This window comes from Anopheles marshallii, chromosome 3 (assembly GCF_943734725.1).
Source record: "Anopheles marshallii chromosome 3, idAnoMarsDA_429_01, whole genome shotgun sequence".
Lineage (NCBI taxonomy): Eukaryota > Metazoa > Arthropoda > Insecta > Diptera > Culicidae > Anopheles > Anopheles marshallii.
Window position 1 is genome coordinate 22,426,079 of NC_071327.1, and position 144,179 is coordinate 22,570,257.

General features: G+C 43.6%; 11 protein-coding genes across 11 annotated transcripts; all 11 read left to right on the forward strand.

The window, feature by feature from the left end:
- Window positions 1-34,506: 34,506 nt before the first annotated feature.
- Window positions 34,507-36,368, forward strand: LOC128715883 (uncharacterized). Its single transcript, XM_053810801.1, has 6 exons — window positions 34,507-34,629; window positions 34,755-34,963; window positions 35,439-35,574; window positions 35,679-35,941; window positions 36,029-36,161; window positions 36,262-36,368. The coding sequence occupies exons 1-6, from the start codon at window positions 34,578-34,580 to the stop codon at window positions 36,366-36,368; spliced, it is 900 nt and encodes a 299-aa protein (XP_053666776.1). The 5' UTR covers window positions 34,507-34,577.
- A 7,679-nt stretch (window positions 36,369-44,047) lies between these two features.
- Window positions 44,048-45,534, forward strand: LOC128712363 (uncharacterized). Its single transcript, XM_053807257.1, has 2 exons — window positions 44,048-44,164; window positions 44,224-45,534. Exons 1-2 carry the CDS (start codon window positions 44,048-44,050, stop codon window positions 45,532-45,534), a joined length of 1,428 nt encoding a protein of 475 aa, XP_053663232.1.
- Window positions 45,535-48,686: 3,152 nt separating this feature from the next.
- Window positions 48,687-50,185, forward strand: LOC128712364 (uncharacterized). Its single transcript, XM_053807258.1, has 2 exons — window positions 48,687-48,803; window positions 48,875-50,185. The coding sequence occupies exons 1-2, from the start codon at window positions 48,687-48,689 to the stop codon at window positions 50,183-50,185; spliced, it is 1,428 nt and encodes a 475-aa protein (XP_053663233.1).
- Window positions 50,186-51,552: 1,367 nt separating this feature from the next.
- Window positions 51,553-53,364, forward strand: LOC128712365 (uncharacterized). The gene is made up of 4 exons (XM_053807259.1): window positions 51,553-51,580; window positions 51,623-51,706; window positions 51,816-51,982; window positions 52,054-53,364. The coding sequence occupies exons 1-4, from the start codon at window positions 51,553-51,555 to the stop codon at window positions 53,362-53,364; spliced, it is 1,590 nt and encodes a 529-aa protein (XP_053663234.1).
- Window positions 53,365-55,044: 1,680 nt separating this feature from the next.
- LOC128712366 (uncharacterized) lies at window positions 55,045-56,543 on the forward strand. Its single transcript, XM_053807261.1, has 2 exons — window positions 55,045-55,161; window positions 55,233-56,543. Exons 1-2 carry the CDS (start codon window positions 55,045-55,047, stop codon window positions 56,541-56,543), a joined length of 1,428 nt encoding a protein of 475 aa, XP_053663236.1.
- Window positions 56,544-57,691: 1,148 nt separating this feature from the next.
- Window positions 57,692-59,410, forward strand: LOC128712367 (uncharacterized). The gene is made up of 2 exons (XM_053807262.1): window positions 57,692-58,039; window positions 58,100-59,410. Exons 1-2 carry the CDS (start codon window positions 57,692-57,694, stop codon window positions 59,408-59,410), a joined length of 1,659 nt encoding a protein of 552 aa, XP_053663237.1.
- A 4,752-nt stretch (window positions 59,411-64,162) lies between these two features.
- LOC128712368 (uncharacterized) lies at window positions 64,163-65,727 on the forward strand. The gene is made up of 2 exons (XM_053807263.1): window positions 64,163-64,279; window positions 64,351-65,727. Exons 1-2 carry the CDS (start codon window positions 64,163-64,165, stop codon window positions 65,725-65,727), a joined length of 1,494 nt encoding a protein of 497 aa, XP_053663238.1.
- Window positions 65,728-67,341: 1,614 nt separating this feature from the next.
- On the forward strand, window positions 67,342-68,840 carry LOC128712369 (uncharacterized). Its single transcript, XM_053807264.1, has 2 exons — window positions 67,342-67,458; window positions 67,530-68,840. Exons 1-2 carry the CDS (start codon window positions 67,342-67,344, stop codon window positions 68,838-68,840), a joined length of 1,428 nt encoding a protein of 475 aa, XP_053663239.1.
- A 1,452-nt stretch (window positions 68,841-70,292) lies between these two features.
- On the forward strand, window positions 70,293-71,707 carry LOC128712371 (uncharacterized). Its single transcript, XM_053807265.1, has 2 exons — window positions 70,293-70,298; window positions 70,397-71,707. The coding sequence occupies exons 1-2, from the start codon at window positions 70,293-70,295 to the stop codon at window positions 71,705-71,707; spliced, it is 1,317 nt and encodes a 438-aa protein (XP_053663240.1).
- Window positions 71,708-72,910: 1,203 nt separating this feature from the next.
- On the forward strand, window positions 72,911-74,285 carry LOC128712372 (uncharacterized). Its single transcript, XM_053807266.1, has 2 exons — window positions 72,911-72,922; window positions 72,984-74,285. The coding sequence occupies exons 1-2, from the start codon at window positions 72,911-72,913 to the stop codon at window positions 74,283-74,285; spliced, it is 1,314 nt and encodes a 437-aa protein (XP_053663241.1).
- Window positions 74,286-74,873: 588 nt separating this feature from the next.
- On the forward strand, window positions 74,874-76,367 carry LOC128712373 (uncharacterized). The gene is made up of 2 exons (XM_053807267.1): window positions 74,874-74,990; window positions 75,048-76,367. Exons 1-2 carry the CDS (start codon window positions 74,874-74,876, stop codon window positions 76,365-76,367), a joined length of 1,437 nt encoding a protein of 478 aa, XP_053663242.1.
- The last annotated feature ends 67,812 nt before the right edge of the window (window positions 76,368-144,179 follow it).

The window sequence follows — 144,179 nt, forward strand, 5'->3', positions numbered from 1 at the left end:
TTAAGAAATGGTTGGTGTATCTCAGATGAGTAGAAAAAAAAATCGTATAGAGAGCTACATGAAAACATAGCAATATACTCAAGAATCGTAAGAGAGTTGATGCGTGTTGATGCAACATTTAAAAAACCAAGTCTTGATAGGTACCTTGAAGTACTCCCCTTATGATCGCTACGTAATAGATGATTATTACAAGCAACATGTCTTATTACTCGCATAAAGGTAAATAAATTAGATTTCGTTTCCAATGGTGCAATGTTTTCTAGACTTATGAGCCTAGAACTTGGAATACGTTGGAACTGCTTCAAGCAGTCCTGGTTTCAGCAGTGGAGTGGGTTCCTTCGAGGCTCCAAGCAGAATGGCATTTGGGGCCTCTCAAGGATTTTTAGGAGGGGAAGTTTCTTTCGGCATTATTGATGTTTGGACCTCTTTCAGCTCGGGCCCCCGCGCACGGCTTGATGTGAAAAGGGGCTGATCCACTCCTGCGTAATCTAGGTAGTCGATATTATCTTTTTTGTATTTTTTACCAACCTCGAGAGGTATAGGTTAATCTGAATAGTTACGTAGCTAGATAGTTTGTCCTGCGTGCGGGAGATTAGCACGGATGAGTCTTTGGACCAAACATGTCGTGTGAAGACAGGCACGGCTCCGCTGACCAGCTCCCCGGATATTACTCTGAATATAGTAAAATATATCACACAATAAAAGTAAGTCAATGTTTTGTCTAATATGAGACGTGTAACCCTTTTTCATTTTTTTTTTCAACCCTTCTATTTAAGACACGCATAATTATAAGTAGATAGCAATGCTTTTAGTGACCTTAGTCAAAATCTCATCCGGATCGTTTAGATGTATTGCTCGGTAGGAGGGATGAAAATAAAAACAGTCTCAATCAACTGTCGGTATGTTCAGAAAAACAGAAGATCTTAAGTAGGTTTAGTACTGAAATTCAATTAGAGCTTTCGCTAAGGTAAAAAAGGTTTGTTCCCGCCACATCACATCAGTTTCACAGACTTGGAACCGATTTTCACGAAGAAGAAAAAAAACTCCAATCCATACTCGCCGACTGGCATGCTAACAAAGTCGTTTGATTCCATCGATTGTTCCCGACCGTAAGGGGGGAACCAAAGCTCGATTGAATAGAAAGAAAGAAGGCGAAAATATATTTATTTACGAAACTTCCCCTCAATTAAGGTGAAAAACAAATTTTTCGATTCGGTGAAAGCTGATTAAAATAAATTGCTACTTTACACGATGATACGACCGCATCGCCTTCCCGAAGGGGTGGATGGATGGCGGGGCTGTGATGGGACAAAACGAAACCATGTAAAAACCCCAAAGCAGAACGTGGCGTCCCGTTGAAAGTGTAGAATAGGAAAACTCCTTCCTTCTACTACACTCTACCAATTTCCGTTCCTCCGCAACCCCGTTTACAACTGGCTGACTCCCTCAAGTGTTGTGGGTGTATGTGGGGCAACTCGATTTGCGTGACGACGGGCAACGACAACGACGATGACGATGACTGGGTCCATGAGCAAAGGCAGGATAAACGGTACGCGAGATGGCTCAATGCGAAAGCACTAAGCAGTGTGCACTGTGTGTGCCAGCATCACTTGGGTATTGTGTTCAACCGAAAACCGGGCGGTGGGAAAACGAATGAAACAAATTGAAGCACAAGAAGGGAAGAGTATCAACACACACACACACACAAAAAATACACCCCCAAGTACAAGCGAAGGGTGTTTTTGCGTTCACCCGTTCTTGTCGAATTCTGCCGGAATATCAATTTCCTTTCACAGGCAACACAGAAGCAATCTACGGGTGGGGAACCGACCGGGGTACCCACTTCACGTTCGAATCGAAGAGACATTTCTTCCTTCCCCAAAAAGCTTGTTACAGCACTGAGTGTGTGTGTGAGTGGTTGGAACAAAAAAAGGGAGATAACAGTTATTTGTCCTTTTCTCGTTTGCCTTCTAAAATTCCAACTTATCCGTTCGCAATACGTCAACGATTCGTCGTCGGCAAGTCTCTTGGTTTCTTGTGGCAAGTGTCTAGAACAATGTGCCGTTTCTTCCTGCGCCTTTGATGTTTGCTGTTCATTGTAACGTTTTATGAGTAAATTTGAGAACCATTTACAAACATACTGCTGTTGGTATTTTGTTGTTTACTCAGTCCGTTCCGGTCGGAGTAGCAAACGCGCTGCTATCATTGCCACTGACTTCGGGGAGGGTTTTTCTGCTGCCCTATGACCGAGAATCCATCATCAGCAACCAATACTGTTGAAGTGTATTCGTGGCGAATTTATTATTATTATTTTTGTCGGAATTTATAGTTTCTTTTATAAAGATACCGCCCCATGACGTAAGCAGATGGTTTCGGGGACAAAAACGTGAATTGTGCGCTCGAATGAGGATGAACCTGAGCTGAGGTAATGTCGGTGTCCTCCCCAGAAGGTCAGGTTGAAACGGTAGATCCATCAATAAATCGTTATGGTATATTCTTTTGAGTTGCAAAACATAACTTTCACTGCGTTTTGTTGACTTAACATTTGCACATTTCTGGACAGAGTACGCTAAACGTCAGATCAGAGTAGGAGGACTTTGAAATGAGAAACGTTTTTCAAGAAGACGCTAGATGGGAGCTTCAATTTTTTGGCAAACATCTTGCTTACTAACCCGAAGGATGTATTATGCTGGGAAGCTGGGTGCTAGTTCTGTTATTAATAAGAATCATTAACCAGTTTCTGAAACGAGTTTGCTGTCTAGTATCATTGCTTTCTACCCCATTCCGCCGGAGCGTCAACGCAAACCAACGCAAATGCGTTGGACACTAAGTCGGCTCACAAAGCAACGACAAAGTGCTTTAGAATAAATACGACGAGTTCATGGTCTGTGAAAATCTACACCACGACCCGTAATCAACGAAGGGAACGAGCCTTTGGCAGCCTCCGGGGAAGCGAAACGTATGCGCAACGTATTAGCCGTAACGAGGAGACCGACCAACCAGCCGGAACCGGGTACGACCTGGTCGGGGCGCAAGCGGGGGAATATGAGGGGTTGTGGGAGGCGTTTTTCTTTAGTGAAAATAAATGATGGGTTTCACTAAGCGCGCTCAGATCCTAACAGGACGCGGCTGTGGCTGTGTCTTCGTCCTAGCTGTTAGTCGTAAGACGTGTCAAGTTCAATTGAGCCTCTAAATCACTACCCAAAAACCACCAAAGCCACTTGCCAAAGCCCACCAGCGCGCACGCTGGCAAACGGTTTTTTGGGGCCCTGCAAGACGAAGGGAACGACACAACTGAAAACGCAGAAGAAGAAGTATTTTCACTTTTCGGGTCTTTCGGGGAACAAATTTAAATCGAGGATGAAATTGAATTTTCGCTTATCCTTCTTAAGCGCAGTCAACGGTATTTTTTTGTGTGTTGTTGTTTTGTGCGGCCGTGTTTCGAAAATAGCAAATCGCAGAAACGTGGCGCACCCACGGCACAAGCGGTGCTCAAACACGTATCACCGCCTTTATGGCCCTTCGCGCCAAACCGAATGCGAGTTTTAATTGTACCTTTCGCACCCCGGAATACATCGGAAGATATATTATTACGGCAACGATCGTCACATGTGAATGTTTGCCCAACACAAAAAAAAACCCGGAGCGAGCTGACAAAATTGTTTTCCATCAACGTGAGCAAAACCACAAACGTACGGGGCCCAAAACTCTAACTCGTTACGGAAATGGAGTTGCCAAAGGGCAGGAAGGGCTAACAAGCCCCGGAGCGTACCGGGAACACTATCCATAAACATGACAGAATCACACAGGCTTCATCACCTACCTGGAGGTGCCACAGATATCCCTGGCTGTAAGATGATTCAGTGCATCAAATAATTATATTCATCTCATCGATTTGACTGCTCGTAGCATTCCCGGCGCTTGGATTGTGTTAGGCTTTATGTGCCTCTTGGAATTCGGTACTCCACTCCTCGGGAGTGCTCAAGAGATTGGGATACAGCAAAGTAAATCATATTTCACCGGGCCATAATCTTAATTGAAATAGCTCGGCTTGGTGGGAGAGATTTAAAGCACGGCCTGGGCGACATTTTGCCACGATTTGGATAGTGTCCGTTGAGCAGGGGCTTTGGCAGAGCCTGTGACATGATATGCTGTTTGACTGTGAGCTAAATGAAGTGCCTACGGGGAAAAAGGGCCACAGTGCTTAACGGAAAAGAATAGCACATTCTCGGTATTTCATCCAATAAAATTTAATATTCAGCAAACATTGAGGGTAAAGCTATTGATGTAACTTTTGTTTGGGGTATAACCTTCCGCTTATTGAAAGAATTACGGATGGCAGCATTTGCTTATATTTTGCGAAATACTGTGTCCCGTACCGGGTCACGTCCAAAGTCACGTTCCACGCTAAAACCCGCACCAATTTCTCGCCAATCGATACCGACTAGCATGCCACGGGCGGCTCATCATGATCTGCCCGTTTGCGCATCGCGCTGCACAAAGATTGCACTGCCGATGAGTCGAGCCGATGCTGCGTAGCGCGTGTTGTCAACCGTTGTTTATCGAAAGGATCAAACTAAAACGCTGCTTCCCGGGCCGGCCGTGCAAATCTGGCGTGCCGGTAGTGTGTTCGCTTGTTCGAAAATTGTTACTATCCGCCGAGCTGTAAACTGGGTGACGCGCTCTTGCATACCAAATTGGCATTAAATTATCACGACCACTCGCTCGCTACTTGGGGTTATAAAAGCCATTGGCTCCAGCAATCAAAGTTCATTCGTTATTGGTTAAAGTGAGTAGGGTGGGAGGGGGAGGGGGAGTTTGCTGGTCAAATGTGTAGGATGTGTCCCTTTTTGGCTCACTTGTCATGTCTACCGAAAACCAAACTGGTCACACATGACATACTTCGTTCGTTACTGCAGCACGATCGAGGGTGCTGTCAGCGATGGGGGCGCATGGTACCTGTCTTGCAAGTGAAATTTCTGGGAAATGAATAAGATTGGGCCAAACTTGGCATAGCTTAGAGCTGATCCGAGCCGTAGCGGAATGGTAGGCCGATTTAGTTGATGAGATGAGTTGAAATGTATACAGCCGCTTGGGCGGAACCGGTGAAAAATGTGTGCAAGTTCAATTGCTGGAAACAAGCCGAAAAGTAGTAGCGGAACTGCAAAATGCTTCTCAGGAACGGTAAACCACCGACCGTGTTGCTGGAGGTGGGGGAGGTTGGGGAGAAACGGAGCTGGTCCGAAATCACGTATCAAAATAAGACCTACACTGATTAATGCTCTCTCAGGTGGATATGCAGTGGGATACCTTTTCAAGGTCCCACATCTTGACGAGCGGTTCGATACGAAACAAACCCTTTCTGCCGTCCTATGCAAATATTTGGTTTGCGAGAGGCGTATTTACCTTTCGTTTTAACTAAAACACATCCCGCATAGACTGGCCGCTGCGACTGGAGAATTTCGGGGGGGGAGGGGGGGGGGAGCAAAATATCCGACCACACCGAAGGACCGTTGGGCCATCAAGACGATCCGAAACACGAGAACCCAGTACTTCAGCAGCACGTGTGTGGATGGTTGGCTATGTGTGTGTGTGTGTGTGTGTGGTGTCAAGCAAGCAGCAGTTGTTTCGGTGTATTGCGGACTGGTGTGACCAAATGTGCTCTCTCATTTGCCAACCCCCACTTACCCAGTCCGGGCCGGTACATGACGCACGCCAGAAATTTATTCATTACCGGCAGAAATTGAAAACGTTTACCTGCTCATTTGTGTCCCGTGTGATAATAGGAGCAAAATGTTTATACCATACAGACGACTTTTGGGCGGTACTGCAGATTGGCAACGGGCTCGACCAAATTGTGACTGTTTATGTTTAACGGATTAATTAATGTGCTCTCATGTTGCTTTCTTTTTTTTACTGGTTGAATGCCTGAATGCTTAGTAAAAATAGCTGCAGTAGTTGCTTAACAGCGACTTAGTAATGGAGTATGTGCACCCTCTGTGCTACAAACTGGGTCGAATAGATTCCAGCGTCCTCACCGAATAGGACAAGGTTTAGGTGGTAAATATACGGTGCCCATTCATTACCAGCAACCAGATGCTATTGTCCTCTCTTGGTATTGTTCATTTGACACGGACTGTCACAATTTGATCCAATTACAAATACAAAGAAGTGCATTTGATAGTGCGTGCCGAAAATCATCACGGGAAGAAGGTACGACCAAGCGCATAGAGATAGATTGTAAGTATTTGAAGAGTGTTGTTTTTTTTTGCCATTGTGGGCTTTTGTGTTGTTTTTTTTTCTTCTATTTGGAACAAGAGTAATCAAAACGGAATGTTCCCATTTCGATCAATCTCATCTGGTAGGCGTACACCGCACAACGTAACGTTACAACCAAAATATTCGTCGCCGTACGGACAAAAGGCGAGTTTGCAAAGTTTCCATTCCCGTCCGGGTGTATTTGTATGCGTGCTGTACGTGTGTCATCAGGGCAGTGTGCAGAAGCTGCACGGGCAGCACCTGAACAGCGGGTTGGGGGTTGAGGTTTATAGAGTGGCGCGACGAAGGCGCAAAAAGAAATATTGCAAAACGTCAAACATCAGGTCCTCCGGCTGGGAAATAATTGTAAAATATGCGCACTGTCGGTAACAACGAGTTCGCTTCCATCACGGAGTTCGGAAGAGAAAAAAATGGTACAAAGGAAAATGCTCACCGAACCTGTCCCGAATGCTGGGAAAACACGATCTGGCAAAACTTGGCCAAACCAATGGTCTGCCTGCAGTAGCAGGAGTAAAAAAAAAAAAGGAAGGAAAACCAGAACACGAGAAAGGAGGGTAATGGAATTAAATTTGCTCTGGGTGATAGTGAAAAAGAATGGGAAAGCTACGCCCTCAGACAATTGGAAAAATAGCGCACAGTTGGTTTTAACTCCCTGCTATTCGTTTCTTACACCTTTGTCCCTCGTCTCCTTTTTTTTTGTTTTATCTCCCACCGTTTTTCTTAGCCCAGACACACTTGGGCTACGTATCTCTTTCGGTGGCTCACAAAACCCCATTCCCTGGCACTCCACGGTACGAGTGGTTGATACTCTACCAACGGCACTCGGATCCAGACCCAGCGCGGCTGACCGTGTGTGGATCCCCGAATTAGTCACATCGTAATATTGTGACATGTATACACACACACACTCATGGCCAGAGGAAAATGGCAAGCCACTCGTAGCGAGTCGTTCGTGGTTACACCATTCGAAATGTGTATGTGAGCCCAGGTCGTTGTAATTTCTCGTTTTTTGTGCAGACGAAGTGACTCGCAAAATATTCAAGAGATGATGATATATGGGTTCACCTGTCATTTGGCAAGGAAGCAAAATAGATTAAAGGGGTTTTTGGGGGGGCCAGAATGGGAAAGGAAATCTGTTACAGCCGTACGGAGCGAGAACAGTGTCCAAAACCGTTGGATTCACCGAAGCAGCTAATGCTGTGGATCTCTGTTTGGTTTGTTTTGGGTTGCAGTAGCAAAAAAAAAGGGGATGGGAGGGGGCCATTCAATCGACCGGCATGCGCCAAAAAGTGCATTGCCAGTGCACACACAACGACTGGCGTATCTTGGCAAACAGTAAGAAAAACACGAATTCGCACCGAGGACATTCATATAACGTTTGCATATTTTATGTTCATCGACTTAAATTTGTGTGCTTAACTTTCTTGGTCGCTTCGGTAGATTGTTGTGCCGGTCCGCAGTCGAGCACAAAGCGAAGATCTTCGCATCTGGACCGGTAGAATGCACAGTCAATGGAAATTCGACTGCACTGGGCGTGGGGAACGGATTGTCCAGTCGCCCACCTACTGTCACGTGACGGGGTGGGTACGATAAACGATCTCCATTTATCCAATTAGCTGAAAATGGCAATAATCCAATAATTGGTCCTAGCATCTATCAATGTATCAGCCAATTACGACTCGGGCATGTATTTGCTCTAGCGCCCCCTCCTTATTGCAAAACCCGTCCCGAATCGCATGATAAGATTAATTTTCTGTTCTAGCGCTTCTTTGGGGCGCTTCGGTTCATTCAATTATGCACTTGCCAGCTTCAAGATCTTTGGTACTTTTATTCAATTAACAAAATCGTCGGACCGAATGAAGTCGAAGATACCTTCCCGTACGCAAACCCCGAACGCTAAGCCCGAGATCTTGGTGCGCTGGCTATCTCGCACGCATACATACGAGTGGGCACACACGTACATCAAACCGCACGTACATTACGAGCTTTCTTCGGGGTGAAAAGAAGGAATAAAAGAAGGCAAAAGCCCTTACCCATTGGGTGGAGAACAGCATAACCACTCATTAAAGCTTTATCTCTTATGCTCACACTTACACACCAGCACGACCATCGTTAAACTGAGCAAACCGACAACCAGAGGTACGATCGTAGTTGGGCTGGAAGCTGCATGAGCTAGCTTCGAAATGTTAACGCACGCGTCCTGGAATAGAAGCAGTTGAGAAAACCCACTTTAGATTCTTCAACAAAAATGCTTCGCATAAACAAAATTTATATAACTTTCATTTAACTTTCCAATGCGGATATTGGCGACATCTACAGCAGGGAGAGATTAAGAGCACTTTTATTCTCAACTCAGACGGGTCTACACTATCCATCACACTGCTGTTAATGCTATATAAATGTCCAATTAAAAAGGAAAATTATTCGTATACTGTCTAAAGTATTAAATATTGCAAACTAGAACTCACTAGCTACATCCTCTCAACTCCACGAGTCGACTTCAGATTACTCCGGGTTACTCCGGAGACCACTACGGATTTGACTCCAAAATACTCCGGAATCTTCATCGGAGTCGACAGTGGACTTCGATTGTATTCCGGTGGTTACTCCTGTGTTGATTTCGCTTTATTGCGGAGTCAAATTCGAAGTCAAAATCGCAATCAACGCAGAAGTCAGAGCGGAATTAAATTTCATTTCGAGCGAATTTTTTCCAGCAGTGTTTCACGGGATTTCAAACAGTTTTCCCAGTTTTCTTTTGATTTTTTAGTAGTTTATCAAAGATTGGGTAGCATTTTTTCATAGAGTTTTCCATAAGTTTTTCAATACCGTTCTTCAGAATTTTCCGAATACAATGTTGGGGTTTTTCACAGTATTCGAGCACAACGTTGGGCACTCTCTGGTGATATTTAACTGGTTTTCCATTGTTATTTTAACGCTTTTATATGGTGTTATGCTCACTTTTCTAGGATATTTTTAAAGTCTACCAGCACTGGTACAAATTTCAATAGAGTCAACTCCGAATAAATTGAATTCCACCCCACATTTACACAGAATCCACACAAGTGATCTATTTGACTCAACACTAATCATAAGTTTTGTTTGTTTGTAGCTTTGCACACACAACAGATTCGTTCCGTTTCCAACCAACCAACGTTTTTTTTTTCTTCTCCCAGTTGCGTTCGTCAACGAATGTTCGGTGGGATGTTCGTTCCTTGGTTTCACAAACAATATTACACCAGCACGCATGATGCGTATACGGCTTTTGAGTAAATTAGAACGTGAATCTTTTATGGACATTGATCATCGGATGTGGGTGCGTTTGAAACAAAACCCGGGCGAAAAAACAAAAAAACGCTCACCAGGACCGGTTCAACCGAGGCACAAACAAAACACACAGATTGTGTGTTTTCTTTTTCAAATTTGTGTTTCGCTACCCCCCCACACCCGGGTGAGAATTACCTCACAGCGCCTAAGTCACCTATTTGCTAACGTTTTGCCAGCGCTCCCTACAAGGTCATCTATTTTTCAACAGATGCGGTGCCTCGTTTGCATGAATATGGCCAAATTATAATTCCAATCTTATTCAGGCCCTCGGAAAACTAAGCGTATTGGATACAATTCCTGTTTGCCTGTTGATTACTGAAAGCCTTTTGTTTTGGTTCTGGTGACATACGCCAACAAAAGGGGGTAGTGCATCTTCGTGAGCTTTGCCTGGGGTGTTTTTTGTTTTAAATTGTTGTACAATTTTGTCTGCTGCTTAAGAAGAACTAATACAACGAGAAGTTCTTTTTATACGTGCTTCTAAAAAACGTTTCCCCCCGACTATTGCCGGACTAGCAGCGAGGATGGATTTAAAAATGTATGACCGTATTGACTTGTGAGCGACACGAGACAAATAACAAAGATTGCCGAAAGGGAGTGCATCCGTGGCTGCGTCGAAAGCATCGTAAAAAGATCCATTTCATTATTGATGCCACGCGGCACCACAGTGCTGTCACGTTTGTGTAGTGAATTCTTCGCTTATATCGCCCCGGTGATGTTGGGAATTGGTGAGGTTTTGCAAAAAAAAAAAAAACACTTCGACAGCACTGTGGGGACGTCGGTGCCGTGGTGCGTCCATGCATATATTACATGTATACAGTATTAAAGCGAGTGGTATAAAACGCGGACCCCGTGCGGGCCGCAGCTGCTTCCCAGGCAAACCAACGTGATGGCCGAAGCAGCATAAAAGAACATTTAAATGGGGCAGAAAATGAATGCGAGGTAGAATAATTCAATTTCCGGATTATAGTTCAATATCCGATATTAACACGATTTCCTTTTGACACTCGAATTCGTTGACCCTGCCCCGGTGCTCGGCTCACTATTTGTGGGTGAAATAGGCAGCGTTGGAACAGGAGCGAGCTGATCTTGAAGACTCTGCTACAGGGAACCTCCATTCCGAGGGATTTACCTAATGGCTGCCGTATTGATCATTTTCTCCCCGTGCTTTCTTATCGCCCCATCGGAACCAATGATGCTCCAACCGAAGCACGTCAAACAATGGCTCTCGGTCAGTGTCGTGTTTTCTCTGGCAATCCTGCGAACACTCCGTCCAAAAGTTGCCACTGTTAGCTTACCGTAATGTAACAGTGCAAACGCTTATCAAAAGCATGGGAAAACAGATCTCTCTGCCGTCTCGCGTCGCTTTTCCCGTTGGTTTGCGTAGCGTGTTGCGTTTTTGTGTACGGTTCGTAAACATCCCCTTTGGCTGTGTGCCGAAAGTATCCAGAAGTAAACAGAAACTGCGTGATGAAACCGTCGCTTGCGTTGTGGGCATGGCCCGGGTGCTCTCGTGGTACGATGGCATCGTTGAAGTTTGAGTTTGTTTGACGAACTAGTCCCGATTCCCGACACCGCCGATTCCAGCACAAAGCTGTGTAAAAGTCTTGACACACACACACACACACACACACACACTTACACATAGTCGTTTATATGCAATGGCCCAGGGGTTTTGGGGGTTCCCGTGTCGAGCAGCAGGTGAAAGGTGAAGAAAGTTTGCACTTGTTGATTCCGGAGCGCTAAGTGATGCCATTTGTAGATGCCAGAACTGACGCAGCAGCGCTGCATGACGGTACAATCGAACCATATTTATTTATTTGACTTAAAAGCGGAAGCGGATTGAAAGCATTCGTACGACAGGAGGCGTCCTTTAGGTGAAAAGGAAAGTTTTTTTTCCCGAACCGAGAAAACCCAGAAGATTGTAGCAAATTTTGCGATTTTCCACTCCATCTTCCAAGAGTTGAAACTTTCCAGTTTTGTGGACTGAATCGGGCGAATTTTCAAACAATTTACTGTGGTTTTATAGTGTACATTACTCAATTCTTTCAGATTACAAGTGGATGCTGTTGCTTATTTTAATTTTATATTACCTCTTTGTGGCACAAAACGATCCGTACCTGTTACCAGTGAGGCCAAACACTTGAACACTTCCAAAACTTCTTCCGAAATAAGCTCTACGACCGCTAAGTGCAGCGTCGTTCGTTGGCCGCATTCGTGAAACGTGGTACCGGGGCGGTAGTACTTACCCGAGGACGAGATTCACGCAAGTTTGAAAAAGTTGGTAATGTGTAGATATATTTCACAATACGCTGAGCCGGGCCGGGGAAAGATGTACGTAATGTTGGTACATCCCATACTTTCCACCTTTCTGCCGAGTACGAAGAAAAAACAACTTTTGCTCATATTTTATGATAAATTTGATAAACCGTCGAACAAGTTTATGATTTATCGCCCTCATTTATCTTGGTACTCTTCATTTGCTTTATCCATAGGTTTGGCTGTTTTGGATACCGTTATCAAATTCTGTTAGCACGCGTTAGTATCCTTGCGCCCGATCATCTTACGCCCCGAACGCCTGCGGGATGTGAACGCCTGCAAGCGTGTTTGCAGGCGTGCGATTTCGTGAGACGTCGTCCGAAATAAATCAAAGGGCGCTAAAGCTCCCGGGACTGTGTCCACATTGACATAAGCATTCATGGTGCTGCTGCCCGATTACTACTCTATCTCTGCGTCCTATTAAGAGGTTTTGTGCGTGTGTTTGAAACGTCCCCTGGTCTTCAAAGTAAAAAGACTTGCAAATTGATTACACAATATGGTATCGTACGTTCTCCTTTTTTACGGATCAATTACTGTACGGTCCATCAGTTTTTCCCTCTTGCAGTGCCGTTTTTGCTTCGCTTTCGCTTTTAGCCGAACCTTTTTACTAAACTAAATGCGTTTTTAAAACAGAACAAACAACGGTCCTTCTTGGCGAGTGTAGCCAAATGGTTGAAGTACATAGCTAGACACAAGCGATCGTTCACTAATTCAAACACTCACAAAAGAGCGGAGGAGTGTAGAGGCATGGCACAAAGTCGGTGTGTCGGTTGGGTTTCAGGTCTCGGCAGTGTGACATGCTGCACAGGAGTTCACTCCTTTCATGATGGTATCCATAAGAACAAAACCTCAACGCCATCGGAATGGCGGTGGGTAAAGGGCGGTGATAGTATCAAAAAGGACACGATGCTCAAGTTCAAAAAGCATCTTCACCACAACAACGCGCAAACCTTTTACTCTCCCGCTTCTCGTACGGTGCAGTGCGGTGCACGGGAACCAACAAAAGGCACTAGCAAAAATTGGTTTAGTCAGATGGTTAACGAAGGAATTTTTCCTTTGAGTTGTACGGTCCATACCCGCCAGATGCAGTTCAAAGCGGACCTTCCAACCTTCGTGCCGTGGAGCAGTGTGGGCTGCAGTGATTCATTAATTATCTTCAGCTCTCCGCGGTTAGGCTGCAATTAGCTGTGTGCCCAGGAACGCAAAAGAGAGAAAAAAAAGCACGTTTGACAGCACAAAATGACATTTCGCCAGGCTACCTTTGACAACTTGGTGACGTATTGGTAACAGCGGTCGCGTTTAGTACCTGTATGAGACGCCGTACTTTCGGCGGATTGTAAGAATGCAAAATATGTGCCTAATCTCAGTAAAACACCCCTGCCGGACGTTAAAGAATTAAAGTGGGCAGTCACTTTATCTAAATGGCCCTACCGAAAAACACGATTTGTAGATAAACTCGTAACAAAACTCTTTCCTCACGAACTCCAAACGGCGATGATTTACGCCGCAGCACCGTTTTCGTGCCACATTGCGCTATGGGATAGTTGATTCGATCTAGACCGTCAAGAGTCGACAACGTTGATAACGAGCAGAAACGACACACTGTAGCTGTATAACAAACTGTAACACTAAACTATAAGTAGAGCACCACCCGCATTCACACACACACACACACACGTTGGCGTAGGTTTGTGAGGTGAGGTTTATGAATATTAACGAGTGCCTCAGAACCATCCAAAGCCACACGGTGTGGAAATGCTATACCACGAAATTGAAAGTTATGACCGTACACGGATGGGAAATTAGGGAAAATGTGTACGCACATTTCGTTTAGAGAGTTGTGTGTGTGTGTGTTATTTTTTTCTCTCTCTCTCCACCACTTCCTTTGCCGCCTCTCGCTTAAACCCGTCGTTCCGTTTGCTTCATTATATTTCATGAATGTGCTGAGGTTTTGTCTCAAGTAACAGCATGGCGAATGATTAAAATATCCCGAGGCAGAATTTCGTAGCCAAAGCCAAAACTCTCAACCATCTGGAAAAAGGTTTATCGTCGATGGTAGTCGATGGGGATGGGAGGGGGGGGGGGGGGGGGGGAGGAAAAAAAAACCCCGGAGGAGTTGGGCTGGGAAAACGGGCGAGCCTTGAGCAGATAGAAGCGGGGAAAAGTCAATCGGTAAGAGTATAGGAAAAGTTTCATAATTTATGAATATTTTGTGGCCAGCTCATTCTTCCTCCGCCCTGTTTCCGTTTCTTTTTTAAAGGTTTTTGTTTTCGTTGGTGCCGCTCGTTCCATCAAGAGCCAAACTCCGCTTTGCAAACTACCGATTCATACCGAATAATCCGTAAGCGCCGGTCCGATCGCCGGGAACATCGGGGCACGATGTTCGAGCACGGGGCCAAAGCCGACTGGCTGCCTCGATTGACTTCTCCCGTTGCGTCAATCAGTTAATCGAATAAAAAGGGCCAACCAGCTGGTGCTACGGGTTGTTTCGTCGTCTTTCAATGGGAAAGATTAGTAAAAACGATACACTATTCATCATAAATCACAAATTATGAACCTCCTCGGTGTACGTTGGGACACAGGGAGTAGGCTGGGCATTCAGGGCACAGCATGAAAAGTCCTGAAATGTCATGATTTTCAATGAATCGGTACGATTTCGATCACCCAACCTACGAGCCCGACAAGGACATCATCAGCGATGTACGATGTGTATAAGTTTAACCATGAATAAGACCAACGGCGTTGATAGTGGTGGGTATAACACTGAACAGTAAACCTCATTAGAGGAGTGGAATTATTTTGAGAAGTGATGAGCGCTAAATTATACATGGCATGAAATGAATGTTGGTAGAGAAACGGCTTGGTTATGTTGAGCCCAGATGGATTAAAAGGGAGATGTCCACAATCGATACAATTTTGCCGAGATCTTTGTGATCAGTGGCAAACCCGTTTTAGCGTTTGGTGTGTTCGTTAGTTGAGTGATATTAATATTTACTAAACAACACGGATTTTGGGTCGCCCCGGTGGTGCTGTAACATATACAGCGGTGTCGATTCCACACGACAGGACCGACACAAAATCCCATCTTCGACCAGTTGCGCATATAACAGTAGGCGGAGTAGGTGGCCGCCTAGGGCCCCGCCGTGTGGAGGGCCCCGAAAAAGCTGTTTAATAGGAAAAACTGTATGAATTGTGATAGAAATGGACCGGAAAAGCGCCGCTTTAACCCTCTCCGAATGCTAGAGGGGCCTCTGGAGAAAGCAGCATTCTACCCCTCCATCCCCAGCCGGCCAGTTCAGGGGCCCTGTCTAACCAGGTTTTTTTGCGTCATCTCATTCGGAGGGCTTCGAAGCTACTCTCATCCTCGGTCAGTAATTTCTTAAAATTCATCTCCAACTATCTTTCCGCCCAGGACCTCCAAGGGGATTGATCCGTCACTGATCTGGACAGTTCTAGTAAGCCAGAATTGGCGTAGGTAACGACCTATAATAATAACGACCATAACGACCTATGTCAAGAAGAAACAACGACAATATTGACGATATAATCACTGGTATCAATACCTTCGCTTGCATTGTGCAATGATCACGTTTATGATCTTCGGATATCACACATCGATGAAGGATGTCAATCAATTCGAAACTTTTCCATCACAGTCTTGTGCTTATTGGAGTATATTCACCATTTGAAGCTGTAACAAGCATCATGCACATATTCAACATCAAACCAAAGGACTAAATGAAGTGGGCAACTTCCAGAAGAAACTTTGTTCCCTTAACCTTAATAATCAGTTTTCGTGGAAACATGGTAACATCCATCCTCCAAGTCAAGCACGCCTCGTTGTTTATGAAGATCAAAATTTTCCTGAAGAGAAATGTTTTATCATCCATTTCTATTGGTCTATTTAATATATCTTCTAGATATTAGAACTAGACTAGAGTAGTCTACTTTATCTAGTTGTTTATAGTGGTTGTAGCGCCTGATAAGTAAGTAAGTGAGTCTATTGGTTTATTGTAGGCCACTCAGAAGCAGCCTCAACTGGCCTTTGCGCATTACAAAGTATATCTTATCCATGCATTTCTCTACCGATTGCCGATTATTACTACCTGCTGGAACAAAGTGTAAAATCATTTCACATTCTTCATACTTTGTTTTTGCAGCACTTTGGGGTTATGTCTACTTGCGAGAGGTTGGAATTAGAAGCTTCTGTTCCACATTCTGGCATTCTCCAAAATTATGACAATATTATGCATGAAAGATCTATTATATCCGGTCGATTTGAAGTGCCTTCGGCAGTCAATCTTGTTCACTTTAACGTGGCTCTGCCAGTATACAATGCAATTGCCTTATTTTTACAAATAATCTTTAATAATTATCAAATTATGTCAGCACATTATAGGAACGATAGGGGAATTTAACACTGGATGACATGAAACTTGAGTTTTTATAAAGAAATTTCTAGTGAACTATTGGATAATTACAAACGCAACGCAGAATCCTTTCTCTTCTATCTCCAATGTAACAAATAGAAGCACAAGAAGTAACCCAATCCTTCCCCAAAACCAGGGTTACGTAGTAAATGGCTGGCACCCAAGTATGTCTTACAGGTCAAACAAAGGGTAGCGCAAAAGTAAAAGATATGTTGCGATGTTGTTGAGACAAAACATTAGCAAAACACCTGACCGCAGCTCATTCCCCGTTTTTAAGGTCTGGTGTTTGCCTGCACGGGCCCCTACGGCTACGTCAACACTGTCAGAAGTTAATGCGGTAATTTTAATAACCATCGAAACTCGGCAAGAAACGCAAAACCCTTCTAAATGTATTTCGGCACATTATACCTGAAGGTATTATTTTTATGATAACGCACTCTTTCCGTGCCGTGTTACGCGTTTTACTTTTTAATATTTTTTTTTGTTTATTTCGTGCCACTCACGGGTTTTCATACATTTTGACGAAATGGCGTACGGTGCGCGCGCTGTTACCGACTGATGTAAGGATGGCGGTGCTGCCGATGAAAAAGTTCTTTCCACCAAAGTGATGAAAGCGCACCGTGGTACCGTGGGTGAGAGGGCACTTGGCGCGCACAATGCGTGTGCTTGGCCGAGGCTTTTACTGCTCGTAACGGCGCAGAAATTCCAGATCTTGTTTGTCGTGTAATTAACTCCTTTTCGACAACGGCACTTTGGCATTTTTCAAAAGTATTTCGCTTGTTTTGCACCGTAATTAACAGCCGGGGAGCAGTTACGAGGCCTCGCTCGGGTAACGCGTCTTTTGCTGCAGCCGACCACGGTTTCGTTTGGGAAAACCCGTGTTACCAGGGAATGGTTGCTGATGCGTTCACATCCCCACCGCCATCATCGTCCACCGGCCGAACGCGGGCATTATGATAGGTAAGAAGCGACAAGAACACCCCGACACATTGTTGGTTGGTCGTTCTCGACGTCGAACGTCATTCGACGGATCAGCCATGGGAATGGTTGAGGCGGCGAGTAACTACATGAAACTAACGTACAGCGTTAACACTACACCGCGTAAAGATATACTGAAGAGGCTACATTCGCTAATTAACATCCGAGAGTTCTCTGTAAAGCTCTGGTACACGAATCGGAAAAGAACATCTTGTCCGTTTCTGTGTATGTACGGGGAAACTTTTGAAGCTCATTTTCCGAGCAATAAATGTGCTGGTGCAGTGGCTAACGCGCTACGGAAAATGCGCTACCATTCGTTTAACTGCACTCGCAATGTTTCGATGTTTGCCAACCTGCGAATGGACCACCGCTTCTTACCCTTGGTTTCTGGTTCAAATGTTCCGAAAAGGGTTAAAATTCCGGCAAAAAAATGCCATTCTTGTAGCTTTATTATTCCCGAGCTCGTTTCAATCACTCTTATCTGCTGCACAAAAGTTGGAAATGGAGCTTCTATTACGCCCTGTCAAGGTAGGTACGTTAGGTTACAAGAACACAATCGATAGCACAATTCAAGGCCCGATGCAGACATTCTTCGTTGGCCGCTCGCCCCTGGAAGACACCCGACAAGTTGCGGTGCTGCAACTTTCATGATTATTATGAGTATGAGCATGCTCATGACCAAACGGATGGCGATATGCAAATTGAATTTGGATTAGAACGCTCACGAAACTTCCTGTACAATGTGCGGAGTCAATGTTGATGGCTCTGTACCGTTGCTCTGCAGTACGAAGAAGCACTCCGGAAAACGCCATACAATGTCAGCAAGTCCTGGCATCAACACGATTAAGCAGCTTGGCCACCAAGCTAGTAGTTAACTAAATCTCAAAAACTTGTTGAGTGTCATCTCAAAAGCAATGCAACCCTAAATGATGCCATCGTTCGGCTTCAATCATCTTTGCAAAGCCACGAATTTGGTTGTTTTTTTTTTGTCGGGTGAAAAATAGAGAAGTTCCAACTTCATTCAAATGGAGTGAAAACAATATATTCGTTCAGTGTGTCGGGCATGTCCAGGCCCACTCGCAGACGGCGGCGAGTGTGTCTAGCTTGAGTAAACACACGTGAATGGAGTGATTATATCATCATCCAGCGTCATCCAAACAAAGAATATCCCCGCCGCGCCATGGGCCCTGCGGTCAATCGCCACCGGGGCTCCGAACCGCATCAGCGACCGACCGGAAAGGACCCGGCATCGAACGTACCAGGACCCCAGGAACAAACGGGATGGATGATAAATCAATGTCATGGATCTCGCTCTCCGCAAGAGCAGACAATTCCAATTTAGATTAGGCTAGGTGAGTGCGTATTTTCAATTAGTTTCCCTTTCTTATCTTTTCAATTTAGCAAAATAGCATTTAATTCATATCCATGAATGCTTTAAGCCGTGTTTCGGGACGGCGCTTCCACAGGAGCTGCTTGAGATGCATATAATTTATGATGCTACTTGCTTAGAATGGACGAACCGTAGCAAAGATCGATTGTAATATGACGTACCGTCACGTCATGGTTAATTCATGAGCAAAGAACGAGTTAACATAATGCAAACATTTAAGACACCTTTTATTGTAGACTAGTTCGGTTCGGTTGGGCTCGATAAACAATTAATTTATAACAATCCTTTTCCATATCATGCATAACATAATTTTCCACTAGCCAGCGGAGCATTAGGTGGCCATATGGGGTAGAATATTTAGCCTTCAAAAATGGCCATGTGCTAAAACTAATAAAATAATTAACATAAAAGGGCTTATTTAAATTATTTCTTATTTATCTTATTTAAATTATTATCAGTAAATTTGTTCAATAACTATTTTTTCTGTTTCTTTAAACACTCGACTAAAGATTATATCGCAAATAAATGTTTTAATTATGTTGAGAATTAAATATGTCTATTTCTTATATGCATCTTAATATAGCCATTTCTTCTTAAATTACAACAATCTAGACCTGGTCTAGTCCCCAAAATTTTCAGCCAGCGGGCAGCATTGGTTGAAATAACGATAGCGTGGGGGTCACTAACGCATTTTCTTACGGGTACACATATGTTGCGCTCGAGATGTTTTTTTTTTTCACAATTTTATGTAACTGTCTATTACAGTAAATAATATTTGAACAGTTAAAAATATTACACTTTCTTTTAATTAGACATTCTTTAAATGATAAGAACTGCGATAGCGTCACGGACCGTACTAGAAACTCTCGAGGACCCCATGCGGCCCGCGGACCGTAATTTGGAGACCCCTGGCATAGACCATCTACATTTTGCTCGAATGATCACTAAGATTTGAGAAAGCTCTACACAGAGTCCAATTAAACAAGCAATTTACGAAGAATGAATGGATGGATTATGCCATTTCGTCCGAAAAAATATCTGAAAATTGATGAAATTATTAGTGAGGTGTAGAGTTCTCGTGGTGTGATTTGATAAAAATTTCAATAACTTGGAAGACTCTTATTGGTAATTGGTCTTTCTGTGTTTATAGTCCTATAGTACTATCTTGATCAACTCTTACCACTACCAGGTGAATCAGAAGAACTCTCCTTCGAAAATTGAAACTGTGTCGCCGTGTGTTTTCTTTTCTAGTGAATGTCAAGAAACTGTCCAGTCCAACATGTTTGTGTCCCGTGTTCGTACCAACATCGGCAAGATTACCATCGACCATTAATAACTCACTGGTAAACAAAACCAAAACCAAACAAAAAAAACCCAGGCCAGGCTCCATTTAACACATAAACAATGCGCTGCTACACTTACTGCGTCCCGTGCGGGATGATACGGATGCCCCTCGTGGCCCATTACCATCTCAGGCAGCGGTGCAGGACGGCGAAAGGACAAAACACGGTATTGAACGGTTTGCGCTGCAAGACCGTATCGGGGCTGTTTTACAGCGGTAAAGCACATCAAAACCCAAGCGGGCTGGTGAACCGATGACAACGGGCCACATCCACATTCCGAAAACACAGCTCGCCGGTGCGGGACATTCGCAAAACTTCGGGATCATATTTTGCATCATACGGCTGACAGTGTCTCGAACATTTCATCCTATTTGCATAAATATGATAAATGTGTGTTTCTGTGTGTTATTTTTTGTTGTTGTTGTTGCTGCTGATGTTGCTGTTGTCGTGTGTCTGTTGCGAAGCGGTGGCTATATTTCCGAAAGCCACTGCCTTTTGTCACCGGTTTGGAACGGGGGATTGCTATTGCTGTCTGCGATCGAGGTAAAAAATATTAATCTCACCATTCGAAAGAAAGAAGGGGCGGAAAAAAAAACCACACGGCCCCACAAACCCTGCACAAGCCAACCGGCCACCCGGGTGTATTCGGGCGTATGCAAGAGAAATGTGAAGTCATATTGAAATAAATGCGAAAAATTAGTCACACACATTTACCGGTCATTTCTAGCGCAAATGGAATGGAATGGAAGAACATGGACGATTGTTGTGATGGACCCACTGCTCTAGCAACGTACCGGTAACGGTGCGGGCCATCCCATGCCACCGTCTTGTCGTGCCCGTACACGCGCCGGCCGTAGTCTTTTGCGCCGTTAATGATATTATAAATTCAACAAAATGCGACACGCTAATGTTAATAATTTATTCATGTTTGTCTGCAAAACTGTACGCCTCAACATACCTATTCGCTGTACCTTCCGGAGTCCCCAGCAGAAAGGGCTGGGGAACGGTGGAGTCGATTTATGTGACGAAAACAAAACCAAAAGGAGGGGGGAGGTAAAGAAAAAAAACAACAAACCGCCCGTAACCTAATGCAGACTGGGGACGGAACTTGGGGACACATCGGTAATTATGTGGTGCACTGAAAGGGATAAAAGTAACTGGAAATTGCTGGAAGGTTTGAACGAGTGAGAGAGAGAGAGAACGGGAAAGAAAAACACGGAATAAAAATGATAAATGGCTAAAGTTCAGCTAATAATGATGGCCAGCGGCCATCGTTGGTGTTAACGATGAGGCATACGCTCAACCGTTCAGCATTCGTGTGTCCGTCACGCGCCCGATCGGCTACCCTTGCGCGTACATATGCAATCGGGGAAGCTTTCGAGTGGGGGCTTTGGTGCCGGATATATAGACACACCGACCCGGAGCATCGAACCGATCACGCACCAGCCCCATCTTGGTGTTACATTATGCAATAAAACATGGCGCTCGTTTGTTATCAATCGCTATCAGACACTATCTAGCTTAGCGAGTGTGCATGAGTACGGGAGCGGTCTTCGAAAAAAAAAACCACCCGCCCCCCTGCCAGTAGCCCACGGGTGGCTGCAGCACGAACATTACGTAAGGAGTAAGCTTTAGATGTAAAAGGAAAAGCACATGAAGAAACAAAAAAAAAAAACGGCACCCGGGAAAAACCGTTTCGTACATCATTATCACAGTTGTTAGTTTCCCATGCCTTGCACCGTCGAGCAACACGGACCGGGAACACATCGAGTGTAAGGGAAAAACAGAAAACCTTCCCTGTGAAGAGCTTTCCCTGATGGAGCTTCGCACCACCCCTCGCTCCACCCGAAAAAGGAGGCGACCCTTTGCCCGGGGAGTGCAGTCTTATTTGCACTGCCCGGTTTCTTGTGCAAAGTATTAAAACACAGGAGCAACCGTACCCTAGCGCGGTGGTAGCATCGCCTAACATCGCTCGGTCATGTGCACCTTTGGCCGCCCGGTTGCTCCATTATCGAAGGACTCATTGTATACATCAGCATTAAAATAACAAATTTGCATGGTATTTTGCATAATGAAGGGAAAACACAGTACCACGGAATGTTGTTTCTTTTTTTTTTTTTTGGTGTGTGGATGTGAACTCGTCGTGCACCAATTCCGCCTTGTCTCTTTACGGGGGTTGTCTCCCCCCCCCCGAAACCATCTCGGTAACCGTGCACACGTGTGTGTGAGTGTGTTTGTGGAGCGGTGGGGGCTGGATGTGTGTGTTTTTGTGTAATTGCGGGCAAACGTCCTTGCATGCTTCATTTTACATGGTTTTGTAGTGCTCCTTGCTAACTATGCTTCTGTGCTAATGTCAGTGCCATGTTTCGTGCACAATCTCTGCAAAAAAAACCCTGGACCATTAAAAACAAGGGGGGGTGGACGATAGCTTGCAGCAGAAAGGAATTACGAACCAAATGTCGATGTCAACACCTATTGCTATCGTCGGGAGTCATTATGCAGTTCCGATTGGGAAGTCATCGGCCGTTGATGTTTTACAACGACGTTCTTACGGTCGAGCCGTTTTTCGATTAGGGAACAGCACGGTAGTGGGTATTTGTTGATTAAAAGCTTATCTACGGTGTCCTTGTGTCCCCGATGTCTGGCTGCTGGCTGTTTCAACGATTCCCTTGTGGAGGCCAACCAATATTCCGGCGAACTCACCACGCAAACGTCAAAGACGAAAATGTCGGATCGCCTACGTTCGTTCGTGTGCCGGTGATGGGGTAAAATGGGCAAACCCCCAAATGTCCATTTTCTTCTGTTCTTTCTGTACTGGCAACCCGTTCCGCACCCACCCACCCGGCCGGCCGGACGGGAATCGATTTTTCCGGGGGTAAGGTTAGGGTAGAAAACCGATTTTTCACTTTGTTTGGTTGGCGAAGTTTTTTTGTGTTGATTTATGCGCTTTGACCCTCTTTGCCGAAAAAGTCTCGTGGAACTTTTACCTTTTCCTTGCGGACACAAACTTTCCCAAAACCGAAGCGCAACCCGAAACTGACATCGAAGGAACGTGGCATTCGTACTCGAACGCGGGTCGGGAGTGAGTGACGGGTAAGCGTTTTGCGGGACGCCGGGGTGTCCCGGCCCCGGTGAGATTGAGTGAACAAAAATGTTAATTAAATTTATTGCTAGCAGTAATCAGATTTAATTGGCTGCGGCAGTTGACGAAATCGCCGCGCACCGGCCCCCGGGTGCTGTCAATTGAAAGATATGGCCAGTTAATTGAAGGGCGAACTGGGCGAACCACTCCACACCGTGGGTTCGCCACCGTTCGGCAACTGCTTTATGGTACTTGTTGCGGAACCTGCACTAAAATCAATCATAATTGCCTGACTTTACGTCATTGTAACGGCGGCAGTAATACGTCATTAAGTATGTTCTACCCGGTAGTACCTGGATGGAAATAGAGCCGATAAGATGCGAGCTTTGGAACCGTTTCAGCAATAGATGAAATGAATATTCAACAGTTAATAAACTGCTGTACTGAGATTGAAGGTAGAGCTTCCTCGCAACCTTCCCCAACGTTGATGACGAGTTCGACAAGGTCGCGGAAACCCTCTTCATCTTGCTAAAGGGATTGTGTAAAGAAATTTTGAAGCGGCGAACTTCAAAAAACTTCTTTCATTCGTGGGGTTTTGCGTATTTCTTTTCCTAAAAATTTCCCCAACATACTAGCTGACGAAGGATGCATTGTTTTATTTTAGAGCTGCTGGCACCGTCCCCGTGGTGCACAAGGTTAGCATCCCAGCACCGAACGAACCCCGTCGGCCAACCGTCAAAATCCGATGTGTGAGTCCGTCCGTACCGTCAAGGAACGGGAACGGCCACACCAACCTACCTTTTCCTAGCATTCAACATGTGTACGGCCACCGAGACATCAAGGCTTATGGCTCCGCTAGGCAAGGTTCAATTTCAGACCACAATACAAACACACACAACTCCTGCTGTGCAAATAACAAGCAAGTGAAGTGAAAACATGAACATACAGCTAGCAGGACTGTGCTCCCCGGTGGATTAAACGAAAGTCATGTTCCAACTGGGTACAGTGCCGGCCACCGAGCGAGCGAGCGAACGCAAGTGAAACGGAAACCTGTGTTGTTTTCATTACATTTTCCTCATCACAGGGCTCACACCGTCATCGTCACCATCGTTGTCGTCGTCGTCGTCGTCGTCGTACTCGCTGTTGTTTGTCGCCTGTGGACTCGATAAGCTGGCAGGAATGCAAGTGTACCCGGTAACACGGAAGAAGGATGTTATGATGTACCGGAATACTGGGTTGGAACAAGAAGGGAGGGCAAAAATGAAGGTAGAAAGGCTAAGGATCAGATGGGACACGGCACGGAAGAGTTGCTTTCTGTTCCCTGGGTTGCATAAGAACGCTCACCATCGTCGGAGCGTCCTATCGTCAGGTGGTTTCGTTTCCACTACACAGAATTTGCATGAAAAATGTCACTCCAGGGACTTCGGAGAATGCCGCCTGTGCCGCTGGATCGACGAACCGTTTTCGCAACCCGTTTGGCACTGCGGCTTGAACTTCGGTAGCGCGGATATCAACTTACGACGGCACACGTCGCTGTATATCTGGCATCGTATCGGTGATCGGGCTTCGGAAATGAAAAGTAAGCACACGGTTTTTTTGCAAGTGCATTGCGTTCGGTATAATAAAAAGAATTACTTTCAATCGATGCATCCATGTGACGGGAACAATTACCATCAAGTATCAGCGCCCTTTTGAGCACGGAAGAGGATGGGAAAACAGCATCCAGGTTATCGTAACGTAAAGCACGTAACAAAGTACTCCCCGTCTGGCTGGATGGGTTCGATGGGCTGATGCAAACCCATATAGCTTTAGTGCAGTGCTTTCAAAATAGTTTCCCCTCCGAGCAGGGGGCAAAATGAAATGAAAATCTGCCCATGGGATGTAATAAGTAATTTGGATAAGTAATTTTATAATTAGATTTCTGATGAGAATTATGAACACCAAGACAATAGCGCGGGTTATACATTAATAATATTATGCAAACACACTTCCGTTCTGATATCCAAAATGCAAATCATACAATCACGTCTAATACCGACGGTAAGAAGCTCACATAGGCGACCTGGGTGAACACATATCTTTAGCTAGCTTAGGAGCCTTAGTTTACTGACATTAGAATATGTGGCCTATTCGCGACTTCTAGTGCTTTGTTTCTATTTGACGAGAGGAGTATCTCGTTGTGCTAATGGAAGGAATATTACTATCCAACAACAATATCCGATCGATAGTGTAGGTACTCGAGTGGTCGTATTACGCTGAAGAATCCCACATGTTGAAGTTCCTGCGAGACTTCAGAATTCTTCAGTAATAGGCAATTTCATTAAAACTCCTATCATCAAAAGAGCAACCAGAATTCCTTACAAGATATTCTTGGGCTTTATAGAGCTTTGACGCTTGTTACTAAAGATATAAGGAGATCATCGACTAGTGATTCTCACTGTCTATCTCACTGTCATCAAGTACATGAGAATGTTGCCCTGAAGATGTGAAATGTATCCTTCATTTTTTCCATGTACATACATTATATTATCCCTGGAAGATGAAGTTCGTGGTCAGATGTCTCCTGACATCATCACCTGGTAAATATTAATTTTTTTTTACACTTTTTAATATTGTGGAGCGTCCCGTTTCTATGCGATTGCGTCTCAACTGATGTAAACTTCAACGAATGGAAAGCTAAGAAGGATTATTTGTTGTCATGGTGACACACTCCATTGATCAATCTTGTGAGTATGATAGTACATCTTTTGTTTCAGTTGACACATTGCTACTCTGATCTAAATCATATTCTGAACAAGGCTATTCACGAATCATAACTCCCGTTCACTTACACACTCCGATTAGCTGAACGCTGAAGTTCAGACGCTCACGACACAACGCTAATCACAACCGAGCGCCACTTCCCAACACACGTTCTAACCGTTCCCAGAGTTTCTTTGCCGTGCTTCACCATTTCTACGGTACACTGAGCATTACGCATCGATTACGACTTTCCATGGAACTTCACCAGATAATGTCCGATGTGTCTGATACTTCTCTGAACGCTTAAATTGACAGCAACAAAACAAGACTCCGTGGAGCATGGGCAGAGATACATCTCCGCACGACAGCCGGGAAATCTAAGCCTACGCGCGGCTCCACGCTGCAACTTCGGCAAACGGACAATCGTTAATAATGATAATGATTTATTCATGACGCACCCGGGACGCATATTCCGACCATTAATCACGGCGCCATGCTCCAGAACTGTTAAAAGCGTAAGTAAGTGTTTCATTCTTAGTGTGGTGGACGAACGAAAAATTAATCATACCAGTCCCGGACTCATGGAGCGTCTAATATTTGGCCGCATTTTTCGGAGAGTGTAGATCGATAAATTATTGCTTTCAATCAAGCGCCCCGCTCGTTACAGACGGAATGGATCGGCTGATAAGATGTCACGTGGTCTCGTTCGGTAAAGTTGTACTAATTATTCCCGTTTTTCATGGGGTAGTAACCTCATATTGGATACTCTCGTTTCAACGAACGTGGAGATAGAAAATTCGCCTGTTCGGGAAGTACATGGACGACCCTCCCGGATTCACAGGTTCTGATTACATAACGGGGAAAAATCATTCATTCTTCCGCAATTTGGGACAGATAAACTCCCCCGGGTGGCCGGGTGACACCTCGGGAAGACAACTTCACCGTGCGGCGTGTGGTGCAATCAGCTAAATGTCTCAACGCTTCGCCAAATTTTCTCAATTGCGCTTCACATTTGTCAAATTCGGGTGCGCTTCATCCCACAGCACGCGTACATTTGTTGCGGCAGCTTCCCGAAAAAGACGAAATTCCGCGCAACCAGCACTTCTGATCCTGATTAACGAATGATTCCAAACGTTTTGACGTAATCTTACCCTGCTTATATAACGGTTTGGACCAACCACTGGGCCAGGATACGGGCAGAGCGCGAGAGGGCGTGCGGCGAAGGGAGCGAAAGACATTCAAAAGCGGTCCTTCAACCGTGGCAAACCTTAAAAGCGTAACCAAATTTCCTTCGAACCGTAGAGCGCGTTCCAGCGCCGGCTGCACTTTAGGATTTTGTTTTACTGCGACATAAGTCACACGGCTTACATTAACAGGCCACCGTAGCCAGTTTGAGGTTAGGCAAATGCTAAGGAACTGCCAACCCTCCGCTGCCGCACCGGCCCGATGCGTATGCCTGCCGAGTGTTTCCAATTTTCCTTTGTTCGGTCGCGCACCCTCAGAGCTAAATGTGACTCATTTCAGTCGAATGCCTCCGCATTCGTTCGCAAAAGTTCTTATTGGAGCGTGCCAACAAGGACCGGCTTCCCGTGCTGCCAGCAAGTCGACAAGCCAATTTAAAATGCTTTCACGGTACTTTGGTATCCGACGACTACTGCCACAACTGCCGCCTCGGTGCAATGTTGCTCTCTTCGCTTCGGGAACGAATCGTACAGAAGGTTCGAAAATCAATTAATCATATGTAGTACTACTCTCACTCATATCCACGTATGGATAGCCAGCCTCTTGTCCATCCAGTGCCGTCTATCTGTCTGGGTGCAATAAAAAGATCACTTTATTGGATTACGGTGCACACAATTTGACAGATGCTTCTCCAGTGACGGACTCACAATTTTACCCCATTTGCATTGGCACGGATACGGTCACAAATGAAGCTGGTGCGATAGTATGATCAGAAGCACTTGCACCATTCCGGCGGCCCGGCATGTTTCGTCCTCATGTGTGGCTATATTTGAAATAATATGTTTCCTCGATGAGACCCTGCCGAGGCGGCCGGGTGCCAAATCGAGAAATCGACGAGAAGCCCTAACCGACGGGCACCAGTGCCGTGGTCCTTGGATCGGAAACCGGACCGGCCGGACGGTTTGATTCCTACGTTTGCGATTGCGTTGCTAGTTGCACATCACAGCATCCATCCTTTCGCATACGGACGTGCCGGTGCCGGAGACTGCGTGGATGTGCGATAATCGAGTCGCTTGCAATAACTTTGAGAAAAACGCCTCCGGAGCAAGACCTCCCCCCCGAATCGAGCCCGAAGGGCATGTTATGATTGGCTTTCTTTTTTCTTCTCCTACCTCCCGAGTTCAATGGAGCGGATGGTTAATTAAAATTGTATGCAAAGAAAGCTTCAACTTTGTGATCGTAGCGTATTCATTAGACAAAACAACTGTCCCGGCTCGTCATAATAATTGGTCTGAAAATTGCCAGCAGCCCAGCAGCAGCTTTTGCTCCTAATCAACGGTGCGGTGCGAGATTGTCCGTGCGCCGTGATACCACGACAGCGGACGCATACTGTTCGACGCATTGTGCATTTTTCTTTCGCACCGTGTGATTGGCTTTGTCATCGCGCGACCTTATAGCTATGTAGTGGTAACCATCCGCGCTTGTTTTTTTTTCCTGTCGGCCAACCACCAGAAACCTCTTCGCGTTGCGTAACCGTCGATGGAATAAAGACACAAATTCCCTGAAGCTGATCCAAAACTCCGACCATCCGTATACCTAACTAAATGTCAATTTCGACAGTTTTTGGGCCAGTTTGTAGTCTGCGTTTCGTCTGCGGCAGTAGACACCAACACCGAGAACTAGATTTGGCCAACGGAAAAAAAGGGGGGGGCCTTTATTACTTCATTGTTTCCCCTGCCAGTCAATTTATATGCAAATTAAAAGATAATTAAAATTCGTTTTTCCGAATAGGTCCAGTGTTTTTGGTTGCGAAACCACACCATAAATTTTAACGCATAACGGTTATGGGATGTTGGGCGACGTCTTTTGCCCATCGAAAGCGTCCATCCAACGTGAAGATTGGTCCGGCCGGGAAGAAAATGGACCGTTGTGGCATTGGTGTAGTGTTGATAACCCGTTTTAGGGGATGTTTTTTGTTTTGTAATGAAAAGTTCCTATAATGTCACCCATTAGCATAACGCGCGTACCCATATTTCTTTCACTGCAATGCCTTGTTTGGTGGATAGGTTTCACACTGTACGACCATCCCACCATTATATCACGTCCGACATTCAAAATGATTTCTTTTGCGCTCATTGATAAGATATTGCTCTAAAACGAGCATGAAAAAAAAATCCTTCTCTGGAGAATGGTTTGAGAATGCTTTAAATTGAGACATTAGTACAGCATAGCTTCGCTAGTATGTAGCTTCTGGAATAGAGCTACAATTGAAGACCCTCAAATTCCTTGACAAAAATACTTTTTCCCCATTTCTGCTGGCAAAACGATAGCTATCTGCACAGAAATAGCTCCCGAACAGGTTGCTATTTCCATTACGCTTTCTGGCGCTTCTTTGACCGCATCCAAATCTGTAGCTCATCATAAAGCTATGTTATTTTGTATTCGCCCTGCCCCGTACATTTCTTTCATTTTATTGATTGATTTCCGATTCCGAGTCCATTAGATACATTTCAAAGATACAGCGGCAAATAAGGGGATGGAAGAAAGAAAAAAAGAACACCAAGGAAAACCACCCGTCGTACATCGCACACAATGAACTGCCGTGGCTACGGATCGAAACCATCCCACAGACCAATCGCATTCAAATCGATCACATCAGTATCGTTTTTCTGGTGTGCAACCGTACGTGGATGCAACGTTGCATACCGAGGCCGGCTGGCCCGGGAAGCGGTGGTGGCACCATGAGTGCACGTACTGGTGCGCTTCTCTGGACGCCCACTACACATCAGTGTGCAGCATGGATAGTAGTGGCCTTTCAAAGCAATTCAATTGATCAATCAATAGACAGACCTTAAGCATCAGCAGACCTCCGACTGGCAGCTAATCGACCAGTGCTTGCAAGAGACATTATTCCGGTTCTGCATCTTCGCCTTACGTCAGCCAAGAATGGGATGGATGCCCAGTGCTAGTGGTGCGGTGTGCCATGAATCGAAAGCAATCAGTGCAAAGTGCCACTATCTGCCACTATCGCATCGCAAAACAACCCCATTCCCATATCGTCTGCACATGATTGCGGTTAAAAGTTAAAAGACCACCAGTTTCACAGCTGATTGAAAGCACGACATGCCGGACATGCTAATAAAAAAACACACACACACGCACACACACTCACAACGCGTACTTCCTGCTGCCTGCCCACAGCCCTCGGCCTATTTGTACAGGGATTTGCATAAATCTACAAAAACACGCTTAAACAGTTAACAGGAGCACACGTTTAATGGTAATGTTATCACATTTCCCGGGACAAGTTTCTGGCCGTTTAACTTTGATAGTATGCGTCAAATTTCAAAAACCCAGCTTGAAATGTCAATTTATGAGCCGCCCATAATTACTGCTCGTCACGCAATACTTAATTTACAAGGTTTTACTATGCACACCATTCCACGCTTTGGATAGGAAATGAATCAGAACATACACACAAAAAAAATAAACGTCCACCCTGTAGTTTTGTGTCTAGCGTAGGTATGTGTTAATGTTGGTTCGGTTGTTTTTTTGTTTCTTCTCACCATACCCCAACTAGTAACATTTTTGATAGTTGAGTCAGCATGTTTTTTGATGGAGAGCTGGCCGTTTATTTCTTCCATTGCCACCGTGGCACTGTTAAACATTTCCGGCCAAGTTCTTTGCATCACTTAAATGATGGATAATTGTTTATTATTTATATCTTCCTTCCCCTGGCGGTGCAACTATTTATAAACAATGGTGACGTACGAATGTTGTGCCCAAAAGATGGCGAGTGGTGCTTTCGACGCAACTGTGACGTACTAAAGTACGAATGCTTACTGCTGCACATAGCGCAGCGCAGTGCACGATTTTCCGGTGGACTAATGTGGGAAATGTGAAATTTACTGGAAAGCGATTCATCTTTAGTCAACTTGAAATGGTGATATTCCCGGGCTGGTGCATGTTTTAGCGAACCCTCCACTCCCAGTGAGACGGACATGGGCAAAGGAACAGCACAATATATTGTGAAGATACATTAATGTCCTTTGCTAGTTTGGAGAGAAGCGTTGTTCGTATCATTGCATAAAAGTTAGTTTAAACAAGCTTCATTCGAGGGACCATTTCGTACCCGTTCGTTTCATCTTTTAAAGTAATGTATTAACGACCATTCTTTGCTCTGCACTAGTTATGCTACCTTTTTCCATCAAGGCTTGTCAACTTCATTCTCTTCCTTACGCCCATCTCTTGCGCATATAAACTCGCTTTAGTGGCTATTATTGAAACCATCGCACTTTAGCCCGAATGCATTTGCGTTTGCCATCGAAAAACTGTTTCTGTTCCCAAAAGGGGAATGCTTTTTGTTTTTGCTTTGTTTTAATGCATCACAAGAGAAAACGAGTGAATAAGAGATTGAAGTGCCATCATCGTTGGAGGCTGCAGAAAAAGCATGGGCAAAAGCTGCCACCGAGGCAATATATTTAATCCTCCGTTGAACTGGAAAAAGCGGTTTCGATGTACTTGCATTTTTCATAGAACATTTGGCGTACACAAAAAACGACAACAAGGGCGAATGAAACAAAACCAAAAAACAAAAAAAAAACAACGCCACGCAGAATGCCCCACCATGTCGCTCTGGCGGTTTTATGCGCTTTCGATATATTTATGACTCGCCGCGGCGTACACACAACCGAGGGCTTTATGACCCGTTCACGTACCGATATCCGGTCCATCAGGAGAGTGATGTAATCCTTCTGTTTGTGGTACCCAAAAAAGCACCCAATAACGAGCACGGCTTGTACTTTGTCGACCCAAAAAAAAAAAAACGAGGTAGAAGAGAGGCGGTTGTTGCAGCCGAGTGCAACCACTCGGGGTGGTTTTTTGGTTGAAGCGTTTTTATATCTTGTTGCATGCAGGGTGGCTTAAGATATAGGATTCACGCGGTGTGATAACATTCTCTCGGTGGGAACATCCGTATTTTTTGGGGGCTTTTAGACGTGCCTGTGTTTTGATGGGCTAAGCAGTTTCGCTTCCTAGCATTTAATGTAAGTATTTAGTATTTAGTAATAGGTCTTGCCTGCAGTGGTTTACTAATTTTGTGGTAAGTACGCAGCATGCTTTGCCCAGTATCAAGATATCATCTCCTTTGGATCAAGACCACCCTTCTTGGACTTGGGCTTTTACTTTGTTTAACGTCCAATATTCAGCTGCTTAAAGTACTCATAGCTAAATACTCAAATCGACCTAATTTAGATCATGTCATTTGGATGTACTACCCTTGTTGGACTTGGGCTTTTGCTTCGTCAAATGTTTAATATTCAGCTGCTTATAGTACTCACAGCTATATACTCAATTCGATCCAATCCAGATCATGTCCCTTGTTGGACTTGGGCTCCTTGGGCTCGCCCAACGACCAATATTCGGCTGCTTGTACTACTCACAGCTAAATACTCAAATCGACCCAATCCAAATTATGGCCTTCGGATATATTACCTTCGTTAGATTTTGGCTTCTGCCTCGTCTAACGACCAATATTCAGCTGCTAGTAGTACTCACAGCTGAATACTCAAATCGACCTCTATCCAGATCATCTCCGTTGGATGTACTACCCTTGTAGGACTTGGGCTTCTGCCTCGTCTAACGTCCAATATTCAGCAGTTTGTAGTATTTATAGTTATAATATTATTTATAAATTATACATATATGTAAGTATTAAATTTAATGTTAATATTATATTTAAATACTCATATTATATATATATATATAAATACTCAAATCGTCCCATTCCAAAACATCTTCCTTGGATATATAGGCAGTTCTCGACATACGCGGTTCCTTTCATACGCGGATTCGGAAATACGCGGTTTTTGGAAATTTGACAGCTGAGTTATATTATAGCACTAAATCTAATCAAACAGCTGTAACATTGGTCTAAAATAGCTTCCTTTATTATATAAAACATTTGCTCTTAGTTTATTTTAACATATTCTATCAAAAAGTAGCCTGTTTTGATGAATAAATTATATGCAAGGAAAGAAGTCAGATGGTTGACTTCTTTGAACTGACTTTGACTTGACTTGAGAACTTTGAAGTATGAACGATTTTACTCCCAGATTCAACTTGCGCGGAAATTCGAGTATCATGGATTTTTCCCGGGTTATAGCGGTCCGCTATTATAGCGTATCTAGAGGACTGCTTGTACATATATCAGCTTTTCAATTTTGGATTTTCAGCTGCTTGTAGTACCCAAAGCTAAATACTTTAATCGACCCAATACAGAATTTATCCAAAAGTCCAAATCGTCCAGAGTTGAATCGTCCAAATGGTGAACTAAATACTATAGTATACGCTCCGGATATTGAGGTACTTACTTACTTCCACGAATACCTGTCCTTCAAAATGGCAGTTTCCAATAGAGCTGTTGATACCAGCAAATGTTTGATTCGCATAATGACAGCTCAGCGTGCATTAAATGTTGATTGATGTACGTTTTCGGTCGCTCGCTAGTGTTCCCATTAACTGTGATGACGTTCGGAATGTTGTGCTGATGCGGTTACTATAATGCAAATACCAACGCAACTACAGACCCGTAGTACCGGTACCAACCGCGCGAGGGTGCTGCAACGTGTTGACGACAAACGGTTCGGCCTCAGACGATGTGTTCGGTCCGCGCATGTGCGTCCGAAATCTGGCGATATCTCTCGTGGCAAATGGCTCTCCCGAGCGTTGCGATGCTGTCGTCACCGATGACCGCGGGCGGCAATGAATAGGGGGCTCTTTTAACATTTGCCTTCAGTTGGCAAAGATCGTGCTAAGCGGGCAAATATGCTCCACCGGACGCACGGCAGGCTCGCAGCCCGAACTGTGTAGGATGTGTGCTGTTTGGTGTGTGCTATAGAGATAGTGTCGGTATCGGTGGAATTATTCTACTGCAATTACCAATATCGGGCTCGTTCGCGTTGGATTACGTGTGTGAATATGGTATATTAGCCAACATAGCCGAATGCCGAACGCAAGATTAATCACCGCTCGCGAAACGTCGCGGTACACCGGCACAGGAAGCGCCAACACAGACGCGTTCCCGTGTTCATAAAAATAGATCCTTGAGTCGCGCGTTTGTGCGCGGCAGTGCGTTTGTGTTCCTATCCGGTGGCCTAGAGGCCGGATAATTACGTGAATGTACGATGAATGCGAATTACTGAGTGAGTGACGAGCGTGAGTGAAGTACCGAAAACCGAAGCGCGGCTAGCGAGCGAAAAGGAAAGCAAACAGTGGGGACAGTGTTGGAAGGTAAAACAAAAAAAAAACGAAAATGTGTCATCTAATGGCAAATGCTAATAACTTTGCCACATTCAAACGCTTCGTACCGCGTCGCCGTGAAACGGTCACCCCGAACTCCGTGAAACATACAGCATTGGCCGTGCAAAAGCATGCATAAGAAAGCGGCTTGCTCGTGACGGCATGAGCATTGGCATCAAACACGTTTCTTCCAACTGGATACTTCGAAAAGGATGCATAAAATGTGGTGTTGGTTAACAGTGTTTCATCTATTCGTCCTTTATGGTACGTAGCATGGCAGGGAGTTGCGAAAGATGGGGTGGAAGTTTGGTCAACAAGCGTGGGGTTGGTGGAATGGGCGGGAATGGCAGTTGCCGGGCAAATGATAAGAAAATTTTGTTTACGTGCAGATTTCGTTCACTGTATCACGTTGACCGAGGTGCGAGTTCCCAAACATACGATCCGAGGCCACGCCGTCAAGCTCGAGTGCCACTATGATATGGAAGGTGAGGCGCTGTATTCAGTGAAGTGGTACAAGGATGGACGTGAGTTTTATCGCTTCGTGCCAAGAGACGATCCTCCGGGAAGTGTTTTCCCCCAACCAGGCATAGCCGTAGATGTAAGTATTGTCTAACCTTCATACACTGCGCGCCATAAGCTGTCTGAAGTTGCTGAGGAAACAGCTGGTACATCCAAAGTGTCGCATCAGTTCTGGCGACAGCAGTTCAGAGTTATGAAGAGGCTAATGTCAGCCTACAAAGCCTGTAGAAAATGAACAAACGAAAAGATTTCAGTCCTGAAGAAGTTCCGAACGATAGTTTCTAGACATTAGATAGACAAAGAATTATCAAAAACTTCAAGTGAATTACATCCAGAATCAATCAAGGAATTAGATATTAGAAATACTTTTCATGTCATTAAGATGATTCGTTTACAAACAACGAATGTAAAGCGTAAAAGTCCTGCGTACAAATCAATTGGCACCTTTCGTCCGAGACTGTTTGCAACATCTCTCTGATCTCGTTTCTTATCTTTCTGATCTCGTCCTCTGGCATCATGGATGCACGCTATCACTGTGCTTACAAACCTGCCAGTTAGCAAACTCAACAAGCGAACAAGTGATTCTAGATCCACTAGATTTATCCTCCAGCGGGAAGTATAGATGCGAGGTGTCTGCCGAGGCACCCTCGTTCCAAACCGTCTCCGACCATGGAGAAATGATGGTTGTGGGTAAGTAACGGAGCGTCCGTAGCATAAAGCGACCCCGAATTGTTGGATTTTTTTTGTTTCTTTCCCACCTTTCTGTGACACACCCGCCACATAATGCGGATCAGTTTTGCCTGACCAGGATCCGTACATCACGGGCGGTAGGCCACGGTACCAGATCGGTGATCCGGTGCGGGTAAACTGTACCTCGGGCCGCTCCAAACCGGCCGTCCATCTCACGTGGTACATCAACGGTGATCCCGCCGAACCGGGGCTGGTGAAACGGTACGACCCACACATTACCGGAGTCGACAAGCTGGAAACATCCGTACTGGGACTGGAGTTTCGCGTCAAACCGAAACATTTCAAGCACGGCGATATGAAGTTGAAGGTACAGCGACGGGCGAACTGTTGTTTTGCTGCAAGGCGCTCTAGTGGTTGATCGTTGTCTGGTTTTTTTTTTTCGTCGTCCTTCCAGTGCCTCGCAACCATCTCGACCGTGTACTGGAAGAGCAACGAGGAAAGTGTTGAGGGTGAAAAATTGCAGAAAGCACCTACGCTGGAATCCAGACGGGCCGTATCGGCTGATTCGCGGGCAGACCGTGTGCAAGGTAAGGCCACTCAGGGCAACATGGTTTCAATGTCCAACTAACAGTTTACGCTTTGTCTCTCGTTTTTACCCTCCCTCGCTCCAACCCTGCCCCATTCCAGCGGCGGCTTCAAGCAACTGGGCAACGGAAAGCGCTGACCGGCTGTCGGCAGCCAAATTAGTCACATATATTTTTGTTCTGTTGGCAAGTTATCGTTACACTAGTTAAAGGTCAACGTTAGGTAGGAAGCGGGATATTGGGAAGTGGCAGATGGCAAGACATGCATCACTGAAACTGTTCACTTTCTTTCCTATCCGTTTGTTTTTGGTTCTTTTTTGGTCAATTAGCGTATTTGGGGGTCGTGCATGCGAATTATGTGTGGTTGGTCTATGCGAATACGATCAATCCCCCGTGTGAGGGGGGAAGGAATAGGCCACTCTTAAGAACATATCAACAGTATCAATGTCAAGTATATTCATCATATCAACAGCACGGCTGCGCAACCCGGTTTTTTCCTTGAACGGGCAACACTGTTCGGGCAAAAGCTAAAGCAAAAACTTTCTCTCAACTCCCTCCCCCCACAAAAAAAAAAACAAACGAAAGCGCAAAAATCCAAAAAACAAACGAACGATACCAAAAGAATAAAAAATCCCCCGATTTGTAAAGATATCAGAATGACACCGGACTGTACATATTTGTCATAGTTTTAACTCAAACTAACAAATCTAACTAAATCATCTCCTGCGAAGGCAGCGATCATGTCAACAGTGCCAGAAGGGATGCGACGCTTACGGGCGCAAGCGTCCGGTACGAGTGGTACGGTGGGACGCACACTTGGTGGGATGAACTATTGCAAAACAAAACAAAAAAACAAACAAACAAAAACTCGTTTTATCAATTACACAAGCGGTATGAAATGGAAAAGGAATGAATAAAGTATCAAATTGTTTCAAAAATAATTTCACATTCTTCCACACGTTGTGCTTTACTGATCTTGTTCGAAGTTTATCCGAAATCGAACGTAAGTAATAATACGAGCGTTGGTCGTTTCGTCTAGCGTTTCTGTTAGTTAGTTCGCTTTATCGTGTTCGACCCATTTTGAAGGACTTTTGCCGAACATTTCAAAACTCATTCCGCTGGAAAAACTCACAATCACAAAACACACATACAAATCCAATCACTGAAGCCGGAGCGCTTTCTTTTTCCTCCCGATCGGCTAACCGGCATGTACCACCGCCCGTTCGACAGCGAGTCGACAATGCAGTGTGGGTCGGGAGGAAACAAAAGCACTTCACAAAAACACGAACGCCGTTTGTTCAGGTTTTTCAGGCGCGGCAAGATGAAATATACACCGACGATACCTTGGCCCGGTTGTACGCCGTTTCGCCGAAAAAGCAGACGCCGACCATGGGAAACACTTAAGCTGGGCCGTTTCCAAGCGCTACTCGCCCGAAGGTATAACTATTAATAAAATTACAGAAAAGAATTTTTCTCAGTCTCGATATTTGAGACGGCAGGATTTCATGTTACGTGTTTTTTTTTCTCTCTTCTCCTCTCGATCCTCTTCGCAATTTTGCTGGAAACTGTCGTTGCAAAATAATGGTATAAAGCCGGATCCTGTCGCCCGTGGGTCCTGTTATGGATGGTCTTTGTGCGCGAGAGCGAGACAGGGGGAAAATATAATAATGAAAAGGCAATCTAAGATTATTTCCTGTGCTTTCTCCGCTGGGCGGCACAAAGTAGTACCCACGGCCCTAGTGAAGAGCTATTTATCGAAGCCCGAAGAAATCGAACACCGTTGCTGAAATAATTGAAGCCATTGGGACGGACGATTTTTTCAAAGTTGCTTCATTCTCCTGCACGTTCGTTCGAGTGGTGGCACTATACACATCACACACACACACACAAAAGCATGTCTATGTTGCTCTTGTTCTCCAATTTCGCGCTATAACAGTATGATATCCATTCATTTCATTATCGTTCTATTTAGTGCTGCTGCTGCTACTACTACTTGAGAGCCGGCGAGGCACCCATGCCGTAAGGAGAAAGTTTGCGTCCCATCCATTTTCATCCGGGCGTCCCACTGCTGTGGTATTTCATTTCGGTTTTTTCTTTCTGTTTCGCTGGTTTTCCTCCGCTGTGTGCATAGGGCACGGTATGATATTACACAACACTTGAAATGAAAATGGATACTCATTCGGAGTTAAATGGACAAGCAGTTAGCTAGTTCGTTCGGTTCGTGCCCAGGGGCGAGCTGTGTGTGAAGGATGCTAGCGAGTTCCAGCGACCAATCCTCAAATCCCCGAGGCTCTCCAAAAACTAAGACGAGCGAAAAAAGAGACAAAAAAAAAACACGATCCGGGAGGCTGTCGAAGACCACACACAGCACACCCGCCCCGAGCCACGATTAATAGGCGGTGAAAATGCTCTTTCGCTGAGAACCGCAGGTGCTGACGTTAAGTAAAGAGATTTTCGCATTCTGTTCATCTTTTCCAGTGCTCTTTTGTTTTGATGGATTGGCGCTTAATGGGAAAATAGAAATGTGATGGAAAGGCGAAAGTTTTCTTTTTTTTTTCGTTCCACGAAATTATTACTTTTGAAACACTTAAATTCGTTGCTCACTTCAGCCACGGTTCTGTTTGGGATGCTGCTAAGCAAGGGTCAAGCTTAAGCCCCCCCCCCATCCGCGTGATGCGTACTCTGACCGATGGTATCAATTAATTCACCAACCAACAGTCAACCACAGTGCTGAAGTTTAATTTGCTTCTGGTTAGGACCAGACATTCCCAAATGATTGTCCATTCTCCAGAAAGTCTAAAACCATCGTGCCTAAACGGGCAGAATGAAAACCAGACGGTACACAATTAATGAGGAATCATTATGTGCTTTGCAAAATTGTTTTGCCTGGTTTGTTGCTTGATCTTGGCATTATGCAACGCCCAGAAGCCACGACGAACTCTAGAGAGCGTTTTAGCAGACTGATAGAAAACAAGAAAGTGTTCTTTGTGAACTAAATGTGACGAGTTGTCGCAGCATCAAAGTGTTCCCAGCGCTAGGCTTAAGTAAGTAAGGCTAGAACTTCCGAAAAACAGCTCTTTTACAAGCCGAAACATTCGGTTTTCGTTACCCTAATCATGATCAAATAATGTAATTATGTTTGTATTTTCCTCATCCATCGTGCTTAAGGTTTCGCGTTTGATGTTACCGTGGATGAAACGATTCCACAAAAATGTTCAGGGCTCGGGGTTTTTTTTTTGTTTTTGGAAAAATGTCATACATGTGTTGCTGTGCCTATTACTTTCCACGTCAATCACCCATCCGCTCTACTTTCCGCATAAGCACGATGTATGTGCTGAACGGGCGCTTTTTCCTTCGGCTTTCCTTAGCCAAAGAGTACGTCCCACGCAAAACGCACAGCAAATGTTATCCAAGTGATTATAATTTAAATAATTACTCTGATATTTTCCTTTTTTTGTTGTTGCTCTTCGGCAAAACCGATAAGCCCGGTTAAACCGGGCGCATGGGTGCGGTTGATTTGGATAAGCAGAACAAGGAAGAACATTTACCATTTTCTCATCTTCCGTTAATCGGTTTACGTTTCAAGTCGGCATAACTTTGGCCGTTAATCACGGTTCTCCGAAACCTGTGGCGAGCGCAGAGCGACGAAAAAGAAAATCTTATTTGATAGCTTTAATGCTTGGTAGTCACGCAACTTTGTAACGCTTTTCCCTTTCTTCTTCGGCCAAAAAGGGGCGAGGGGAGGAAACTTTGGCAAGACTTATTCATATGCTCGATGCCCCTAACCATGCCTGGTTGGTGCTGGTTGGTTTCCATCTCGCTGCAGCACAGCAAGCGTGACCGTACAGCACATCAGCGCAAAAATTAAAATGCTCAAACTGCTGAACTTGCGGCGGATGCGTATTTACAGCGCACGACTCTCTAAGATCTGGTCTCCCTTCGATCGGAGAACGTTGCGTAGCGCAAGCAACCTGCATCAATATTTGCACCAAGCTGAAGCGATATTTGCCTTCGTCAACACTACTCATCTTAACGCTTCATTGCGGATTCGGTTTCGCTAATGTTGTAACCTTCTAAGAAAGCGAACAAACCATTAGACGAGGTGAAATTGTTTTTTTTTTTCGTATGCAAGATGGAAACGTTCCATTCCGCACATGCTGACGCAAGCGTTTTCCATCTGCTCGAACTTTTGGCCTTTTTTTTGTCTCTTGTTCTGCCGCACACGGATTTGATAATGCTGACAAACATTATGAAGGGTATAAAGCAACACGATCCCCGGTGAATCACGGTACCTGCTGCGTTGTTTGAAGTCGTTTGCACATTGCTGGATACGGATGATTATTTGCTTATGAGAGAATGTTTTTTTTTTCTGTGTAATTAAGGACCTTTTTGGCCGAAAACGATTGGACGAGCGTACATGAATGGGGAAAGCAGTAGCCTTTCGGTTTCTCGTGTTGGTCCTTCACGGTAAACATAGAATATATGCGTAGCTATCGCATTTACCTGTATGGAATGGTGAGCTCACTCGAGTGAAACATACACATTGATAACCCCCTCATAGTGTCGGTCCACATTGGGACAGCATCCTTGAATCAGCTTGACGAGCGGCTTGCGGGAAGTCGTAGATTATCGTACGAAAATCGATATAATAATCATTAAATATGCACTCGCACGAATGCACGTGTAGGAAGGAACCACACGTGCGGATCGATAAGTGCAGTGAACAAACGGTGAAGTGCAACATTTTTCCCATTGCCCATTCTGGCACACTGACGCAACGGACTAGCTTGGGAGCAAGCAGTAAAAACGTAGAATTTATTGTTACGTCTAGCACGAAATGGCAACGTCAGTACGGCCGGGTAGCATCTGATCTTGCAAAGGATAATATTAGTCACACCGCCGATAGCGAAGCACCGTCTCAAATGCGGTGGGGTTTACCATGAGTTTACCGCACAGAAAAAGAAAATCCAAGCGGCGTAGTGGCCAACTGCCAAAATAGTGTGCAATATCATCGTCAGTGTCAGGGCAGTGTTCCAGTGAAAATCATCTATCCGCTCGACGACCACATTTGCTTTGAGTTTTGCGTCAATTCGTGTTCGTCAGTAAGGTAGTTTAATGTCTGCTTAATGTTGGATTGGAAGCAATACGGCTGTTCTTGTTGAATGAAAAAATGTTGGATTGGAATGCATTATTTACTCTTCAGCAAACATGCCACAGTGGCAAAAAAGGACGGTAGCACTAACTGTTGATATTTATCCAAAGTATTGCCACATCTGCAGATAAGCGTTACAATGTGTGGTTTGACTGTTGCAGCTCGCAGTGACATCACCAGCATTACAGCAAGCGGTGCATAAAACATGAATACAAACAGTTCCCGTTGCAAACCAATGGAAACTATCAACAAATTTGTACTATTAAAGCAAATTCTAAAATTGCTTGAAGAAAACTATCATTTTAGAAAGGAGATTGAGCAGGAAGCAATGCATGAAAAAAAGATAATTTAAGGATAATTAAAAAAGGATAATAGACGTGATCAATACATCATAGAGTCGAATGTAGATGGCAGAACCGTCAACTTAAACACTGCTTATCACTCGTTGTTTCCTGGTTCTTAAATCTTAAAATAACTAAAACGATCGTTTCGATATCTGCAAACTTCACGTACACCGTGTCACGCCTTGTCAGGTGGTAAGAAGTACCGAAACTTTCGCCAACTTTTGTGACATTTTTCATCGAGGTAGCAACATTTTAAACCCCGCAAATGAATAGTACGCGCCAGCATCATTCCACCTGCTTCCCAGGTAAAATTGTACGATCGTTTATCTTGATGATGATTTATGATACGCAGGCAAAGTAGGTGGCTAAAACTATGCAAAGTGTGATTCCAGCGGCAAGCATCTCGCATCCATCCCCCGTTGGGCCAGCACAACCGGTGTTGTGTGTTTCATTTCGCTCATAAATCATTCACCATATCATATGTTGGTGACAAATAAGAATCATTTTTCAACTAGTGTTCTCGGCCCCCCCTGCAAACGAAATGGGTTTCTGGTCAGCTTCCGGACACTGTTGGGTACGCTCCGATCGGCGTAAGTGAATTCGACCAAAAACCCGAACACACACCGGCAAAGCATGAAGCGTCCAGTGCGAGCATCTCGAAACCGAATTCTGATGTGCGGCTGCCGATGGTTCGGATTCGATGAGCTGTTAGGCCATTTTACGGTCGTCGTATCCTTTTGCTGTCTAACGCAAGGTTTTGGTCATTTGGTATGGTTCGCAAACTGCGCCAACCACACAACTGTTAAATAAACGAACGAACAAAAAAAACGGAAAAAAGACGTGAACGAATTGGTAAATGGCATTCCCCACGGTGATCTGCATGTTTTGTGTGTGTGTGTGTGTGTGTGTGTGTGTGTGTGTGTGTGTGTGCTCTTTCTTTATCTCCACGTACGGCAAGTTCTTTTCCCTTCATACGACCGAACGTGCACAAGGTTCTTCCAGCGCATAACCCATTCAATTTATCGTTATTGTTATTGCCATCCCCCAAATTATGGAGCATAATCGATGCCGAACGAATCGACAGTGGTACGTCATCGAGGTAAATGGCTGTGGAATCATCCGGGATGTTAGAATGCGAACCAAGCCGACTATAATGCAGGGACTGCTGCAAAACGAAACCTCATGCCCATTCTACAGTCGACGAAACGTTCAAAGAACGAGAGCTACATTGTGCCTTCTGGTTTTACTCTCGTGCAGGAAACTTCGAACCAAAATTGTTGCATCGTCATTCGAGTTTATCAGACTGTTCTAGGTTCATTTTAACCTCCCAATAGGTTCATTTCAATACTTTTCGGTATTGTTAACAATATGGGGTTTTGCAAAACAAAAAATATATAAACTACAAAATAGATATTAAAACATCGGAGGAAACGTAAGTTGAAACAATTGGGTAAAACACAGGACACAGATACGTCCGTGTATTAAGCCGGAATGGAGCAGAGAGAGAGAGAGAGAGAGAGGTAGAGAGAAAGAAAAAGAGTAAGAGAAAGAGATAAAAAAGGGAGAAAGAGATAGAGATGGAGATAAATAGAGAGAGATAAGGAACTTTACCTTTGTCGGCTAATGTCAAAGTGGAGTGCTTGATGTCCGCGCTAGCCTAGAGTGTTCCCTGCAATGGTAAAGAACAGTCCACACAGGAAGCTTTGACGGTTCATATCAGAATGCGTCCGTCAATCGGTCCGGTATAAATACTTGATAGAGGCTGACGACTTTTGACGATGTGTCACACTAATGTCACGTACCAGAAAGGAGTACATTTCAGTCTGTTCTTATGAATAACGAATATTAACAAAGTAACAGCATTTGTCCGATGTAAACGTTGGTCCATTGTTAATAATTAGCTTTTCATGCGAATCAAACATCATTTGAAAATACTTAAGGATTGCTAGTACATTTTGCTATGCGCAATTCGAGAAAATGTTTGAAATAAAGATGCATTCTAAAGACAATCATCATATGAACCAAACTCATGAATAGACAATAACTAAAATGCCAAACACTATCAGCGATAAGATCAGACATGAAGAAATCATCACTACAACAGCGAGGTTTTCCATAAACATTGCTTTGTCCTTCTTCAGTGCGTCTAGTAAGGTACGACAATGTGCAAAGATCGTACAACTCTGTTCAGTGTCGCAATTCTTCTGCTTCAATCAGTGTTGGTACAAGTGTCAGTATGTTCTTTAGATCCTCTTCCTCAGTACAATACAAGCTTCTACGTGGAGACATTACTCGAGCTTCATCGACAATTGTGTCCAGTTGAACATTTCCCAAATCTCGCAGTATTGCGACTTAGCAATGAAAGTCTTTTCGAGGCAATATTCCCGGTCTTCATGAACGATCCGATCTATACCAAACTTATAACAGACCATGAAAGTCTATACTATAGAATTGCTGATAGCAGCTACTTCTGCAATTTCATACCCGTTAGTAATATAGTGGATTTCGTGGTAAGAACATTTGCACACAGCATCAATCGACACACAAAGTATCTACTCGTTTTTTTCAGGATGCACATTATGTTGAAAACAACATTCGAACGATATTCTTCTATCCGAAGTGGAAGTATGAAGAATTTCACAAACATCCGAATTCAACCATTGCAGAAGCTTTTCGGAATGGTTACGAGGTGGTTTACGATCTAGATAATACCTTGGAAATCTATCACTGGAATCGTTTCTCTAATCAAACGATTACGATCGATCCTCGCAACCTCCTAGTACCGGACGAGATTCGTGATTTGCACGGCTATGAGTTGGGGTTGTTTGCAATGGATTACTTGCGCAATTCAATGACATTCGACGAGTACTTCCTGGAGTTAGTCTCCAGAAAGATAAACGCCACTGCTGTCGTGATGAGTACCTTTACATTCAAAATAGGATTTTCAGCATTAGTTTACAGGTATTATCCGAAAATTTCTCTGACTGTACTTGGTGTTGGAAACACATTCTTGGCAGTCAACGTTCCTCGAGCCAAGCCCAAGTCAATCGTGTCGATACTGATCGATCCTTTCGACTTGTACACATGGATCACATACTTAATACTAGTTCTTACAATGGCTATTACCCTCGCCTTATTTGGCGATCTTCTCGGAAGACTACATGTTGTGGAGATAGTTCTTGAGCTGTTCATGATTTCCCTCGCTGGTCCGTCAAGAGCATATGGAGGATCATTCGAGAATCGCATCATCACTGTATTCTGTCTAATGGGAATAGTGCTCATATCGTCCTACCAATCGCTTGTGATCTCCTTTATGTCATTCGCGCGTTATCATCCCGAGATCAACACCCTGGCGGAGACACAGGAACGATGCCTGTTTAGCTATGGCGACGAGGCACGAGATCTTAATTTTACGACGTATCCTAATGATACGACTATTGGTGCAGGTAAGACATGTATTTTCGAAGTTGGGCGAGATAACGAACAAAGAACCATGGTGATAGCTTCAAAAGTTGAGAACATAAGGCATACATTTTATGTCGACGACTCGATGCGCTATAGACAAGAACACTACCGTTACGCTGATACAAAATTTTTTGAATGGCAGATGTTGTACTATGTTTCGCCACGTTTACGAGAAGTGTTTAGGTTTCATTTTCATGCAATTCGTGAATCAGGTATCTATGATTATCACTATAAAAACAAGTCACAACCGATTTGGCACTATAAACATGACACTTTTGTCGAGCGAGTTGTGAAAGTGGGAGATCTTACATTGCTGTGGTATGCTTATGCGTGCGGAAACTTACTGAGTGTTGTATCTTTCGTAATGGAAACAATTATTCATAACGAAGTAGACGGATTATCGAACCCAAAATAAATCGGTGACTCTCCGTGGCATCTCCAGCTTGTTAGGGTTCATTCAATTATTACGTAACGCTGTTAGGGGGGGGAGGGGGTTCCTTCAAACGTTAAGGTTTGTTACATATTGGGAAGGGGGGTTCAACTTTATGATACGTTACAAAGAATAAGTTGTTCAGATGGCTAAATTATTGATGATTATATTTTTCGTCATCCATCATTGCCACTGCTGCATAGTTTCGACCTCACTGGTTGGGTCTATTTTAGTTGTGTGATTTGTATTCGCACCATTATACATTATACATTAAGTATAAATTCCTCTTTAAATTTAGTCTCAGATTCTTCATTTTATATCATTATTGTTTGTATTTGTATTTGGAAAGAAGAATGGCGCCATTGTCTCGAGAATTGTCAGGCCTTGTTCTACCTCATGATCATTACGAAACCCATCATGATGAAAGACTTCGAACTATTGATTTGGAATTAGAGAAAAAGAATTTTAATTCTTTTCGAAAGAATTTTATGCAGGTGAAACGGCTGCAGAAATATGGAACAATATAACATTCGTTGGATTCCCCGTAGTTTCGGATCATATTGACCCAAGTTCCTCCGAGTTATCGTTTGATTCCATATTTAGCTGTGATGCAGAATGGTGTTCAGCACATGTACGCACTTCACAGTACTTTCAGCAGATAGTGAAATGTTCAAATCGCAAATGTTGCAGCACACAGAAGCAGCTATTTCGATATAATGCCAACGCAATTTATGTCTGCTCCGATTCGCATCAATCAAACTGCAGATGGGATTAAAGCCGTGTACCCAAGTTTGTTCAAAACGAGTGGATCGTTTGTTTCACTCTTCCTTAATAGCTCGATTAACACTGCAAAGATCCTACCTAAATCTCTTCCATCATACAAAGAGCTGCCATATGACCTATATTGCCCTTCATTACAAAAGGCGTTACAAAGCAGAGTTTGTAAAATTTGCGAAATATATTTTGCTTCACAAGTTTTGCTGAACCGTAACCAAATTTATTCCACAAAAGATCGGTTGTTAGAATCGTCGTCAGTGTCCAAACACGACGTAAATAAAAGTAAAAAGAAGGTGATTACGATCAAGGATCAGGAGGATATATGGTTGGGTTCAGATGATGAAGATTTGGGACACGTTGTAAACGATGATGCTGTCCCAATCGTCAGCATTGACCATCATATGCAGCCACTTGGCAAAACTTGTAATCTAAAAGTAAAACGTTTAAAAATATGCAGCTTGGTGTTTTTTTTTTTCAGTATTATGTTCAAAATAAAAATGGAAATTAAAATGTCGTAGTTTTTTTTTGTACAATAAAAAAAATTAACTGGTTATTAAAAGGGGGGTGGGGGGGGGTTATCATAATATTAAGTAATTAATTGAGGGGGGTTTATTCCAGCGTTACGTTTTGTTACAATGGGGGGATGAGGTCCAAAATTCTAAATTTTTGCGTTACGTAATAATTGAATGGCCCTTTATGTATTTCATTCGATTTTCAAATACTAGCTAGTTGGCCCGGTTACAGAGCAACATAAGAATAATCCAGGACATACACAAATTCTACGGTATATACACCAAAGAGGTTATCTTACAAATAGTTAGACGTTGTTCGTCCATGGAAAAATCTACCAACATGGAAAATTATGGCTTTGTGGATCGCATTTTTCTTCTGCTTTTTAACGGCACAACAACCTCAAGATTTCTGGGACACTCCTTTCTGTCCTTCTTTATTTTTTTATTTACCTGTAGATAAAAAGTCAGTCCTGCGTCCGCCGGGAATTTTACAACGAATTCTATTTCAAATAGATATTCCATGTCAGACATAGTCATTCGTCAGACATTTCTCGTTGTGTTATAACTAATAAGTCTTGGTGGTTGATTGGTCCCGAACCCTGCCCAATCAAGAAGTTAATGTTTTGGCAAATATACTACAAGTCCATTTTGCATTCAACTGACGCTTGACTATGATCTCCATGTGTAATGTAAACCATTTTACCATGGATATTCCAATTCACATTTAGTCAATTTTCAAACATCGTGTGTTGTGTGGAGATGGATCCATTCTTTACTTTGTGAATGGCAAATAAATATGTTCGGTCGTCTTAAGCCCTCCAACACCCAGGGCGCTGACTGTATTCTGGTAACGATCCTCTAAAAGTGCGCTACATTGATAGCTTCAGTATTGGCAAAGATATTCAAAGAATTGTTATGGTCTGGCATACTTAAAGCCTCTTGGAAGAATGGAAGCTACCTACTACTGTGCTTTATCGACTCTATGCGTTCGTGTCTTATTGTTTGAGCCTCTTGTCGATGAGCCAGTTGTTGCCTCTGCATGCAATTTAATAAACTGGAATCAGCATGGTTTTGTCCACAGATGATCAACAACGAACAATCTAGTTCAATCTGTAGGTATTTGTCTTAAAACCATAGACGCTGGCCTCCAGGTATATGCCATTCACATGGATATCTTAAGCCACCTTCGATAGTATGCCAAACACTATTTTACTCGTCAAGCTCTACAGGCTAGGATTCTCAAGACCTATGGTGTCATGGTTAAGATCACATCACAACATATTAGGATAACAAAACTCGTCTGACATTGCTAAGAAAAGATCGTATTTACTAAATATTAAACATTTTCAATCCTCATATCACATTATGATCTTATCTTATGACACGAATACCGATCAATCAAAGGATTTCTAGCGCAATTCGAGGGTATGCTCGAAAGATAAAGGGTATGCATTCTAAAGACAATCATCATATGAACCAAACTCATGAATAGACAATAACTAAAATGCCAAACACTATCAGCGATAAGATCAGACATGAAGAAATCATCACTACAACAGCGAGGTATTCCATAAACATTGCTCTGTCCTTCTTCAGTGCGTCTAGTATGGTACGACAATGTACAAAGATCGTACAACTCTGTTCAGTGTCGCAATTCTTCTGATTCAATCAGTGTTGGTACAAGTGTCAGTATGTACTTTAGGTCCTCTTCCTCAGTACAATACAAGCTTCTACGTGGAGACATTACTCGAGCTTCATCGACAATTGTGTCCAGTTGAACATTTCCCAAATCTCGCAGTATTACGACTTAGCAATGAAAGTCTTTTCGAGGCAATATTCCCGGCCTTCATGAACGATCCGACCTACACCACAACTATATCAGACCAAGCAAGTTTATATTATAGAATTGCTGACGATAGCTACTTCTGCAATTTCATACCCGTTAGTAATATAGTGGATTTCGTGGTAAGAACATTTGCATCTGTTCGGAAAAACAGCATTAATCGACACACAAAGTATCTACTCGTTTTTTTCAGGATGCACATAATGTTGAAAACAACATTCGAACGATATTCTTCTATCCGAAGTGGAAGTATGAAGAATTTCACAAACATCCGAATTCAACCATTGCCGAAGCTTTTCGGAAAGGTTACGAGGTGGTTTATGATCTAGATAATACCTTGGAAATCTATCACTGGAATCGTTTCTCTAACCAAACGATTACGATCGATCCTCGCAACCTTCTAGTACCGGACGAGATTCGTGATTTGCACGGCTATGAGTTGGGGTTGTTTGCAATGGATTACTTGCGCAATTCAATGACATTCGACGAGTACTTTCTGGAGTTAGTCTCCAGAAAGATAAACGCCACTGCTGTCGTGATGAGTACCTTTACATTCAAAATAGGATTTTCAGCATTAGTTTACAGGTATTATCCGAAAATTTCTCTGACTGTACTTGGTGTTGGAAACACATTCTTGGCAGTCGTCGTTCCTCGAGCCAAGCCCAAGTCAATCGTATCGATACTGATCGATCCTTTCGACTTGTACACATGGATCACATACTTAATACTAGTTCTTACAATGGCTATTAGCCTAGCGTTATTTGGCGATCTGCTCGGAAGACGACATGTTGTGGAGATAGTTCTTGAGCTGTTCATGATTTCCCTCGCTGGTCCGTCAAGAGCATATGGAGGATCATTCGAGAATCGCATCATCACTGTATTCTGTCTAATGGGAATAGTGCTCATATCGTCCTACCAATCGCTTGTGATCTCCTTTATGTCATTCGCGCGCTATCATCCTGAGATCAACACCCTGGCGGAGATACAGGAACGATGCCTGTTTAGCTATGGCGACGAGGCACGAGATCTTAATTTTACGACGTATCCTAATGACACGACTATTGGTGCAGGTAGGACATGTATTTTTGAAATGGGCCGAGATAACGAACAACGATCAATGGTGATAGCTTCAAAAATTGAGAGCATAAGGCATACATTTTATGTCGAAGACTCGATGCGCTTTAGACATGAAAACTACCGTTACGCTGATACAAAGTTCTTCGAATGGCAGATGTTGTACTATGTTTCGCCACGTTTACGAGAAGTGTTTAGGTTTCATTTTCATGCAATTCGTGAATCAGGTATCTATGATTATCACTATAACAACAAGTCACAACCAATTTTTCACTATAATCACGACACTTTTGTCGAGCGAGTTGTGAAAATGGGAGATCTTACATTGCTGTGGTATGCCTATGCGTGCGGAAACTTACTGAGTGTTGTATCTTTCGTAATGGAAACAATTATTCATAAAGAGGTAGATGGATTATCGAACCCAAAATAAATCGGTGACTCTCTATTGCATCTCCAGCTTGTTATGTATTTCATTCGATTTTCTAATACTAGCTAGTTGGCCCGGTTACAGGGCAACACAAGAATAATCCAGGACATACACAAATTCTACGGTATATACACCAAAGAGGTTATCTTACAAATAGTTAGACGTTGTTCGTCCATGGAAAAATCTACCAACATGAAAAATGATTACTTTGAGGATCGGATTTTTTATAACGGCACAACAACCTCAAGATTTCTGGGACACTCCTTTCTGCCCTTCTTTATTTTTTTATTTACCTGCAGATAAAAAGTCAGTCCTGCGTCCGCCGGGAATTTTACAACGAATTCTATTTCAAATAGATATTCCATGTCAGACATAGTCATTCGTCAGACATTTCTCGTTGTGTTATAACTTATATGTCTTGGTGGTTGATTGGTCCCGAACCCTGCCCAATCAAGAAGTTAATGTTTTGGCAAATATACTACAAGTCCATTTTGCATTCAACTGACGCTTGACTATGATCTCCATGTGTAATGTAAACCATTTTACCATGGATATTCCAATTCACATTTAGTCAATTTTCTTACATCGTGTGTTGTGTGGAGATGGATCCATTCTTTACTTTGTGAATGGCAAATAAATATGTTCGGTCGTCTTAAGCCCTCCAACACCCAGGGCGCTGACTGTATTCTGGTAACGATCCTCTAAAAGTGCCCTACATTGATAGCTTCAGTATTGGCAAAGATATTCAAAGAATTGTTATGGTCTGGCATACTTAAAGCCTCTTGGAAGAATGGAGGCCACCTACTACCGTGCTTTATCGACTCTATGCGTTCGTGTCTTTTTGTTTGAGCCTCTTGTCGATGAGCCAGTTGTTGCCTCTGCATGCAATTTAATAAACTGGAATCAGCATGGTTTTGTCCACAGATGATCAACAACGAACAATCTAGCTCAATCTGTAGGTATTTGTCTTAAAACCATAGACGCTGGCCTCCAGGTATATGCCATTCACATGGATATCTTATGACACCTTCGATAGTATGCCAAACACTATTTTACTCGTCAAGCTCTACAGGCTAGGATTCTCAAGACCTATGGTGTCATGGTTAAGATCACATCACAACATATTAGGATAACAAAACTCGTCTGACATTGCTAAGAAAAGATCGTATTTACTAAATATTAAACATTTTCAATCCTCATATCACATAAGATCATAACACGAATACCGATCAATCAAAGGATTTCTAGCGCAATTCGAGGGTATGCTCGAAAGATAAAGGGTATGCATTCTAAAGACAACCATTATAGGAACCAAACTCATGAATAGACAATAACTAAAATGCCAAACACTATCAGCGATAAGATCAGACATGAAGAAATCATCACTACAACAGCGAGGTATTCCATAAACATTGCTTTGTTCTTCTTCAGTGCATCTAGTATGGTACGACAATGTGCAAAGATCGAACAACTCTGTTCAGTGTCGCAATTCTTCTGCTTCAATCAGTGTTGGTACAAGTGTCAGTATGTACTTTAGGTCCTCTTCCTCAGTACAATACAAGCTTCTACGTGGAGACATTACTCGAGCTTCATCGACAATTGTGTCCAGTTGAACATTTCCCAAATCTCGCAGTATTGCGACTTAGCAATGAAAGTCTTTTCGAGGCAATATTCCCGGTCTTCATGAACGATCCGACCTACACCACAACTATATCAGACCAAGCAAGTTTATATTATAGAATTGCTGACGATAGCTTCTACTGCAATTTCATACCCGTTAGTAATATAGTGGATTTCGTGGTAAGAACATTTGCATCTGTTCGGAAAAACAGCATCAATCGACACACAAAGTATCTACTCGTTTTTTTCAGGATGCACATAATGTTGAAAACAACATTCGAACGATATTCTTCTATCCGAAGTGGAAGTATGAAGAATTTCACAAACATCCGAATTCAACCATTGCACAAGCTTTTCGGAAAGGTTACGAGGTGGTTTACGATCTAGATAATACCTTGGAAATCTATCACTGGAATCGTTTCTCTAACCAAACGATTACGATCGATCCTCGCAACCTTTTAGTACCGGACGAGATTCGTGATTTGCACGGCTATGAGTTGGGGCTGCTTGCAATGGATTTCTTGCGCAATTCAATGACATTCGACGAGTACTTCCTGGAGTTAGTCGCCAGGAAGATAAACGCCACTGCTGTCGTGATGAGTACCTTTACATTCAAAATAGGATTTGCAGCAATATTGTACAGGAGTTTTCCACACATTTCTCTGACAGTACTTGGTGTTGGTAGCACATTCTTGGCAGTCAGCGTTCCTCGAGCCAAGCCCAAGTCAATCGTGTCGATACTGATCGATCCTTTCGACTTGTACACATGGATCACATACTTAATACTGATTCTTACAATGGCTATTACCCTAGCGTTACTTGGCGATCTTCTCGGAAGACGACATGTTGTGGAGATAGTTCTTGAGCTGTTCATGATTTCCCTCGCTGGTCCGTCAAGAGCATATGGAGGATCATTCGAGAATCGCATCATCACTGTATTCTGTCTAATGGGAATAGTGCTCGTATCGTCCTACCAATCGCTTGTGATCTCCTTTATGTCATTCGCGCGCTATCATCCCGAGATCAACACCCTGGCGGAAATACAGGAACGATGCCTGTTTAGCTATGACGACGAGGCACGAGATTTTAATTTTACGACGTATCCTAATGACACGACTATTGGTGCAGGTAAGATGTGTAATTTCGAAGTTGGGCGAGATAACGAACAAAGAACCATGGTGATAGCTTCAAAAGTTGAGAACATAAGGCATACATTTTATATGGAAGACTCGATGCGCTTTAGACAAGAACACTACCGTTACGCTGATACAAAATTTTTTGAATGGCAGCTGTTATACTATGTTTCGCCATGTTTACGAGAAGTGTTTAGGTTTCATTTTCATGCAATTCGTGAATCAGGTATCTATGATTATCACTATAACAACAAATCACAACCAATTTTTCACTATAATCACGACACTTTTGTCGATCGAGTTGTGAAAGTAGGAGATCTTACATTGGTGTGGTATGCTTATGCGTGCGGAAACTTACTGAGTGTTGTATCTTTCGTAATGGAAACAATTATTCATAAAGAGGTAGATGGATTATCGAACCCAAAATAAATCGGTGACTCTCTATTGCATCTCCAGCTTGTTATGTATTTCATTCGATTTTCTAATACTAGCTAGTTGGCCCGGTTACAGGGCAACACAAGAATAATCCAGGACATACACAAATTCTACGGTATATACACCAAAGAGGTTATCTTACAAATAGTTAGACGTTGTTCGTCCATGGAAAAATCTACCAACATGAAAAATGATTACTTTGAGGATCGCATTTTTTAAAACGGCACAACAACCTCAAGATTTCTGGGACACTCCTTTCTGCCCTTCTTTATTTTTTTATTTACCTGCAGATAAAAAGTCAGTCCTGCGTCCGCCGGGAATTTTACAACGAATTCTATTTCAAATAGATATTCCATGTCAGACATAATCATTCGTCAGACATTTCTCGTTGTGTTATAACTAATAAGTCTTGGTGGTTGATTGGTCCCGAACCCTGCCCAATCAAGAAGTTAATGTTTTGGCAAATATACTACAAGTCCATTTTGCGTTCAACTGACGCTTGACTATGATCTCCTTGTGTAATGTAAACCATTTTACCATGGATATTCCAATTCACATTTAGTCAATTTTCAAACATCGTGTGTTGTGTGGAGATGGATCCATTCTTTACTTTGTGAATAGCAAATAAATATGTTCGGTCGTCTTAAGCCCTCCAACACCCAGGGCGCTGACTGTATTCTGGTAACGATCCTCTAAAAGTGCGCTACATTGATAGCTTCAGTATTGGCAAAGATATTCAAAGAATTGTTATGGTCTGGCATACTTAAAGCCTCTTGGAAGAATGGAGGCCACCTACTACCGTGCTTTATCGACTCTATGCGTTCGTGTCTTTTTGTTTGAGCCTCTTGTCGATGAGCCAGTTGTTGCCTCTGCATGCAATTTAATAAACTGGAATCAGCATGGTTTTGTCCACAGATGATCAACAACGAACAATCTAGCTCAATCTGTAGGTATTTGTCTTAAAACCATAGACGCTGGCCTCCAGGTATATGCCATTCACATGGATATCTTAAGCCACCTTCGATAGTATGCCAAACACTATTTTACTCGTCAAGCTCTACAGGCTAGGATTCTCAAGACCTATGGTGTCATGGTTAAGATCACATCACAACATATTAGGATAACAAAACTCGTCTGACATTGCTAAGAAAAGGTCGTATTTACTAAATATTAAACATTTTCAATCCTCATATCACATAAGATCATAACACGAATACCGATCAATCAAAGGATTTCTAGCGCAATTCGAGGGTATGCTCGAAAGATAAAGGGTATGCATTCTAAAGACAATCATCATATGAACCAAACTCATGAATAGACAATAACTAAAATGCCAAACACTATCAGCGATAAGATCAGATATGAAGAAATCATCACTGTAACAGCGAGGTTTTCCATAAACATTGCTTTGTTCTTCTTCAGTGCGTCTAGTATGGTACGACAATGTGCAAAGATCGTACAACTCTGTTCAGTGTCGCAATTCTTCTGCTTCAATCAGTGTTGGTACAAGTGTCAGTATGTACTTTAGGTCCTCTTCCTCAGTACAATACAAGCTTCTACGTGGAGACATTACTCGAGCTTCATCGACAATTGTGTCCAGTTGAACAATTTAAATATCTCGCAGTATTACGACTTAGCAATGAAAGTCTTTTCGAGGCAATATTCCCGGTCTTCATGAACGATCCGACCTACACCAAACTTATAACAGACCATGAAAGTCTATACTTTTTAATTGCTGATAGCAGCTACTTCTGCAATTTCATACCCGTTAGTAATATAGTGGATTTCGAGGTAAGAACATTCTTATTTCTTCGGAAAAACAGCATCAATCGACACAAAAAGTATCTACTCGTTTTTTTCAGGATGCACATAATGTTGAACACAACATTCGAACGATATTCTTCTATCCGAAGTGGAAGTATGAAGAATTTCACAAACATCCGAATTCAACCATTGCACAAGCTTTTCGGAATGGTTACGAGGTGGTTTACGATCTAGACAACACGATAGAGATCTATCACTGGAATCGTTTCTCTAACCAAACGATTACGATCGATCCTCGTAACCTCCTAGTACCGGACGAGATGTGTGATTTTTATGGGTATGAGTTGGAACTGCACATAGTGGATTACTGGCGCAATTCAATGACATTCGATGAGTACTTCCTGGAGTTAGTCGCCAGGAACGTAAACGCCACTGCTGTCGTAAAGTATTCCTTTAAATTTAGATTAGGTTTTACCCCATTTTTTGGTAGCTATCCTACGGCCTCTTCTCTAATAGTACTTGGTGTTGGAAACACATTCTTGGCAGTCAGCGTTCCTCGAGCCAAGCCCAAGTCAATCGTGTCGATACTGATCGATCCTTTCGACTTGTACACATGGATCACATACTTAATACTAGTTCTTACAATGGCTATTAGCCTAGCGTTATTTGGCGATCTGCTCGGAAGACGACATGTTGTGGAGATAGTTCTTGAGCTGTTCATGATTTCCCTCGCTGGTCCGTCAAGAGCATATGGAGGATCATTCGAGAATCGCATCATCACTGTGTTCTGTCTAATGGGAATAGTGCTCGTATCGTCCTACCAGTCGCTTGTGATCTCCTTTATGTCATTCGCGCGCTATCATCCCGAGATCAACACCCTGGCGGAGATATATGAACAATGTCGGTTTAGCGAAAACAAACAGGCACGAGACTTGAATTTGACAACGTATCCTAATGGATCCAATCCTGGGTTTGGTAAGACTTGTATGTTAGAAGTGGGCATAGATAACGAACAAAGAACCATGCTGATAGGTTCAAAAACTGAGAACAAAATGCATACATTTTATATGGAAGACGCGATGCGCTTTAGACATGAAAACTACCGTTACGCTGATACAAAGTTCTTCGAATGGCAGATGTTGTACTATGTTTCGCCACGTTTACGAAAAATATTAAGGTTCCACTTTCATGCAATTCGTGAATCAGGTATCTATAATCATTACTATAACAACAAATCACAACCCGACTGGCACTATAATCACGACACTTTTGTCGAGCGAGTTGTGAAAGTGGGAGATCTTACATTGCTGTGGTATGCTTATGCGTGCGGTAACTTACTGAGTGTTGTATCTTTCGTAATGGAAACAATTATTCATAACGAAGTAGACGGATTATCGAAGCCAAAATAAATTGGTGATTCTCTATTGCATCTCCAGCTTGTTATGTATTCCATTCGATAGGTTTAGGCGAATCAGGTATCTATCTTCAGTACTGGTTGTGGCGGATTTGAATCGATTTGAATTTTGACAGATGTCATACTGGAGGATCAGAGTCCTACGCAGTGTGAGGAGAAACAGAGACTTTAGTTCGAAATCGAAACTTGGGGAGGAACCGGGACGAAGACTGTTTTGGAATAAATGCGGACGTTGCCACCGCGATTATTGGATCATTTTGATATACTTAGGTGTGGGGCACTTTGTTGAGTGTAGTACCTTTCGCAATGAATACAGTTCTTAATCATGTTTTTTGAAGGTTTAGGCAGTAGAAAATAAATCAACTCCCCTTCTATTCGTTCCTAGTTTTTAACCTAGAGCGGATGCATGTTCAATGAACAAGTGCAAATCCCTTTTTCTCTTAACGTCATGTTGCAAATCGATATCCAGAAAATATCGGAACACTGTGCCCCGATTGATTTGAAATTGCTTACTTTCTCAATATATTTTAATATCTGGTTTCCAAGGGTTTTGAAAATAAGCCAGTTGATATTATTATTACAAACGCACAATTTTGCTACAGCTCTCCCAGGAAAACCCCGTAATGACGTGAATGTTTCAGTTTACCTCATACAACGCCGTGGCAGAATCGTGCTAGATGTTTTCCATAGAACATCAAAAGAGTTTGAGTGCCTTTTATGTGCCTGTCTTAATGAAAGAAAAATGGCAAAACAATTCTATTCGATTCTATTCAATAAATCATAATCAAAATTTACTGCTAAGTGATTGGAAACACTCTAATTCATCAAATTTTCAAATGTATCATGTATTACATAAAACCAACATGGACTTACTGCAATAAAATCGTTATTATGAAAGCACTACAAAAGTTACTGATACATTTTAAAATGTAATGAGTAATAAAACCATTTAAGCTACCTGCACGCAACAGCCAAGCGTCTCTTTCAAACTCATTATGAAATTACTAACTTTTGACAGAACGTGACAGAGCGTTACACAACCGATGAAAATTAAATTAGCTAATGAAATGTCCTTTCACAAAGTTCTACAACCATTACCGTTGCACATTATTCCTTATTCAGTGCGCCCAACACGGTTCAACAATGATCAGCCTCTACACATCGCTGTTCAGTGTCGTATTTATTCTGATTCAATCAGTGTTGGTACAAGTGTCAGTTTGTTCTTTGGATCCTCTTCCTCAGTTCAATACAAGCTTCTACGTGGAGACGTTCTTCGAGCTTCATCGACAATTGTGTCCAGTTGAACAATTTAAAAATCTCGTAGTGTTACGACTCAGCAATGAAAGTCTCTTCGAAACAATATTTCCGGCCTTCATGAGCGATCCGTCTTACACCAAAACTATGTCAGACCAGGCAGTGTTATATTATGACCACGCAAGCAATGAAAATGAATGTAATTTCATACCCGTTAATAATTTAATGGATTTCGAGGTAAAGATATTCCATCATTGCAAGAAAACAATTAAAGACTGTATCCTTTCTTGTTTTCAGGGTGCACATTATGTGGAAGAGAACATTCGAACGATATTCTTCTACCCTAAATGGAAGTATGAAGAATTTCACAAACATCCGAATTCAACCATTGCCGAAGCTTTTCGGAAAGGTTACGAGGTGGTTTACGATCTAGATAATACCTTGGAAATCTATCACTGGAATCGTTTCTATAATCAAACGATTACGATCGATCCTCGCAACCTCCTAGTACCGGACGAGATTCGTAATTTGCATGGTTTTGAGTTAGAACTTTATTTGTCGGATTTTTTGCGCAAATCAATGACATTCGACATGTACTTCATTGAGCAGATTTGCAGAAAGATAAACGCCACTGTTGTATTAACGGATCAAAATTCAAAACGTATGGCGATCGCTCCACTGGTAGGAATAAGAAATGCGTACGTTCCTTTTATAATACCTGGTGCGGGAACATCATACTTAGCAATAATGGTGCCTCGGGCCAAGCCCAAGTCAATCATGTCGATACTGATCGATCCTTTCGACTTGTACACATGGATCACATACTTCATACTGATTCTTACTTTGGCCATTACCCTCGCCTTGTTTGGAGAACTTCTCGGGAGGCGCCGTTTCTATGAGATAGTCCTTGAGCTGATCATGATTTCTCTTGCGGGCCCTTCTAGAACATATGGAGGATCATTCGAGAATCGCATCATCACTGTGTTCTGTCTAATGGGGATAGTGCTCGTATCGTCCTACCAATCGCTTGTGATCTCCTTTATGTCATTCGCGCGCTATCCTCCCGAGATCAACACCCTGGCGGAGATACAAGAACGGTGCATTTTTAAGGAAGGGGAGGAAGCACAATTCTTTAATTTCAAGACATTTGATTCTAATAACCGTCCCGGTTTGGGTAATCCATGTGTATTTGAATACGGAAGGGATAACGAACAACGCAGCATGATGATAGCATCACACATGAGTTATGAGAAGCATACACATTACGGCGAAGACTTCTTACGATTCAGACATGAAAACTATCGTTACGCCGATACGAAATTTTTCGAGTATCAAATATGTTATCTTATGCTTGCCGAGCTCAGACAAACATTTAAATTCTATATTGATGCGATTTTCGAATCAGGCATCTATGATTATTACTATAACAACAAATCACAACCCGACTGGCACTATAATCAAGACACTTTTGTTGATCGCGTTGTCACTGTAGGAGATCTTACATTGCTGTGGTATGCTTATGCGTGCGGAACCTTACTGAGTGTAGTATGTTTTGTGACGGAAACAGTTATTCATAACGAGTTTCGAAACATTCGAATTCGAAATTAAATTGTGTGTAATAAGAAGTCAGGGTCCATAGACATTTACCACTTGAAGGTTAAGGGTGTTGGTGAGCGTCCAGTTAAGTGCTCGACAAAGCATTGGTTGCGTGCCGGGAGCGGTTCTTCAACACTTTGCTGTAGCTCTGCGTGGAAAACGGTCCATCTCATGCAATGCTGGCTAAAATGTTTCCGTAAACTGTAGTTGCATTCAAGCCATATTGCAGATTCATGTGTAGAATAAAATAATCAAAAAACACTTATAGATGAAATGATTATTCGAAATCAGGAAAAGATTCCCCTTACTGCTGCACTGCACCTACTGCATACATTTTATATGGAAGACTCGATGCGCTTTAGACATGAAAACTACCGTTACGCTGATACAAAGTTCTTCGAATGGCAGCTATTGTATTATGTTTCACTTTCATACAATTCGTGAATCAGGTATCTATGATCATTACTACAACAACAAATCACAACCTAATTTGGGACTATAAACACTACACTTAGTAACACTTCAGGAGGTACGCTGGAAAGGAGCTACGGAGCGCCCCTATCGCAGTGTTTGCATGATCTGCCATAGTATAGGGTATGGCCCATAGGTGAGATGTGAAAGTGAGTGATCGGTTGGTGGCCGAACAACGGACGGATGTGCCGGTTGTGGATCCTTGAGAAATTCTTCAATTTTAGCATTATCAATATGCGTAGTCCGCAAAGAGACATATACACAAACTCGCATGCTATCCATTGAAAACAAAAGAACTAAATAAAGAGTTCAGAAAAAATCTCTAGCGTTTTTGTGAATCGTGCCTGTAGGGAGTAATCTTTTCGAAAGCTAAAATATTTTAGAACAGCAAAAATATTTGTAAAGCATTCTTAGTTAATTACTCTCATTGAGTGTAACAATCATATTCAAGAAAACATAACCAAAACTAATAGATAAGTGACTGAGAAAAACCATCACGCCTCCTCCTCTGTCCATATAGACGATCCAAAAGAACTTTACGGGCTGGGTCGTCCGGTGTCATTCTCATGACGTCACCAGTCCACCGGAGTCTCGCGAGTCTAATCCACTGTACGACAGCGAGTTTTCCGTACAGCTCAAAGAGCTCGTCGTTGTTGCGGGTGTCCTTCCACACATACGGGTCCAAAAATGCTTCTGAGCATCTTCCTCTCGAACGTGACCAAGCGGGTATCTTCAGTTTTGTACAAAGCCCATGTCTTAGAGCCGTATGTGTGTACTGGAACTATATAAGTTCTATATGGTCCCAGCTTCGTTCGTCACGACAGGTGTTTTGAGTGGAAAAGTTTCCTCAGACTGCAGAAATACTGGCTGGCAGCACTTTGGAGCGTATTTCGACATCAATGTTATTGTCGGTGCTGACTTTTGACCCAAGATAGGTGAAGTTTTGGACAACTTCGCAAGAATGCTCACCTATTTGCACGTCAACCCTGCGTAAGCTAGGATGTGTTAGCAGGGCCGCTGGTGATACCAACTTAGTTTTTGCTTCGTTAATCAATCCTTTGGCAATCATCCGCTACGCAGGAGAGTCGTAAACCAATGATGTCTATGTTATCAGCGTATGCCAGGATCTGGAGAAATACTTTCATTGATCCTTTTTCAAATGCATCTCATCATAGATGAAGGTGAATTTCCTTCAAAATGTGCTAATTGCATTAAAATGTCCATCGGTCCATCGATAGCACTCAGAAAGGCACAGGTACGTTTTAGAATGTAGAGCGTAATAAAACTATAAAGTTCTACGCACGCAGCAGCCAAAGGCCTCACTAAAACTCATCAAACACTATTAACTTAAAAGCGTACATAACCGATGAAAATTAAATTAGCTAATGAAATGTCCTTTCACAAAGTTCTACAATCATTACCGTTGCACATTATTCCTTATTCAGTGCGCCCAACACGGTTCAACAATGATCAGCCTCCACACAACGCTGTTCAGTGTCGTATTTCTTCTGATTCAATCAGTGTTGGTACAAGTGTCAGTTTGTTCTTTGGATCCTCTTCCTCAGTTCAATACAAGCTTCTACGTGGAGACATTACTCGAGCTTCATCGACAATTGTGTCCAGTTGAAGAATTTAAAAATCTCGTAGTGTTACGACTCAGCAATGAAAGTCTCTTCGAAGTAATATTACCCCTCATCATGAGTGATCAGGCGTATACAAAAATTATATCAGACCAAGCAAGGTTATATTATAGAATTGCTGACGACAGCAACTTCTGCAATTTCATACCCGTTAGTAATATAGTGGATTTCGAGGTAAGAACATTTGCATCTGTTCAAAACATTAGCATCAATCGACACACAAAATATCTACTCGTTTTTTTCAGGATGCACATAATGTTGAAAACAACATTCGAACGATATTCTTCTATCCGAAGTGGAAGTATGAAGAATTTCACAAACATCCGAATTCAACCATTGCAGAAGCATTTCGGAAAGGTTACGAGGTAGTTTACGATCTAGATAATACCTTGGAAATCTATCACTGGAATCGTTTCTATAATCAAACGATTACGATCGATCCTCGCAACCTTCTAGTACCGGACGAGATTCGTGATTTGCATGGTTTCGAGATAGAATATTATTCGTTGGATTTCTATAGCAAAGCAATGACATTCGACGCATACTTCTTAGAGCAGATCTGCAGAAAGATAAACGCCACTGCTGTATTAACGGATCAAAATTCAAAACGTATTGCGATCGGTCCTCTAATAGACATAAGAGATGTGTATGTTCCTATAATGATACCTGGTGCGGGAACTTCATACTTGGCAATAATGGTGCCTCGGGCCAAGCCCAAGTCAATCATGTCGATACTGATCGATCCTTTCGACATGTACACATGGATCACATACTTCATACTGATTCTTACAATGGCCTTTACCCTCGCCTTGTTTGGAGAACTTCTCGGGAGGCGCCGTTTCTATGAGATAGTCCTTGAGCTGATCATGATTTCCCTTGCGGGCCCTTCTAGAACATATGGAGGATCATTCGAGAATCGAATCATCACTGTGTTCTGTCTAATGGGGATAGTGCTCGTATCGTCCTACCAATCGCTTGTGATCTCCTTCATGTCATTCGCACGCTATCCTCCCGAGATTAACACCCTGGCGGAGATACAAGAACGGTGCATTTTTCAGGAAGGGGAGGAAGCACAATTCTTTAAATTCAGGACATATGATTCAGATAATCGTCCCGGTTTGGGTAATCCATGTACATTTGAATACGGAATAGATAACGAACAACGAACCATGATGATAGCATCACACGCAGATTATGAGAAGCATACACATTACGGCGAAGACTACTTACGATTCAGACATGAAAACTATCGTTACGCCGATACGAAATTTTTCGAGTACCAAATATGTTATCTTATGCTTGCCGAGCTCAGACAAACATTTAAGTTCTATATTGATGCGATTTTCGAATCAGGCATCTATGATTATTACTATAACAACAAATCACAACCCGACTGGCACTATAATCAAGACACTTTTGTTGATCGCGTTGTCACTGTAGGAGATCTTACATTGCTGTGGTATGCTTATGCGTGCGGAACCTTACTGAGTGTAGTATGTTTTGTGACGGAAACAGTCATTCATAACGAGTTTCGAAACATTCGAATTCGAAATTAAATTGTGTGTAATAAGAAGTCCATAGACATTTACCACTTGAAGGTTAAGGGTGTTGGTGAGCGTCCAGTTAAGTGCTCGACAAAGCATTTGTTGCGTGCCGGGAGCGGTTCTTCAACACTTTGCTGTAGCTCTGCGTGGAAAACGGTCCATCTCATCCAATGCTGGCTAAAATGTTTCCGTAAACTGTAGTTGCATTCAAACCATATTGCAGATTCATGTGTAGAATAAAATAATGAAAATAAATCTTATAGATGAAATGATTATTCGAAATCAGGAAAAGATTCCCCTTACTGCTGCGTTTGAAACAATAAAGCCGATGAGATCCAAGGACGCTTAAGGCCCTTGAAATGAAAAGACATCGGTCATGGTTGGTATTGAAGGTTGTTTTGTAGTTGAATAACAGAATCTACTACTTTTAAAAATTATCATTTCTTTTTTATATTACCCATAATTAGAAAAATCATCTTTTTTTTTATTCATGTTCGTATGGTGGGATTGGAATTTTAAATTTTCTATTTGAGATATTGAATTGCATGTACTCATTGCAACGCATTTTGTGACATTCATATTTTATAATACATATAGCGTTCAAACTTTTGAATACAAAACTCGAACACGCAGGCTGCTATGCTAAATTAACGAATTTTTTAAACTTTTACGAACATTGAATATGTAATCTTGTAATGTTTATTCATTTTATAGACATTCCTGATATAAACACATACGAATTAATATTAACTTGAGAGCGTAAGATTAACAGCGATATGATAGCTTTATAAAAAGAACTCCCGATGACCGCATGATTTTGAACTAAAAGGTAAAATTCAGCGCATGTTATGCTGCAGTTTGGGTTGGACAGCACAAAAATGTTGAAAAGGAGTTCAACTCATTTTAGTCTTGTTTTCCTTCTGCTTCAATCAGTGTTGGTACAAGTGTCAGTCTGTTCTTTAGATCCTCTTCCTCAGTACAATACAAGCTTCTACGTGGAGACATTACTCGAGCTTCATCGACAATTGTGTCCAGTTGAACATTTCCCAAATCTCGCAGTATTACGACTTAGCAATGAAAGTCTTTTCGAAGCAATATTCCCGGCCTTCATGAACTATCCGACCTACACCACAACTATATCAGACCAAGCAAGTTTATATTATAGAATTGCTGACGATAGCTACTTCTGCAATTTCATACCCGTTAGTAATATAGTGGATTACGTGGTAAGAACATTTGCATCTTTTCGGAACAACTGCATCCATCGACACACAAAGTATCTACTCGTTTTTTTCAGGATGCACATTATGTTGAAAACAACATTCGAACGATATTCTTCTATCCGAAGTGGAAGTATGAAGAATTTCACAAACATCCGAATTCAACCATTGCAGAAGCTTTTCGGAAAGGTTACGAAGTGGTTTACGATCTAGACAACACGATGGAAATCTATCACTGGAATCGTTTCTCTAACCAAACGATTACGATCGATCCTCGTAACCTCCTAGTACCGGACGAGATGTGTGATTTTTATGGGTATGAGTTGGAACTGCACATAGTGGATTACTGGCGCAATTCAATGACATTCGATGAGTACTTCCTGGAGTTAGTCGCCAGGAACGTAAACGCCACTGCTGTCGTAAAGTATTCCTTTAAATTTAGATTAGGTTTTACCCCATTTTTCGGTAGCTATCCTACAGCCACTTCTCTAATAGTACTTGGTGTTGGAAACACATTCTTGGCAGTCAACGTTCCTCGAGCCAAGCCCAAGTCAATCGTGTCGATACTGATCGATCCTTTCGACATGTACACATGGATCACATACTTAATACTGATTCTTACAATGGCTATTAGCCTAGCGTTATTTGGAGATCTACTCGGAAGACGACATGTTGTGGAGATAGTTCTTGAGCTGTTCATGATTTCCCTCGCTGGTCCGTCAAGAGCATATGGAGGATCATTCGAGAATCGAATCATCACTGTATTCTGTCTAATGGGAATAGTGCTCATATCGTCCTACCAATCGCTTGTGATCTCCTTTATGTCATTCGCGCGCTATCATCCTGAGATCAACACCCTGGCGGAGATACAGGAACGATGCCTGTTTAGCTATGGCGACGAGGCACGAGATCTTAATTTTACGACGTATCCTAATGACACTACTATTGGTGCAGGTAGGACATGTATTTTTGAAATGGGCCGAGATAACGAACAACGATCAATGGTGATGGCTTCAAAAGTTAAGAGCATATGCCATACATTTTATGTCGAAGACTCGATGCACTTTAGACATGAAAACTACCGTTACGCTGATACAAAATTTTTTGAATGGCAGCTGTTATACTATGTTTCGCCACGTTTACGAGAAGTGTTTAGGTTTCATTTTCATGCAATTCGTGAATCAGGTATCTATGATTATCACTATAACAACAAGTCACAACCAATTTTTCACTATAATCACGACACTTTTGTCGATCGAGTTGTGAAAGTGGGAGATCTTACATTGGTGTGGTATGCTTATGCGTGCGGAAACTTACTGAGTGTTGTATCTTTCGTAATGGAAACAATTATTCATAACGAAGTAGACGGATTATCGAAGCCAAAATTAATCGGTGACTCTCCATGGCATCTCCAGCTTGTTATGTATTTCATTCGATTTTCTAATACTAGCTAGTTGGCCCGGTTACAGGGCAACACAAGAATAATCCAGGACATACACAAATTCTACGGTATATACACCAAAGAGGTTATCTTACAAATAGTTAGACGTTGTTCGTCCATGGAAAAATCTACCAACATGGAAAATGATGGCTTTGAGGATCGCATTTTTTATAACGGCCCAACAACCTCAAGATTTCTGGGACACTCCTTTCTACCCTTCTTTATTTTTTTATTTACCTGCAGATAAAAAGTCAGTCCTGCGTCCGCCGGGAATTTTACAACGAATTCTATTTCAAATAGATATTCCATGTCAGACATAGTCATTCGTCAGACATTTCTCGTTGTGTTATAACTAATAAGTCTTGGTGGTTGATTGGTCCCGAACCCTGCCCAATCAAGAAGTTAATGTTTTGGCAAATATACTACGAGTCCATTTTGCGTTCAACTGACGCTTGACTATGATCTCCTTGTGTAATGTAAACCATTTTACCATGGATATTCCAATTCACATTTAGTCAATTTTCTTACATCGTGTGTTGTGTGGAGATGGATCCATTCTTTACTTTGTGAATGGCAAATAAATATGTTCGCTCGTCTTAAGCCCTCCAACACCCAGGGCGCTGACTGTATTCTGGTAACGATCCTCTAAAAGTGCGCTACATCGATAGCTTCAGTATTGGCAAAGATATTCAAAGAATTGTTATGATCTGGCTTGCTTAAAGCCACTTGGAAGAATGGAGGCCACCTACTACCGTGCTTTATCGACTCTATGCGTTCGTGTCTTATTGTTTGAGCCTCTTGTCGATGAGCCAGTTGTTGCCTCTGCATGCAATTAAATACACTGGAATCAACATGGTTTTGTCCACAGATGACCAACATCGAACAATCTAGTTCAATCTGTAGGTATTTGTCTTAAAACCATAGACGCTGGCCTCCAGGTATATGCCATTCACATGGATATCTTAAGCCACCTTCGATAGTATGCCAAACACTACTTTACTCGTCAAGCTCTACAGGCTAGGATTCTCAAGACCTATGGTGTCATGGTTAAGATCACATCACAACATATTAGGATAATAAAACTCGCCTGATATTGCTAAGGAAAGATCGTATTTACTAAATATTAAACATTTTCAATCCTCATATTACATAAGATCATAACACGAATACCGATCAATCAAAGGATTTCTAGCGCAATTCGAGGGTATGCTCGAAAGATAAAGGGTATGCATTCTAAAGACAATCATCATATGAACCAAACTCATGAATAGACAATAACTAAAATGCCAAACCCTATCAGCGATAAGATCAGACATGAAGAAATCATCACTACAACAGCGAGGTTTTCCATAAACATTGCTTTGTCCTTCTTCAGTGCGTCTAGTATGGTACGACAATGTGCAAAGATCGAACAACTCTGTTCAGTGTCGCAATTCTTCTGCTTCAATCAGTGTTGGTACAAGTGTCAGTATGTACTTTAGGTCCTCTTCCTCAGTACAATACAAGCTTCTACGTGGAGACATTACTCGAGCTTCATCGACAATTGTGTCCAGTTGAACATTTCCCAAATCTCGCAGTATTACGACTTAGCAATGAAAGTCTTTTCGAGGCAATATTCCCGGTCTTCATGAACGATCCGATCTATACCAAACTTATAACAGACCATGAAAGTCTATACTTTTTAATTGCTGATAGCAGCTACTACTGCAATTTCATACCCGTTAGTAATATAGTGGATTTCGAGGTAAGAACATTCTTATTTCTTCGGAAAAACAGCATCAATCGACACAAAAAGTATCTGCTCGTTTTTTTCAGGATGCACATAATGTTGAACACAACATTCGAACGATATTCTTCTATCCGAAGTGGAAGTATGAAGAATTTCACAAACATCCGAATTCAACCATTGCAGAAGCTTTTCGAAAAGGTTACGAAGTGGTTTATGATCTAGACAACACGATGGAAATCTATCACTGGAATCGTTTCTCTAATCAAACGATTACGATCGATCCTCGCAATATTCTTATACCGGACGAGATGTGTGATTTTTATGGGTATGAGTTGGAACTGCACATAGTGGATTACTGGCGCAATTCAATGACATTCGACGAGTACTTCCTGGAGTTAGTCGCCAGAAAGATAAACGCCACTGCTGCCGTGAAGAATTCTTTTAAATTTAGATTAGGTTTTACCCCATTTTTCGGTAGCTATCCTACAGCCACTTCTCTAATAGTACTTGGTGTTGGAAACACATTCTTGGCAGTCAACGTTCCTCGAGCCAAGCCCAAGTCAATCGTGTCGATACTGATCGATCCTTTCGACATGTACACATGGATCACATACTTAATACTGATTCTTACAATGGCTATTAGCCTAGCGTTATTTGGAGATCTACTCGGAAGACGACATGTTGTGGAGATAGTTCTTGAGCTGTTCATGATTTCCCTCGCTGGTCCGTCAAGAGCATATGGAGGATCATTCGAGAATCGAATGATCACTGTATTCTGTCTAATGGGGATAGTGCTCGTATCGTCCTACCAATCGCTTGTGATCTCCTTCATGTCATTCGCGCGCTATCATTCCGAGATCAACACTCTGGCGGAGATATATGAACAATGTCGGTTTAGCGAAAATAAACAGGCACAAGACTTGAATTTGACAACGTATCCCAATGGATCCAATCCTGGGTTTGGTAAGTTTTGTATGTTAGAAGTGGGCATAGATAACGAACAAAGAACCTTGCTTATAGCTTCAAAAACTGAGAACAAAATGCATACATTTTATATGGAAGACTCGATGCGCTTTAGACATGAACACTACCGTTACGCTGATACAAAGTTCTTCGAATGGCAGATGTTGTACTATGTGTCGCCACGTTTACGAAAAGTATTTAGGTTTTACTTTCATGCAATTCGTGAATCAGGTATCTATGATCATTACTACTACAACAAGTCACAACCCGACTGGCACTATAATCATGACACTTTTGTCGATCGAGTTGTGAAAGTAGGAGATCTTACATTGCTGTGGTATGCTTATGCGTGCGGTAACTTACTGAGTGTTGTATCTTTCGTAATGGAAACAATTATTCATAACGAAGTAGACGGATTATCGAAGCCAAAATAAATTGCTGACTCTCTATTGCATCTCCAGCTTGTTATGTATTTCATTCGATAGGTTTAGGCGAATCAGGTATCTATCGTCAGTACTGGTTGTGGCGGATTTGAATCGATTTGAATTTTGACAGATGTCATACTGGAGGATCAGAGTCCTACGCAGTGTGAGGAGAAACAGAGACTTTAGTTCGAAATCGAAACTTGTGGAGGAACCGGGACGAAGACTGTTTTGGAATAAATGCGGACGTTGCCACCGCGATTATTGGATCATTTTGATATACTTAGGTGTGGGGCACTTTGTTGGGTGTAGTACCTTTCGCAATGAATACAGTTCTTAATCATGTTTTTTGAAGGTTTAGGCAATAGAAAATAAATCAACTCCACTTCTATTCGTTCCTAGTTTTTAACCTAGAGCGGATGCATGTTCAATGAACAAGTGCAATTCCCTTTTTCCCTTAACATCATGTTGCAAATCGAAATCCAGAAAATATCGGAACATTGTGCCCCGATTGATTTGAAATTGCTTACTTTCTCAATATATTTTAATATCTGGTTTCCAAGGGTTTTGAAAATAAGCCAGTTTATATTATTATTACAAACGCACAATTTTGCTACAGCTCTCCCAGGAAAACCCCGTAATGACGTGAATGTTTCAGTTTACCTCATACAACGCCGTGGCAGAATCGTGCTAGATGTTTTCCATAGAACATCAAAAGAGTTTGAGTGCCTTTTATGTGCCTGTCTTAATGAAAGAAAAATGGCAAAACAATTCTATTCGATTCTATTCAATAAATCATAATCAAAATTTACTGCTAAGTGATTGGAAACACTCAAATTCATCAAATTTTCAAATGTATCATGTATTACATAAAACCAACAAGGACTTACTGCAATAAAATCGTTATTATGAAAGCACTACAAAAGTTACTGGTACATTTTAAAATGTAATGAGTAATAAAACCATTTAAGCTACCTGCACGCAACAGCCAAGCGTCTCTTTCAAACTCATTATGAAATTACTAACTTTTGACAGAACGTGACAGAGCGTTACACAACCGATGAAAATTAAATTAGCTAATGAAATGTCCTTTCACAAAGTTCTACAACCATTACCGTTGCACATTATTCCTTATTCAGTGCGCCCAACACGGTTCAACAATGATCAGCCTCCACACATCGCTGTTCAGTGTCGTATTTCTTCTGATTCAATCAGTGTTGGTACAAGTGTCAGTTTGTTCTTTGGATCCTCTTCCTCAGTTCAATACAAGCTTCTACGTGGAGACGTTCTTCGAGCTTCATCGACAATTGTGTCCAGTTGAACAATTTAAAAATCTCGTAGTGTTACGACTCAGCAATGAAAGTCTCTTCGAAACAATATTTCCGGCCTTCATGAGCGATCCGTCTTACACCAAAACTATGTCAGACCAGGCAGTGTTATATTATGACCACGCAAGCAATGAAAATGAATGTAATTTCATACCCGTTAATAATTTAATTGATTTCGAGGTAAAGATATTCCATCATTGCAAGAAAACAATTAAAGACTGTATCCTTTCTTGTTTTCAGGGTGCACATTATGTGGAAGAGAGCATTCGAACTATATTCTTCTACCCTAAATGGAAGTATGAAGAATTTCACAAACATCCGAATTCAACCATTGCAGAAGCTTTTCGGAAAGGTTACGAAGTGGTTTACGATCTAGACAACACGATACAGATCTATCACTGGAATCGTTTCTATAATCAAACGATTACGATCGATCCTCGCAACATTCTTGTACCGGACGAGATTCGCGATTTGCATGGTTTTGAGTTAGAACTTTATTCGTCGGATTTTTTGCGCAAATCAATGACATTCGACAAGTACTTCTTTGAGCAGATTTGCAGAAAGATAAACGCCACTGTTGTATTAACGGATCACCGTTCAAAACGTCTTGCGATCGGTCCACTGGTAGGAATAAGAAATGCGTACGTTCCTTTTATAATACCTGGTGCGGGAACTTCATACTTAGCAATAATGGTGCCTCGGGCCAAGCCCAAGTCAATCATGTCGATACTGATCGATCCTTTCGACTTGTACACATGGATCACATACTTCATACTGATTCTTACTTTGGCCATTACCCTCGCCTTGTTTGGAGAACTTCTCGGGAGGCGCCGTTTCTATGAGATAGTCCTTGAGCTGATCATGATTTCTCTTGCGGGCCCTTCTAGAACATATGGAGGATCATTCGAGAATCGAATCATCACTGTGTTCTGTCTAATGGGGATAGTGCTCGTATCGTCCTACCAATCGCTTGTGATCTCCTTCATGTCATTCGCACGCTATCCTCCCGAGATCAACACCCTGGCGGAGATACAAGAACGGTGCATTTTTAAGGAAGGGGAGGAAGCACAATTCTTTAAATTCAAGACATTTGATTCTAATAATCGTCCCGGTTTGGGTAATCCATGTGTATTTGAATACGGAAGGGATAACGAACAACGCAGCATGATGATAGCATCACACATTAATTATGAGAAGCATACACATTACGGCGAAGACTTCTTACGATTCAGACATGAAAACTATCGTTACGCCGATACGAAATTTTTCGAGTACCAAATATGTTATCTTATGCTTGCCGAGCTCAGACAAACATTTAAGTTCTATATTGATGCGATTTTCGAATCAGGCATCTATGATTATTACTATAACAACAAATCACAACCAGACTGGCACTATAATCAAGACACTTTTGTTGATCGCGTTGTCACTGTAGGAGATCTTACATTGCTGTGGTATGCTTATGCGTGCGGAACCTTACTGAGTGTAGTATGTTTTGTGACGGAAACAGTCATTCATAACGAGTTTCGAAACATTCGAATTCGAAATTAAATTGTGTGTAATAAGAAGTCCATAGACATTTACCACTTGAAGGTTGAGGGTGTTGGTGAGCGTCCAGTTAAGTGCTCGACAAAGCATTGGTTGCGTGCCGGGAGCGGTTCTTCAACACTTTGCTGTAGCTCTGCGTGGAAAACGGTCCATCTCATGCAATGCTGGCTAAAATGTTTCCGTAAACTGTAGTTGCATTCAAACCATATTGCAGATTCATGTGTAGAATAAAATAATGAAAATAAATCTTATAGATGAAATGATTATTCGAAATCAGGAAAAGATTCCCCTTACTGCTGCGTTTGAAACAATAAAGCCGATGAGATCCAAGGACGCTTAAGGCCCTTGAAATGAAAAGACATCGGTCATGGTTGGTATTGAATGTTGTTTTGTAGTTGTATAACAGAATCTACTACCTTTAAAAAAATCATTTCTTTTTTATATTACCCATAATTAGAAAAAACATCTTGTTTTTTTTATTCATGTTCGTATGGCGGGATTGGAATTTTAAATTTTCTATTTGAGATATTGAATTGCATGTACTCATTGCAACGCATTTTGTGACATTCATATTTCATAATACATATAGCGTTAAAACTTTTGAATACAAAACTCGAACACGCAGGCTGTTATGCTAAATTAACGAATTATTCAAACTTTTACGAACATTGAATATGTAATCTTGTAATGTTTATTCATTTTATAGACATTCCTGATATAAACACATACGAATTAATATTAACTTGAGAGCGTAAGATTAACAGCGATATGATAGCTTTATAAAAAGAACTCCCGATGACCGCATGATTTTGAACTAAAAGGTAAAATTCAGCGCATGTTATGCTGCAGTTTGGGTTGAACAGCACAAAAATGTTGAAAAGGAGTTCAACTCATTTTAGTCTTGTTTTCCTTCTGCTTCAATCAGTGTTGGTACAAGTGTCAGTATGTTCTTTAGATCCTCTTCCTCAGTACAATACAAGCTTCTACGTGGAGACATTACTCGAGCTTCATCGACAATTGTGTCCAGTTGAACAATTTCGAAATTTCGTAGTGCTACGGTTTAACAGTGAAAGTCTTTTTGAAACAATATTTCCGGATTTTATGAGCGATCAGACGTACACCAAAATTGTGACCGACATACCAACACTATATTTCGCGTTTGCTGATAACTGCTATACTTGTAACTTCATCCCCGTTAGTAATTTGATGGAACTTGAGGTAAGATTTATTGCACTATTTTAGTCGATATTCGTCATCTCGTGTGTACTTTTTTCTTCAGGGTGCACATGAAGTAACAGAGACCATTCGAACGATATTCTTTTACCCGAAGTGGAAGTATGAAGAATTTCACAAACATCCGAATTCAACCATTGCCGAAGCTTTTCGGAAAGGTTACGAGGTGGTTTACGATCTTGACAACACGATGGAAATCTATCACTGGAATCGTTTCTCTAATCAAACGATTACGATCGATCCTCGCAACCTCCTAGTACCGGACGAGATTCGTGATTTGCATGGTTTCGAGATAGAGCTGTATCAATTGAAACACCATACCATAGTAATGACCTTCGACGCATACCTTTTAGAGCAGATTTGCAGGAAGATAAACGCCACTGCTGTCGTGACGGATGTTTTTTCAAGTCGTGCAATGATGTTACCATTAATAGGCATGCATGGCATCATGTTGAGGGGGTTAGTACTTGGAGTTGGAAACATATTTTTGGCAGTCAACGTTCCTCGAGCCAAGCCCAAGTCAATCATGTCGATACTGATCGATCCCTTCGACATGTACACATGGATCACATACTTCCTACTAGTTCTTACAATGGCCATTACCCTCGCCTTGTTTGGAGAACTTCTTGGGAGGCGCCGTTTCTATGAGATAGTCCTTGAGCTGTTCATGATTTCCCTCGCTGGTCCGTCAAGAGCATATGGAGGATCATTCGAAAATCGAATGATCACTGTATTCTGTCTAATGGGAATAGTGCTCGTATCGTCCTATCAATCACTTGTGATCTCCTTCATGTCTTTCGCGCGCTATCCTCCCGAGATTAACACCCTGGCGGAGATACAAGAACGGTGCATTTTTAAGGATGACAAGGACTCACAATTTTTCAACTTTAAGAAATATCCGAATGGTTCCTTTCCAGGCAGTGAAAACGTGTGTTCATTTGAAATGGGACGCGATAACGAACAACGTACCATAATGGTAGCTTCAAATGTTATCTTCGACAGGCGCTTGTTTTACGTTGAAGACTACGTACGACACAGAGTCCAAAATGTTCGCTACGCCAACACCAAATTTTTCGAGTATCAGTTATGCTACATTATTAATCCGCATCTACGAAAGTTGTTTAAATTCTATATTCAGGCTATTTTTGAATCAGGTATCTATGATCATTACTACAACAACAAATCACTACCCAGCTGGTTAGTGAATGAAAAGCACGACACTTTTGTCGAGCGAGTCGTGAAAATAAGAGATCTTACATTGCTGTGGTTTGCATATGGGTGCGGTACCTTACTGAGTGTAGTACTTTTCTTCGTTGAAAAAGTTATTTATGTTAAACTTGAGCGATAATCGATTCTAAAATATATCTACTGTGCTTTACTACCCTTACCGGCTAGTATGCATTACGTTCAAGTTCACACTATTCGTACATTCTAATGTATAAGTTAAAGAATAGCTTGAGGTGTCGCTAGGTAATAATAACATTATATCCAGCATATAAAAAAACGCATCCGTAAGAAACTTGTATTTGAACTACTTATGCATTAGTTATTGACAATTTAAACAATCTCATGAATAAATAAACCCATTAATGCAATGGAATATCAGTAATACGATAAAGAATAAAAAAATATCTATGAAACCCTAATGTTCTGCCCGCAGCGACGCTGTGACAATTTGAGCTTCTGCAATGTGCATAAGGAGAGCAACACGATGTTCGACGGTTGTGTATCGCTGCTCAGTGTTGTTTTTCTACAATCGGTGTTGGTCCGAGTGTCAGTATGTTCTTTGCATCCTATTCTTCAAGTCAATACAAGTTTCTATGTTAAAGCATTGCTCGAGCTTCATCGACAATTGTGTCCAGTGCGGCAGTTTCCAAATCTCGTCGTACTACAGCTTAGTGATGAAAGTCTTTTAGAAACTATCTTACCCGGCATCATGAGCGATCTGACCTACACAAAAACGTTAATCGACCATCCAGGCCTGTTTTTGATGGATGATGAATATCTTTACAGCTGCAACTTTATCCCTGTCGGTAGTGCGCAGCATTGGAATGTAAGATCGTTTGCAATGGACTTGCATGCTTTACGGTGTATCACATCCTTGTTACAGATATATAATGGACTACGATTCAGCACCAGTTGCATTTTCTTTTACCCGGTTTGGATATCTGAAGGATTGCAGCATCCTAACGTCACGTACCACCCTAGGTATCAGCGTAAAGGCTATGAAGTGATGTACGACCATAACAACACGATGGAAATCAAACATTGGAACTTCTTATCGAATCAAACAACGACACTCGATGCTGAGAACATCGCCGTTCCAGACGATATGCGGGACCTGTTTGGCTATGAGCTGGTCATGTTATCGTGGGACATTGACATTGAGGTCCTGACATTCGATGGTTACTTCCTGGAATTGATCGCGAGCAGGAGAAATGCCACTGCGAGCCAGCAAAATAAGTTCACCGACCGCATATCGATATTTGTTGTCCGAAACGCTAAAGATATGGAAGGATATGCAAGGAGATTTATTATACCCGGTCCAGGGATCACTTACATGGCCATTGTAACGCAACGAGCTAAGGCCAAATCCATCATTTCTGTTCTGGTGGATCCTTTCGACCTGTACATATGGTCTATATATGTTGTGCTGGTGCTCACAATCGCAACAAGTGTTGCATTGTTTGGAGAGCTTCTCGGGAGACAGCATTTTGTCGAGATAGTGCTTGAGCTGATCATGATTTCCCTGGCGGGTCCTTCCAGAGCATACGGAGGATCGTTCGAGAATCGGATCATTACCATGTTCTGTCTGATGGGAATAGTGCTCGTATCGTCCTACCAATCGCTTGTGATCTCCTTTATGTCATTCGCGCGCTATCATCCCGAGATCAACACGCTGGCAGATGTTGAACAGCGATGCATTTTGAGTGACACTGAGGCAGCACATGAGCTCAACTTAAAAACGTATAGATTGAATCAGTTTCCTCCGGTAGAGCAAATATGCTACATTGATTATGTGCGCGATAACGAGCAGCTTAGTATAGCAATTTACGAGAAGTTTATCAACGATGCGGAGCGTGTGCGTGCGAGAATCGAAAATATGCGCCATGCCAGGGTGAGGTTTTACGAATATCCAATATTTTATTTACTAACCTTTAACTGCCGCGAATTTCGGACGTTTGTTAAGTTCTACGCGCAAGCCATCATTGAATCCGGCATTTACGAGTTCTACTATCGAAACAGGTCGCAAAGCAAGTGGCACTATGCGCAAGAAACGTTTGTTAATCGAACCGTGCGGCTGACGGATTTGTCGTTGTTATGGTATGCGTATGCTCTGGGAAGCACGATTAGTTTGCTGTGTTTCATGGCGGAGAAAATGTTTCTTCAATTATCGCGCAGGTTTTATCTAAGAGAGATAGAGCGTTAGAAAAAGTGGGCTCCGGGGTTTAACTCGAGCCTGCCGTATGCTTACCGTTACGGACAATCGCTTTGCAAAAGTGCGGCGAAAGAATAATCAATAAGGAAATGTTTTACCTCATGAGTTATAAATCACATAATGAATACATCATTCAACGCTGTTGTCTAAAATGAAACATTAATTAAAAGCTTGAAGGTGTATACGATTTACCATTGAGTCGACTAATTTAATTTGCGTTAGTTTCACTCGAATGCTCACGCTTGCCAGGCGACCCCAGTGCGGGGAGGGGGTCCCCCTCTTTCACGCACTTCGGCGACTGCGACCCCGGTGCGGCGACAGGCGCCAACCGACCGAAACCACCGATGGAAATTATTTTAAGCGCACTGTGGGAGAATTTCAGGCCAACGCGAACAACCGCAAAGCTGTTTGCATTAAAGATTTACATAATGAAATCAGCGTAATAAATGCTGTTACTTACCCCGGTGACTGTGGCCGTGGCGTAACCGAGGCGCAAACGGTTAGCGAAATGAGGACGAAATTTCTCCGTTGGTAGCACTGCGCCCCATCGACACTATTGAGTTTTGCAAACTGCAAAACTATACGCGACAGCTATCCGAATGCTGGGTGTTGCGATTGGATCCCGGTGCCGGCAAGTTGGCAGCGCCGGCTCGCACAGTCACAGTCGCGGATGGCAAATCGGATTCATGAACTTACAGCGGTCGGAAGAATGTGCCATCATACCGAACCCACCGTTCTGCCATACAAAAGTCATTTGGCAAAGCGTGTGCAACATTTGCGTAGCTGGCTGTCGGTTTCCGCTTTTAATAACTTGTCTAGAATATCATCCGGCGTGGCGATGGGCACACCGTGCGCGCCGAGCCGCGATATGTTTCCCTATTTAAATCAAGTTTCTTCTATCACGCCAATTACTCTAATGAATTTGTCACATTTTCTTGCCGGGCGGATTCTACTACAAACAGTACAGGGCGGGAACGGCGTCGCGGACGTGCCCCAGCACGTCCTGCGTTACTGCTACCGGCTGCTCCTTTAGCCTCCGATTGAAACCGATGGCGCCCGTGTACCTGTGGAATTTGTTGCGTCAACAGAGCCGACAGAAGCCCACCCCCGCCCATTCCCCGTTCGACCGTCACCCGCTTTGCTACACTGCCGCTCCAACTCCACGTTCTATTCTCGGTACGCCACTCAATCCGCGCGGCAAAAGTGTCCTTTGCTTTGGTGTTCCCGGGGTAGGAGGGAGGTGGGAGAGGTGGGAAGGGGGGGGGGGGGGGGGGGGAGGTAGGCAGGTGGCACGGGTTTCTGATTCGTACGCCGTTTTTCCTTTGAAGCTTGGGAGCCGGTGCAAAGACGGCACGGTTGGCAGGCACGACATTCTTTGCCGGGGCCCGCACTTTCGGAATATGTCGAAAACATGTACACTACTCGTGCAGTCGCGTTTCTGCCAAACCGGGAGACTCTTTTCACTTTCCTTCGGCCCAGCTCAGAGCCTTTCCCCTTCCCCATTACTGCGACGTCTTTTCACGCGCGTTGATAAAACAGTTGTGTGTGCGTACGGCGCTTGGTGTGAGTGTGTGTGTGTGTGTGAAAAAAGGGAACAAACGTGTACGTGAGGCAGGCAAGCAAGCAACAGCCGTAAGGGTGTTCGCCCCCCCCACACGCGGCCGTACCTGGCAGACGGGGCTCGGCTCAGACCAGCTTTAAATGAATTAAATTTGTTTAAAGCTTTGCGGGTATTAACCATACCTTTTTCGGCTTTTCGCTAAACCTGTCGGCATTTGTGACGCTCACTGAGCAAATGAATGGCAAACATACTACATTAACGCACTGGTTCCAACCGTGCGTTCCCTTGCCTACTCGTTGACATCCATTTACACCCCTGCATGCATGCGTGCTCCAGGAGTGGTAGGTGTTTAAGTGGAAATTATTTGATTACGTAGCACTGCATATTTTTTTTTGTATTTAATCTGTCGCAGGCTCGTTTACCTTCATCTCCACACCATGCCGTGGATCCACTTTAGCTTAGACACGATTGCAGTTCCATTGGGCATTCTTACGCGCTGTCTAATCGTTATGTTTGCTGATTATCGTTTTATTGGTTTCGAACAAGAATTTATGTTGTTTGTCGTAGAAAAGTTAATTTCACACATTTTACCAATTCGAAACGAGATCTGTGAGGTGCTCCCCGCACATTCTGTATTTGCAATCAAAGTAATGATCAGTAATAATTCTGTTGCATATTATATCCTAAATGAATTGATTTCTGCTACATTACATACGATCTATTATTTAGCAGACCGGTTAAGTGAAATGAAACGCAACCGTTTGATGTAGCTAATGGCCGTCCTGATGCCGGTAGCGCCCCAGAACCACCCGGCCAACAGGTTACGTTCGGCGGAACGTTGCAGCATGGAAACCGAACCGAAACCGGGCGGAAAGTGACCGGGTTACGGAACGGAGTCACCGGCCGGGTATGCAGCAAACTCGCACCCCAAAACCATCGTCAATTGTGTGCTAATGAAACAAGCGGAACCGGAAGCATAAGCATTGATAGATGATGAATCAGTACCGGTCACTGTCTGAAGGGAATAAACAATCGACTGCAGCTACGTAACGTTACAAAGCTTCGCTTTCTTCGGCGCTTTGATTATACATCCCGGGAGCAGATGAATGACTTCCTGTACTGTCATGAGCAGCTCCGTTCAGGAAGTGACTATGAAAGCTAGATTTGGCTGCCCACCGACCCGTCGTCCGGTAGATAACCGGTACATGATAGAAGAGAAACTCATTAGCCTTTTGTTTGGCAGAGCGTTCAGCTCGTACTATTCGTGTGCGGTGCTTAATAGGAATCGTTTCCGACCAGTCGTCTCCAGCTGCGTGGTGGGAAGAACACAGTTGGCTAATGTTATTACCGTTTGTTGTCTAAATATTCTCGACATTTGCAAGCGGCTACACTTGTTGGAGTGGTTTATATAGATATTCGGACAGTTTCCTAAACACTGCATCTGTTAAATTGCGTTCTTGGAAATCGTCAACTATTTGGAAGATATTTCCATCCTCATAAGGATACTTAGCTTGCACAAGTATTTCCAGTACATTCAGTGTAGAGTTATAATACAGGAACATAGAATAAATACAGGAACAATCACAGCCCTACATGCCGTCTTCAAGATATGGACTGAATCTTTTACTAGAGACTTGCCAAATTCCAAGTTAGGTTTGTTGGAGTAACATTAATAACCAGTCAAATCTTCATTCGTTGAGGAATACTTCGCTCTATAAGCACCAGATCCTCATGCACTACCTATTCATTGACTTCAAGACGGTCTACGATAGCATAGATTGAGCTATGAAGCATCTTGCAACATCAAGGATTTCCTTGGAATTTAGTTGAGAGTTGTTATTGACCAAAATGGATGGCGAATAGTACAAGGTGAATGCGTCAAGCATGCCTTGTCATGCCACAGAGCAGTGCTTTTAACAATCTAAAATCGATTTTAAGCAGGGATTTCACATTCTTAGACTCCGCTGAGGTCTCAGTAGTACTACTGAGACGGTGTGTTAGATGTATACCGTACTGGAACACGAAGCCCTAGTATATTGATTGATGAAAATGAGATGAAGAAGAAGTACCTAGATCATGAGGAGTCCGTCCTAGAAAACAGAGCATCAGTTGGCGGTGACGATTTCGAGGTGATTGTGGAGTTTTTCTACCTTGGCACGCTCAATATCGTGGAATAAATCACGTACTAGCTGAGTTGTTTTTCGGATAAATTCTGAAAGTAACAAAGGTCGAAGAAAACGGATCATCTTAGTGATGGTTGCTATTATAAGTGGTGTGAGCTACTACTGCCATTGTTAATTTTCCTAATTCATAAAGACTTTAGTAGCGAAGATTAAACCTACACAACCTACTGCGTCAAGGTGTAATGTTGGCTCTAGCTCAGATTTTACAGTGAACACTTCTTATAATTAAACGAACAAACCTATCTACAAGCACCCAGTTGATAATACTTTAACCTCCAACGTACGGCTGCCAATAAGTCAAACGTGCAAAAGTGGAAGGTCATGGAAAATCCCCAAAACCGTTACCCAATCTTTATTGATATTGATCCACGTTTTTAATGCCACTGTGTATTCATAATTTTATATAAACGTCGTACATCAACGAACATAACAAAAAAAAAAGAAGAAACCACCCCCAGAATCACACGAATACCATTTTCGACGGAATTAAGCATCGCGTCCCATTTTGGCACAAAGCAAACTGTCAAAGAAATGGCGTGCAGTGAAGAGGAATGAAAATTTATGAAGAAATAATATTTAGAATCATAACCGCTCCGGGGGGGAAGGCGCTGCGGGGGCGCACTCGCCCACCGTGCGAAGGGTGACCATCAAAACAGATGAATAAATAACAAAACACGGAGAAGCTTCGATCGATTGCTTTACAATAAAAGTGACAGCAAACAGCGAGAAACGGGCCAGAACAGGCACACGCACATACAATGCCGCACGCCAGCCTGGGTTCGAGCTGAACGCACACCGACATAATTTTGTTTGATAAATGTTTAGCAGCAGCACGGTTTTTCAATTTTGTGGTGGCTGTTTTTTTGACTGGAAGATGTAATGTTGGTGCGTAACATCAACCGCCTAGGAACAAAATAGCAAAATAAAAAATGCTCAAAGTTTGCAAACACTGTTGGTCGACGTTCCATCATGTGTGTTAGGTGACGGGAGTCTTTTCTGTCCTGTTTAGATCAAATATTTCTCAAACGTAATAAATCAAGTATAAAGCATCCCGTCATTGACTATTTTATATTCTAAACATCCGCACGCAGCTAGTGATTTAAAATACAGAGAGAAAAATGGTGACGATGGTGGTGTTAGTCTCCGGTGGCTTTCGACCAACCGAACCGTTCAACAACTCAAATGGCAGGTTGGAACAACGTAAGACGCTCGTCCTTTGTGCGATTTGCCACCCCTGCCCAAGCGAAACTTTGGGCCGTGTGTTATCCCGTGTAGCCACTATCCAGCGCAAAGATCTCGCACACTAGCCGGGAAGGGGTGACCGAACTGCCACCGAAGAGTTTGGATGAATGAAAATGCATTCAAATGTTGTATAAGTCCACGGTTAAGATGTTAACCAAACAGCAGTGCCGTGCCGGGACGAGGACGGCAGGAACGTCATGCATTTCAAATGCTGCATTTATGTGAAAAAGTTGCGATTGCCATTGTCACGACACATCGTACGTCTCCCCTAGTTATAACCCTTGTACCCGGTACGGTAGTTTCCTTGCATTCATTATTTCTCCCACAGGCCGTACCAGCTTCCCTTACCGCGCCGAAACTTTGCGTGCATGCGGTTGCGGATGGTGGTACGCAGCGCTAACTGGAAGTCTGTGCAAAGCCATCAGTTCAGGCGTAGGAAAAGTAAAATGGGAAAAGTCTTTACTCGCAAAAGCGTAAAACTCACTCGCACAGAATGCAGGAGGGATCGGGTTTTTGGAAATAAAAACCGAGAAGTTAAGCCCAAGTTCCACGTTCTTCCTTTTTCGGTGAAAATGAACTCGGTAAGGAATAAAAAAAAAAAAACCCCCTGTCCGCCCTTCCGTACCCGGGGTCTCGGTTCGGTCCTGGTCTCGGAAAGAGCGTTTGCCACCCGCCGATGATAAGGCAATAGTGAAACTGGCAAAAGGCAATAAAATGAACCTTTTTTGCCTCCTCCGCTTCTGCTTCTGCTTCTTGGACCAGTACAGCCCACCAGGGAAGGTTGGTGGTCCGTGCTGGGCGGGCATGTAACGGAAGATATCGCAAGAAATGTGTTCGGTAAGCCCAAGGCATGGCACGGCTTGGTGCTTGGTTCGGGCCCAGCGCACTAAACATTGTGCGGTAGCGAATCTCAGTATGTCTCTCCGTACTTTCTGCTACGCTCCGCTTTATTATCACCCTTTTCTTGACAACTTCCAACACTAAGGCACCATAAAGGACTGAGACAAGAGTTGTGCTGCCTGGTGTTTGGATTATACAACAAGGCGCAAAAAAAAGAAGGAAAACACACAGAATCGATATTTGAAACCGCTTGTACAACGGAAGAACAAAAATTTACACCATACAGAAGGGGCTAAAGTGGGTAAGCAACCGGTCGTACCATGAACCAAGTAAGTACTTTTATAGACTTATCACATGCATAAAACCCTACAGGCGGGGGCGATGCGCTTGGTCAAGTTGAAAATCCACTCGAAACTTTGGCTGAAGGGTTGAGCCATAAGAACGCCAGCAACACTTTACTGCTCATTACTACAACAGCAATCGAATTCTGGAGACGTGTTTTATTCGCAATTCGCGAGGAACAGCTTTGTAAAACTTACGGTATATGTTGCTAAACCGCGATGCACTATACTCGCCACAGCTAACGTGCAACTTCACCCGAAAAAGCGTTTCCCGCTGATCCGTGGCGTGTGTTAAATCGAACGTGTACGTGTATCCTTACCCGAGGCATAACTCAACCATTAAGATTAATCGTAAAATCCAATAAACGGGTGTGAAAGAGCAGCGGTCAGATCGTTCGACCGACGCTATTTATTATTCAGCGTCTAGTGGCCAGACCGAAAAACGGTGCCAATAATTCATCGGTTCCATTCGAAAATGAATCTTGCCGCCCGACCACCCTAGTTCCGGTTTTCCGGTCCCTCCCTCCCCCCATACACCTATCGCCCACGATCGCCCGGCAATGATTAATTAATGAGTTTTAAAAAGCAATCAAACAGATGCATTTCGGGCGGAACGATCACTGTTGCATGATGGGCATTGAGCTTCATGCACTGTGCCGGTCAATTGCATACCACTGAATCAGTGTATGGTGCTTTTATAGGTTACTCTTTGAAATGTAAATCAGTGTACGAGCGTGTTTAATTCGTACCCTTAAAAAAAGAGAAAGAATGTGTGTTAATAAACCCCTGTGCGAAATGGTCGGTAGTGGTAGTGACATGCAAGGAATGGCGCACAATATGGCGGTTAACGTGACAACATTTGGGAAGAGATCGAAAATCACGTTGCCTTTGCTGCACTATTTGATAGACCGCACTGCTTAACATTTCCCTTTTGCACTTTCAAAGCGAAAAAACGCTCACGAAAGACGTTAACTTTCATTCACAGAAAAGTTGTCATACATTTACATAGTACTTCATTAAATGTTTCACATCTGACGGAAGTCATACTCGATGAAACTTTTCAAGCTGAAACTTTTTTATATCTGCTACTGGGTATTTGTGGGGTTACAAATTGCAGCTGACACACAAAACTAAATGTAGACTTCTTCAATTTCCAATCGTTTCACTACGAAGTGAATAATTATTTTTAAAAAAGCTATCGTAGTATTGGGTGTATAAGAATGTTTCCAAGCGTTTTTTTCATCATTGTTTCTTAACTGTTGTGAAAAATTGTTATAAACAGCATGCAAAGAATGTTCCATCAATAACTGCAGCTTTACAATAAATTGTGGAATCCAGACCAAAAAAACAAAAACTATTGGTTTTATAGCCCAAGGACGATGCAAGCAGATTGAATATTCGTTAGACTAAAATGAAGCGTATTCCCATAAACACTTGCTGCATAGCTCGAAAGTAGTAATAGTCGACTAGTGAAGAGTCTGGAATATAAAGCGGATTCAAGAGTATCCTATTCGCTATTCTCTTTATAGTTATTAACCGAAGCAGCAACATAAGATTAAACATTGGTGTGATTCAAAATTGATTTCTTGTCTTATATTCTTACCATTGTACTTTCAATACTAAACTCAAACGTATTAGCTGAATTAGTGATATCATTCCCTAATGAAGGTTTGACCATTCAAAAATAGTTCGTAATATATGATTCTCTCTAAGGTTCTGCCATAAGAACACCATGGCTCTCCGTGAGTGAATATTTAGATTTGGTGTCGATTGAGATTGCACGATTGCTTAATTTCTACCTGAAACGCACGATAGACCTCAGAAGGGATTTCCTTATTTATTCGGAATAAAAGTATCGCTTCTCGTAAATGTAACGCTTTTTCCCCAGAATAAATAGAGAACTACTAAATTTGGTAGATGAAACCTTAAAGCATGAAAGCTTAAATGAAATCTGAAAGTGTTCACTTTTGTACAACACTGCGAACTTACGTGTATACCTAATGTTTATCGGTAAATTCCAAAAGAGATTCGCGTTTCACAGGAATTGACATCGAGCGTTTCAAAAAGGGTTGTAACATATTTGTATCGGAAATCGCAAACATTGCTATCATTTGTGACAATCTCCAATGATGAAACAGTTGGATAAAATCGTTCCTGGAACTGTTTTTAATTTAAAGTAATTGAATTGAAATTGATTCAGATAAATGATGAGTTCCGTAGTATTTTGTCGTACTGAGCTTTGAACACTATTTTTAAATTGTTCTTTATTATTCAAAACATTTCAAATTTGTACATACAAATTCGTTGGTAATTTTTTTTCTTTTGTCATACTTTGAATAAATAGATATTACTTGAAAAATACTCACATTAAACTAATATATGCAACAGGAACACTAATGTAGCTTCAACAAACGATTATTTCAACTATTTTTCGCCAGTTAGCACGAACTATTATTTCACATATTCGAAAATGAAGAAGAAACGGTTTTTGTTTACATCACGTTCTGCGCCTGCTAAGTTCATGCGTCAAGCTGCATTTGACAGTTTCAGTTTGGATAATGTTGCTGTCGTCTACAAGCACCTTAATGCAACCGTGATCAAAGATGGTACTGGGCGCCTCCATATGATCAATCGTTTTATTGGTCTGCTGTAAATGCGATAGGAAAAGGTTGGTACAATTAGTTTCAAATCCGTTGTCCAAACTTATTTATGCTCTGGTGCTTATTTCCTTTTCGCACTGTTGTGCTTTTTCCACTCGCCCCGACGAACGAAAAATGGGAAGCACCAAAATGGGTTGAATGATGCGATTTTTCACTTCATTTACTTGCAATGTTTGTTGCTGATTGTAAATCAAACTGTAAATTTATTCTGCTTCTTAATGCTCCGTCTCTCGCCCGCTGCCGTCGCTCGCCCGGTAAGCAAATCGCGGTAAGCCAACGTGCGGCTGCAAAATTGAATTTATTGTTGGTGATAATCGGATTTAATTGTCCACGCGGCAGCAAGCGGCGGCAAGTTTTGAGCGGCCAGGCCAAAAACTTTCCGAACCGAAACTGATCGAACGGGCACACGGGCTGGTTGATTTATGCCGAAACCATTTTTCCTTCCGGCACATTCCGGCGGGTGGGTTTTAATTAAATAAATGACAGCGCAATAAAACCTAATGAAGGTGACGTCTCAGCGTCGTTTTCCGGTCACTGTGCAGTGGTAAGAAATCTCAGACAAGGAAGGGGTTACGGCGAATGTACCGAGTCGTACAGAAGCAGTGCGCGATTGGTAGCTACTGAAACATCCTATTTTTAACCAACACTTTCACTGTCATCCGGTTCTCCTCCACCTTGCTTCGACTACTTCCATCAGCGTTGAGCACCCGAGAGCACCTTCGTGCGTACTGCATAAAGAAAACGGATGAAGCGAGAGATGTACCATGAATTCATCACAACGTTCAATATATTTTGACATCTTTGTAATATCTTTTGCTGGCAGCTTTTGTGTCGCCCGACGGGAAGGATCGCGACAGCAGTCGATGCTTTCGTTCGGCTTCACCGATGCTTCTACAACTTCACAGGGAAGCGTGCCCTTTAAATTTACGAGTGACAAAATCGTGTCATAAAAATATGTCTGTCCCTTCCTCGCTTCGACGCTCCAGGGCGGGGCCCAGTGTAACTACAATGAATATTGGAATTCAAACGATGAATAAGTCACCGGGATAAGAATGCATGCATTTCCAGGCATCGTAATATGATGGGATCCTTGAGATTGACAGCTTTTCTATACAATCTTGGTATATTGAAAGCGTACACGCGCGAATCGAGCCTTGAAGTGGCAACTCGCTAGGGGAAAATAAAAGACCTCACTTTAACGTAAGCATTTTACTGTGGAATTTTAGTTTTCGAAACGAACTAGTCACTTTCCGGTTGTCTAATTGTACGCTACGCACTAAAAGCATTCTAATTAACTACACCATTTTCCTAGCAAACTGGTGGCACCAGCATGGCACTACTTCCAAAAACAAACCGGGGACATGTAGCGCAGTCTTTTCGTAGTCCTTCACACCGCACTGGTGACCGAGGGAGCCCTTTTCGCCCCACAAACGGTACTGGTAAGCACGGTAAACACGAAGTTTGTTGCTCTTTGTAGCCCGCAAGAAATACGAATGAATTTTGCTTTGAAAAGCCGCTAATAATGCTGACAGGAGGCCAACCAGCGAAGTTGTTTTCATACTTTCACCGGCATCCATCCCATCAATGTTAATGGTAATGGATTTTCCAAATAAAACCCACCGATGCTTGCACACCTACACACACACACACACACACACCCGTACACATAAAAGCAAAAGTACGCATATACACAATGTTGCTTACGTGTGGAAATGGCGCTACCCGGTAATTATTGACATTTCATTAGAACCTTTCCTTTATTTTTCGTTTGTATTTTGCTTTTTTGCTTCTTCGAATGGCCCAAGAAAGAGATTTCCGTGGGCGAAACACACAGAGCAGCCGGCACAGGACGCGTACACCAGGAGCCTGGCGCAACTTGGCGGTTGTTGGGCAATATTTTCAATTAAAAGTTGCCGCTCTTGTTTTACGAAGTTTTTAATGAAAGTGCAGTTGGGCTGCGTAATTAGATAAACCGTTTACGATGACACAAAACGAAAATTTTTATCAAATTTAGCGCAAATTAAATGTTACTGCCTATTACGGACGCGGCAGACGGGTAACGGTTTTGGGGGGGGAGGGGAATGAGATCGAAACACGGCCAAAGGAAGTGAAACATTGCCAAAGTGAAGCCCATTATTGATGGTGTAAACTTACCTCGTCGGAGTGAATAAATGACTACATCGGCACATTGGCTTGGAGGAAAAAGCTTGCCCGGAACCATTTGTCCGTACCCAACCGGGAAGGGAAGGTCCCGGAATAATGACATTTTATAACCACAGCTTGGCTTCAATGGGATGTGGCACGAATGGTCGATGATGTTGCTGATGACGATGGTGATGATCATGATGGTGTGTGATGTGAAGTCAAAAAAGAAACGTAACTATAGATACCATCGACCACATCACCTCAGCACGTCATTAGCGGAGCCGCATCCACAGACTTCATTGTCTCAAACAATGGTTCCTGGTTCCGGCTGCCCCGACCCGATTATTGGCACGACCAGTGGCACCATAGTTACCAATGTTCATAAATTCCGCATCCGTCAGGTCTATAAATGGTGCTCAAAAAAAAAAAACCCGAAACGAGAAATGCTCTCATAATCGTAAAAATTAAACACTAAATTTTAACGATATGAGCGTCTGGCTTGATTTCCTGGTCCTGGCCAGTGCCGGTGTGAAGCACTTTCAAGTTGTCTCCCGGTGACTCCCAGGGCGACTCGGGGCTGCGGGCCAACCAAGAATGAATCAGGTATCGCAGTGAAGCGTGCTGTACACATTTATTTTTGGCCTCGGTTGTGCGGGATGGTGTGTGTGCTGTTCCGTAGGCGGCGAACAATGGGTATCACTGTAGGACGAAAAAGGGCATTTACAATAATGGCTTTGAAGCGATTCGGGGTTTTTTTTTATTGTGGGTCGAACATCGCAAGGCAAGAATGTTTCAAGAAAAGTGTTGGATGATTTTGCTTACTCTGAAGGGGACATTATTCAAAAGGAAAAGACACAAATGTTATTATGCCATGTTTTGAATGTGCTGTTCCTGTTGTATGGATATGCCATTAATAAGATTCTAATGGTTATTTAACGTAGCCTGCCGGCGCTAAGATTGCACCTTACAGTGGAATCCGATTGGGCGATGGTTTGTTCTCGCCCAGCACACTCTGCGGAACGGACGAAGGACAGTTCAGGTACAGCGTCGACGAAACGCGTCGAAAAATTCAATTCTCAATAATGGTGACATGAATACATAATTCCATCACCGTATGTACAGATTGTTTGTGATCCGCAAGCACATTTGACAGCGTACCATAGCGAACGAAACCGGGACAAGCGCGTCATGCCCTGTGGTTGCGAGTGTACGCCGTAGCGCACACGTAGCGTCACCGTGCGGCAAAGGACAAAAGTCATGATTTAGCTCCAGCCCCATTCCGTGCCGTGCATCGGCAGGCCAACATCTCATGGACTGGAGCTATCGGCAATGCAAACAGGTGACCCAAGCGCGCAATCCGGACCGGCAATGCGTTCAACAAATATTCCACTCAGCGTGACCCACTTCGCCGGCCCGGCGTACAACAATTCCCCTGCTTCCAGTGAATGTGCGATCAAGCGTAGAACATGTCGACGGTGTGCAGCAAAAGACAGCGAGACGGCACGAAAAACAGCCAGCCAACAGGGGCTAGGGCCGCTGTTGTTCGTGCAACCGTTTGAACGATGCGAATCGACAAGCATCACCAGTCAGCGTGCCGTACCATGGTGTGGCCGCGCGTGGCCTGCAGTAAAGGCGGGCGCACAATAGATTTAACTGATCCGGTTGCATAATTATAAAAGTATAATTAATTCGCTGCCAGCCAGCCAGGATCGTTTACCTAATTTTATCAAAACATGATCTATATTAACATGACCAATGGCCACCGGGTACCGATGACGACAACGGTGCGGTTGAAACCTCGCCCAAACTACCGACGCGCCGCGTTCGGTGGGGGGGGGGGAGGGCAGGGAGGCGATGCGATTGGTTATGGTCATGCATTTTAGCATGACATATGGTTTATGCCAGTGTATCATGTTCACGGAGCTAATGAGGCTCGTGTATTGGCGTGATTCTGGTGATTCCGGTGAAAAGCGCGAGAGTGCTGCTACATTTCCTTCGTCGAACAGCTTGAACTCTGTGACCGGATCGCTTGTACTCGATTGGTACGCGTGGAAGTTCTGCACAGTTTGCAGAAACATGATGTATAATGCAGGAGCACTCAATCGTCTGTGAGGCACGTGTAGAATTTTGCTGTGCAAGGCACAAATTTCCTGCATTTATGCTATGACAGCATGTCTAAATAAGTTGCAGGAAGAAAATGAAAAGGCATTTCGAGTCTTCAGAAGATCTACCAAAAGAGAGTCAAACGATCCTTTCTGCGTTTCAGCTAAATGGGTATTTTCGAATTTAGGAAAAGTTTCGAAGGAAAATACCTATATTTCAGGGTAATTTGGGATTTTTCATTGAAGGTATGGCTACAGAGGTTTTCGCATACTTCAATCATATGAAAATTATAAACAAATTTCAAACAAAATATACAGATCTGTAAACAACAATGTCGACTGAGTTGGACAAATTCCATACCTTCGTGATCGTAAGGGTTCCGTATAGTTTTATTGAAGTACTACAACAATGTATTCACAATACACAAACATAAAGAAAACTGTACATGTGTGACACTACAATCTCGAATGCCATAGCCTACTACTTCTTGACTGTTTTGTTTCTTCTGTTTTCTAGAGGTTAAACGAAGTTGCTGTAAAAAAAAATATTTTCGAAGGATTTTTTAACTGCACGGTTTTGAAGCCGTTTTACAGCCAATCTTGGACTATTACAGTTGATAAACAAAAACTTGGTTTAATTCAATTTACAAAAACAAATCTTTTAACTCTTTAAATATCGCACAAAGAGAATCAATCCTTACGTCAAAAAAATGTCAGAAGAAAAAAATGTCATGAATGATACTTTTTGAAGAAAAGACCACTTGAACATCTCTGGCACCTCTTGAAGAGGTACTGTCACAACAAAAGAAATTAGAATTTATTCAACGGTTCATCACTGATTTTATATGACATAAACTTCCTTTTTTAAGGAATGGAATAATGGAATGGACCAAGGATGTTGTGTTTTCTACGCTAATTTACCAAAGAGGAAAATGTTTTTGCTGCCCTAAGTTGTTTATAAAATTAAAATAATAGCATAAAACTCTTTTTCTATGCTAAAAGCTTATACTTTTATAACGCTCCTTCCTTTTAATGCAAAGGATATTTTACAATTATCTAACTTTAAACCACTTTTTGCATTGTATGGCCAACAACAATATTTAGATATTTATACTCGTTCAATCTGTAGTCAAAAGGGCATTATACAAGCCAGCAAATAAACTTGGGCGTAATTTTCACATTTATAATTCAGGCTTTTAAGCGACATGCCCACCGGAGTTCTATCAACTACGGGTTTTTTTTTCAGTACAATATTTATACTGCCCACAACTTACATGCGTGACCCTTTCGCAAACAATTTTGTTGCCATATCGGTGGAAAGGTTTGGTCAACTGTTACATTGCTATTAATTCATCCGTTCCCGGTAGGACTTCAGTGTACAACGGCTTGGGCGGGGGTACGGCTTGTGTACGGCCTCCAGGCCAACGTACATTTCTAAAGCTCAACTGCTGTGCATAGGAACTACCGTCAGGATGTCGTCAAATATCCATTCTTACAATGAATAGGTTCGTTCAAAAGGGGAAAATTAGGTTCATTCCGGCGAACCGATAGCAAACTGGCCCCAGATGCTCCTACGGGCCTGTAACCGATCTTTTCGTATCCCGGCAGCATCATGGTTTTGCCCGAACATGAGCGTCGTTGTAGTATTGCAAGTTTATTTTCCATGCACCCGACACAGGTCCCGGCGCCCGGTGCTGTGCGGTTGAATTCATTTTCAATTTCTTCCCGCATTGTTCGATGAGTAAAAGAATTTCCTGTTTGCTGGAAAATGTCTGCCCTGCTATCATCTTTACCGCACCGTACCGGCCGGTGGCCCACCAACCCCCTTCCTGCTTGGAACAATGCGAATGGCGCCGAAGCACGGCAAGAGTCAAAATTATGCTACACTGCCGTGTGACACTCCGCATGAAAGACGGGGTTGATTTCTAAAACGACAATTGGACTATTGATTTCATTTCCGGCTCCTTATCACACCGGGCGCACACAATCGAGTATGATTTGAATGTTGATTTTTTATTTCCCTATTTACTGTCGCATTTTGTCGCGTCTGGGTGGCGAACAACATTCGTTTCTTTGGGGTTGTGTATGATTTGCGCCCGTGACTAGGTGTTGCGTCAGGAACCACGGTGCTGGTACGGGTGTTCGAAGAAATGGAGTGAACAAGTGATCGAGCACCGAGTACCGCGTGTGCGATGGCTCAGGATAATATTTTGGTTACACTTTGTGTGATTTTTGAAGGGTTAAAAGAAGAAATTGTTGTACACTTAATTAAATATGATTTTTGTTTATCGCCTGCCTCCATAGTCAATAGTCCTCCATTGGCTGTAAAACAGCTTCAAATCCGTGCAATAAAAAAAATCCTTCAGAAATAACAAGTTTCTTCACAGTAACTTCATTTAGCTTCTAGAAAACAGAAGAAATAATATCGCTGATGATATTCAATCAAGATCTTCAGCTCACATCAAGATCACATACCAAATAGGGAAGTTATAACAGTAGATAGATGACGACAGTGTTGTCCATTATTCCACGGGAGTTGACCGATGATCTCTTGTTTTCCAAAATGATGAATATCTGGAGGTTTTGTTCGATATCGACACTACGAACTCGAGGTTGTGATCGACTGTGTTGACGAATATTTTATGTTTCTTGTAGCATATTTACAATTCGATTGGGACAGCCAACTAACGCAGTATATTTTAAGATCATATCGACTTAAATGGAAAATATTTTCCAGGTTACATGTACAGTTCCACAGCTAGTATGAAAACATACGGCCAAAATGGAATATTTGATACACAGCTGGAACACATCCTGTAATTTAATGGAAAATTTATCCTTCTCTAATGAACACTCCAAAACGGATACACATGAGTCGATGTAGGTAAGCGTTGTGTTGTGCGTATGTGGAAGATCACAGAGTAATTACAGCATTATTTGTTAAGCTGATTTAACAGAAACATATCCTGGAATTTCCATTTCATCGGAATGGAAATATTTATTTAAAAAACAACACCACCAAACAAAGAAGCCTCTCAAGCTGGCAAAAGCTCCCTTTCAAATCTGACGCACACCGGCACTAGTTGTAAACGCTAGCCTTCACTGCATAACGCCCCCAAAACTGCATTTTAACACTCTTTCCCTTCATTATGCTTTCTCTATTCATTTGCATCCACCATTCCCACACCGGGACCGAGAGGTTCAATTCGTGCAAAACATATGTTCAACTGCAGGTTCCGAATAACTTGGCGCCGAAAGCTCAACCAGCCCCGTACATCACCCTCCCCTCCCTTCCTCCACTCCGGTTCCTGGGGTGGTTCTGGGTACCTAGGATCCATTGCTGTGTAGTGTGTACGAAATAAATTGGATAATAAATAATTGGTTTCGGTATACACCATAGGGTACCATTTTGCGTAAACGAACGAGCTTCAAACCCTGCAAAACCAAAAGCTAACTTTTAACCTCTCCGGCACGGTATTACCCTTTCGTGCCCGGCTCCAAATGCTTTTCTTTCTACTAACTCGTAAACGCCCGCTACGGGACGACCAGCGGCCCCACCGGGCTAGCGGTAACCAAACCGAGCTGCATGAAGCCAAATGCGTGCCGGAGAGTGTGTGTGTGTGTCCGCTTCCCCATGGCCAGTGTGCAGTGTTCATTTATTCGAACCGTTAGTGCTTTCCCCGGGAGAGCCAGTGCGAAATCGATGTGCCATGGAGCGTGCACGGTACGGTACGGGCAGGAAAAGCGGCACAAAGGGGGTGGGGAGGGTCCATGTTCACAGCAAGTGGTTGAAATTTGTGGTCGGAATAAAATCGTATGATCTTTTTTCATGATTAATTATTGAAATTGCTGAAAACGAGCATTGATGAATGGCTTTTTGTATTCCTATTTGAATACTTTTCCCCACCTGCATCGTTATGCGGTCGACACAGGCGGCATTGGGACGTGTTTGACGGAAAACCTTCCCCCGCCCCCCCCCCCCCTTAGACGCTCCCAAACCCAGGAACGCATGGCTTTCCAATAGCCCCTTCCCCCACCCACCAGGTGCCAAAGCCCGGAGAATGTATGTGCTGATATAATGCAGGATAATAGCAAATGGGTTTGGGGTGCGCAAATGGAATTTGAAATTATATTTGGTGTTTCCTCCACCGCCGGTACGTTGTGCGGTGCGAAACCAGTAATAACGGATTGCAACACGCATAGTTGACTTTCGCATGGCCATTCCCTTGTTTGCCTGTTGTTATTTGCCGCATCAAACACCCCCCGGGCGGGAAATACACAACGCGGGTTTGGTGGGCGCGTTTCCATTTCCGCCCCAGGGGGGATCGGTTCGGTATTGGGCCCGTTGATCGTGTAGTTAACGTTTCACGATGCGAATGTATATTAAATTGTTCTTAGAGTGTGTTTGCTTCGGGTACTGTCAACAGCAAGTTATTAAGCCTGGTCGGGAAAACCACGAATCATCAGTTTATGCTTCGGAAGGAACCATATGCCCGTCTAGCGATACGGACCCCATGCAGCCGATCGGCCTAATCGTCCTGTCCGTAGCAAGCAGATAGCAAGGCGCCAACTGCCACGGTACTACAATGAGTTAATTAGCACTCATTACACATAGTGTCAATAGTCCCAGCACATATTCGTAGAATCTGTACCGGGCAACTAAACCCGGCGACGGCGCACGCTCTTTCCCTGTTTCGTACACACGGCGAAACGAGCACAATAAACCTGTAGTATTAGATAATTTAATTTCCAGGATAATCCCAAGCTGCTAATACCAGCAGCTAATGATACCGCAATCAGTTCATCCATCCACACTGTGCAAAGTACCAGCCATAAAAGAAGTCGTAATGACACCTTCTTCACAACCGTACCGATCGGCCCCGGAGTGCCCCCAAAAACCGGTAAGTGCGCCTGAAGCTATTGACCGCGGGAAGTGGGAAAATATCCTGTGCCCTTTCCTTTTTTTTGGGGGGGATTGAGGTATCCTTGGAGACTACCGACGAACGTTTCCGTTTTGCCCTTTGTTGCTGCTTGCTGTCATATCACTAGGCTTAATTAACTAAAGAATACAAGTGTCGTAAAACAGTAATTTAATGACGCTCGCATACGGGCTTGCAATTCGTTTAATTGAATACTCAATTCGCTGCTGCTCTATCTTAAGCGTCTTTTACGCACTTTATATTACCTTTATCTGACACTTTCCTTCCTTTACTTTTCGATCTTTTTTTCCCTCTGTCTCTATGTAATATACGTATAATCCCTTTTGGGGAAGCAAATATTGCTTCGCTTAATTGATCACTGGAATTGCGGAAGTAGTCACTCATAACACCCAAGTCACTAACCACCGACCGACACCATTTCGATGATGTGCCGGAATCCCGGCCGTCGTAAATGAAGCGTCTTTTCCACGTCTGTCGTGCAGGATAAGTTACCATTTCCCCTTTGCACACGGCGCTAGGTAAAGCCATCAAGGAACCGGTGCGAAAGGTATGGATTACCTAGGAACTGCCGACAGAGCTTAATCTACGCATGGTAGCAACTTCGAGCCCGGTTCAAAGTGTACCACATTACGTTCGCGCTTAACGAGGGAATCTTATATGGCGGAATAGTCCCGTCCACCGTCAGTAAAGAGCGCAAATCCGTGAGATTTTATGTGCTTACCCTCATTTTCATTCCCTTTTATTTCGCATCTGCACAGACATTCCTTTCGCGGTGCGGTACATGGTTTGACCAGTACCGACGAAAAATCGGCACACCGGTGTGGTGTAACAGCAAGGGAGGGGGGGGGGGGAGGGAAATTATGTCATGATTTGAAGGCTTCGGAGCGCAAAACGGTACCTTCCATTGGACGGATTCAGCTGGCTATCAACACATGCAACCGGACTGTTTGCCGGACTGTTTTGCCTTTGTTGGCAATGATGTAACGATTTTTTGGAAGGGACTTATAATGTTCAAAATTCCACCAAATACTGTTTGAGTTGAGTCAGTGTTTGGGGATTTTGATGTTGTCTATTTGTTTGACTACACATAAACAATTACTAACGCTAGAACGTATCTGAACAACCTGCCTATCTAATTTATTGATTTACTTCTTCCAATCAATAGATATCAAAGGCGCAAGGAATGTTCTTATGTCTACCCTTTACACATAATAGTTAACATTGACGAGTTTTCAGATGGAGTTTGGAACGGTTGGAATGGATTGTGGGAGTCAAAGCGATTATAAATTTCATTCAAAACCGTATACATTAATATTGGAAAATCTTTAGATCCATAGTCATTTCTTCTGCGGGCAATTCTCGCCAGTGGACGTGGTCGTATGGGAATTCTTGGTCGTAGTAGGAAAGTTGTGTAGTCGATATTCCGATGCAGTAAGCCAACCACAAACATTTGCTGAGTGATTCGACGTCAAGAAGCAAAAGCCGAGCTGCATACGGAGGGCGTTGGCTGTCAGGTGATCAAGACAGCTGGCGTTTAGCATATCAAGAGGGTTTGCATTGGATTGAATCTCGTCCATCAGATAGGCACTGGTTTGATGGCTGTCAAAGTATAGAACTATATTCGAATGCTAACCAGAAGCACACTTCAGAAAACGGTCTTAAAGAAGATTTTACCATTGGAAACCCTTGGGCATGAGGAGCACGTTTTGCAAATAGTTGTTTGATCCTCAGTCTGTGGGTCTTAACTAAGCTTAGTGTCAAGATCGATGGCAAGATTTTGGTTTGAGCTAGAATTGTTAACACTAGAGTTTTTGGCAGGTTTTGCTTCATTTTCAATAAATTAATTGTTGGGGTTAAAACATGCCACTATAGTCAGTACATCACTTTTACATATCGCTAACGCTCATGTTCATTGTTCAGTCGCACTACAAAAAGGCATTCAAAACATACTTCAACTCCTCAAAATTGGTAATTTACCTACAATATCCGGAATCATTCTCTAAGCCGCTAGAATACGTTTTTAACTTTTGCAGGCTTATCCACTCACAGCTCCAGATACAAATGACAAGAGTCGTTAAGCCTAGGAAAAAAGGATTAAATTGGTTTCCGAATGGAAGCTTCGGTCAGCTGCTCGCCAAATGTCAAAACAAACCATATGTTAGGCCATATGTTAAAAATGTAAACAAACATTTTTATTCAAAACAATAAAGAAAAATTAAATTATTTTAAGAACCAGATTTATATATTGTTTTAAATGATTTGAATATGAAGTTAATTTCTAAACTTTAATTGATTTTTCTCAAATTGTTGTTCCACAAACATGATCCCTTATGTCATTCTCTATGTCAAAAATCTATTTCCTTTACGTACCTGTTTAGAATGACACCGCCTAGTACCTGTATTATTTGACAGATACAAGTTGAAAGCTTAAGCATTCAAACTTATGGTATCTTAACGTATCCTTTAATTTATGGTATCGGCCCCAATAAAAAGACTTAAAACGCGTGATATTTATTATGATTAAATTTTTCTTAATCTTCTGCATTATTTTCCCAGGCTTGCAACATTATTTACTATTCCTTGACATTAAGGGTTGAGTCGAAATTTGGTACCGTACATATCATACGTCGCTCTTGTGCTACTTCAACTAAACTACCAGGCGCCTCCATTATCCCCTACTAATGCTCACAAGTTGCTAATGATCGAGTGAAAGACAAGTATTAAGGCAAGCATAAAACAAACCCGATTGAACTTGAAACAAAGAACTACAAATTTTATTCCGAACATGACAACGAAAAGGCACTCGATGTCATTCGGTTAAGATTAACTTCCTGCTTAACCCTACAGCGCTACAATGTTCCCATCAAAACAGCTGCAAACCTCCCCGGTCACACCGTTGCACGGTGGGCAAGTGTTGAGCCACAAATAAAAACCGTTCAGATTATAAAAGTCGTTGCTTGTCTTCATTTATCCACAGCCACTGATTGATGGGCGCTTCCTGGCGGGCTGATTGATGGTTTCGTCATTTTTCTTCCGGTTCATCGCTTCTTCGCTTCTTGACCCGTGGCAGCTTCAGCTTTCCAGTGCCCATTACTGTCCGCCGGAGTCAAATCGTTGCATCAATGTCATTAGACATGTGCCAAATTACATCGGTGATTTATGTTGGTACGGCACGAATACACTTCACTACCCCGGGCGGGGTACCGGGGTGCAAAAAAAAAACTCCCCTCGACGATGAGCTTTCTTGCTTCAGACGGACAGGAAAAGCACTACAACAAAAAAAAACACGCACACACACAAAAGCAAAGCTTCCACCATACCAGTCCAAACACATACATGCATGTACGTAGAGCAGGGAAAATCGCAACACAACGAACCAACGCAACCGCAAAACCGAGGTCAATTCCTCGACGGGATGCCACGTCTTCGCTAGTTAGCTGCAGAACAATTTCAAACGTGTGAAGTCTGGTTGCAGCTTGCAGCTACATTTCGTACAGCACACACACATGCACACTGCACATAAACATGAGGATTTAGGTGCACATCCGGCTAATGGAAAAACAGTCACCCCATTTCTGCAGTGGAATGGAGACGCCCAGTGTTCTAATTTTCATCGCAACCGTTCGAAAGAGTTGGAAAATGAAAAGTGCTATTATGTTGGCCACAGCAAAAGGCATCTCTTTAGCCCTACAACTATTTGCACACATATACACACATACACAAACCCGAGCGGTTGTGCTCTTAGGCACAGACGAAACAAATGATTAACGAAGCTTCATAAAAAAAACTAATCATTGTCATGCTTCCTAATTACCATGCCCCAGCCTTTATCTTCGCAACTGGATGAACAAAATGGAATGCAAAATGGAATTCTCAATCGTGCGCTGATGCTAGAACGCACCACTCGGCAGGCTGCACGACTAGCAAAAACCATGACTTCAAATGCTGCATAGCGGCCGAACTGTTTGAAATATTCCATTAGACTCCCGTCGCCACATTTGAAGTCTTTTGCAGCGGCTGCAGAAAGCTAGTTCCGGTAGAATAGTACATATTTTACATCATTGTTTCCACATTAACCCACGAGTCGTACCATTTTGTTCGGGTGGATGGCGCGACTCACAAACACCGGGGGCCCGGTTTCAGGACAGTCCGTAGCAACAGCGACATCATTACCGGCACACTACCGGTGGTCTTACTTCTTATAATGCAATCGACCATAAATTTCTATTTCCCTCTAGACGCGCGAGATTAAGGATAACTTTTGCAATGGATAAATCTCTCAAGAGAACTTATAAATTTCAATAAATCCCGTTCAAAGTTCATCCCATCAACAATTATCTGCGGGTGAAAAGTTGTTCTTTTCTCCGGCAGCGCGTTCGCCGGTCGTCGGGTGATGGAGCTGAAAATCCGGGACCCACATATAACCATTCTGCTGCTTCGTAGCGAATGAATGCAGCCATCGGTCTTTTCTATTGGGGTGGAAAGAGGGCGACGACCACGGCGAACCACTTGATCGCAGTTTATCATGCGATTTCCCGTGCGCAGCTCTGCACACGCGTCCATTTCACACGATTGTATCAAAGCATCATCGTTTCCGACGCAACAAGGACGCTCCCCGTTCTTCGGGGGGAAGGAAAAACTCCAAATAATAGCATAATAATGTTTCCACTCCGCGAAGATGCAAGATAAGGTCGGGCAGATGGCGTTACATTTTAACACCGAAAATGAACACAACCGACGACGACGACAACGGCGACGACGACGACGATTGCTGTTGATTATTGTATGTGCGCCGGATACCGCTTCGTGCTGGAATTCGCTTCTGCACTGCAATAAATCGAACGCAATAGACAGATTTCGACAAATGGAAGCCCGATGGTATCGGATCGTTGATAAAAATGGCATTTGCATTGACAAGCGTGCGCTTTTTTGCTCAATTATACAGGCTTTTACCATTAACAAGAGGAGGGACCACCTTTTTAAGGGTTGTTTCTTGTCGGGTCTATCGCCAGTTGCAAAAAAGAAGGGAACCAAGGCCTGCAACAGCGGCGAGAGTACCGTGGAGGGAAACTCATAATTTATTGCCATTCCAGCAGTATGAATTCTACGTGGTCTCATTTTACTCGTAACAAGTGTTCTGCTGCTTCTCTTTCCCACCCCTGCGATGACGCATGTTTGCGGCGCTTTGTTTGGTTGCGTATTACGGTCGAACGGCAATGGCAATCGATGTTTGAACTCCACTGCTACGCATGACGCTACACTGTCATAGCCCGTACATTCCAGCACTGCTATTCACCTGCCGATTTATTGGTCCTTGATTGCTACTAGCGCATTCTAGTGGCGATAAAATGCAATTAAAATATTAATTGCACACAAACATAGCCTTTCCCGGTATATGCTTAGCGATCGCATTTACAAGAAAGCGGGGGATAAGGTTTAGAGAACCGATTGAATGCGTTGGTCCACTTGAACGCCGCACATTTAGCGGTTCAAAGGCGATGGAATCCGTGTGTTGTGAATGGGTGTTTGTTGCTTCATATTACCAATTACTACAATACCAATTATGTTCACTAAAATAGCAGTGCCTTATGCGTATTTTGTTTAACATTTTGGCATCCATTGACTTGAGAAAGCATGAAAAGACTTTCCTCGTGAGGAAACTGTTATGACCTTACCATTACCATTTCTCTTGGTTTAGCTTAAAAGCTTCTGCGTACGGTTTGCGAAGGCCAACGTGCCTCGTTTCTCCCGATCAGTGACCACTTATCCCGATCTTTAAAGACGTCATCTTTGATATCCATGGTTATTACATCCTACCTGGGACGGCCAGTAGTGTATTAGTAGTGGCGTTGGCCATCACAAGACAGGATCGGTCCAAAATCCCATCCGGACCAGTCCTCCGTAGTAAGGACTGACTATACGGCTACGTGGTAAAATTAAGTCTTAGTCAGACCAGAAATGGCGGACCTAGAAGGTCTTTACGTCAAGAAGAGAGAGAGAGAGAGAGAGACCTTGGGCTGTCAGTTGTTAGTTTTCGATAATCTGTTTAGTCGCGTGGAGTACATTCGTCTTGTTGTTCAATGTTCCTGAGTGTATCAAACATATCTTGAAAAAGCATAGTTACTAGCAGCAAAGATGATAGCTTTAAAAAAAAAATCACTAAAACTACGATTAAAACCTTGATGAATTGCTCGTATAAGCGAAAGATTGAAAAAGATGATCAAGCAATGTGAAATTAATATTTAAGTGTCTTTAAAAAACCTTCAATTTTCTATTCGTGCTATCATATTTGAGAGGAAAAACCTAATCCTAGACAAATCACAAAGTACTTCGGATATAAGTTCGGAACTCGAGAAAACGTGTACCAGTAAAAAATAATAATTCGAAGGACTGATGAATTAAATATTGATTGACTGTATGTATAAAACTCCGAACTTATTACAAGGTACTGACTAGCATTGAGAAAAAATCCTAGAAATGAAAATAGTCGACGGCAACTGAATTGACAATCTGAAAGTTCTATTTCTTGAGAAACACAAGCGAACGATTGTAATACCAACATTGCTGTTTTGCTAAGGCAGGGACTTTTTAGGAATTTGTGAGAACCTTTGTAATATTGTAATGTTTGCAGAAACACTTTGCCAATTAATTATTTTTAAGGGGGAAGAGTTCATTGCTGTTATTTTTTTTCGCAGTAGTATGGGCATTCTGTACATCTGCTGTTATTAGAAACACAATTACACCTAAGATATTCATCACAGCAAGTGGTGCGGCAGTATAATGAAGACACAGCAACTAATTAGAGTAGTAATTAGAGGACTACCGGCATAACTAGGATGCGTGTTTATGTTTTTCAAAATACTATACCAACACACTAATTTGAAACGTCAACACCGATGTTTGTTCGATTTCCTGCCCAACCGACACACAGTCGGTAGATTTGCATACGCAAGCAAATCGATACAAATTGATATGTCCCAGACCGTACCCGTGTGCCGTAGGAAGGAACAGACGCTAAGCGCAAAGACAGACGCAAGGAAGCATCCTACCAAACGCAACCGAAACTCGTTTCGTATCGAAATAAACTCATGAAACGAAACGTTGCGGAATCAATCCCAGTAATATTCTGCAGCCGCAACCAACATCATGAAAACACCTACCAGGGAAAATGGTAGCAGCGGCGTGGTAGAACACTGTAAGTGAGACCGGGAACTGCGGCAGCAAAAGACACAACAAAACCGAAAGAAAAATAATCCAATTTCCGGGCTTAGGTTCAATATCCGCCGTTAACATATCTCTATTGACAGTTCCCCCCACCGCCGTCCGTTTCGTGCCTGTGCTTTTTTGTGCCTCAGTTGGAGTCCATCTTCGGTATCTTCGGTATCCTAGCGCAAGAACATACAGCAGCAGAACAGACAAAACACAGCCCAAGAATGTTGCTTACATTTTCCCAGCAAAGAGAATATCACATTTTCTTGCCATTTTTTTTTTTGTGTGTGTGTTTGCATTTCGGTCAATGTTTGTTTGGTATTACGAATTGTACTAAACATTCGCCAGAACAAGGCACATAGTCAGCATTGTGTGTGAGTGTGTGTGTGTGTGTTGTCAAACAAATCAAGCAGCCATACAGCTTTCCCAAGATGCTTTTTTGCGTTCCCAAACCATTCGAGTTTGTTGAAAGTTTCGTTTGAGTAACGTCTCTCAGGAGTTGGTTACATTCCGTTCTGTTGACTATCCTTTTTCAAAGTGTGTTCGAATAGAAAAAAATGTCAAATTACTAAGGAAACTATAAACGTGTTGAAGGTTTTTTTACAAAGTACCCGTCGCGTTGGTGGTGTTAATGCCATCGACACGAAATAGCAAGACGAAGAACAAGGTTTACTACTTTCAGACAAAAAACTGAAACTTTGATCCTTGCATGGCGGCTCGGAAACTCGAAACTTTGCTGAAGTGGCATCGGTGTGTTATAAAATGAATCCGCTGCCGATGAGAGACTTTCCACTTGACGCTCTTTAAAATTCAAATCTCATCCTCAGTTTCCAATGCCGGGCATCTTCCCTCCAGCCGCGGGTTTCTACATTGCCTAAATGATAGAAACAGCAGGTTAAAATGAGGAGTAAAATTATAAGCAATTCTGCAGCATCCTAGCACCGACTGTGTGCGTTTTCCTTGTCCGGTTTGTAGCATTTTTTTGTGTCGTTCCAGCTTTCCGCAGTTCTTTCTTTTAGCGAACTGATCAGTGCGTTTTTTTTTTAGTTTTTGGTTTGAGTATTTTTCTTACATTTTTCTGCCTTCTGCCTTCGCTACGTCATTCTTGCACTTCCCTTCCCGAAACGGCTTACCTACCCGGGAAGCTTCTTTTTTCCTTCCGTCACTCCCAATTGATGGCTGGACGACAATCTCTCCAGAGCAAAAAGCTAACCATTGGCGGAATTTCAAATCGCAAGCATTACCTTCAGACCGGAACGGGAAAAGCTCTCGACACTTCCCGGGGAAACAAGAAATCCCCGAGAAGATGACGATGACTCCACAAGCCGTCACATTAAAGGGGCCCACGAGCGGTGGCTTGGGGTGGAGAAGGGGACAAAAGGGGGAAGAAAAGAAAAAGAACCACCAAAAACCCCATCGGCGACAGAAGCCCCTGACGAAATGTTCATTTGCGAAAGGATGAAACGCTAACGGACTGCGATTCCGTTCCATTCCGTTCGCACAGTGGTCCTGCTTAAGCTAATGAGCGGACAAGTCGTATAGTTAAATTTTAAAACAAATATGGATGACAGTTTATGTTTTGTAATGGGGTTGGTTTTACGTCACATATAGCTGGCTAGAAAACTCCCAGGGACCTTTGTTACCAACAAGAGTTTGTTCCAATCAGATGGGCAGGCTTGTGTACTCTTCAACCAAGCGCTAGCGAGGCTCATCAGCAACTCGGAGATGTAAACTTCGGAGACCTTCTTCTGTAAGTCAATTTAGACCTTAGCATCCACTGTTAGCATGAACAACATTGGTTAACGGCTCTCCTTCGAATCGGATGGTTACCAAAGGATTGAACTGGCGGCAAAAATCCTAGGGTTGAAAATTAACGAGGCAAAAACTTCTACCAGCGACTCCGCAAACATTTACGCAGAGGTGCTTACAGAGAGGTCGTTGCATTATTGAAGTCTTCCAAACAAAACTAAAATAAAATTCGATACTCGATAAGGGAGGTCTGTTGGTGTATTGGTAGCGGCGCCGGTCTTCACATGATAGGACCGGTCCAAAATCCCCCATTAGCAGGACTTGACTATCCAGCTACGAGTAAATAAGGTCAAAAGAAGCCAGAAATGGCAGGCCTAGACCTCTTGACGTTGTTGTGCCGATAGAAGAAGACGTTTCGATACTCACATACGCCTTTGACGCATGGAGTTCAAAACTAACGAAATCCTCTTAGCCTCAGCTCAAATGTTTCTTTAATGAATTAATCATGAACTTAACGTAGCTTAACAGCAACGCACATCAAATTATACTTAAAAAGACGCATTATTTCTTGCTTAATTATATACTTATTAGGCGTTGCAATCGGTTCGCGATCTTGGCCAACTAAAGGAGTCCTCTAAATCAGTCAACGTCGTGCGCCGTAGTCTGCCAATTTATACCTTATTAGAATTTTATATATATTATTTGTTTACTGATACTAAACTGACTTAAATAAAAGACAAAATTTAATTAAGGCAAAAATAAAACCAGCAATACATCCAAACACAGCACGTAGCATAATTTTTGGTGATAATTTTTAAGTTTATGAATAAAATTGCACCATGTTTTTGCATGTTTTTTGCTAAATAAATATTCCACTCACAACATTACAAATGTCCACCACCGGACCATGGTGCGTTCTAGCCAATGCACGACTGAGCGCCGAGGATATCAAACCGAGGGAAACGATAAGGATAAAAAAACAGGGGACCTGCTTTACATAATTTTCAGCGTCCTTTTCCGCAACACATCAACACAAGCTTCTTGTTTTTGGGAAACGATAAAAGAAAATGTTGCAACGCACCAAGGGAACGCAAGGCGCCCCCCCGGTTGAGGAGGGACGTGGTTTTGTCAGGTTATCCTACCGCATCAACAGCCGTGTGCGTTTCTTTGGCCGTTTGCCATTTTAGTTTATCAATTTCCCAGTTGCGTATAAACTTCCCATTACAGCGCTATCCTTTCCCGTGCCACACATAACACACGGGGTGCTCAAAATTAACATAATTCACATTCGAAAAAGCCCGGTTTTAAAATGACACCAAGTCAAAGATTTTCTTACGAAGCATTCCAATGTTACGGGCGACTGCCAAACAGCAGCGAACCCCCCCTACCCCCGCACGAAAGGTGCGGAGGTGTTTTTTTCTGTTTGTTGTTGAGGGTTTTTGCCAAAACCGGAACACACCAAAAACACGGGCACCAACCGACCACGATCTGGTGGTTGTTTTCCGTCGTCGGTGCAAACGGAACGGCACCCGGTTTATGGTTGCCTGGGTCCTTCTTCATATCTGCTCATCCTAAAACCAAAGCGTCTTTGTGCAATAATCGTATCAAACAGCAGACAGCCATCGACGCATCGTTTTTTTTTGTTTTTGGGGACATCGTTTCGTAAGACAATCGTGTTTCGCCCCGCACATTGTACGCTTCCCCTTTATCCCTTTTTCTGGGCCTGTCGCTTTTCCGGGGGTCAGCTTTGTGCTTTCCGCGCTCCGAAAGCCACAATACGAATGCTTAAAACTCTGCGAGAGTGAGAAAAAAGAGAGCGAGATAAACAACAAAACAAAGCAAAAAAAAACACACACACAATTCGCATTAGAACCACATTTCTGGCTGGTGACGCAGGCATCAGCAGGCCAGAAGGAATCAAACTGCGATGGACGCGCGGGAAGCGTGGACCTGGGTGGATGGTCGGTGTACAGTTGTTGGCCCCGGGGGGCATAAAAGTGATGATAATTTTCCCGGAGCTTTTTTAATGTATTCCGCTACTAAATGGAAAAACGATAGCAGATGCCGCCTATCATATTCTGGTTGCCATCGTGAAGCGTGTGCGCAACACGTTTTGCATGTCCCATCGGTGGTGGTATGATTGTGATGTGCCGCACAAAAGGGAACGGTGGCTAAAGCGGCAAGGCCAAAAAACGAACATGCACTAACCATCGATACCTCGGTTCGAATATTCGGTTTCGCGGGTGGATTCTTTTTTTCCACTCTCTCTCTCTCTCGCTTTCGGCATGGAAAGCGAACAAAAGACAACACTCACGCTGGGGGTGTTTTGGGTAAGCAAGAACGGATGGAACGGGGTGAAAGGGGGGGATGGGAAGAGCTAGGAGTCAAACGAAATACGATAAGATTTTGTGCACCCTCTCACTGTGTGTGTGTGTGTGTGAGCTGCTTGTTTGAAAAATTGATGTATCTAAATCCACACAAGCTAGGACGAGGGTTGGGGCATTGGGGTGGCAGGGAAGGGGCGTTACGGGTAAGGACGAAATGTGATGCGAACGGTTCGAATTATAATATTCCATCGAAAACGATAAGATAACAATGGAAAATCCTCCGAAACAACAACTCACAAATGGGCCAATCTCTTGAGCCTTTAGCGGGTAGGAAAAAAGCATTTAGAGTTTTTGTCTCCCACTGTCTCACTCTCCCTCTCTTTCACTCGCTCTGTTGAAGTGGGGTTTTTTTGGGTGATGGTGGTGGAGTACAAGAAGTACTTCTTACCAGCCACGGAACGGAAATAGGCCCATTGTCGATCTAGGGTGGGATGGGCAGGGGGAGTTTGTTTTTGCCCATTGCGCTCAACAATATGTCTCCATGAGATCCACACCAGATGTTCCATTATTTCCGATCGTGATAACAATTAACATTGAAGCGAAGCGGTAATTTTTGTTCTACTTCTACCACCCACCTTGCCCCTCCCCGATTTTCCATTCCCTTCCTCCCCTTCTCTATCCTCTCTTGGTGATTGGGAAAGAAAACCCACCCACCCAAAGCGTGACCCCTGCACACACACACACACCCACACACGGATGTCTTCCGAAAAAGGTGGACGCGCTTTTTCAGCTTCGATGAAATCGTTATCGTAATTGTTCATCGGCTGCCAGTTGCTTTTAGTCGGACGGACAATTTAATCACTATCACGCCGACTCATGCTGGCTGAACTATGGGAGAACAGCCCTCAGCCACCCCAGGGCCCCACCTTCACACCCTTAATTCCCGCTCGTCATCATTATGCGTTATGATCGATTATGTGTACCCGCATACAGAGATACTTATCTTATGATTCCGGTGCTTTGTCGTGGTGAAGCGGCACCATGGTGCGTTAAGGAATCGATTGCCGATACTGCCGATGGGTCATTTTCCTTCCCGTTTAGGTTTGTGTGTGTGTGTGCTACAGTATTAAGTGTAGCGATAAGCTTCCGCTTCCGTCCGGTGGACTGGTTTTGGGCCGGGACAATAAAACCGTAAACCGTAGCTGGGCCGGTTATGCTCAGCCCCATTTCACTTCATCTCGACCATTGCCGCACAATTCCACCATCACAACGACAATTATAGTTACCCCGTAATTGTTAAACAAAATAAGGATATTCCCACACGTGATGCGCACTGCCCGGGCAACGCACAAGCACACGCCAGCGAACGACAATTCCGTATCGGTCGATTGGTCGATTCGGTTCAGATTTTATTGACCAGCAGACGGTCGGTGCCAGCGAATGGAGCAACACGTTTCAAATAAAATAACCAAGCACGAAATCGGAATCATATGGCTTTGATTGACGTATGGTATATGAATGGTTGACCGTACATTATACTCTTTTTCCGGCTCACTGAGGCATGTCATAGTTCATTGCATCAATCCGGATATCGGTGCCGGTCCGATCGGTGCGCTCCCGCCGATCGATGGGGCGTTGGGCAAATAAGGACGCTCTTCCAAATTCCCCACTCAACCACCCTCAACACCGTTGTTTTGTTTGGTTGTGTGTATGTGTGTGTGTGTGTTGCAGTAATATTTGTTCGACTTTGTTTATTCTGCAACGGCACAAGTCACGGTAGATGCCGCCATTCCGCGTCCGCTCGAGGCACGCGTTGTTTATTTTTTCTATGCCGCTTCAACAACAACATCAACAAATTTGGCATCGTCCCGAACATCATCGCACACAACCACCAACCGTTTCGGGTATCGGAACCAGCAAAAAACCGGCCGTAAGAGTTTTCGAACCCGGTAGACGGAACCGAACCGGCTGCCGTTTCGTTTACTTTCATGGAACATATTCATACCGGCTCCACCCATGTTTTGGGGGTGCAGCGACAGTATCTTGGAGCGACTTGAAGCGCTAGATGTAACAACTTGCTCCTTCGAAGGGGGGGAGGGTGGTGGAAAATTTTCCCGGAAAATTTCACCATTGTTCGAACGGAAAAACTCTGAAACACCGACGGTTAATTGTGGTGCTTCGAGTTGTGGCTTTTAATAAAGTGTTTCTAATGGATCACCGGCGCAGCTGGCTTTGTGCCCTCCTGGCGGTGGTGGGAGTTTAGGGCCATCGGGAAACGATGTTTGCCGTATCGGAATAATATTCCCTTTTTTTATATTCCAGCTTCACCGAAAGCTGAACAAAACACACATTCAAAAAACGAACAAAAAAACAACGCCTCGATAACACAAGCATTTCAACGGTTGTTAGTTTAGCTCAACGCATCGGTAAACGCGGTGGAAATAAATGGCTGCAAGCAATTCCGGGAAATCCTTGCCGCATTTCGAAAAGCGGCGGGAGTCGGAGAGCATCGGATATTTAGGATCGAAAAGTACACCCTAGAGTAATGTCGTTTGGTCATTAAATTTAGAACAACAGACGAACAACCCAGCATCCCCGCACCGAGCCGAACCACGTACCTGGTTGTGCGGCTAGGGAAAAATAAAATCAATCAAAATAACGACTTTTGCTCAAAAGATTTCGTTCGGTCGCGTCGAGAACCAACGCACAGGGTTGGGAAGGGAAAAAAAGAACGACATTGCTAAGACAAAGGAAACAATACGCACACACACACACACACACACACACACACACACACACACACACTCGAAACACGTCGACAGTGTTCCTGTGTCTTTTAGCCATGGTCGAGTGGAAAATGAAATACGGCAGCACAAACCGTGTAAGCACCATTGCCGGGGTTCACTTTACCGGTGGAAAACAACTTCGGCGAAATTCTACTCGAGCTACAAATAAGCACTTCACTCAGCGCTTTTGGCCCGGTTGTACTTGGGAGCACCTCCCATATCGCGTCCTCGGATGTTGGATGTTCTTTTCATGCGACGCGGGGGAGATTTTCCTTTCAATGTGTTGCCCCCACTTTGGTCCTCCCCAAGGTCGCTCTCTATCGCTCTATCTATTTGGTTGAATCACCTTTACAAAAAGGAATATCCGTCCAAATGCCGGCTCTAGCATACACAGATGCGGTGGGGAAGATTATATCAAGTTTACCGTTTGATACACCAACTTCCATTCGCCAACTCCACCAACTCTCCCTCGGTGTGGCACGGAGACAACCAGGCAGTTGTGTCCCCGGGTAAGCAAACATTCGTACCGGGTCTTGCGATCTAAATTGCAATAAGCGAAATGAAACTCGAGAAAACCAAACCGTTCCCCATCCGTTCCCACCCGGGTGTGCTCTGTGACATATGGGTACGTTTAAGGTTTCAAACGGAATGAGTTTCCAAACGGTGGTACTCTAGTGGCACACAAAATGTACTCCAAATCAACAAAAGAATCACTCTCCAGCGTGGCCGTACCTTGTGGCAGGGGGACTTTGTTTGCTCCAACCCGATCTGCTTTCTACACTTGAGCTAGCATCAAATAAGAAATTATCGAAAGCCTTTGCAATAAACAAATTTCAACCGGTGGTTTGCAGGCTAAACACAGCGCTAAACAAGAATCGAACCAATCTATTGCTACCGTCTACCCACCAGGCAATCTCACACAGAAAGGAACGGGCGGGTTTGCGCGGCCAGATGCATATTGTTTCGTACGGTTTGTTCTCGCTTTTTTTTATGAGCAACCCGAATCCTGCTAACCAACCCCGAACCAACCAATTCGAACCTACTTCCACTGCATCGTGGCGCTTCCGTGGCTTCTCTGTGTCCACTACTATTGCTGCTTTCATCCGGCGAAACGGTACTGGGCAGATTGTACCCGTGGGACACCCACCCACCCCAGCCACCAGGAAGCGGGAGGTGTGTTATGCGAACATTAAAAAATCATGGTATTGTAATGGAAGCAAGTCGCAAAGAAACGGAACCGAGTAGAGAAAATCAAAGGCACCAAAGCAGAAAAGGACGAGAGAAGCAGGAAACATCAAAAGAGAGAGCGAGAAAGGGAGTGAGCAGCAAAAATCCACCGGAAACAAAAACGACGAAATTGCCCGCTCCATTTTCTCGTGTAATGTCCGTTTTGACGACTTAATTTTATGTTGATTTTCCTTTCTTTAGATTTCATTATGTTTTTAATGAGTTTGCAGTACAGAGCGCGAAATGGTGCACAATGTACGAGCCATGGATGGATGGATTAAGAAGACGGGAGATGATTACGAAAAGAAATGGCCGCCCGCGAATGGTTCGCACCCCGCGTCACCCCGGTTTCCTTCGCGCGGACTCCGGGTGAACTTCTCACGCAAATGCAGATGTAGTAGTTGGTTGTAATCAGTAATCTTGCCCAATGTGCAACGAGGGGGGGGGGGGGGGGGGGGGCGGTTGGTGGCCGTGTCCACGCCACGGTCGAACAAGGGTATATGCAGGTCATTATTTTCATTTGCTAGCGATCGTGGCGTGCCGCAATTGGCGAAGAAACGGTGACTTGGGTCCGGTTCTTTTGAATAAGATCTCGCATTTAACATGGAAAGCCACAACAAAGGAATGCTGACGGGAGCGTATGGTTTTTCGCATTCAAATATGTCACACAGACGTATCTCGACCGAAGACCGTAGTGCCGTGTTTTTGGAGCGTGTCCGAGACGAGATCTGATTAGAATTAAATTCCTGGCTTTGAGTTCAAACATATCACGTACAGGGTGTCATCGTCAGTAGAGGCAGCTTAGTAATGGTTTTGAATTCTGAAAATATCATGCTCGATGCATTGCAATACCTATGGGCCAGAGTGCCACTAGAAGAGAAAATATGAAAATTTACGGCGAAAGCATATCTAAATAATCGTAGCTTCCCAGTATTACTTTCCGTATCTATTTCCCTCCGTATTTCGTTAGAAACTACTTTAAAACTTACCAATCCATCTAAATGTACGTCGTGTAACGTATGCATTTGTGAAAAAATTGACAAATTTTGAACGCTGATGCAGAAAAAAAACTACTAAAGATAATTGAATGCAATGAAGTTCCCAGGAATCCTTTGTGTTTTAAAAGCATTCGGGTAAACAACTAGCCAGAACCTTCACTAACGTCACCCAACACAAAATTGTTTGCATTTAATTTAGCTTTTTTCATGGAATTATCTATCAACTTCACTCTCTCAAGGTAATTGAATTTGATTCTCTAATTGAGGTTTACTATAACAAATTCTGTCCATTGCTTCTCTGTGCCATTAGGGGAATTGGTGCTTATTGGTAAAAACTTTAATTTTTTTTTCACAAAAGGAACAGCCAGGCTGTATTGCATATAACTTATGGACGACTTCATCTAAGGTACACATCCCATTGTCCCCTTATCCAGGGTGTGCTCGGCCGTAAAGCATTAAAGTTAATCATTATAAAAGTAATTTTATATTTGTCACTTCTTCTATGAGATATAAAGTTACTGTGATAAACACTTTCACTAAATAAAATTAATATTGTCCAGGTACTCCGTCATTGCTTGACCCATTGCTTCAACATACATATTTATAATCTGTTGCGACATGCTACGTTGTAGTGGAAAGAATACATCAAAAATGGCCGGAATGGTCATCTGGGGTCATATCATATGAAGTTCCCGGTCATGTAAACCTTTTTCGCTCCGATGTGATACATGCAACTTGAACCTAGAATGCAGTTGCCTTACTACTTACGTTGTGCCCATTACCAGTAGCGGGCTTAGCTCATTGGAGTCCCTAAGCGGAAGATTGGGAGCATAGTATATATTCATAATGCAAAAAAAATAAATGCATTGAAGCAATATCGGATACGAGCCTAAAGTGATTTTAGCACCAGTAAGTTAAGTTAAGCTCCTTCTAGGATATTCGCTGCTGGTTATATACTGCTACTCTCGACCTAAAAGATCTAAAATTCCATTTAATTCAATTATTTCTTAATTGTTCGGCCTTAAGACTTAGGTCTTGATCTCCGTCTGGCGATTTTGTTGCAATGTACGGCCGCCGTTTGTTGTTGGGTTACCAGATTATGACTACTTCACATCTTGACATTTTGATCTTTCGCTTGATTACAGATCAACTACATCTGACGAATTCCAAATGCCTTTGGTAAGACGTCTGCCGTATGAACAAAGCATTGAAAATAGTTGCCCGTCTGTTTTCGTAGTACCTGTTATAAATCGCTGATTTTTGCTGTGTATCTATAGAGCCACAACAATGTAATATATAAAATAAGATAAAACTATGAGGAGTTTTCCACAAGGCAGCTGGGATCTCGTATAAGTAATCATTAAAATCAGTCCTTTGAAGTGCATAAGCTATTGGTAATGTTCTTTTTTTAAAAAAAACCGTGTTACTTTAACTGTTACTGTAAGAATTACTTAAGTGGCTTCCAGCTGCTATAGTTTTATCCAATGCGGCTCTCAGATTGAACAGTGAGGAGAAACCTGCCTTAGATAACAGATCCTTGTTGGCCACCAAAAAATGAACTATAAATGCAGACTAATCCATCACGATGTACATACTCCCCCATCAAGAAATCATCGCTTCCCTCCCCCGAACCAATCCCCACCCGCTTAGTTTGCTTACCGTTAAACACGCTACTGGCCGCTGTATTCACGTTGCCAAATGTTGGTTGTTTCATAATGGATAGTTACCAAACAGGAAGCAGTGCTGCTTTCTGCTCCAGGTATCATTAAACACGTACGGAAAAATCGGAAAAATTTGCCCATTTTCTATGCATACTTATTTTCAACAACTGTTGAATTTAATTTTCAAAGCAGAATAAAGTTCATAGTAATTGCCTAAACAAGCCAACACAAGATCGGCTGCACGGCTTTAAAAGCTCTTGCTAAAATTACAATTTGTTGAGGTCTTTGGTTTTCCCGAAATTATGTCTATGAAATGGCTTAGCTTTGCGGGGAATTCTGTGTAAAAATAAAATAAATCGATACATTCGCTAAGCTACTAATATACCATTTCTCAAAACAATGCTATTGAATGCAAAGCCAGCAGAAGAGGGCTGAGAATAGCGAATAGACAACGTTTGAGTCTTATTGTCTGCCCGTTTCCACCATGAGCTTATCATATTTTGGAACAAATCCTCCTCCTCCTTCGGTAATCTTACCAAACCAACGGCTTCAATCATCATGAAGCTGATGCTAGAATACCAGCCAGACAATGGTAATCCCCGGTCGAAGATGGAACACCGTTACACAACAAACATTGCTGTAAGTTGTGTTTTTGGAAACGTTTCGCCTACGATAACAAACCAAGCAAAGTCTAATGAGTTCAAATGAATGAAGCACCAAGCGCCTAACGTACACAATGTAACATCAACTCCTAATGTTGTGTTTTGTTACTAAAACACGGAAGCACTACATCGGACGCAGTACATGGATTGGGCTCGAAGTGTAAACGCCATGTGCGGCAAGCCAACTCAAGTTACAAAGCTTTGCTACACCTGCCGCTGGTATCCTTCCATTCGACGCCGCCACTCGATGTAACCGTAAATTGAATTAAAATGCGAATAATCCGATGATGGAAGGCTAGCATTAGTAATAGAGTAATTTGATAAGGCATAAACTATTACGGTCGCCTGGTTTTTCCTCCCCCCCATTCCACGATCCGCGTTCCAGTGTCCGGTGTTGCGGGTGCCTCGTGTATGAAATCGCATAAAACAAGCGATGGCGATGGTAGATGAAATGAAATAAAATAACGACCTGCATCCGGTGGCGTTGGTCAATATCTATGCCTTCCTTATATTTCGCCTGCCCCTTGGGGGGGGGGGAACAGAAAAAGGCAACATTGTCCGAAAACAAATCACATCACGAGTGCAGAGAGCGAGTTTCGCCATCATAACCATAACCATATCGCCCATTCACGAGAGTACACAAGACATCATTACCACCGAAAACCTTGTTTCTCGCCCTGGGTCTCGGCTACCGCTGGCCGGGCAGGGCATATTTCATCGCTATTACTTGAGCCATTTGGATTTTATTACATCACGACGTCTTCAAACCGAGCACAGCGGCGCGAAGGCTCACGAGCGCTTCGGACCGTTTCGGTTCGCCTGCCTTGCGGGTGGATGATATCAGAGGTCAATATCACGGGTGGGATAGAGCGTGACAGTAGATAAAGCATGTGTAATAGGCGAGTGACAGGACTGGACCATTTCATAATCACCATTTCATTGCTGTTAAAGCTTTGTTGGCGTATGTTGGGGCCGTAGCGAAGCTTGCTCGTTGTTGCAGGCGGTAAAAAAAACGAAATTCAAGCAGACAAAGTGACAGTGTCATCATTTTCCTGAAGTTTCGTTTGTAGTTTTTGAAAAATATATCATGTTTATATGCGAATTTAAGCAATGGAATCACAGTAAACATAGCTACACAAAAAAGCTCCGCAAAGACGCTTTAAAAACGCAAATAGAATAGTCTTCCACTCCGGAAGACACTGAATCTCAAACACAAAAGTAAAGGAAATCATCCCCTTTTGATTAATATTGATTGGATGAGAATTGCCAAGCTGCTACTGCTGCTGCTGCCAGCAATCGCTTCCCTCAATAATTTCCTCACGCCCCCATACCCATTCAGCGGTTGAAAACTTGAACAAAACATGCAAAAATCGACCATCTCCGGGAGGGAGCAGAAAAAAAAACGAAACAAACGAACGCAAAAAGCAACCAACTCGTCCCAACAGCCGATCAAGTGTGAAGCGAATGCATTTTGCCTACCCATCGGATGATGATCGTTTCGCGAACGGCCGCGAACCGGCAATCTTGAAAATGTACTTGCACTTTCCCGCTCACTTAACACTCACTCTGAGGACTTTCCACCCAGCCAACAGCTCGCGCGCACAACAAAAGCGCGTTCGAACGAGCGCTGCAGTGGCGGGTGTAAATAAGTGTGGACCGTGCGGAAGCCTTCCCTGCTTGCTCGTGACAGAAATGGTAATTCCCTGGGAAACAAATTTGAAACATGGGAAGCCAGGGTTCGGCCGGGGGTTCGTTTTGTTTCCCGTCTCTTCGCACGCCTCATTCCACTCGATGCAACATCGAAGAAGGGCCTCTTCGGGTGGTTCGCTTCGCCAAGCGCTGCTTGCTCCGATCCCCGGTGCGATTTTTCTGTTTTCTTCTCCGGTGTCGAGTCCGCGTACTGATGCTGTAAAATGTTCTTCCCCCACCGGTGTAAATGTGTTCTCGGGGTCGTAGCATTTGCATAAAAAAAAATTTTATGGCGCACATGCTTCGCCACGATTCCGGTGCCACTCTTACTTTTCGCCCTTTTATTATTGCCACATTTGCGCAGCGCAAGCGATGGCTCCCAATCCACGCTCGCTCCCCAAAAATAACAAAAAAAAAAAACAGCAACCCACCATTGACGACCCGCTAGGGCGCCCGAGAACGATCTGCAAAACGTGATCGCAGATGAAATGAACACAAACCAGAGATGCCCAGAACAACGACACAGCAAACGGCCACACACCGCCACGTTCCGCAGAGGAAAGAAAGCAACTAAGGCACACACACACGTTTGCCCGAAAGCTTCTGCCGATGATGTGTTCGTTTGAGCATGAATTCATGAAATTTTAATATCTAAACAGGTCCACCGCGATGTGTATATATGTTGCACGCTTTTCATTATCCTCCAATGTATTCGCAAACACTCGAACACGGCAAGATACGTACGCGCGTGTACGGCGAACCAATTTTTTTTCCCCCGGTGGTATAAAACAAATGGGATTCTAATATATCACACACAGCAACGTCGCGTTTTGCAGCACATTATGGGGAATCGTGTCGCCGTTAACATTCGATGTACGGCTCTGAGTTATACCAGCAACACCCCCCCCCCCCCCCCCCCCCCTACCTCCCATGCACCCCTCGGGAGTGGCCGTAAGGGATGCTTCGGTAGCCACTTTGGTGAAAATTGAAAAATGGCTCGTTCTCTCGGCAAAGCTGTGTGGGAGCTTTTATATTGCTGCCAAGCGGCGACTGATCAGTGAAGGCTGAGTATCAATGTTTATTAGCCTTACATTATATCATGGTTTAGAGAAGCGCACGGCATGGCGTTTTTGTGCCGGTAGGGCTTACATTTGGACACATTTATTATTCAGCGTCCATATCAATTCAATTCGAACTTAAACATATGCTCAAGGACGAAACTAACGCCAAACAAAAACGCATGCTTTCATCAGATCTTTATTTAACCTCGGGTGTAAAAGACCTTCGCTAGCTGGCAGGTGGATCGTTTTTGGGTCCAAAAGATTTGTGATTTTGTGAAATATTCAAAACTCACACCAATCACCAACTGCAAGACGGGCTCATAAATAATCCACCCAACCGTCCACACTGCCAGAGACGGGTGGCATGTGTGCCGATTCGATATGCCTATTTCTACTTAAAGCTACTTACGCTATCATAATGGGAAAAATCTTTCTCCCATAAATCATCATCCCGGACCTTCGCCGGAGAGCGCTTCGTTTTCCGAAAAACTGAATTATCCGAACCGTAAAATTTCCAATAAAAATCTCTCACCTTTTCAGGTGTTCGGTGGAGTGTTTTTGGGGGGCGAAGGCCCTGTATCCCTTTTTTTGGGAGGGAGGCGTGTGGCCATTCTTTTCCTGCTTAGACGAACATTCCTTTTTCCACCCCTTTTTTTGTTATTGAACCCATCTTCTCGAACTAAGCAGCATCGTTGCCAAAAAAACCCATCGAATGTGTTCGGGTCTAAAGCTCTCCATATGAAGCCGCCTTTTAAACACGTTCGGGCAGCGTTCTTTCACTTCCCCCTTAGTAGATCAGTGGAAATGATGTTGGTTCAGGGATCAGGCCGGGGCATATATCATCCTCACATGCTAAGAATGGACGGCCGCAGACCAAAATTCATGATGCAAAGCGGCGAAGCCGCGCTCCACATGCGTGAGATACAAGAATTTATTTGATTTCATTTTGCTCCCGTTCCACGGGTTTTTTTGCGGTTGTTTATGGGAAGCGAGGAAGACATAAAAAAGACTTCCGAAATCAAAACCCCCGCTATAATTTGATTACGCTGAACCCTTGCGCATCGTTTTCCATAAATTCCGACCACAGCAGCGCACGGGGGCTGTGGGGGTGGGAAGAGGACACATAATTTTAAGCGTAATAAATATGTGATTGAAAGAATGTTAACATGGTGTTGGTATGATTAAAAGTTTACGTCATGCCGATGCCAAAATGAGACGGGGTTTCGCTATTGATTTCAACCACCGAGACCGTCTTGAAGACGAATCGCATCTGCACTTCAGCCATAAATGCCACTTGTCCATAAATACATACGAGCTCATCCATAATTTTCTGGCAAACAGCACTGGCCTCAAATAATAAACCCAACACGGGGAAAGGCCAATCCGACACGTATCCTTTCTTAAAGTCCAATACAATTGTTTCCATTTGCAGCAAAAACAATAAAACCCGAAATAACTCACGTTCGCACCGGTTCGCAAAAGTAAAGCGAAAGGTAAAATAAAAATCCGGCGTGCAACTTCTTACTTGTCGTTGCACATTTCTGTGCCAAAACTTTTGCTTCCCATCGCTCGCGTTACTTGAAAGGGTTGGCTTTACTCGGTGCGCACCGAACACAGGAGAAAAAAAACAAAACAACAAACAAAACCCCCCACGACAACAATCTCAATGCTGTTCCGGCTACAAAATGGCGTACGCGACAAAGCCACGAGCAAATAGTGGTGCAAAGCGACCCAGTGCCACTGGTGCAAACGGAGATTAATCCGATTCAGCTTTTCTTCTCCAGCTGTTGCGATAAACTACCAGCATCGAAAGGAAAGTTTTAGTCTGATTTTCTTGTACTTTCGCCGCGCAACAGGAAAAAAACATCCCCCCACTCACACACACACACACATTCGCGGAAGGATTGCTCCTTTCGTGGACACCGGAACCGGACGTGTGGCACAAACAGGCGGTATTGTCAAACAAAAAAGAAAGTAACCTTTCTACGGAGAAACTTAATTTCTTGTTTACGAACCCAAACGGTGTGCACAGAAATTGCATTTATCCTACGATCGATGGTTTGACGGCGTACGTACAATAACACCGGATGGCGATGGCAAAGGTGTTACGTTTGTGGTTGTGGCACTGGGATCGAAACGGGTGTGCGGAACAGGCGGAGTTGCATTGTTTGTGTAGCAATTATTGACATTGTCGAATTAGTAGTGCACAAATTAGGTTGTAGTGCAAACATTGTGAAGATACGTCTACTTCACCTGGAGGCAAATGTTATCACCAATATCCTAAGAATTCTCATCTCTGCCGTCCGTCAACTTCAATGTCCTATACAGACGTTTACGTAACCCACCTTCTTTGGAACGTTGCGATGCAGTTAATGCTTCCTTTGAACACTTCCTTATCTTGTAGAGCGAAGCTCTAATCATGTTTGAAGTTCCTTTTCTACTGTATGTCCGAAGTTGTTGCCCGTCTTCACCTGTGACTTTAACAAAACTAACATTAACTTTAACTAAAAGTAGATCTTCTGGATGCTATAGATGTCAGGAATAAGTGTAGAATTTTGAATTAAAATTTATTTAACGAAAAGTTACGCCGAAACGAAGTTACTAGTCGAATAAAACGAAGTTACAGACAAAAGAGATCGTTACATAACCCAGATGAAGTTCGCCATTTTGAGCTTGATTTTGACGTTTAGGTGAACAAGTGTTTAGAAAAACTAACCCTAACAACTGTGGCGGATTCAACTCTCTGAAGACACTGGACTATATGAAGGTAAGTAGGGCTCAACTGTAAAAGGAGGCTCACCGACCTTCAAGTTGCCCTTTTTTCACTCATCTTATACGAACAGAGACGAATACAAACACTTTTTGTACTCTAGCCTTCTTCGGAGTCTCCCTTCACGAGCAGCCCTACATCGAATGCCGTAGGATGGTTGTTGGTAACTTTCCTCTTGAAGTTGGGGACCCAAAATGACCGCTTAGTCCGCTGTTCGGAAGATCCGCCTCCGCGTAGTAACGCTTTTGTGTGGACGATAAATGTAAACAATATTTCATCTTACTGTCAAAAAAGATCCAACGCCTACTTGTCATTTTACTCTACATGCATCGACCTGTAACCTAATCAGACTTTGAAACCATAGAAAAACGCAATTTTTGGATAAATAAATTTTGGAAATAAATACTTAGCTATTCTTGATACCCTGAAAACATCAGGAGTTCTTTGTACAGAATACTAATACTTTACGGAAAGATGTTTAAGTCCAAAGTCCGTTTACTTCACATACTTTTAATTTTGTGTATTCTTGTCCATAAAAATACAAAATAATAATATAAATAATTTTGGATCTTCAAGGAATTATAAAATCGAGAACATGAATAACTTTTTTGAGGTACAAAGTTTATGACTTTCTTGAAGTGTGTCAAGTCAAAAGAAATCAATTTGGTAAACAAAACCAAACTATCATACCCTACAATAATTGCTACAACACAACATTGTCTAACGCAAGCTCGTAAATGGGAAGCATATAAACGAAACACAAGAGGCATCGAAAGACCCAGAGAGGCCAAGCATCACCGGTGTTCATTTCGATGTGTTGCTCCAACGGTTTAACAATAACGGGCACATTCATTCGCACCGCGTCTGCTGCACAATGCACAGAAGCCCGAATAATTACTAAGAGAACAAAATGAAAGAGGGTCATGCTGTAGCATTTGTCAAATTTCCGGCACCTGTCGCTTCAATCACACACTGCCGTCTCTGTCAAGCCTAACACTAAACCCCCCTGCTGAACAAGGGTAAAGCATATGCGAGGCAGGGCGAATGGTGACAGGGCACAGAAAACATGTATGCCACCCAACCATCTGAAGGATAACAAAACTCACTTTACTCCGGTTTTGCCCCCATACTGCAGGCGTTTGGCTCGCGCGAACCCCGACACCACCGCCGCCCGGGCAGTCATTCATACTCATACTTCAGGAAAACTTTTGTTTTGGCGAATGGAAACAGGAAATGGTAGGGGTGGGTAAATTCCATGGTGGAGCAGCACCTAGGCCACAAAACAGACGCTCGTTTTAAACGCAAAACTAGTGTCTGTGTGTGGCTGGTGCCGAGTAAGAGAGTGAGAGACAGAGAGAAAGCGAGTGGAACCAAATGTTGTGTTTCACTGTGTTTCTTCTTAGCAGCTTAGCAGCCCTTTTGTCGGCGCGACCTTTTGAGGCCGCCCCGTAGGCGACGGATTTGTGGCATAGTTGATTCGTCGAGGACCGCCTCTAATGCGCCAACTGTTGTTCTGCTTCAGGCAATCCCTATACCCACTGCAACTGCGAATAAAGCGACAAGGGTTTTTGATTATGTGCAAACAATGATGCTGATGGGAAAAATAAATAAGATCGAAAAAGCGAAACGGACGTAAAGGCTTCGGAAACACACAAATTTTACACTCAAACTTCGCGCACACACACACACACACGCAGAGAGCGTGGACAGTGCTAAGCTGCGAAGTAAAACAAACGTGTTAAGGAGCAGGCATGTCAAGCAAAAGGGAACAACAAGCTTTGCTTTGTTTCCGGCCCTTTTGTCCGCAATAATGCTTTCTTTCCTTCTTCACTTTTGCCCTGTTAGACACTGGACCAATGCGGTGAAACGTGGGCAACCAATTATACTATGATTTGAATGAAACGATGGATTAATTCTTCATGATTGCTGTGCTATTTTGCCACCATTAACACACTTGTGAAGCGAGTTCGAATGATGCCGCCATTCTCAATGCAGGGTTTGCGAGCTCATCAGACAAAGTCCGATCAAGGAGATGAAGAATGTGTTGAGGTAGGTCTGGCATGTTTCACTCTTTCTGTGTCTTGTCCAGTAGGAAACTAAAAGTAATTCCTTTAATTTTTTTCTCAACTTCAAAAAACCAACCAACAACTGGAAAGTCAACAACTTTATCCCATCTTATCTACAACGCGATCTCTTATTCTTCTGGTCTAAAATCACAAGCAAATGATGATAAGTCGCACCTCATATCCCAACAAAGAAATGCTGTTTGTCACCAATTATTGGTAACTCTATGGTAGTACAACTCTAACCCTAATGACCCCGGGAGTACAAGACCCCATGCGGACCAATCCTTGGTACGCAGGCTTGACGATCCAGCTACGGGTATATTACGTCAAAGAATGTCACAAACGGTAGACCTAGAGCTCTTGAGGTTGTTGTGCCGCTAAAGACAAGGAAATCACCCAGATAGATCGGAAAATTTTCTCATTTTCTTAACCTTCTTCAAAAGGAAACTGACTCTTTTAAAAGCTTTCTAAAAGCCGACACTCCTATCTCCTCGGTATCTTAAATACAACGGGATCCGGTACATCAAGATTGAGGAAACAAATCACACATGGACCAGCCTCTTAATGAAGTGAATGGAACAAGGTAGTTCTGGAATACTTCCGAATCTTGATAAAAAAGAGCTTTTCAAATGTGTGAAGGAAGCTTCCCGAATGTCAGTCGAGTTTAACATGCAAAAGTTCCAAAAACTTCTGAAGGGGTTCTAGACCAAGCCTGTTTTATCGACAGTTCGACTATTTTAACTTTGCCAGTTGAGCTCGCACACCCTGCAATCTGGACAAAACACATCCGGCAAGAACTTTAAACGCGAAATCACAACCGATTCGGCACCGCAAATCTCCGATAGCAACGACTGCTTCGATCACGCTGTCGTATCGGGCTTTGGTGTGCATCCGAGCCCATATCCGTCGGTGAACAATATTTTGTGGTCGATTTATGGTGGCGTTTACGCTAATGTGCCCTCCGACCCCTGCCGCTCAATCGAGTAATCACGTCCACGGGATGCCGGTTGCGTATCCATTTTGTGTGCGTTCAGCTTCAATGGGGTGCCTAATGACAAGGACGGTTTGATTCGCACACTGCCAATCACATCGATCTGTCCGGCTTCTGGCGGCAGCGGTGGAAGAATAATGTGCCTCGTTCTCGAGACAATGGTCACCGTTTATCTTCTTTTCTCGGTTGCGGCACTGTGCGAGAAGACGGTGAACATTCACGCAAATAAATTTGCAACTTGCATCGTGACTTGGTGGCCTCCGCTAGCCGTATGCACAATTATACGCAACGCCCGAAATGGAAAAAAAACCTGTAGCTGTTTTTGTTTTCCATCGAGCTGCATATCCGGTGCGTGTGATACGCATGTTTAGACCAGAACACAGACACATCACACTGCGAAAAGAATTTGCATTTGATAAAGGAAGAAAGACTGCAGCCACACTTCGAGTGACAGCGGCATAATAGTAATGGTCGTTGGTGTTGAAAATTATACACTACTCCGTCGCCTACAGTGCCGTGCGAGTGTGTGTTTTGATACGCAGAGTCGTTGCTTTTGACAATCTCGTGCTCGCTTGGTGGTACCGTCCCGGTGCCGGTTCCGTGGCGTTTTCGCTTCAAATAATAAACAACACTTTGAGCGTGGAAGGTACTGTTTTGATGAGGCTCTTGCCGTGCGAACAAAGTGACAAATGAGTACTACGGAGAAATTCTGCTGAATGCATAATCCATCCGACATGACGGAGCATCTCCACTTACACGACTATTATGCATCGTGGTACAATTTAATACATGTCATGCATACACTAGAATGTCACCGTACTGACGCCGGCGTGCCTGCAGTGCAGGATGAAAACGCAACGAGGCCCACTTGATGTCCGGGCCTTGAAGGTTGTGATTTTCATTCCCGAAATTCCCGAGCTCCGGAGCCCGTCCGAGGTCGGTGTCGGGAACGCCGCGCCGCACGGAGATGACGACGTAAAGTGACATTCTTTTACGGACGGAGATATACGGTTCAACCGATCCCCTCCTCGACGCCGGGGGGGGGGGGGGGGGGGGGTGGGGGCCTCCCATTTGGGCCTCGTTTGGAAGCGTTTATTAAATCTTCTGCTAAGCTCTTGTCGCCGTTTTTACACTATCGCATGCCGCATATTTCACTTCACACCATGTGGATAGCCTCGGTGATGACTTCCTCTGCAGCAGTAGAAGCAGCAGCAGATACCGGAAACACCAGAACCTGGTCCGGTCGGGTCCCCATTTTCAATCGACTCGAGTCGGGGGTGGGTTGAGACGAGACCCCTAGACCGGAGCTATTCGGCCACAACTTCTAGCCGGGGAAACTCGGAGCGACACAGACAAACAATGTAGCCCCGTACATGCTAATGCGATGAGTGGATGAAAATGTATAGCTCATCCAGATTTTTGGCTCCCGGTTTGGGCACGAGCCAAGCGGGAAAAACGGTTGACAGGCTTGGGGCCAACGTCACCACCGCCGCCCGCGACACGGGCCTTTCCGCCTGTCAGGCTGCATTTACTTTCACAGTGAGACACGACTTAAGGTTCACCGTCCGTACACGGATGGACAAAGTGTCACCGGTTATCTGACAGCTTTTGGCGTGATGCGTTTGGCCATGGGTTTGGCCGTGGAGCAAATCTCGGCCGAGAACACCGTACAAAGGAAATGAAGCATTCTTGAGATGGCATTTTACGGGTCCCATGTCCCGTCCCACGGTGCACAGTGTATGGTACAAATAAAACCGTACTTTTTTACTCCACTCGTACCGAGATGCTTGGCTTGTACGGTGACACTCGAGTGTCCAGCAGGACTATGTCGCACGGTAACTCCGGTACGGTCCAGTATCTTTAATCGAATCATTCAATGGAATGGAGCCTTGCTAAATAATGCAATAGATAATCACTTCATTTCCAAAGCCAAACTCTGAGTCAGACCCGAGTGGTGGACCTGTCCGAAAACTGTGCCCGGCCTGTGCTTGGGGCATGGAGAACCTTACCCGGGGCTGCGCCAAGTATATCAAGATCTTCAAGACCCAACTCATGCAACCGGTCACACATACACCGGTCAGAGGGAAAGAGAGGGAAACACACGTACATCAGCTCAGATGTCCGGTCCGGTACCGTCCGTGTCCCCAGGTTTAGTGCACAAAAGAGACACAGAAAGCGTCCCTGACAGATTGTTTGATCAGCATGATATTCGATTCCTCAAGGGAGCACCGAGCTAGGGCAGCTAACCAACCCAAACGAGCCATCCGCTCTTTTGGGTGGGAGGGGTTGGGCGTTATGGTGAAAGGACAACAAGGTAGTTGGTGAGACACCCGTGGCCCAGATAGGTGGCCCGGTGCAGAAGGAATATATGTACATCCCGTCTCGTTTTGCCCCACGTGCAATCATTACGCCCGTCCCGCCCTCGCCCGTGATGCCGGAGCCATCGGCTACCCAATGGCTCATATATTGCCGACCCTTCGGTAAAGGCTTCCGGCCGAACGGGACCAAAAACAGCAAACAGGATACTACAAACCGCACACGTACTACGGCTATTTACCGGTGTGCAGTGCAAACGTCATTGAAGTGGCAGTCTTAAGCTGGTGCTGCTGCAGCAATAGCAAACCAAGAATCATATCTACACAGTGGACAAATAAATGGAAGCATGTGTACATATTTGCTTTATCCGAGGAAAAAACGTGCCTCCAACACTTTCATGTAGAAGTTTTCGTGCATGTGTGTGTGTGTGTGTGTGTGTGTGTTTGTCTGTGGTAGTTTTTTTTTCTACGTGTCGTTCTTTGCTCCATTTTCATCCTTCCAGCTTCCATCTCTTCATCATTCCACTACGGTCGCCCATCCTTCCCTTAGGCCCCCCCCCCTCCCACCCTCCAAAATTGGAAATGGTGGCGACCTACGACTTTCCTACGGTTTCTTTTGCACCATCCCTATCGCCTTTCAAATTCTATTCCCAAGTGGCAAATGAAAAAAGGAAGATTATTTGCTTGAAGATAGATGACATTTTATGTTTCCTTCATTGAGCCGTACCATGGGAATATGAGCTTGAATATTTATGGAGGAAACGTGTGGGCCATGCATGACCAACAAGTAACGACCGAGTGTGTGGGTGTGTGTGTGTACCACCCATGTATGTATACCGTGTGCGTTCAAACAAGCTCGGTGTAAGTGTGAGTGTTGGTGTAGGTAGTTCTGTTTGGCGTCGACATTCAAACAGAACACCTCCCCCCCCCCCCTTTCCTCACCGTCATCTTCCCCAAGTACCCCTCATTCAAAAGAAATGTGTATGTGTGTGTGTGTATACATGGAAAGGGAACGAGGTTTTCCCGCTCGCATGGTCCCGCTTTCCCGGGAGGACCAATGTGGAGCAACTCCGAATCCGAATGTGAACGGATGTGAATTTGCCAGCAGAGAAACGTGATCTCTTCAAATATTAGCCTTATGCCACTCGGTACTGTTTCTTGCCTTACACCTCCTCTTGTCAATTCCCTCCCTTACTCCCTCCCCTTCCTTCCCCTGCTTCCCATCATGAAAGACCTACTCCCATTGCACCGAGATGGATGCGGTGAAGTTGTCGAAGAATTGCCCCACGGGTAAATGGGGGGGGAAACAGGAAGAGAACAAGTGTGTCTCAGGGAATACAAGGGTAAAAAAGTCAAGCTTCGAAAATGCAATATGTGCCGGTGTGAGGCAAACGTACCCTGAATACGCAATGCTGCCAGCGATGATGCTTTTGCCGGCACGATCTTCCGAGCCTCACCGACAGCCAGCAAAAACCTGGTCCGACGACGCAACATTTTTCGCCCCTAAAAATTGCCAAACGTAATCGTGCATCGGGCAGCTGTGTGCAGATGGGACCCGTGGTTGATACACGGCACCCACCCTCCCCGGGCTACCGGGTGGACCTATGCGGTAAAGATATTTTCCTCCAATTCCACACATCCGCCATCGAGCGGCAACGCAAATGATACGTCCCGTGAAGCTTACAGGGAAGTGACGCTCCCTCGGTTTTTTTTACTTTGTTTCGTAATTAGACATCCTTCATTATGTCACACGGTTGGAGCAAATATGACAAAAAGCTTCCCTATTGATTGAAACCTATTGATAATTAAGTGAAGGGCGCTTCAAGTTAATCCACCTATCATCGGCACGGTCAACCGGAAAAGGTGAGTTCGTGCCTAATTGAACTGTGCGTCGTATAAATAATGGACACCGAATGGTAACGCCGATAAAGCGACTCCATTCATCAACAAAGCGCTAACGCTTCGCTAACAGACGGACGGGAAAGTACCACCATAAGTGCTACTCATACCCATCCGACCACCGTCTCCAAGGTCGTCAGGCACCCGGCGCCTCCATTGCCCCACTGCACGCCCTATCCTGTGCGAGGCGCGTTGTGCCATTTTGCCAGTACCGATTGCTACGGTATCTATCTGTCTTACTTGAACACCATCGTTACCGGGTTGCCTTACCCTTCCCCGACACCATCTTGAACCGGGCCCACCATCATCCCATAAGGTGATTAGCTAACTAGCAACATGGTTTGCCCCGATGCGGTTCCGTTCCGACACACAAAAGCGTCCGACGCAGACAGTGAGCCACCCATGTTCGGCATGCTCATCACGTACCGTCGGTAACCTTCGTTTGTTTCGTTTCAGAAATCATTGGTTTTTCGAAATCGTTCTCCCCGAGATTTTTCTCCCCGTTCAAACACTGATTGGTTTCGGTATGCATTCCGAAAAGCACCCTTTGGGGGTTGGCCGTCAGGGAAAAAAAAACCCCCGGGTTCGACGAAGCAAAGGGGTCCATAAACGGGAAGGCAGCAGCAGAAAGAACACACGATTCGGTGTGATTAGGAGGTGAATCTCAAGATGCAACTATACCCGGGGCCCGTCAACGGTACGAGCGCATCCCCAGAACGCATGCCATGTCAACGTCACTCGATCATAACCTGTGCGATCGATTTTTTCTCCTGATTGCATCAAGTCATTGCTGCGTGGGGCGATAGGTTCGATTCCTTTTTTTTTTTGCTTGGTTAATTTTTTGCCATTTTTATCCGCACTAACGTTAGGAGTGGCCTTTCGTGGGTTGAGACATCGAAATGCGCCAGTACATGGTACGTACACTTCAACCGGAAATGTCAGCCGAGTGTGCAGTGGGAAACCGCACAAAACCGGAAGGAGAGAAATATTCCCCACAACCCCCATCAACGGGGGATCCTGCACACCGTAAACAGCTGCACCCATTACCGCAAACCACCGATTCGCATCGGTTCGGATACTTCTGGACGATTCAAAAGATCGTTAGCAGAACATTTGCGCATAACGCTTTGTAGCGGACCGTTCTGGAAGGTGGGCGGCGGTCCGTCGTTTTTACCCCGGTTTGCCAGCACAGCACAGCAGCAGCACCACAAGCGGCAGCACAATATTAAATTTGTAATGCAATAACTCACTTTACTTTTGCTGCGAGGTGTACTGCCAACTGCCCAACCGACCTCGGGGTGTATATGCACGTAATATTAAATTCAATAGAAGTAAAATTTTTACCCGGCTTCTCGAAGTCATAGCGGGAAAAATTAAACCGCACACTCGATTTAGAATGGTGAGGAAGGCAGGGTGGGGGTGGATGTACCCTGACCGAAACGGGGGAGCGGGGGAGGGAATGCTTTTGATTTCCGGCGCTGCATTTGGAATCCCAGAAGCGCACACGAAATCGAGATTATGTGCTCCCCGAACGTAACCATACATAAGCGATGCAACGCTTTCTTGCACTACACGCTCGCTGCACTACAAAAACCCTCCACCCAATTCAACCCATCCCCAATCAAACCCCTTTGTTACAAGCACACGAGCTCTACCACCGTGGTTCGCACGGGCGATGCACGGTGGGACATCGCAGGACGTATAAGTGGGCATTTCATTTGTTGGGAAATATCTTTAGGTTTGTGATGCATAATTATCGTGCATTTTGACCTTAGGGTGACCAATTCCACATGGCAGGACCTGTACAAAATCCCATCCGGACCAATCCCTCGTACGCAGGACTGATTATTTAGTCACAGGTGAATAAAGACAGAGCGAAGGCACAAATGGCGGTTGTAGACCTCTTGAAGTTGTAGAGCCCCTAAAAAGGAAGATTTTTTTAAGCTCCCAGATGGCGCCACTGTATCATTCATGGACGTCCAGTATGGTAAGTAATGCTGCAGAGTTTTCGCGCTCTGGTGGTAAAGTCGTAACTGTTTATGGACTCTTTTCAAGATGACCTGGATAATGAAAATATAGATGTGCTGTTCTTGCCTTTATCTGGATATTATTTCAAGCCATTTTCTGGGTTCTGCTCAAGATGATATGAAAAATTTAGAGAAATATGAGGAGCTCTTGTCGTTTTCTACAAATTGTCTGAAATGAACTCGATTCTCCACAAAACTTTACGTTGAATCTCTTTCACCATACAAAAATTCTAAAAGAGTGTTACGATTCCACATCTTCGTCCACATATTCCATATCCAACTTGAGAAGAATCCAGAAATAGCTCTATCTTTACCTTTAGATTTTGAAAAATCATGTGAGGGAAAACATTTGCGCATGAGAACCTGAATCTCACACCCTCATTCTTTCGAGCTCTAAATTATAAGAGTAGAAAAAGAGGATCTTTTTCTACAGTTTCTTCAACATTTCTAGTTCAGCTCTAATTCTTTCCATTGATACCTAATACGACACTTAAAATTAAGAAATTTTAGATACAAATTGTATAAGTCATGGTTATTAATTTAACACAAATACCTTTCTTGAAGTATTTTCAACTTAACTCGTCTCATAGCTGATGTATTTTTTGATTAATTAAGATAAAACGTTGGTTTTGTTACAGAATTTCATCTAATCGAACTTACTTTACCCTAAAATTTGCATCGAACTGCTTTCCAATATTCACGAAAACGTCCACTCGCTGTCCCAATGTGCGACGATTGGGTGTGTGTGTGTGTGCTTTTCACATCAGGAACCTGCCGGGGAACCCACCAATTCAAAATAAGGGGCGGGGGACAGTAACTCGTCCGCCCTCCAATTCGCATGCATCACGTGCAGCCGAGTTTTCCAGTAGCCAGGCCGAAGAAACACGGAAGCAGGGATTGCAGGGGATTCGGGAGATTGAGATTTTTGGGGACTAACTTCTGCCAAGTACCCGCGCCCGACCGAGGCACGGCACACATTCCTGAGACATTCCGGGGCGGGTGCCACCAAACCCGTAGCCCGCGTCGCGTTTTTACACCGTGCGGTGTGGAGCGGTTTTCATAATTTAGAGGAAATACCTTTACAGATTGCGCAATAAGCGTGTATAAATTATAGCGCACCGAAAGAGCACAAAAAAAACTCCCGCTCCGAGGGGGGGGTGAGAAGGGTTTTTTTGGGGGAAAGGACTGCATTTGAATTTCCGTGCACGGAACAACTTTCCTGATTTATGCACCCAGAAGTGGCACTGACAATATATTAAATTCATAAATAAGTTTCCCCGGGAATCAAAACGCCGCCGCCGCCACAGCCACCGCCACCATCTCATTGGGGGAGGGGGGGTGTAGGGATGGAACGGGGGCCGTGATTTCTGACATTGCAATTTAAAACTGCTCCAAATTCACTCGTCCTCCGGTGCCGTTGGGTTTTGCAAAATGTTCATGCGTTCGCAATTGGGCGGATGCCGGTCGGCTATTGGCCGTTTGCAGCATTAAGACCGGCAAGAATTTGTGAAACTCGCTGCAAATGCAATGGTGCACGGTGCGCAGCCATTCGTGGAGAAGACGTCTTGCATTGGAGAGTTCCGTGATGTTGTGTGGCTTGCTTTTTTTTTTCGCTTTCCCCCTTTGCGATGCCAGTCGATCCTCTGTGGGCCTTTCGGTCTGTGGGAAGCTTTCGGTCAGCTTCGTACGGTCACTGCAAAGGATGCACGCGGGTGTGTATTATAAATTCACCACGACCTGCATAAACAATACCGAACTCACCGGACCACAGCACACACTCGCAGCCTACGACTTAAACCCGATCCCGGTTTGGTCCCGGTGGACCGGATTCTGTTTTGATTCAAATATTTATTCAACTCGGTTCAAACCGGGGTCTTCCCACGACGGAGCGCCCTAAGGGTAGACGAAAGTTCAGAAAAATCGGCTAAATATTACCATGCAAGCTTTGCCGGATTCCAACGCTTGCCAGGTCACTTCACCGCTTCAAAGCAACGCAATACCCCCCGCATGGCATAGAAGTCTCTCACTAATGGTCCACTTGTTTTACCTTCCTCGCGAAGCGGTTTTTTTTACTCTGCGGTCATAAGAAGATGTGTCGTGCATCGTGTCGGATCAGTTTTACACACACGCGGGCGCGAAACATGATCCCGCTGTTCGAAGCATTGCCCAACGCTCAAACACGACACGCCAATAAACGATCGATTAATGAATTTAAAATATTCAATAATAACGAACTCGAGCTCAGGCTCCACAAGTGCTCCTTCTGTGACCTCGCATCGGACCAGCCAACGGAGGAATTATTAATAATTTCGTTCCATTTCACCGATCTAGACTGCGAAAAGCTCGCATCCAAGCCCACACACAGGAGGGGCAAAAGTGTTTTCGAGCGTGTGTTGAGATGGAACGGATGGGAAAGAATGCGAAAAAAAGGAAAACAGCGACAGAAAGAGAGAGAGAGAGAGTGAAAAACAAAAGCATTGACACACATTTTACACATGTCGCGCGGCGCAATTTCCCGTGCCGCGATTCGTGCTTACCGCCATAAAATGCGGTGCAATGTGTTATTCATCATAAATTAATTTGCTTCAAAAAGCGGCACGCATATACGCACGCGGACATGCACGTGCAACACCCGCGAACACCCGCGAACTGGCCAATTCACCAGGCTCGACCATATTGAAATGAGATAAATGAACATTCCGGTATCCATTTTCCCGCGCCTGTCGCCGTCCGCAATGCCACAAAATCGGGAATCGGGAAAGAAAGAACTGCCCGACCGTGGAAATTTGGCACCCGCGGTAATACGTACACACACACATACACACACACCCACCCGGACACAACCTGATGCACTGATATATGTTATGCTTTATGTTATTTTTATCTTCAATACTCATGTTTCCACATTTTTTTTTGCTTTGTTTTGCTGTGTACTTCTTTCCATTGCCTCGCAAGGACATTCTTTTTGAAGTTTCCTTTTTTTGTGTGTCTGTGAGGAAATTATTTACTACACGACCACACACGATGGGAACATGTGGATGGCCGGAAAATTGCTGCATTCACACTGTCGCTTGTCGTCGTACGTGAACAAGCAAACCCCGGACGCGAAACTACCCGGAGGGAGGTCATAATCCCAAGAATGATGCCAAATGTCGGAAGTACAACCATTCAAACCGTATCGTCGTCATTGGCTCTCGGTTGATTTATTGCTAATCCACCCCGTTTTCCCACCCCAGGTTCTGCACCCGGCATCGTCCCATCGCAATGCAGTTCCGGTGTGTTCCGATCGATCGTTTCCCAAACTACCCGTGGGGGGGGAGGAGGGAGTAGGGGGAGCAGGGTTTGTTGCCATTGTTGATAATGACCAGTACGCTAGTCCCGTTGTTTGGCGCAATGTTGTTATTTTTGCGCCTGTCCTTTTACCCTAAACAGCGTATGTGAAGTGGAGAGTATGTTGTTGTTGTCGTCGATGTCACCATTTAAAACATATAATCCCTCACATTCTATCTTTTCCACTCGCTGGCCCCGTTTCCCGGGTTTGCTGACTGTCTTTTTCTGGCCGAGCGCAAGCGAACTAAACGTGCCCGTACATATATCAAGAACGGTTTAACGCAAAACCAAACAACCAGCAGAAGTGATAGGGCGAGGTGCATAAATGCACCTTTGCCAGGCTAACGACGACCATACTCAGAACCGCGTGACAACTCGCTAGCGCAACCCGGGGGTAGCTCGATACGGTACGCGTACGGTGGGAAGCCTCCGAACTGCAACCGACGCTATGTTTCCCGGCTTAGTGCCGGATCATTGGAACCGTTCATTTTAACCTTCACGGTTGTGAAGCGGGAGTGGGTGGGGGGAAGAGGGGTCGCGAAATCACCCAACACCCGCGACACCGACGACAATGCGCCGGGTCGGGCATTTGCTACAAGGCATGCCACCGAGCGCACAATCGAACGCGTAATGCCACGCAAAACGGAGCGTTAACCAGCGGGAAAACGCATCTTGTTCGTCTCGTCGCGCATCGTTCGCGTTCGCACACATGTGGCGAAACCGTCGAGCGTGCGAACGTGGACATGATACAGGGCACACCCGGGAATGGAACGAGTGTCATTTGCTGCTATAAGATTGTTGTTTAGAACGTTTATCCGCTTTGCATGCAACGAAAACGGTGTGTGTGTGTGAGCCAACCTTTTCTGGCGACATGTAAATAATCCACCTGGGTTAGCGTTACTTTGTAACGCGCTGTTGACGCGTTTGACCTGGTAGATATTTTTGCATTTTTGTCACAAGCGCGCTTATGAAAATGGTGACATTTGTTTCAAATTGATCGACGGAATTCGATATAGTGCTCAGGTTGCCGAGCGGCCATCCTTATCAGGCTGCCCGATAACATCCTCATCGGGCTGCCCGATAACATCCTTATCGGGCTGCCCGATAACATCCTTATCGGGCTGCCCGATAACATCCTTATCAGGCTGCCCGATATTATCCTTATCGGGCTGCCCGATAACATCCTTATCGGGCTGCCCGATAACATCCTTATCGGGCTGCCCGATAACATCCTTATCGGGCTGCCCGATAACATCCTTATCGGGCTGCCCGATAACATCCTTATCGGGCTGCCCGATAACATCCTTATCGGGCTGCCCGATAACATCCTTATCGGGCTGCCCGATAACATCCTTATCGGGCTGCCCGATAACATCCTTATCGGGCTGCCCGATAACATCCTTATCGGGCTGCCCGATAACATCCTTATCGGGCTGCCCGATAACATCCTTATCGGGCTGCCCGATAACATCCTTATCGGGCTGCCCGATAACATCCTTATCGGGCTGCCCGATAACATCCTTATCGGGCTGCCCGATAACATCCTTATCGGGCTGCCCGATAACATCCTTATCGGGCTGCCCGATAACATCCTTATCGGGCTGCCCGATAACATCCTTATCGGGCTGCCCGATAACATCCTTATCGGGCTGCCCGATAACATCCTTATCGGGCTGCCCGATAACATCCTTATCGGGCTGCCCGATAACATCCTTATCGGGCTGCCCGATAACATCCTTATCGGGCTGCCCGATAACATCCTTATCGGGCTGCCCGATAACATCCTTATCGGGCTGCCCGATAACATCCTTATCGGGCTGCCCGATAACATCCTTATCGGGCTGCCCGATAACATCCTTATCGGGCTGCCCGATAACATCCTTATCGGGCTGCCCGATAACATCCTTATCGGGCTGCCCGATAACATCCTTATCGGGCTGCCCGATAACATCCTTATCGGGCTGCCCGATAACATCCTTATCGGGCTGCCCGATAACATCCTTATCGGGCTGCCCGATAACATCCTTATCGGGCTGCCCGATAACATCCTTATCGGGCTGCCCGATAACATCCTTATCGGGCTGCCCGATAACATCCTTATCGGGCTGCCCGATAACATCCTTATCGGGCTGCCCGATAACATCCTTATCGGGCTGCCCGATAACATCCTTATCGGGCTGCCCGATAACATCCTTATCGGGCTGCCCGATAACATCCTTATCGGGCTGCCCGATAACATCCTTATCGGGCTGCCCGATAACATCCTTATCGGGCTGCCCGATAACATCCTTATCGCGCTGCCCGATAGTGGTCTTCACGGGCTGCCCGATGGTATCCTTATCGGGCTTTAAGTGAACCAAGAAGAAAAACAAAAAGAAGAATTTTTTCACTTATAAATAAGAATTTCAAGATCAGAATTGTCTGATTTTAGGATACTTGAAAGCTGTCTATTGATACCTTGTTAGACTTGCACTGGAATTTGCTAGTGTAATTTGATCTCCCGTTTAAGTCTTTAGCTGTGCTTCTTCTTGAGACAGTGTAAATGACTTTTACTCGTGTTGATCTTCATAGAATGCTAGCCTTTGATGTGACAAATAGAGCGCAAGATAAGGACAACAGAGATTGGTTAGAGTTAAAGTGCAGCCTCATCAATCCAATAGTCAAGTGTACTAAGTGCCGTAGTACGCTTGGAATTTTTGACACAAATGCACTTCGAGTGACCGTGTCCTGATGATTAAAGTACTGGGTTCGTAACATTAAATTCCTCGTGAAGCATGCACCAAGGTGTGTTAATACTTTTCAGACCTGTACTTGACACCATTTAGTTATGACTCGTAAATTGTTTCAGTTTCAGCAGCTAACCGCTTTATATTTTGAAGGTAAATAATTGGATTTTTAATCGACATCGCGGTAATTTGGATGAACACCATCGTTTGTAGATTACTGACCATAAACCACTGTGTTATAAATACTCTGTAGGCAGATGGTATATGCAAAGTTCTGATACCTTAAACAAACAATTAAACAATTTTGAGCGCGCAAAACCGACGCAACTCCATTGGTGAACACCACAAATAAGTGCCTAAACTGCTGCCACTTCTTAATATCTTAAACCGTTAATAAGCCAGCGGCCCTCAGTAGGTTAGTTTACAGTTACATTAATAACAAACCAAAGGTAGAGCTTATGTAAAACAATAAACATAAACATGACCCATCATAAACTTCAATTGGTGGTACGTTAAAGACGCGTTACCTTTTCTGAGTGATCGCTTTTTCCACCGAAAAACCTGCTTTTGAACAATGTTCATTTTGGTGAATTGGTTTGGTGCACATAAACAAAAAAGTTTTCCAACATAAAAGCTAATCAATCCCAGGCACTCACATGGTAACAGGATAAACTGCTCTCATGTTACATCTCAATTTTCCTTCGCAACCGTTTCACCCGGTTCGCCGAACACGCACGACAACCATTGGCCACGAAATCCCAACCTGCCGTTCGGTACCAAACCAACGAAACCTACCTTTAACCTCTGTCTTAGCACAACCCTCATGCCTTCCCCCCTTTCTCCTCCACCCGCTCCCTCCCGTCCACAGTCCAATCAAGATAAAAATATCATGAATTGAGCTTGTGCCGGCGGTAACCACGCGATTTTCCAACTGCAGTGATTATGATCAACCCGCACACAACTCGTACAAGTCTTTCCAATAAAACCGCTCAATTCATCCTTCCGTCAGACACAAAACCCTTTCTCGAGCCGTTGCTGATGATGATGGTGATGATCATGACGATGATAAGGCGGCCCTCTCGAAAAGGCGCGGAGCATAATTTATCATTTTCAAACCCGATGCTCTTCCACCAAACTTCGGCCAACAAGCAGAGGAGAAAAAAAACAGACAGAGAGAGAGTCCCAGCACGGAGTTCTTCCTCGCGCGGTGTTCTTTTTCCCCGTGGCACACAATACTTTAGTGTTCTAAGCTCCCCATTTTACGCTCGAAGGGCGATACAAACACCCGTGTATGATGCCGTGACGGGAACCACCACCGGGTTTTTGGAAGCTCGCATCATGACCACGATGATCGTCATCATCATCGTGATGGAATTTACCAACGACGCAAATAGCACCAGCAGTCTGGCTCGCCGCTTTTGACGCTATGCGGGTATCTTTCGCGCCTCACTAAGAATTTTCGTAGTGTTCTATTAAACTTTAAGCTTCTCACTTTCCATCTTCTGGGTACCCTGTCCGTGTGTAAAGCTGTAAAATACGCATCCGTTACGCTTGGTTCGCTTTCGGAAGGATTGAACCCCCGAACTCCCGAAAAGAAGAAAAAAAAAACACTAACACGGAACCCAATTGGTTGTTTGAAATACAGAAACCTTCACACCACGGGGAAATTGAAAATCAATCGTTTTTCGCTCTCTGCAGCACTGTGACTTTGGGCTGTTATTTTGCTCTTCCTGCTTCCTGTGGGTTTCCCCCCAAAAAAAAACCCCTTAATAAAAATCCGTCCGCATTTCATTATTTGCAATAACCACAAAATCGAAATATTTACATCTTACACATTATTAAACCAGGGGCCCCGACTATTTCCCGCCCGGCGGCCTAAAACGAGATTGGTTGCGAAACCTGCGGCCAAACAAACGACACACTCGTATGCATAAAACTGCCATAAAAATGAAAATCAACCCCCTCATCAGCACATGGCAAATGCGGGGGGAGGGGGGGGGCTCCAGTAAGCGCCCGTGCGGGTTGCACTGTCGACGCGGAATGTGTTGCAATTTCTACACCGAAGCGTAAACTATTGATTTCCGATTTAACCGCGCGTACACACCCAATAACCGAAAGTGCTCACCGGAACAGAAGTACGCATTTTATGCCGCCCTCCGGCGCGTTTAGGCGAACGCCGCAAGGCACAACGAGCGCCACGCGTACTCTACGAAATGGTTAAATTAAACGCTACTTCATTCCGGCAACTGGATCATCTTTCTTTTGCAGCCCATAAAAGTGGCGCGAATGATGTTTATTTTAATGAACGAATTCGTCTAAACGAAAATACGCTGGATTAATTCTTGAAAGTCTCGCCTTGGGGTGATGCTCTGCAAAAGTCCCTTGAGATGCTTCTACGTGACTCGAGTTAATAATTTTTTTATTTAAATTATTGATTTCTCATATCTGTTGGTAAGATTGAATATCAAATTGAACTTACTTTAATACATCCAAACCAAGGTGCTATCACATTACGAACGCGCAAGTATTGGTTAGAGGAAGCTGCAGTGTAACTCTAATGAACTCTTTATGTCCAAATATTGCTGTTTTACAGGGTTTTCGAGTTCAAGTCTGGCAAGAGTTAAGTTAGATGAGGAATTGTTCACACTTTTTAGATTTTATTTTAAGTGACATTATTTCTTTGTGTGACATTATTACCTAAAATGGCTTAAGTTTGAGAGTCACGAACGAACGGCAGTCAATTAAACCCCAGGTTCCATAATCAGAAGGATTTGTTTTGGCCTTCTCGATACTTTCGTGTTGTTGCTATGACAAATGATCGTACTATCACATTGTCTTGAAAAATATCCAGCAAGGAACATCAGTAATTGAACTAAAATCAAGTCTCTCTAAGGTAGATCTCTCAAAGATAGCAAGTCTCCTTAAAATTATTAACATTTTTAACAGTTCCTTCATTTTCAATACATTTTATATCTCTCAAAGCTGCAAAGTCTCCTTAACCACACATGTTGTTTGTGCTCTGCAAGTGTCTATCTGTTTATCTGTTTTGGGGTTTGCCAATGACAACTAGTGATGGCTGCGTTTACAGAGTATGGTTGAAGACTTTTTCCGTACAAAAATAGTTTACCTTCCAATTGTTTTTGTTTCCCAAACCTGCAAGTCTCTCTAAGAAAGCGGTCCCAGATAGTGGATTGCAGGTTAGAGAGACTTGATTGTATATTTATTAACCTAAATAAATTATCACTTGTAATAATATTTTGTATTGAGAACTATCTTTCAAACCACAAGTTTATTTTCCGTGTCAACTTGTATAGAAAGCTATCAAACTAGTAAAGCCTTCAAACGTCAAAACGCGAACAAAGAGGCAGTTAAAGGCCTCATTGCTTAAACTAATACTGATACTGTCGTAAAAGCTACGACAAGCATATATATTAATCGAGAAAGCTTAGCGCTCAATCGATCAATTTCATCTCAGCAAAAGCTCATGAAAGGTAGAGGGAAAAAATGGGAAAGGTGGAAAGCCCTGTAATTCGGATTGTTTTGTAGTTTGACTGCAGTAGCTCTATTGACACGTTTGAAGATTGTGTTCTAACTTTTATAACTGGTTGTTTCTACACAGCGGCCATTGTCCGGAAATCACGTTTTTAGAGTGTTCCATCACGCTTAATAAATATTCAAGTTGACTAGAAAACCACAATGAAATTGAATGACAGCATTTAAAAGGCAATGAATACACTATTATCAAATATTGCCCTTACGTGGGCCTTTCCAGAAGAAAAATAGTCTACAAACGCTACTACAACCGCTCTAACTGACATTTGACATCTCGCGCAGAGTTATGAAATAAAAAGCTTCACTATCGTACGCGACTCACCCTCACTCCCTTCTGCACTGCCAATATTAATAAACTGCGGAGAAAATATTTCAATTACACCCGTTCGGTAGCGGCAAACACCAATGCCGCGATGATGAAATAGCAAAACTAGGCCATGAAACAGCGCGATTGTACTACAAAAGCGCCACGCAGTTATTGCGAATTCCGGGCGCGTTTGGACGAGCGGCTCGAGCGTATCGTGCCGTGCCTGGGAACATTATGCTCGGACACGCAGCATAACTTTGCACGTTTTCGAGATCTGCAAGACGAGATCTTTAGCGCCTTGCTGCATTGCATAACCTGGGTGTAGCATTGTGTGTACATGTACAATTTCCATTATCCACTACTTTCGAATGAAATACACATGTGGCACGTGGACGTGTGGTTAAGGGGGGGGGGGGCTTTGGTGTAAAGCGTTCGCAAATGTTTGATGATCGCATTTAGGTTTTTTATTTATTCAGCAAGGAGGATTTTATTTTGGGGTGTTTTTTTTTTGCATTCCAATGAACCCATCAATCACTGAATAAACTGGTGCTGAATATTCCTTTCTCATTGCTCTCTTTCTCCTTGCGCAAGTAGGAGAAGACTCATCACACCTCCTCCGGTGGAAAGTATTGCCAGCGAAGGAAATATGCTTTGCTGTAGCGTGTTCGTATCCAATATGTTCATCGTTCTCGTTTAAAATGGAAATAATATTTGCTCTATTTATGCTTCAGATATCCTTTTTGATCGTTCCATTTCTGGCCCCAAAACCGTACCATTTGGTGGTAGCCCATGCACAGGAAATGGCACCGAATGGTCGATCGGTAAAGACGGATGCCATTACAAGTCGCCGAGCGACAGACACATCTTTCCGTTCGATTCACTCCCAGTGCTGCACGATTTCAAGGGGGGCATAAAAGCACCCGCCGGGGAAAGCATCATCTCGCTCGGAGTACTGTCAGTCTTCCCTGCGCTGCCCGCTGCCACTGTTCCCCCCAGCCCATCCATTACGATTCGATTCACAGTGCGGGTGAAAGCAGTCTAATGCACACACTCTTATAACCCGTTTGCCTCAATCCCATTCGGTGTGGAAACGAAAGAAGAAAATCGCTCAAGACGGAAGCGAGCGTAGTTTTATTTAACCACCTAAACGATAGCCAAACATCACCCACGCCAGCTCTATGTACATAATCAGCGAGTTGATTGAGGGAAATCGAAGCGTACAGCCAGCAGGAGCAGAATGCAGCATGCAATGGTGCTGGAATTTAGACGAGCATACCATTCGTCCAAGATTCTTTCCTTCACTTTACTGCGAAATTAAAGTTCTTGCACGTTGCACAAAGGATGGAAAGCATTTACATTTATTTGAATGATTCTTTCCTTATTTATTGAGGTTCTACTTATCGGTACTAAGTTGGGTTGTGGGGTAATTATTCTTATGAAATAGTTTTGTACAATATTGGGGTAGATCATCCCAAAAGTTAGAAAGCTTAAGCTTTAAGCCTGTATCTTCCAAATAATCCAGGTACCGGGCTGTATCATTCTGTACAGATTCGTAAACAACATAGCATTTTGACATAAAGAATGACACAAGGGATCATTTATGTGAAACTAAAATTTGAGGAAAATCGATTTAAGTTTAGTAATTTAATTTAAATTTCAATGCAATGAAATAATATACAAGTCTGATTATTAAAATAATCTTTTTTAAGTTGTTTTCGTTAAAAAAAACTTGTTTACCTTTTTCGCACACGGGAAGCATTGCCTAATCTGGCTCAGACCAGCTAGCAAAATTCTTTGTTTTGACATTTGTCGAGTTTGGGTTTTTGGTACTTGGGTACTTTCATTGAGAAACCAATCTAATCCTTCTTTCCTAGGCCTAACTTGGCTTGCCATTTGTATGGCGAGCTGTAAGCGGATAAGCCTGGAAACGTCAAAATGCATACAAAAAAAAACTGGCTTAGAGCGTGATCTACCCCATTAATGGTTTCATTTTGAAGCTTTTGGTTCTTTTACAAGTGTTCGTACAAGCTTTATGAAATGAAATTGTAAATTTTTAACCATTTGTAAAATCTTTATATGTTAAAGTGGAACATGTAAAATGTTGTTGTGGATTCTCTTAATCTTTCTCGAAAATCAGGTTTAACGAGGTGTTGTGTAAAGCTTTATTATTTAGCACACTTTAAAAGCTTTCCGATATGATAATTCAACTTGGAAAGGAATTCAAAAACTGACTCCCCTTGAATTTGAAACCTTGAATTTGTAAATCAAAAGTACTCTTCGGATTTTGGTTCGCGACTTCTGACTTGGCTGAACCATTCCGATTGTTCCAAACGAATGAATCTAAATGATTTCTTTTCGCATGCTCACCAGATCTGTCCTACAAAATCTGATACAGAGTCATGAACCAGAATGCATTTGTATACAGAACGATTTACTCTACAATTTTCGTAAATCTCAATTATCGGCTAAGCACACCCCACGAGATAAGGTTTCCTTCCACTGTTCGAAGAAGGAAATGCCTCCAAACTGACGTGGATTGTGTGAACTGATTAAGATTCCTATAGATATAATCAATAGTATTATACACTGGACAACTTTGAATTAACTACTCTGCTAAAAAGATCCATCAAACAGTTTCTAGTATCCTTCTTCGCAGAACAGCTTGACCAAAACGAATGTAAAATGTCAACTAAAAGAATAATTTTCATTCCATCTTATTTTGAAATTTGATTCATTCATTAAAAAATGAAGATTTTTCACATAAACCTTCGCGTATGGCTCATAAAACAGTACCATCAGCCCCGAAAACGATATTCATACCCTAAAGTTCGACCGTGTTGACAACCTGGTACCCGTAGGAAAACAACAGCCAGAGTCAGAGATCGGTTGACCCTGCACACGGTGGCGCCGACCAAAGGGTACCCTAAAACGGTCGGTTTCGTACAACGCAATGGCAGCGGTAAAACCATAACTTGATCCTCTCCCATGTTAACCGAAACCCCGGTGACATAAAAAACCCGCGCACCACGGTGTAGCCCCGACCAAACAGTGCGACGAAATTTGCGCTCAACCCCGTCGTTGCAAACGTGTCTTCATCAAGCGAACCTCCGTCAATTTGCCCCTTAAAAAATGGGTTCTAATTTGCTTGTATGAGCATCTTTGCTCCTACTATTTTTTTTGCGTCCCTTTCCATCGGGAGCGTACTCAAACACGGGCAAAATTAATATACCATGCAAAAACAAACCATCGGCAAGACCACCGCCTGTGGCCGCAGAACAGAATCGACGCAGACCGACAGGGATAGGTTTTGCGGGTTTTGCCGTGCGATCTTTTTTTTTTTCTTGTCTCGTTGGAGTTCCACAACACAAAAGTCTACCTATTAATTTTTAATTTTACTTCATCTGCCAATTCATGTTGCGAGGGCCCCAGTCCTGCTCCGTGCATACCAAAAAACCCCAAGCACTTGGCCGGTAAGAAAACAAGGTGGGTAATTCTATCTTTGGCTTGTTAATAAATTAACCATTTTGTCGGCTCGCACCCATTTTTGTCGAAAAGCCGCCACTAAGTAAGAAAAACTCCCGCCCCGAATCAGGGGGGGGAGGGAGTACCCAGTAAACATAATAAGAAACCCCAAAGAAACGCACCGGAGCAATCTCAAGAGTTGTGGCGCTCGCGTTGGACGCGGCGAAAGCGCCCCAAAAAACAAGAACAAAAAAAAGGAAGTGGAAAAGCAAATATTTAAACAGGAGTGAACAGCCCTGTGACCACGGCCAAGGGGACGACTTTTACACCCGGTGCCTTCGTCAACTAGGCCGACTTATTATTTCTACTTCGTCTCCGGCTGTGTTTTTTTTTTTGCGCTGCTATATGTTTGTTTGATTCTTGTTTCGGGGGTTTTCTGCACTTTGTTACCGCCCTGTTGTACCCTTCGGCCCAGGTAGAAGGTGAGTGTAAAACATTGTTTTTACTAATCCCTCGTCACACGAAGGTGCCGGCCATGCACTTTCGTTTTGCTGTGGTGGAACTTTTTTCATCAACCCGCAACCTGCAACAATCCCGCCGTTGTCTGGCCTGTACACTGTATTAACAGCAGTTCCGGCACGCTTGTTCCCACCGCCCGAGCGTACGTTGCGCGCGTGAATCAATCAAAGTCTCGCAACAAAAAAGGAGCTGGCGAAACTTTGACCTCAAATTCATCTGCATTACGGCTTAATCCTTTCTAATGGTTTTCGGGGCGCTCGTTCGTCCGTCGTCCAGCAAACGGGTTGCTACCCATGCGTGAGAGCCGAAAAGCCCTCTGCAGGCATTAATTTGTTATGATGGGGAGGGATGCGGGGTACGAAGGTGGATAACGGGGGGGTGTTGGTTATGTTGGGATAGGGAGCAGGATGGGGATTGATGGAGTTAAACCAAGAATAAAAGAAAACCACCGTACGTAACGCCACTTGCCATTCGGTTGGACCAGCGCCGCACAGCACTAATCGACTTACGACAAACTGTTTCACTACCATAACTACACCGAACGTACCGGGGAGTTTACTAATCTTATTTCGGTACTTTGGAGCCTGGTGATAGGGTGGATTCACTGCCCGCTCCTAATCATAGCAACCATCCACACAATTCCTGATCAACGCGAGGCGAGTAATGAGAAGAAATTGCCAACTCCATCGACGTTATTAAGCAAATGAAAACCACCAACTGCAATGGAACTTCAATTGCTATTTTTTTTCTTCAAACCTCCACAGGCTTAGTATGAAAAGGGGTGGCTGCTGAGTGAGAGAAACTTCAATAAATAATAATAAAAAAAAGACTGTTGTTGCTTGACGGCAAGAACGGAACGTTGCTTCGCTTCGGCAAACGGAAAGTATCACTCAGCAGAGTCAGAATTGTTTTCGACGATTTTTATCACCGTCACAAGCGCAGAAAAAGGCAACATTCTTCGAGTGGAAAGTTTTGCATTTTAACCCAGCTATTCCCTACGATTTATATGTTTTCTCGCTGGAGCTTTTTTTTTGCTCATGCTTGCTTGCTTGCTTGCTTGCCAACCCTCGCCGTCGAGTGGTGAATGAAACAGTGAGCTGCTGTAGAATGCAAAACCAACCCACCCACCCCCAAGGTTTCGCAAGAAGCAACCAAACTACTGCTCCGGCACCAGAACGTTGAGTGCTATTCACTTAACTTTAGATTAAGCAATTACGAGGTAAAATTTTAACCGCAAATGTGCTGCTTTTTGCGCATTAAAATACAACTTTACCCGTAGCTTTTCGTCGTTGCTCGTAATGCCAATCAGGAGCGCTACGAGGCGCCCCGAGGGAGGAAGGCTCGAACGCACTTCACACAAAACAAACACTCACCTCGGTAACAAACACCGGAGATCACGCAGAATTCCTTTGTCCATTCTGGGAGCATGGTGGAGAGCGGGGGGAGAGGGCGGGGGGGTGTGGGATGGAAGTTCCCAGCGTTTGGTTCGTATCGTATCGTACGCTCACCCACAGTGTCTGTTTTACTCTCAGCTTCAACTAACCTAGCAACACTCGCTTCCCTTTATAGCGCCCGGTAATAAACCACCCAAGATCGTAGCTGTTCTGTGTCATTAGCAGCGGCGCAAAACGGAAAACTAGTTGCAGTAAACTAAAGTTAAATTTATGCCCGTTTCGCCAGCACCAGCACGGCTGCAAAATGCACCGAGAGAGAGAGAGAGGGCGAGAGAACAGGGCGAAAGAACCTTCAAACACCGCGGCATCGAGACAATTCACCATCGTTGGGGTACCGAAAGTCACTGTCATTCGTGACTGCTGCAGAAAGTATGAAAATTAAATTATGCTTGCCCTTTTGTGGGGCCTTTTCGAACATTTTTCATCCGTTTCACACACACACAGCTAGCCACCTACACGGCAATGGTGTCAATGTGTTCTATGGCTACCGCCACACCAAACCGATGGCGTAGTGTTTTTTTGCTATATGGGCGAAAAACTTTTTCTTCTCCACATTTCAGGTCGCTTTAAATGGAGAAGCGGATCATTTGTCCGCAAAATCGCTTCTTCGCACGGGTTTCGTACGGGCGCACATAGAACGCAGCAAGCGAACGGCGGAGGGGGGGAGGTTTTTTCGGTCCATGGGAACCGTTGCAGAAATACTTATAAATATATATTTTGACAACAGCTTTCGTCTGGTTTTGCAGGCACACGGGGGTTTTAAAAGCAGCACAGCAAAATATCGTTTCATTTTAATCGAGAGCCATCTGTTCCATTTCCCGTTGGAGCACCGAAGAAATGTGCACCGAAGGAAGGCACTTTTTGCCACCCCTTTCGTCTCGCTCCACGGCCACTGATCCTGGCCACCTATAAGGAGCTGCCCGGTAGCGAAAGGAAATTCTCTATCACACTTTGTACCATTTTTCGCCCGGGACTGTGTTTTTCAGTAGTTCCGGCGGAGGG

Bases quoted from the DNA above. Each gene is read 5' to 3' on its own strand.
- LOC128712365 (XM_053807259.1), top strand. From the start codon at position 51,553: ATGAAGAAATCATCACTACAACAGCGAG. The intron at 51,581-51,622 runs GTATTCCATAAA...CAGTGCATCTAG, and splicing joins ATCATCACTACAACAGCGAG to TATGGTACGACAATGTGCAA. The intron at 51,707-51,815 runs GTATGTACTTTA...CAAATCTCGCAG, and splicing joins CAGTGTTGGTACAAGTGTCA to TATTGCGACTTAGCAATGAA.
- LOC128712367 (XM_053807262.1), top strand. From the start codon at position 57,692: ATGATCAGCCTCTACACATCGCTGTTCAGTGTCGTATTTATTCTGATT. The intron at 58,040-58,099 runs GTAAAGATATTC...TCTTGTTTTCAG, and splicing joins ATAATTTAATGGATTTCGAG to GGTGCACATTATGTGGAAGA.
- LOC128715883 (XM_053810801.1), top strand. From the start codon at position 34,578: ATGCATAAAATGTGGTGTTGGTTAACAGTGTTTCATCTATTCGTCCTT. The intron at 34,964-35,438 runs GTAAGTATTGTC...CAAACCTGCCAG, and splicing joins AACCAGGCATAGCCGTAGAT to TTAGCAAACTCAACAAGCGA. The intron at 36,162-36,261 runs GTAAGGCCACTC...GCCCCATTCCAG, and splicing joins GCGGGCAGACCGTGTGCAAG to CGGCGGCTTCAAGCAACTGG.
- LOC128712369 (XM_053807264.1), top strand. From the start codon at position 67,342: ATGAACGATCCGATCTATACCAAACTTATAACAGACCATGAAAGTCTA. The intron at 67,459-67,529 runs GTAAGAACATTC...CGTTTTTTTCAG, and splicing joins GTAATATAGTGGATTTCGAG to GATGCACATAATGTTGAACA.
- LOC128712364 (XM_053807258.1), top strand. From the start codon at position 48,687: ATGAACGATCCGACCTACACCACAACTATATCAGACCAAGCAAGTTTA. The intron at 48,804-48,874 runs GTAAGAACATTT...CGTTTTTTTCAG, and splicing joins GTAATATAGTGGATTTCGTG to GATGCACATAATGTTGAAAA.
- LOC128712363 (XM_053807257.1), top strand. From the start codon at position 44,048: ATGAACGATCCGATCTATACCAAACTTATAACAGACCATGAAAGTCTA. The intron at 44,165-44,223 runs GTAAGAACATTT...CGTTTTTTTCAG, and splicing joins GTAATATAGTGGATTTCGTG to GATGCACATTATGTTGAAAA.
- LOC128712366 (XM_053807261.1), top strand. From the start codon at position 55,045: ATGAACGATCCGACCTACACCAAACTTATAACAGACCATGAAAGTCTA. The intron at 55,162-55,232 runs GTAAGAACATTC...CGTTTTTTTCAG, and splicing joins GTAATATAGTGGATTTCGAG to GATGCACATAATGTTGAACA.
- LOC128712368 (XM_053807263.1), top strand. From the start codon at position 64,163: ATGAACTATCCGACCTACACCACAACTATATCAGACCAAGCAAGTTTA. The intron at 64,280-64,350 runs GTAAGAACATTT...CGTTTTTTTCAG, and splicing joins GTAATATAGTGGATTACGTG to GATGCACATTATGTTGAAAA.
- LOC128712373 (XM_053807267.1), top strand. From the start codon at position 74,874: ATGAGCGATCTGACCTACACAAAAACGTTAATCGACCATCCAGGCCTG. The intron at 74,991-75,047 runs GTAAGATCGTTT...TCCTTGTTACAG, and splicing joins GTAGTGCGCAGCATTGGAAT to ATATATAATGGACTACGATT.